This window comes from Argiope bruennichi, chromosome 6 (assembly GCF_947563725.1).
Source record: "Argiope bruennichi chromosome 6, qqArgBrue1.1, whole genome shotgun sequence".
NCBI classification, from domain to species: domain Eukaryota; kingdom Metazoa; phylum Arthropoda; class Arachnida; order Araneae; family Araneidae; genus Argiope; species Argiope bruennichi.
In genome coordinates this window covers 43,022,246-43,148,302 of record NC_079156.1, presented here as the reverse complement: position 1 = coordinate 43,148,302, position 126,057 = coordinate 43,022,246, and the positions used below count along the sequence as shown (strand labels likewise).

At 27.6% G+C, this 126,057-nt stretch overlaps 5 protein-coding genes across 7 annotated transcripts; 1 reads left to right on the top strand and 4 right to left on the bottom strand.

Annotated features, from left to right (window-relative positions):
- Positions 1–1,252: 1,252 nt before the first annotated feature.
- On the bottom strand, positions 1,253–3,134 carry LOC129972921 (uncharacterized). The gene is made up of 2 exons (XM_056087240.1): positions 2,981–3,134; positions 1,253–1,625 (listed from the first exon to the last, which is right to left on the bottom strand). Exons 1-2 carry the CDS (start codon positions 2,990–2,992, stop codon positions 1,335–1,337), a joined length of 303 nt encoding a protein of 100 aa, XP_055943215.1. The 5' UTR covers positions 2,993–3,134; the 3' UTR covers positions 1,253–1,334.
- Positions 3,135–10,502: 7,368 nt separating this feature from the next.
- On the bottom strand, positions 10,503–12,092 carry LOC129971727 (F-box only protein 39-like). The gene has a single exon (XM_056085704.1). The coding sequence runs from the start codon at positions 12,090–12,092 to the stop codon at positions 10,503–10,505; it is 1,590 nt and encodes a 529-aa protein (XP_055941679.1).
- Positions 12,093–24,305: 12,213 nt separating this feature from the next.
- Positions 24,306–55,511, bottom strand: LOC129971619 (cholinephosphotransferase 1-like). 2 transcript variants are annotated; one of them, XM_056085562.1, is made up of 9 exons: positions 55,007–55,511; positions 47,062–47,209; positions 45,025–45,166; positions 43,765–43,849; positions 41,403–41,534; positions 38,660–38,818; positions 34,594–34,719; positions 33,472–33,640; positions 24,306–27,328 (listed from the first exon to the last, which is right to left on the bottom strand). In XM_056085562.1, the coding sequence occupies exons 1-9, from the start codon at positions 55,238–55,240 to the stop codon at positions 27,210–27,212; spliced, it is 1,314 nt and encodes a 437-aa protein (XP_055941537.1). In that variant the 5' UTR covers positions 55,241–55,511; the 3' UTR covers positions 24,306–27,209. The 2 variants fall into 2 exon arrangements, with proteins under 2 accessions (XP_055941537.1, XP_055941538.1); XM_056085563.1 differs by lacking the exon at positions 41,403–41,534 and adding an exon at positions 40,620–40,751.
- Positions 55,512–56,112: 601 nt separating this feature from the next.
- On the top strand, positions 56,113–94,308 carry LOC129971490 (receptor-type tyrosine-protein phosphatase R-like). 2 transcript variants are annotated; one of them, XM_056085310.1, is made up of 15 exons: positions 56,113–56,388; positions 65,543–65,847; positions 67,486–67,599; positions 67,717–67,887; positions 72,712–72,849; positions 74,887–75,110; positions 76,242–76,322; positions 79,874–79,973; positions 80,967–81,045; positions 81,191–81,267; positions 82,544–82,681; positions 82,757–82,870; positions 85,567–85,730; positions 87,397–87,510; positions 87,983–94,308. In XM_056085310.1, the coding sequence occupies exons 1-15, from the start codon at positions 56,331–56,333 to the stop codon at positions 88,074–88,076; spliced, it is 1,971 nt and encodes a 656-aa protein (XP_055941285.1). In that variant the 5' UTR covers positions 56,113–56,330; the 3' UTR covers positions 88,077–94,308. The 2 variants fall into 2 exon arrangements, with proteins under 2 accessions (XP_055941285.1, XP_055941284.1); XM_056085309.1 differs by having other exon boundaries at positions 74,884–75,110.
- A 7,534-nt stretch (positions 94,309–101,842) lies between these two features.
- On the bottom strand, positions 101,843–112,415 carry LOC129971552 (lysoplasmalogenase-like protein TMEM86A). The gene is made up of 3 exons (XM_056085427.1): positions 112,138–112,415; positions 110,601–110,988; positions 101,843–108,811 (listed from the first exon to the last, which is right to left on the bottom strand). Exons 1-3 carry the CDS (start codon positions 112,192–112,194, stop codon positions 108,390–108,392), a joined length of 867 nt encoding a protein of 288 aa, XP_055941402.1. The 5' UTR covers positions 112,195–112,415; the 3' UTR covers positions 101,843–108,389.
- Positions 112,416–126,057: the final 13,642 nt, after the last annotated feature.

Below are 126,057 nucleotides of genomic sequence, written 5' to 3'. Positions count from 1 at the left end.
GATGAAGCTAATATGCATATTCTAGAAAAATCTCTATTCTATAATCTCTATCTCTATAAATCTCTAGAATTATGATTCTCACTGCGGTATATTTTTATTTACAAATGGAAATACGTGAAGCATGTAAACAACATTGGACTGCTTTGATGGTGAAGTTCAACGAATTTGATGATTCTCTGGTATGTTTCGGGTATTTTATTGATTCTATATGTCTCTTTTAACCCTGTAACCTCTGCAAATGAAAAGAGTGAAAGTAAAAAAGTACACTTCGTTTCTAACCTTTTGTGTCTGTTTTATCTCATTTGAGGACTCTAAATAAATGATGGATAATTAAGTATATAATTCAAAGTCTTCTGGAAAATATTAGTAATTAAATTCTCAATTTTATGATCTTCAGCTTCAAATGCTTCAAATTAAACTATGTCAAAAGAAATCGCTAATTACATTGATTACTTTATTCTAATGAAAAAAAAACTGACTTTTTTAAGTATATTCTTCATATAAGTACAAATTAGTAATAAATCATGATAAAATGTAACAATAAAGATTAGATTGTAGTATAAAATGGTGATTATATAGCAAAAATCGGTATTTTACGCATATATTTGTACAGTCAATATTTTCGAAAATCCATTATTACATTATATTTTCATTTTAATAAAAACTTTAATTTTTCAATAAACTTTGCATAATTAAATAATATAAATTTTATAAAAATATATTGTTGTTGTTGCTGTTTTAAATTTATCATATGTTGGAAATTGGGAGTAAACTAAGCAGAACTGATTTTTTTTTTAAATTAAAAGTATAAACGTCAGGTTATATTAAAAGTAAAAATTATTATTATAAATGTTATGATTTTTATTATATTGCCCTTATTGTAAAAAGAAATATCCAAAATTATTGCAGCAATTCTATTTCTAAAATAATTTGAATTTAGCAGGAAGTTTACAGAAACCATTAAAAAAAATTGAATTTAAAAAAATAATAATTTTTTCCCATTATAGTCCATATCAGCGCTTCCCCCTCTCTCTCTCTCTCTCTCTCTCTCTCTCTCTCTCTCTCTCTCTCTCTCTCTCTCTCTCTCTCTCTCTCTCTCTCTCTCTCTCTCTCTCTCTCTCTCTCTCTCTTTTCAGGAAAGAAGATTTAAATAAACCTCACGTTATTTTTAAGAGTTATAATTCTTCTTATCAAGATATGTATAGCAGAATTACTCTGGTGACTAAAATATATTAATTAATTCCAATACTGCTTACTCGCCAAAATAACTTTATTTCCAAAATATACAAGCATGATTCTTTACATCTTTGATTTAGTCACTGTTACTCCACAGTTTATTTCCTTCCATAACCACCATAACCGTTGCCTCCGCCACCAGCACCAGCTCCAGCTCCAGCATTCGCTCCAAATCCAAATCCTAATCCAGCTCCTGCTCCTGCTTGACCCCCGGCTCCTCCGCCAGCACCACCTTCACCACCACCTCCTGCTCCTGCTCCGCCTCCCAATCCCGCTCCCATATTCGCTCCGAATCCAAATCCTGCGCCTGCTTGCCCACCAGCACCTGCACCTCCGCCCTGAGGAGCACCCTCAGCCACTACGAAGACAGCAACACTCAAAAGGATGACCTGCAATGAAAAGTAAATATTAAGTCATTACATACACTAAAGTAAACAAATTATTTTTACGCAATTTTATTCAATTTGATGCTAATGTTTATAAAGAAATAATTTTCTAGTGAATTTTTCATTCAATTTCTGATTTATTAGAACCCTTAAATTCCTAACAGATCTATTTTCTCTATTACAGTATAATATTTAATACTAACAGAATTTTAAACTAATTAATCAATTTTAATTAAATTTTGATTTTATGTCAGTGGTGCCATCTGGTGATGAATTAGAAAAGAAATAGGGAAATGACTCATTGTAGTGAGTTATGAAAAAAGATTAAACATAAAAAATGCAAAAATAATAAAAATATAACGTTTTTGAAAACGTAATTTTAATAACGCACTGAAAAGTAGAATTTTTTTCTTTTATTTAAAGTATAGCGATCAAAAAAAATCTTTAAAATATGAATAGCCGAAAGATGCACTTAAAGTAAATTATAACCTCTTGTGCTGTAATTTAAGGCCTTAATCTTATAAACAATTTTATTTTATTAGACGTTATTTATAATAAAAAAACCATAAAATATTTGCAAGATAGTCATGATTGATATAGAATTAAAGAAAATAACAAACTAGGATGATTTTATATTTTAATATTTACAAGTTTGGAAATTAATCTACTAAATAAAATAAATAATTAAATAAAATTCAAGAATATAATCACATATTTTAACTAACTCCAATTATTGGTAACATTTTGGTAGCAATATTGAAGTTTAAATAAATCATTGGCTATAAAGCTATATTAGTAGTTGAATTTTGAAACCATAATAAGCACAATATTATCCATACAATAAAATGTCATATTTTCTCTGTTAAGTATGAAATCAATTGTAAATTAATATTTTTTTTATCTTTCTCTTCACATAAATGCGCATGTGCGGCACCTTTTCCCAAGCAAAAAATCAATAGGCCAATGAGTAAAGAAGTTAATACAAGTTATCGGAGTCAAACGAAATCATTGCTTACTTTAAACAATTGGCATTTTTATGTAAGGTTTTCCAAAGAAAATGTCTAATACAACACCAATAATTTTATCATAAATATTTTTAGCAATGCCAAATTTTTAACCACGGTTTTTACAAGAAATATTACAGGTAAAAAGCACAAAATTTCTTCCATTGGAAGTATCATTATGTGAAAGTATTTGGTGATATAACATAGAGGTACGAGCATAAGGTACGAATAAACAAAAATTCATTTTTATATATTAGATTTATAAAAAATTTAATTTACTCTCCTTTCTGAGAAAATACATATTATATAATTGTTGTTCAAATATCAGGGGGAAAAAATCACAAATTAACTTACCGTGAACCTCATCCCTTAGTTAATATAGATAAGCAATTCTTGATATCTAAATAAACCAAACTTCTTAATATTGCAAAGCAAGGCATCGTACTTTTATAGTATAGCCTTTCGTGAGCCATGAACAATACTTTTTTGTTCAATGACTGTTCGTGCTATTTTTCCAGCGATGAGTTATGACCTTCAATACTGAATGATTTTGATCTCAACAAATCTTGCAAATGATTGAGTCTTCACAAGGTTATAATTTCCTATATTTTTGTTATTATATAACAAAACAAATTGAAGCCAAAGTGCGTTTTTTGAAAATTTAGCACGAAAGTTAAAAGTTCAATTGTTCTGCCTTAATCCTTCTTTTACAGAATATTATAGACCATATTTACATAATTATACGCATAACATTTGTTTTGGTCTTTATTTCACGATTCTTTAATTAAATATTACTTTTGGCCCTTTAATCGTAACTTTAATCGCGATACGTAATAATATAGTCATCAATTTGCAATATTCGTATTAAAAAACAAGAATTACTTTTTATTAATCTTATCGTAACGTGATAATATTTTTGACTTAATTCAAATATCTATTTTCATCTGACTTAATTGCATCAGTCATTGTATTCTATAATATATAACTATTTTTACGTCCCGCAATTTACAGAAAAAATATTAGCCTAAACATATTATGGTGATAAAAAAAAGCAAAAATTCTACTTTAAAGTTTAATTCCAAAGTTCAAATATTCGCTTTAATCATCCTCCACTTACTGCTACAAAAAATATTAAATTGAACAGAGACGAATTAGTACAAATTATTGAAAGGAATCTTTACAAAGTTTTCCGAGACTCTGAAGCCCGAAAAATGCTCTGAGGCTATCGCAATAAAGTTATGGTATATTTTATGTTAATAGAAAATGCGCAATACTTATAAACAATGTTTAATCCGAAAATGCATATTTGTAAATAATACGTATCTGTAAATAAATACCTTGACACCATCATTTTTAAGAATGAATTAAAAACAATCGAGTATTTGCAAAAGTAATGGCAACAGTTTGAATCCTAACAAAACAATGAAAATTATATATTGTTTGAGAATTCGATTTAAAAATTTCTTTAGATGTTAATAAGAAAATTCTCAACAGCTTAATATATATTTTTGCATTGTAAATAATGTTTTATCAGAGATATGAATCCTGCTGTGATTAATCTCTCTTAATCTACAGTAACCTGCAAAGTCACTAAATTCAGGGCTTAAAAGAATAGTCAGCAATCTGAAATAACCCCAGGTGATCACTGACCGTGTCCGATGATACAGGACTACGGTGATCAAATAAAAGAGGTCTTTAACGCAGTGTATTTGGTGAATACTGTTTTCTATGTAAGTAGAGAATCTGTAAATAATATTTCATCTTTAGATATTGTACCACAGAATAATTTTGACCTAAATTTATCTACTTAAAGTTAAATATCGTTCATATGATATGAATATCATTCACTGATATTCATATCAGATATTCATACTGATATGAATATCTGATGATATGAATTCACTGATATGAATATCTGATGATATGAATTCACTGATATGAATATCTGATGATATGAATTCACTGATATGAATATCTGATGATATGAATTCACTGATATGAATATCTTTTATAACTTTATGCGGAATAATTCCAATTATAAACAGATCTGGAGGCAGAGTTTTAAGATTACTCAACTTCATTTTAACATTTAAAGTTGCTAAAAAGGTTTTTGCTTATTAATAATAAAAATAATTTTTATCGGTTTTTTTTTTTTTTTTTTTTTTTTTTGCTTTAAAAAGGAGTCGATATGCTTTTGAAATTACGGCGGACGTTTCAAAATGTATCTCTTTTATTTAGACTGTTTTGAAATCCAGCATTGTAAAGTTCATTATGTTAACATTTGTTGTTGTTGTTAAGAAACTTTAAATAATAATATAATAATAAAAAAATATTATAATACCGTACAATAAATTAATTCATGAAAAATTATCAATTTGTATTCTTTTCAAATCGCATTAATTTTTATATTAATCCCTATTTATATCATTATTTGATTGTGTATATCAGCAGAATAATAATAATATTATTATTATTTCATTATGTACAACACCTGAATTATTATTATCATTATTATTATTTATTTTTCGTCTATTCATTCAGCAGATATACACAATTAAATAATAATATAAACTGGACTAATAAAAAAAATTATGAAATTCAAGATGAATATAATACAGATTGATAATTTTTTCGTGAATTAATTTCTTGTTCGGTATATTTCTAAAATTTATATCGTCATTTAATGAAGTGCAGCATTTTTGATACACGTAAAATGTAAGATAATCATTAAAAAAAATTCCCTTGTTTGGAGGAAAAAAATTTACTTGGCTTGTAGCTAAAACTAATGAAATTGAAACAAATTATACACAAAAAGGAAAGACATGGAATCTGAACTCCTTTTGGAACAAAAACACTGAAATCAACAATTACAATTAACGCTTAATCCATTTTCCGTATTACGCAAAAATTCATTCATGTTCGAGTGATAAAGAATGTACTTAATGTACAACATAATGCACGAAATTCACAAAAAAAAATTGATTTTTCATATTTACGGCCCGACTTTTATGGTAGTCGATTATTAGATTATGCCAAAAACAAATAATGGATTTATTCCATCATATATAAGATGTCAAGATTTCACCAAAATGGTTGTATTTGTAATTTTCAGATCATACGCCAAGATAATAAGTTTACTTGGCGATTACGTTGAGTTCCCCAATTTTCCTGATACATAAAATACCAAGATCTCACCAAGGTCCCGGGTTTATTTAGCGGTTTTCAGATTACGCCAATATTACTGATGCCAAATCTAGTTGGCAATGATTTATATTTTTTAACCATTTACCACGAGAACTGTAAAAAAAAATATTTCTTTTATTAACACAAGAACTACTGGAACACTTAAAACGGAAGTCGACCTCTAGTAAAATCTATGTCTATATCGATATCTGGTAGTTTTAGTATTTATCAACGATAGATTACTTTGGTAATATGCTGATCTTGCCTTTGTATATAAGATATAGCACTGGCAAAGTTCTTTTTATTTTTAAGAGGATGGGGTAGAGGATTTATCTCCTCATATCGTCTACAATCGGCAAATGAAATTTCTTTTCGTTCTTTCATTAATTTTGATTTCAGATGCTTCTAAACGGTAAAAGTTATCTTATGCTCCTCCCTCCTGTAATAATTGATTTCAGATAGAATCTTCATAAGAAAACTATTTCGAAAAGACATTTGCACAACTTTTTTTCTTATGGTCCAAGAACCCAAACCATCCGGTCTTTAAAAGTTGTATCCGCTTTACTCATGTTGTGAATACGATAGCTAAAGTGATATGATTAAATTTGCACCGGCTAGGAACATATTCGAAAAAAGCCAAAATATCAGCCAAATTCGTAAATAAATCATTTCAGTTTTTAAAAAAAGGATGGGAATGTTAGAAGGAGAAATTTCTATGATTCCACAATTCTCTTATCGAAACTAGGAAAATAATTCAAATTAGTCACATTATTACCTCCGAAAAACATGGCATAAGCTCTTGATTGGCGAGTTGGCGATTTTTGAAAAGTGTGCCAAGCAGAGGGTTAAACTACGATCGCGCCAAAGTTTTTCGAAGTTGTGAGATGAAAAGTGACTTCCATCCCCGAATTTAAACTAATTTTACACTTAAATTTTCAACACTTTGCTGGAAGGTTCTATTCAATTTCATATTTTTCCATCATCATATCTCCATCTTTAGTAAAACTAGAGAAGAAAATTTCCATCATTCCGACATTTCGGAAATGGGGACATTTTTACCCCTACATCGGTTCTTTGGGAAGGGAAGGAGGAGAAATCTTTTGAGTCATTGAGTTCTTCTTTTGAACAGGCCTTAGCACTGGTGCTGCAGTCATACTGTCCATAATATGGTGCTGATTCATATCTTCTATGGTGGTGGTAGGTATGGTCATAGGCTGACGATGGCTATTTTGAAATTAAAGAGTAGTACTCAGTTCGCGGTTACCAGTCATTCAATGTACCAGAAGGTCCAGAAATGAATCGGGTTGATTTTTAATTAATTTGGTGATTAGGAGTGATCGGGGTGATTTTGAATTAATTTCTTTCTAACTTAGCACAAAAGGAAATTACCCTTGCATTCCTCTTTGCAAATTGGAATATTTCGTTTAATTTGTTACATTACTCTTTAAGTATTACTTAATATCTTGCATTTTTTAGGATTTAATGGCATTGTACACCTGCTTTGTCAAGTATGATGAGTATGCAATGTAATCCCCTAAGATTTTTCAGCCAATAGTTTCCTGAATATTTATTCTATTGTTATAAAAAAGTTAATTTGACAAAGTAATAATTATTATACTTGTCTTTCTACTCTTTTCTTTGTTCATGTGTATGTGTATACAAATAGCCTTTCGCTATCAGCTGTTTCGAAGGGAAGATTGATTACATTTAATCTATAGTTAAATCATTTAGATGTAACTCAGTATAGCTCCTTGTCAAAAATTCCGTCAATAGACTTTATCATCATCAGGGAAAACATTCTTGTTTTAAACCTTAACTGGGGACGTGCGGTCTGTAAGACCGCTAGCGATGGATTTTCTGTCACCCCTATTCTATTTTCAGCTTAATTGAATGGATTGACCCTGTAGCTTCCTGTTTTGTGACCTTCAATACACGTGCACTTTTTCAACCGATTTCAGCAGATGCTTTTTAAAATAATTCAGTTATCTCTTCGAGCGCGGTCTCTAAGACCGCATCTCCCTGTTAGTGTGCCAGTGATAAACAAGGCTTAGCAGATAGCGCTAAAACTTGGGCCCCGAAATATCATCCAGTTTACTGATCCTATTATGAAGCAGTGCTCCAGACACTTTTAAATGAAGTAAGTAGATGAAGAAGCAGAAAGTAATTTTAGTGATAAGGATAACTGTACAGAAGAGTTTTTAGGTGAAAGTTCGCATTCAACTCATTCTTATATGCATATTCAAACATAATTCATTTTTCTAGTGATAATGTATTTTGAAAAATTTATAAAATATATTAATGTACCAAGAGATATATATACAGAATTTATAGGTTGATTTCTTTTCTTTAAAATGTTTCTTTAAAATGCCGTAGAAAACCGTGATATGATAGTCACACAAGGCGATAAAAAAAGGGCCAATTTTACACATTGCCATTTTTTTTTCCATATAGTTGTTGAGTTTTACATTATATTGTCTTCTATATACCTTCATATAATGTAAAAATAATTATGATTTAAAAAGTAAAAAGTAATATGCTTTTTCAAGAATATTATTTATTGTAACATGTAATTTGAGATGAAAATGCATGTTCCAACGCATTTACTTTTTTCAATGATAATATATTTTGAAAAATTTCTAAAACATATCTATATATCAAGAAAAATATCTGCAAAATACATTGGCAGTTTTTCATGCTAATGCATTCATTAGAAAATTTAATGTGAGTGTAAATGAAATGCGGTCTCGTAGAACGCACCTCCCCAGTTAAGTCCTAAAATTTCACCTCCCCAGTTAAGGGTTAATTGTTTCACTTAACTTTTATGTATTCTGTACACGAATTCTTGTAATGGTATCCAATCTCATGACGTTATAGCACTGTTAAAAATACGAAAAAGTGTGGAATCCATTTATTAAATTTTGTAGCAATTTAATAGATTTCACTTTTTTAGTTATCTTGGAAAAAACTACGCAGATATAGATATTAAATATAATTCTTTTCCTTTCGCTTTAAACAGAGGAAAAAAATCATGCAATTGCATATTTTATGAACCAAAGGAAACGGTTTGAATTTTAGAGTAATTAATAGTATAATATATTGGTGGAAATTAGGCAAAAAATATTATTTAAAAATTTCCAAAATTGGGGTAAATTTTACATGGCTAATGAGTTGCTATCATTAAAAAGACAATTTTTGAAATTTTGGAACAATGTAAAATTTGTTTTCATATCGTAATATTTAAGGAATCATTCGAAGGAAAACGCCAAATTTGGCTTAATTTTTAAGTAAATAAAATTCTAATTTAAATTTCTAAAAGAATTGTACATTTCCACATTGTATGTACATTCCTTTCACATTATATACAATTGCACATTTCCACCCTCAAAAGTATATATGTGCCAAATTTTGTAACTGCAAGTGGAACAGTTTAATCTGTAGAGCGACAACACAAACATGTATTTTTATTAGAAGTAGATATGAAGATGTCTTCATTTGTTCGCAATTAGTTAATGTTTTTCAGAAGTTCAGCCAAATTTATCATAAAGGCTTTTTGTACAAATTCAAACTTTCTGAGCGTCCCTTATGCATCAGTTGTAAAGTAGTCAATAACATTTTGCACATCCTGTTAAAATATATGAAATATTCAGTTTGAAGAACCATATCTAAAAAAAAAAACGTAAAATCGTTCAATTTAATTTCTTGTTTTTCTTTCTTTAATCTCAAACTCTTGCAAATAAAATCGTCTAATAATCTTCATTTCAACTTGTTTAACCATTAATTGTCGAAAACAATCAAGGAATAACAGCCTTTGTTGCTATATATCCCATGATTTTTACATTAAAGTCAAGTCAATGGCAATATTTTAACTTCAACAGCCTTTTTATTTTCCTGTCATCTGTTGGTGATGAGGTGATTTGATATGTCTGCAGAATTTTAGGCAGATTCCTTTGCATTTCAGCCAGTTCTGATATCACTTTTTTTTGATAAAATTGTAATAAGTTGTTAGTAATAAAAAATTTGATGCATAAGTAAAATATAAGATAATAATTTCCCACCAGTATCATCCAAATTTAGCCAAACTTTAATAACTTTCCAAAATTTTACAGCTACAAAAAAGCATTTATCGTATTAATGGCTGATTCCTGAGCCTGGCGAATTATCGTCAAAAAAAATTTGGTATTTTTCCGTTAGCCGGGCGCAAGCGAAAAATCGCCAAATAATGTAGAATTCCACCAAATTTCTACCACCAAATTCGCGTTTGGTTCACAATTGGCAACATTTGCGCCCGGCTAACGGAAAAGTACCAAAAATTCTTTTGGTTAGTTTTATATAAAATGAGATCCATATTATATAACTTCAAAATAATATAAAACGTTTCTGGAGGAAATTGAGGTTGAAATCTACTTTAATGTACTCCTTGTCGCCAATATGCTCACCCAAACAAGCAAACGAAACAAGCAACAAATATTTCTGCCCTGTTGAATTGTATACCTTTTACTTTGTCTATTTAGCATTGTTGGTACCCACACGATGTGAAGGAGCACATTAAAATGGATTTTAATTAATACATTAAAAAGATATAAAAGAACAATAGTAAAATAATGTCTGATTTATTGTACAGTTTAATCAATAAAATTATGAATGTATCGATCGCTATTTGCTTAGTTTAACAATGACAAAATCTGATCGGGATTTAAAGAACTGTTACACTTGGTCTTCGTCTTCGCAGACTTCGACTTGGATCTATAACCAAAAAACACTTTATGTCTTGCGCGTTAAACAGCGGATAATATTTTTCGGATAATGCTTTCAAATTCTCTTCATTCTCATTTTCTTGAAGATAATTAAACCATAATGTAATTGATTTCAATGACGTAGGAGGATTTTCTAAAATTGCCAAGAGAATATTTTCAATTCCCCTTGGCGTACTTTTGGCATGAAGGTGGAAATTCTGTAATTTTTCACAGGATTGGATAAATGGGATAACAGACCCACCAAAATCAGCAATAGAAGGCATCCAAAAAATACTCAGCGTTTCCAAATGGTCCTGATACTTGCACATCTGAAGATATGTGAACAATACGCTTATATCGGTTCTTGAAGAAGACGATAATTTTTCAAATCGAAACTCCAGTGTCTGTAATGGCATTTCTCTCACTAATAGCTTCTCCATTTCATTGTTCAGATGACTGTGTATTGTGACGTCCATTTTAACTTTCATATCTGGAAATACATTTGCCAAATATCTCCATGTTCCAGGTAGAATCCCTCTAAACCCTAATTGCCTTTTACCTTCGCAGTAAATATTAAGAGTCGATATCCCTGTTTTATTTTTATCAAGGTGGTAATCACCGGAAGAGAGCTTTTGGTATAGGCAGTTTATGACATCTTCAAATATTTGTGTGTAATCTACTTCAAGTGATTGTACGGCTGCAATTCTACAGCACACATTTGACAAATTCGTCAAATAGTGTTGGCTCAATATTGTGAATGGAGCTTCGTTTACATAGCCTCTAAGTGTGAGGTTTCTTATAGTATGACTATCAGAATGGAATATTGCTTTCAGGAGTTCCATTCCCTTTTCTTTACTGAAACGACTTTCTTGAAAAACTACTGTTTTGAGATTCTCTTGTGAATAAAACAAACGAATAAAATAAACGAACAAGCATTCATATTCGACATCTTCCAAACGACGAAAATAGTTTCCCATGTTGATTAATTTGATTGAAATAAGATGAGACGAGAACTCCATGGCTTGCAGAAACAACTTGAGCTGATTTGATATATCCTCAATAAGATGGTTCTTGACTCTTTTACAAATAATTTCAACATGCCGAATCATGGAAGCATATTTTCGAGCGAATCTTACTTCTGGGTATATATCTGAAGAGTAGTTATGTTCAGGTAAATAGAATCTAAATGTCTTCCATAAGCAGGGTGAGTTGAAATGCTTTGACCATCGAGAACAGACTAAGGACATGCGGCTTTGATCAGTTCTACTGAGGAAAGTATAAATGTTTTCTATCGCCGGAGATGGTAATTCCATCCAGTTTCTTCCATTCTCTGAAATTTGTTCATCGTTATCATCTGAATCAGTTATAATCTCTGATCTGAAACTTCCAATTTGAGATGTATGGAAACTGATTCCGATGCTATCCCCTGATGAATATAAGCTATCAGAGCTATTATAAGAATTGCTGTCACTGTTTTCAATTATAACGTTTCCATTTTCATTTTCGAAATCAGTGAGATTATATTCTTCAGGAGAACTCATAACTGCCATCGAATAATCGTGATTAACAAAACATAACTTATTTTATGATTAACGATTTATTTTTGATTTCTTATCGACATTTATTACATAAATTATTTGATTTATTGTAACATTGCTCTTGAATAATGTTATTAGGTAATCAGAAATATTTAGATTAATTTAATACTGCCAAATTTGAAACTGTTTTATAAAATTTTTGAGTGAAAATAAGATATATTATATATCTCGTGTACTGTTGCTATGCATTGGAATAAAGACAATAAATGCACCACAGGAAGTTTTGTGTCGTTACGGCCTTTGCCAGAAAAGAATTATATAATATGAGCTTCTTATATCTTTTCTTTTCTAAAAAACATAATACTTATTACATTATTGCATAATGTAATAAAGTCAATTTCATAGGACAAAAATAAATGAATTTATTATCTACCCGCGCATAATCTGGCCTATTCATTAACGCATAATCCGCATAATGAATTAAATATTACACGATATTAAATTCAGTTTTTTATTTACAATACGAAATATGCTTGTTTGTGTGCACGTTAACAATGTTATAAGTAGAATTAAAAAATATATATTTAAAAAATTGAAATCTGCTATATCAAATTTCAAGCTATCAGGAGAGAAAATTATTTTTTTTTAAGTCTCAAGTTCATGTCATAACATAATGTTCTCAAATGATTCATATTTCGCAACCACCAATATTTCAAAGAACGATTGTTTTTGACCATCTCAATATCAATCGATTTCTAAAATTTTTTTCTCAAAGCCAGATTTTTTTTTTGTTTGTTTGTTTGTTTATTTGTGACAAAACAATTTAAACCGGTTTTAAATGATCACGTGACTATCAGATTACGCATGCGTCGATTATTTAGAAAATGATGTTTTTTCCCCCATCTCAAAATCTTCCGAGCTTCAAAACTCTTTTTTTTTTTTTTTTTTTTTTTTCTTTTTGTTGTTGTTGGCTAGAAAAATTAAAAATGAAATTTAAAGAAAATTATATTATTATCTTTATAACATATCGATATATATATATATTGGTGCTGTTTTCTTCTTTGTGCTTTTTCGAACGATTACTTCTTACGATCCTGCCCTTTATTGGCCATACAGGAGAATCAGGTACTTGGCGGACATTCGCGTCGAGTTATGTTGGTAATAAGTTGCCAAATGTGACAACCTCCATTATCATTCTCCAATTACCCTAAAAGTGAAAAATTAAAGCCTCAAAAGCGTTGAATCGCCAATCTTTTTCCCGTGCATTTTGTGGCTTTCAAAACCCTTAACAACATCATGTTCTCACGTGATAAAAAAATTCATTAAAAAAGATATATAATAAGCCAACAGATGGCATTAAAAATGTAAAAGTATAAAAATATGAGCCAAAATTAAGATAAACAATAAAAGATATTACAGCAATTTTAAAAGAAGTACATAAAATTAAATTATTGCTCTCGCAAAGTAAAACATGCTTATATTATGAAAAAAAAAGTATAAATAAAAATATCTGAAGGATCAATTTAATTTTAACATTGGTAGGAGTAATAGATATGATTAAATAATAAAATAACTTTAATATTTCAACTATAAAGCAATTGTCACAAATTGCATTCAAGTTAATTTCCAAAAATGGATTAAAATTAAAGAAAATGTTGTGTATGAATAAAACTGTTGCAATTCGAAAGCTATTTTTTTTTTAATTTTAAGATGATACAAAAATAATTTTTGTACGGTGATATGTTTCGAGGTTATGGCAGGAGGCCTAAACTTTTTTTACCTTCGTTTCACCTTATATAAGGAAAGAGTAACAATTTTTTAATAGCATAGTTAATTATCTTTGGTAATACAGAGCATATGTTCTAAATTCTATATATATTTAGATAATTCAGATATTTAGATAATTTCCAAAGTGCACCGAGGCTACCTGTTTTGGAAACACTGCTTTATATAACATAAACCTCCAGTAACATAGTCGGGATTAATGGTTACTAAAAATTTCAATTCAATAGCTTTTGCAACTTGACCTCAATGGTTTCGGCAGCAAAAATTAATAGCATTAAATTTTGATAGATGCACAACTCATATTATTTCAAAAGCCTTCCGCCATATTCTTTATTATACTAAGGATTTCTGTAATTTTTCTTCTATATTTTTATACATCAACAGCAAACAGAATCAGTGTTGAAAAATAAGTACATTTTAAAAATTTGCAGCAATCCGTTAAAACGATGTTAAATTTTAATGGTAAGTAAATTTTTTATTAAAAAATGTTTTATTAAAAATGTGCCTTGTGTAGAAATGTATCAACAATAGAACAATGAAAAAAAGTCTGCGATGAAATATTAATACTAAAAATGAAAACGATTAGAATTTTACTTCAACAAGACAATGTACCGTTGAAAAATTTTTTTTATTTAAAAATAATTAAAATTTTAATTTGTGAAATTATTAAATCGATATAATTAAAGTGATATTTTTTTTTAATTTTAAGATAGGATAAAAGTGCTGCAACATTTTCGAAGTTACTGCAGAAATGCTATTAATTTTCAATTTATTAAAATTCTTATTAAAGTTTCCAAAAATTCGATAAGAGGTGCACGATTCCACATCTACAGTTTTGAAAGCTTCAGGTCCAATATTGTTACTTGTTGAAATCAACACACATACATTCATCTATATTATAATAGAGATGAATAAAAAGTTTGCATATATTCTTGGAATAATATACATCATAGATGTATATTAATCCAAGAATATATGCAAAAATATATGAATTTTTTTAAAATCAAAGATTTTAAAAAAATCAAAAGATTTGAAATTTGTATTTTTAAAGTTTCAAGATACGATTTCGAGATGTAAATGACTACTACTTTAGTTGTTGGTCCCGCATGCATGAATTTCAGTTGCACGTGCTTTGAACAGGTGAAATCATCCGTGCGTATCATTTATTATGTCGCAGCACAATCATAACTGTTGACTTCACTTATGCATGCTTTGTTGATTCGTTTTTATGAGAAGAGAATCCTTTCGGAAGATAAGGTGAAACTTTACATTCGTTTTTCATATTCGTTGGAGGCACACGATCTTAATTTATCACGTTTTTTTTTTTTTTCTCAAGTAAATTCAACAAACTAAATTCAGATATATCGTTATTGATTATTAAGAAAATAATAAAATGTGATGATCATAATGGGTGTACCTGGTTACAACAACGGGCATAGTCTCCACAAAATTTTCTCGCATACTCTGTAATAAAAGTGTTATCCCAGAGAATGCCTTGCATGCCATTGGCGTACAATAGTTAGGAAATATTAGCCTATGGCGTGAATGCGGCATTTTTACTGGATCTATAGCGTGATACTTGGCGACATTCTTATTTGGTATGCGGTTAATAGTATCCAAAAACCGAATTTGTATTTTAAACACGTTTTTCCCAACTTATTGAATCAAAAATTTGACACGGAGTTACACATGTAGGCACAAAATCATACGCCAAATTTGATATATCCAAGTCACTGCGTCTTTGAATTATCATGTTTACATGTTTCTGACCGACAGACAGACAATCCCTTTTTTGTATTTGACTCAAAATGTGTGAGATATTTACACTATAAATGTTATTTTTGAGTCAAATTTTATCTATCTGAAATTCTATTGACTGTTGTATTGTATTTGTATTTGACTCAAAATCTGACTCTCTTCGTTTTGTAGTTATCGTGTTAAATTGTATTCGAACAACCGGGCAGACAGACGGACTTTGCTCAAAATTACATAGTAATCTATAAATTTGATATAAAGATCGTATACCGAATTTCATCTGTCTAGTTTAAAGCGTTTTTGAGTTATCTTTGTCAAAAATGAACAGACAGGCGGACATTTTCCACAAATGTGTTTTTCGAACTCAGGTTGGTCTAAAAAGATGAGATGTCTCAAAATCTTGAGTTCGAATTTTTTGACAATTACTATACTTTCTCTATACTACGTTGAGTATATATAAGAAAGTGAAAAATTATTACAGAAGAACCATTTAATATAATACTGCAACCTTTTACTATGTTATAATCATGTTTTTATTATTATTATAATTATTATTATTGCGCAACTAATGAAGAAATTGTGACTTTTTTACATTCGATTGCTATCAAAATAGCGTCAAAAAAGAAATAAAAAAAAATTTCCATGAATTCAAATCTTTCATTATTTTTCCATGTCAATTTCGGGGCTACACAAAAGGCAAAGTGTTAACAACGCCATCTGAAGATACTGACTTCACTACTACTATCAACAAAGCTCTAATTTTTACCATAAGCATGGCGCAGTATGGCCAAGAATGGTCCTTGTGCCAAAAAACCCAAACTAACCAACCAACCAACTGAAGATACTGAAGCATTCAAAGTTAGGATCGCCGGCGTCCTGGCCTAAGAATAGCGCGTTTTCCCCGTGATCTGGGCTTCTCGAATTCGAGTCCTGGTTCGGGCATAGTTGTTCTTTAACCTATGTTCTATCTCTGAGATTTATGAAATAGCCCCCGTGTAAAAAAGGGTTGTGCAAGCGATTGTGTGAGTGTCATCTTCATATGAGCTAGAAGTCAGACTTCTACCCTCGGATGCTCAGGGACCTTTACTCTCAGAAGCTACTACACAAACTCGGCTTAAATTGTCGATTTCGACAGCGGGCTTGTCTATGAAAAGTGTCATAAGTAACAACAAAGGAGCAGAGATGTTTTGTCTAGTGTGATAACCGCATTGTTGGACAATACGTGAAGAAGATTAGAATGCCGCTTTGACATTTTTCTGTCTACTGAAAGTCTCGCTTTGAACCTTTTTGATGTAAGTGGTTTTATTAATAATTTTATCTATGTAGAAACAACCATATGTTCTTTTTGGAATAATTTTTGTGTAAGAAAAGGTTTTGTGACCACATTGTACATTGAATTAAATGTATGTATAAATTGTACATAAGGCTAACTCATTTAGATTCTGAAATTATTTTACTTACATTCATTTTAGCATTCTGAAGAGTAACTTCAAGAATAAAAAATTAAAGAGATATTAAGAAATCGGGCATTTTTTTTTTCAACAAGAATTTTTATAGGATATATTTTATTTGTTCTCCTTACTTAGAGTATTGCTTATAGAAGACACAAAATTTCATTTTTTGATATCTTGTGAATGATTCAAACTAAGAACAAACCAAAGACATATAAAACAAACTAAAGCAAAACTGTATTTACAACTTGCTTAGCTTCGTAACATAGTAATGGATTTAAAGTAGGAGTTTGTGAAAACTGAATCTTCCACCCCACTGAATTGGCGATTAATATGAAGCATCACGCCAAATGTATGGGTATTCATATCAAATTTCAGCCAATCTCGCTAACTATTTTCAGAGACTTACAATAAATAATGTTGCAGATATCAAGTGTTAGAAAGATCTAGAAATTTAAAAAAGAATCTAATAGGGAAAAAAACATAATTTATATGCCCAATTTGCATGTATTTGCATTCTTTTATTTAGTCATGTGCAACCTATAAAAAAGCACATAATTTTCCTTATATATTTGGCTAAAGGTAAAAAACAACATTCATCTAATGTTGATTCTATGCAGGTAATATTTTATTTCCTTATCAGTTCACCATCGGTTGAATCGGTAGATTCTTTGTTCTGTTATCTTCCTATTACGTCAGAAAATTCGAAATATGTTTTGTAGTTAAACAAGTTGATGCTTCTTCTCACATAATGGGTTTCAAAATAATACTTCCAAAAAAATGAAGCAGCTTTCACAATGAAAAATTGATTACTAATTTTAACAGCCTTGTTCTTATATATATGTGTGTGTGTGTGTGTAATGCTATTTTAACTCTAATTTCAATTTAATTAATTTTCAAGAATTTACCTTTAGTCCATAGTAACTTCATTCTAAAATATTCTCTTATTTCGTGATCCAATTCCACTGTCACTACTTAATTAATTCAAGAGAAGCTTTGTTAAATTGTTGAATCAGCTAAAATCTAACTTTCCCACACTGCGCGTGAAGAGATAAAATACCGATGATCAGGCAAATTCTCTTTTAAAATCTCCCTGTTTCCCCTGCCTTTTCAACGCGTGTAACGAAAATCCCTTTTAAAATCTCATAATACATTAGCACTGTAAAGAAATATTTTCCCTATCAAAATCATAGGTTATATAAGACCAGGGATAAAATGTCCAAGAGCTTTTTCCTCATTCCTTTTCTGTGTCATTCTGTGTTCTCATCGCTTGTACATATGCCTGCTTCTTCAAAATGAAATAAAACGACGTCACGAAATTAAAAGTATCTCCACTGTCTTCAAACTGCATTCTGCTTCACATAAAATAATGTTACATATATATATATACTTTTTTATATATGTAGTATAAAGAAAGTATAGTAATCGTAAAAAATTTCGAACACGAGAATTTGGCGAAATTCGAGTTCGAGAAGCCAATTTTTTGGAAAATGTCTGTCTATCTTCCTGTGACAAAGATAGTTCAAAACTGCTTTGAGCAAGACGTTTCAAACTTGGTATAAGATCTTTACACCGAATTTCCAGATTTCTATAAAATTTTGAGTAAACTCTGTTCAAAGGAAAGGAAGTCCGGCTGTTCGAATATAAGTTAACACAATAAGTAAAAAACGAAAAGAGCTAGATTGATAACATTAGGAACACAGATTTAACATCTATAGTGTAGAAATCTATAAAATTTCCAGGCAAATCAAATTACAGGTTGACTGTCTTCAGAAACATGTACACATGTACACGCGGTAACTCAAAAATGCAATGACTCAAATATGCCAAATGTGATATGGGATTTTGCGACAGCAATTGCAGTCACGTGTCTCATTTTTGTTTCATTTGATTGAAAAAAAACGTTTCTATGACACATCTATAGCCAAAGATGGCACGATAGATTCAGTAAAAATACTAAATTCACGTCAAAAGGTAATATTTCATAATTATTGTACGCTACTGTCATAGAAGGCATTCTATGGCATATCAAATACATTAGAGAGTACGCTAGAAAGTTTCGTTGAAACCACTCCAGCTGGTTTTCATTTTTTTTTTATTTTACAGATATAAAATTCTAATAAGGCAATATATGTCATACCTGAAACTAATCAATTTTAAACATAATTGGTGAACTCAATGTAGGAAATAAAAACATTCACTGCACACATTAACCCTTTAAAGGGCTATTTTTTCTAGTCATATTATGTTAAAATATTTTTAGGCTTGAAATTAGAATAAGAAAAGGGATTCATTTAGCTTTTTAGATAAATTTAATTTGATTCATTAATTAATTTGGTTAATTAATAATTAAGTGACAAACCAAGACACATAATTTTGGGTGAGATAAAGAACTGAAGCATCTAAGTGTCTGTCTTTCTAAAAAAATTTGTCAGAACTACTTATGCCAACCTACATAATTTCATACAAAGATTGATAAACTTGGTGGGAAGCATACTTCCCACGGCCTTAGAAAGGGTTAAATCATTAAACTGTGTCATTCCACATTGAATACCCAACGTTTATTATGTTGCAATTAAAGAAACATCGAATAACATTAACAATGCGTCATAAGTGGTGGAGGAGCTAGATTACAAGAATAAAAAACGAAGAAAAGGATCAGAAAGAAGAGCGGGGTATTAATTGTACCTGTATCTGCAATTTAAACATGTATCTGAAATTTATATACACTTCCGACTGCTATTTAATGTCGGGAGCGTTCAAGGATGCAGATGCTAAAATTGTGTATCAAGTTTTATGTATCTAACTTTTTTACATTTTGCTATCGTGTTCGATTGCCATCAGAGAAGTGGAAGACAAATTTCTTCTGAATAGGTTTCATTCAAAATTTGACAAAAATCTAAAATTTAGTATATAGTCAGCCCACAGACCATGTCTCTCTCAAACCGTTTTGAGTTATCATATTCAAACACAGACAGAAAAACATAATCCAAAAGTGAGTCTTTCAGAATTTTCGAATTTTTTTTACGAATACTGTGCTGTTGTCTCTATATTTCATACGAGAAAGTTTTAAATATATATATATATACACGCGGATTTTGGATAGAAGCAAATCTTGGACCAAGGATCTTGTGATTTCGAGACAAGGATTTTACCAACAGGTTCACGGCAGCTTCATATGAGGTCTGCAATATATCTGACAAAAATCGATTTTATAGGGAAGTAGTCAGCTTTAAATGTAGAAGACCAGAAATAATGGTAATTGCTAAAAATTTCAACTAAATATTTGTGTATTTCTTAATGACTTCCTTGGCAAAATATGTTTATACTTCAAATTTTGACTGTCACATATCTCATATTTTAGAAGCCTCACACCGTTTTGTTCGCTGTGCTATGTATTTCTCTTATTTTCTTATATCTTTGCCTATTTCCGAAAGCAGTCTAAAAAGTATCCAACCTTGGAATTTTCCTGCATACGGTAATGATGCTAGAGCAGCACCACTGTATATATTGGAAGAAGACAACTTAATGCATATGTTTGAATATTTTTTCCATGTTCGAGCGTGTCAGTCGCTCCCTGCTGGCCACTGAGTAAGGTGTTGTTATATGTTTTCGTTGGATTTTTGATTTCTCTCAAGATGACTGAACGAGTTGAGCAAATAAAAGCATCAAATTTTGTCAAAAATTTGGAATTATCAAACAAATAGTGACAAAAGAGTACTATCAACAAATTCTACGCTAACTCAGACATGCAGCTCGATTCAAAAGACTAGACATCGGGAGGACGAAAAACTGGTAATTGCATCCTGACAATGCCCCGGCTGATTCGTCTCACCTGATCCAGATTTCCATGGCGATACATGGAATTTCAGTTATCTCCCAACTCTCCAGATATGGCTCCTTGCGATTCCTTCTTGTTTGCGAAATTGAAGATGCCATTGAAAAATTCCCGTTTTGAGAGTAGAGAAGAGTTAATGCAGAAAGAGACTGTTGCTATTGGCGATAGGCGAGGATCGAACTCGCAACCTTATGGTTCGTAGCCGCGTAACATGACCACAAGACAAAAGTAATTACTCATGTCTCGTTGCTGTTATCTGGCTTATAACGCGTCACCACAAGACCATGGAGATGAACGCTGTTCCAAAAGAAGCCTTATAGGTGCGTTTTCGGCAGCGGACAGATTGGTGAGCTAAGTGTGCGAAGGCGCAAGTTGCCTACTTTAAAGAGGATTAAGGTCCCGATTTTGCCACGTAAGTAATATATTTTCCCTGACCAAAGGTCGGATACTTTTTAGACAGCTCTCGTAATTACATTATAAGAAAAGGCACCAATATTTAATAATGGATCCACTTTTTAAAAAAATTTTCACCATTGCTTGATTCAAAAATTAAATCTTAATTGTAAGGACAACAAAATTTCGAAAAGTTTGTTGAAAGCATGCCTTATACTGAAACCTACGCAACATGGAAAAATAATACGAACCTTCTTATCTTGGTTATTATCAACAAAAAAAAAAAAAAAGCCAGAATAAAAAAAATGAGTTTCATTCCATCGATAAAATATATTATAGTAAAATAAGTTTAAAATATTTTTTTTATTGTTTTAAAATAGAAAAAAATATGCAGCAAAAAATATATATATATCATTAAAAAGATAACTTTTTTAAATTTTTAATGATGCAAAATTTTGAATTTAAGATGATACGAACACTTTCAGAAGATATAGCATTTTTTCCACACCTCTTTCTACTATTCGTTACAAAGTGGTTAAAAAGCAAACATATGACCACCAGCGAAATGCTCGAACGTTCACGTTTGCTGAGCACTTCTTCCAGCAGATGTTTATACGCTTGAAGTTATGTCATCATTCTGATGACATAACACATTTTTGACAAACACCAATCTGCAATCGTGTCATGGCGCATAAGATGACAAAAATAACAAATTAAAATGTCAAAGTAAGACGGCGAATGTCATTAGTAAAACAATGGGAATCTAGTTGCATACATGTGAGTTCATCTTTAACACGGTACTCATGCAGACAATTTGATCTAAAAAAAATGCCATAAAATGAAAGAAATTGAAAAGGGGGTTGGATTTATAATATTCTAGAATGTTCCCTATTGTACTCCGAAATCTTTTATTTAATAATGCTTAGCTTTGTTAACAACCATAAAAAAATTCACAACAGCCACGTTTTATTTTTTGTATCACATCAAATTCTTCACAAACAAGAATTTGCGTGCCGTGTGTGTGCGTGCGTGCGTCTTGATGATTACAAATCCCTCAACAAAATATTTTAGATGACATCTGTAAGAGAAATAATATCTGTGTTCGTTCTCTTAAATTAAAATTATTAAAATAACGCAGATTTTAATAGTTATGTTTATGAAACTTTCCAAAAATGTATTATTATGAAAAGTGATTTCATTTACGTTTTAATAAACTATACAAATTACGATATCATTTTCCAATAAACAATTAAAATCCAATAAATTTTACGATCCATGCAAAAGTTGTTAGGCGCAAAATTTTGGATTTCAAACAAGTCAAACACGATGTTATCGCTTCGTATTTAACGAGAACAGTGTTCATTTCTATTTTTTAAAAAAATATATTTTGTTCCATTTTTCTTTTGCAAAGAAGGGTGGGGGAGAGATACTAAAAAAACATACGACTGCATGCATTTAAAAAGTACTAAAAATATATCTTTTTAATGAAGAATAATAAAACACAAGAAATAATAATAAAAAAAAACGATAGTACCCGCTTGTTTTGTACAGGAAATCTGTACAAAACCAGCGAACGTGGTCTCCCAGAAACTTTATCGCATATTCTCTAATAGAACGCCTTGAATGGAATTGGCGTATGGTAATTACGAAATATTAAAATTAGGTGTGAATTTAGCATTTTTAACCAATTTTCGTGACAACATTATTTGGCGATTACTCCTCGGCATGCATTTCATAGTATCCTAGGAATCGAATTTGCGTTTTGGATGCGTTTATCCCATCCGATTGAAACAAAAATTTGGCACAAAGCTACAGTTGCAGTTACAAAATAACATAACAAATTTGATATATTTAAGTCATTGCGTTTTTGTATTATCGCGCTTACATGTTTCTGAAAGTACAAACCGACAGATGGTGAACCTTTAATTGGATTTGGCTTAAACTTTTATAGATAGTTACACTATAGATTCTGTGAGCCGAATAATATCCATCTAGCTCTCATCGTTTTGTATTTATCAAGTTAACCCATATTTGAACAATCAGACAGACAGACTTCCTCTGAACGTATTTTGCTCAAAATTTGATAGAAATCTACAGATTTGTTATAAAGATCATATACATTTCTTATGTCTAGCTCAAAGCGTTTTTGTGTTATATTTGTCAAAAACAGACGGACGAACATTTCCCAAAAATTTGTTTTTCGGACGCGGGGAGTTCTAAAAGATTTCTGGAGAATTCTAAAAATCTCTAGTTAGAATTTTTTGACGATTACTATACTTATTCTACACTACATATACGAGAAAGTAGAAAAAAAAAGTACAAAAACAGACTTTACAGGCAAAGGAATTTCATTTAGTTAAATTAACGTCCGATTTTTAAAGAAGAGCTACTTTATAACACATCTTGTGTTTTTGGTTTGTTTTGATTTAGTTTAGTTTAGTTATATTAATGTCCCATTTTAAGGAAACACTAGGGCTATTTTGGGATGGACCTCGTAATTTTGAACTGCAGTCATCTGACAATCGCTTGTTTTTGAACCATTATGAAGACGATGACATTAGAACCAGGACCCCTTCTATAGATTCTCACACCACAGATCCATAATCTTCTGCTCCAAATACAAAAATAAAACCACTATTCTTTAAGGCCTAATAGCATTTAATGTATTTAACAATTTTTTTATTTTTATTTTAATGTATTTAACAAATTTATATAAAAATATGCGATGGCATATTTTTTAAACTAGAAACATGAAGCAAAATAGGAATTATATTATATATATAGGAATTAAATATAGGAAGAAAGTATGCATCTCCTCTATGATATAGAGGAGGAAGAAAATTAATCAGATAAAAATTTACAAGTACGAACTAACTAGAGAATAACAAAAATAAAGTAACATTTCGCAAAATAATTTATTAAAAGTATCATTTTGTTTTATTTTAAACTCCAATAAAAAAGAAAAAGGATTGTAAAAAATAAAAGTAATTAATAAATTTAGGTATAAATTTTTATTTTCAAGAACAAATATAAATAAAATTAACAGAACTATTACATATTTTTTTAAAAAAAAGCATAAATAAATGTACATAAGGTATAAAAAAAAAGCACAAAAAATGAGATGCTACTTCTTTCACTATTAACACGAATATACTTTTTCAAGTATCTGCAAAACACAGTCCAGTCATATTCATCAAATATCTAGCTATCAAACACTAAGCAAAAAAGGAATACAATCACTTAAGCACAATCACATGAAGAGAACTAAATTTCAGAAAATTACTATCACTATGTTGCATAATTTTTATCTCACCACTCCTACGTTTAAAATAATTTACTTACCACATTTTTATTTGTATTATATATATAAATATTTGTTTACAAATTTTTAATTTCCAAACAATATTTTATGATTTAATGAACTTGCACTCATGTTCATCTACAACTCAATTTCAAAATAATTTGAGAAAAATTAAAAATATAAATATCAACAGCAGAAGAAAGCTTATATACATTTCTATAGTTCATTTAAATTAGCAAGTTCATAATTTTTAGTTCAAACACACAACAATAGTATATTCAACAAACTATTAAGCTACAGGTAAAAGAAATACAGACTGAAAAGTTTAACACTTTCAATGAATAAAACTTAAAATCTTAGAAGATAAAGAAATGCATACATTATTAATTCTTCATCGAGCAAAAATTTAAATATACTAAATGTATGTTATAATGTTAAGTAGTTATTAATTTCTTAGAAACATTACATCAAAATTTTAATATTAAAAAAATCTTAAATATTGAATTTGAAATTATATAAAAAAAAAATCACATTAATACCATAAAAACTAGCATTAGAATTCAAAATAAAAATCATGCAGTTTTAAGTAAAAATAAATGCCAAATAAATGATTAAAAATATACACTAATTCAAGATTACTTTCCACTGTGAAATGACTTGATCTAAAACACTGTAAAACTAAAGAATAATCTCTGAGCAATTTTAAAACATTTTTTTCCATGCAAAGTTATTGATTTTCTAAATATTTTATTTTATTTTTGGTTAGAAAACAAAATTTGTTTCCCTTATTCTTTTATTTTCAGAAGAAAAAAGTTTTTAAAACAAAATATAACAGAAATAAACTAACTTTTTACCAAACAAAAAAAAAAATTCAAAAAAGTTGTTATTAAAGCAATAAAATAACATAGTAAGATAATAAATTATTCCCTTAGTTAAGTTCACCTGATAAAAGAATGTTTTAAAAAATCATAATACATTTAAGTTAAATTGAATCAATCAATAAATAATTTAGGAGAGTTGCTTAAATAAGCAACCTTGAACTAAAATGCATCTAAATATCATATACAACATTATTAATAATTATAAACAGGTAATAACTAGCATTAACAATGATTAATACAAAAAAAATTAAGACAAAAATTGTGACCAAACAGCACAACCTAAAAGCTCTACAGAAAGTTTTAATATAAAAATGTGATAATTTGAAATATATTTTTATTCAAATTATCACGATAATTTAATTTGATTTTTTAATAAATTGTAATATATACTACAAATGATTTTAAGAAATGGAAATTTACAAAATGATAGCACATTCAATCCTTTATATCAAGCATAACTGTAGATTGCTCAGGTTTCATATAGCAAACGTTGGCACACTAAAAGATTGATTTAACTGATGAAGCACTTTTCATTTGACTTTGAATAAATTAGTTTGAACTAAAGAAACTAAGTTCAAAATCTATAATAATGTTATTTTTCAATTTATTTTGCACAAACCATTTAATGAAATCATATCATTTTAATCACCAAATAATTCAGTAAATACATTAAGAAAATGGTTCAAAATCGGTAAAAGATTCCTAAAATTGTGTTGATAAAACCAAACAAAAAAAAATTAATGAACTATTTTAAACAATTACACATATAAAAAACAACAAGGAAAAGAAAAAAGCATTAAGTAATATTTAGACATACAATAAGTAAGTAATTAACAGAACATAAAAAAAAAATTCCTTTTCGATGTAAAAATGATAAAACAAAGGGGATCTTTCTTTCAGAGAAACCATAATATTGTGACCAATTATTGGCTAAAAAAATATTCACATCATTTATTTAAAAGTCATAATATTCATTTAAAGAAAATAGCTCTCGCCAAAGAAAAAATAATCCATGAAATAATTTGAAGGACATTAGTTATCACTGATATTTAACCTATAAGAATTAATTTTAATAAATACTTTAATGTAATGAAATGATTCTTTATTTGTAAAAGAATGATTAAGACTAAATACCATTTTTTTAAGAATCACCGAGCTAAAATAAAGAACAGAATGACAGAAAAACTACAATAATGAAACTTTTTCTTATTCCATAGAGTAAAATTATAAAAACTAAAATCCATTTTCTATAAAAATGTTAACAAAATGCATTTCTTGATGGAAAAAAAATTCATTGATTCATAGAAATCTTTTAAATATGAGATTCAGATATCAAATGTAGTTACAAAAATAATACTTTTGAAATATTTACATAGTTTAAAAAACTGTAAAACAATATATTAAAGATTTTGTTTTCTGGAAATGAAATTATTGAAATGTTCTAGAAACAAAACTAGATATACCTAGTGGATATTTTTCCCGCTAAAAATAAAATGTCTTTAATATTAAATTATAAAAGTGTATTGTTTTAACCACTATGGACAATGTAGGTGTCACCATGGCAATGGTAGAAGGCCAGCCTTCTATCACAGCTCCATGAAACATTAAAAACAATTTAACTAGATGCTATGCAGCTAATGGACAGAGCAACTACAAGTGGACGATTAACATGTGAAAACATTCTTTTTCTCTTTCTCCGCCTCTCTCTCTGTCTTTCTCTCTCTTTTAAGGTATTTCATCATCCAGATTTTCTTCATTGACAGAAATTACTTCCTCCAGGAATGAATGCTGATAGGATGGAGACTGGGCATTTGAAATTAGGTCTGAAGTTTCAGATGAGGCATCTAAAACCAGAAAAATATATATATAAAATAACTTAATATATCCTATCAACATTCATTCACTGATATATTTTAAAGATTAGTTCATACATACATAACAAACAAGAGAATTTTAAAATATAATTTCTTTACTTGGGTATAATTGGATATCAATAGAAATGAATTTCAATTCATATTAAACTTTAAAAGCTAAGACTAAAATGTAATACAAAAAAAATGGTCCTTCCTTTTTTTAAATACCAAAAACATAATTGTTTACACAGATCAACAAATAAAAAAAAAACACAACTCAGAAAAATTAAAACACCATAAATAGAGGCTCAGAATATTTTATTATCACAGAAATTATATTATTCATCAAGTACAACAAAAGTACATTTCTTAAACATTACAAAATATTCACACAATTACAAACAATTTCATACAATCTGTAATGAGTTTTCCTATTCAATGAAAGAGTCAATGAAGCATCTTTGAAAAATTAATAAAGGGGGGAAAAGTCAGAGAAAAACTAATGCAATTTTTTCAAATACATTGCTGATGGATTTTTTTTTTTTTAAGGAAATTTTTAATTTAAACTCGCAAGGTGATAATAAGAATGGAGAAAACAATTGTTTCTTTATAAATATTCAATTCCTAGAAATTTAATTCAGTTCAAATTAGGTAACAAATTTTTTAAATATTTAAATTTAGATTTTGTTTAAAAACACACAAAAAAAACAGAAAAAAATTAAAAACAAATATATGCATAAAAATCTGCATCAAATTAAAAATTAAGCAAATGGGATAAAAAAAAATTTAATCAAAAATCTGTTTTTTCTAACATTTATTTTCAAAGCTTCATTTCTTTCTCAAAAATTGTTTGAAATCTGATAAAGATTTCAAACAATTTTTTTAAATAAATTTTTGAAATAAAATTGTACAAATAATTAACTGAAAAAAAAAGTAAAGAAAAAAAATGAGAAATAAACAGTTATTTATATATTATATTAATGTTAGAAAGTAATTTTATAAGCAAAATTAATTAGCAATTTACCATGAATTGCAATAAAGAAACCAATTCTTATGTCGCACACATTGTAATTTGAATCTTTTTCTCTCAAATAAAGCTGTGCAACAAAAGATACCAGATTTTAAAAATAAAAATTACATATATTAATAATGGTGTTCAATTATGCCTCTTAGTTTGATAAGAATTAGCATAGAAATACAATTAAATTATATGAATAACTTAAATCATAAATACCAACAAGAAAGAATAAAATAAAATCATTTAAATAAAAATAAAAAGTCAACACTAAATACACATATTGAAAACATATCAAAAATAAGTTCAATGAAAATCCCAGCCCAGAAGCTTAATGAAAGCTTAGAAAAATAAATACTTTATTAGAATTAAAACAAAAACAAATCTATCTTTTTGTCACACCAGGGTCACTCAGGAATTCAGAAAATTTATATTTCAAAATTTTATCAAAATATCATGATATTAATAAAACATTTTGAATGTATTAGATAAATACAAATCAAAATAAGAGTGCATCCATTTGGGGGAATGGAAAATCCAATTACAATTTATTGTATATTCTTTTAAATAACCAAATCAAAGAATTCTAAAAATTAGGTTAACAGATAAATATACAGTAAAGTGTCATTATTTGACATTCTGTTTTCATCCAGTTTTGTATTAATTTAAAAAAATCAGAAGTCAAAAATATGCATTTAAGTTTTTATACAATTACATCTGTAAGTATGTATCATTATTTGTAAGATGCCGAGGTAAGGCATCTGATGCATTATACTGGTGCATGAGTATATACTCATGCACCAGTATAATTAAGTATATGGCAGCTTAAGTAAGTATAATTGAAGACTTGCTAATTTTCATGCATTTTTTTCTGTCTGTGTATGCTCTAATTAGTCATTTTCATTTGTTGCTATATGACTATTTTATTAGGAGGGTTAAAATAGTTATTTCTTCAATAAAGGGCAAATTGAAAGCAATCAAATTATTAGAAAAATGTAAAATTTAACAGATAGTTAGACATTTATGAGCCCCTCATGCAACTTCTGGTAATTAGAAAAAGAATTAGGGGAAATTAAAAACAATTTGACCATGAATGAATCTAAGCTGGATTACATGTTGTTATAGAAACTTTGAAAGAAAGATTGATCAGGAAGATGGAACCTATAGTATGGATATGATATTTAATGAATTGCATTACAGGACAATTAGAAAGCATCAATCTTCAGGAAGCAGCTTATAATTTTATAACATTTTACCTCTTAATTAAGATTACTAGATAATATGTTATGCAATTTCAGTTTAATAGGATTGTACCATAAAAATTTAATGCAAAGCATAGGTCATTTATGCCTCTTTTTTTTTTTTTTTTTTTTTTTTTTTTACCCTTCTTCTCCTTTAATCCAACATCGGTAATCTCAATTTAGGTATGTTAACTAAGAATCAATGGCATATTATTCCAAAAAATTATGATTTGTCTAGTTGATTATTAACATTTTCAAATAATGAATAAAATGGAAGTTTGGTTAAACTACAATTATCATTAAGATTATAACATAAATAATATTTTATATATATAGTAGCAAAGTTAAAAACTTATCAACAAAACTTGAAAATTCCAAAACATTATGTGCATTTTTAATACAAAATGATAATCAGGTGTTCTTGTGCTAAAGTATGTTAATTTTTAAAAAACTGTTATTGCTTAGGAAGAACCAAGAGACAATTAAGTATTATAAATAAAATTGATGTACACTGATTGTGCTTGTACATGTGCATATGATTAAAGAATAATACTGTGCATATTGGTATAAACTAAAAATGTTATAAAAATGGAAACATTAATAACAACAGTCAATAAATTTATCATTACCTTTCTTAGATTTTATAAAAACTCGTTGTGGAAACTTTTATAAAATGTTATAAATTGAAAATTAAAACAGAATAAATAAAAGATTTTTTATTTCAATAAAGGATTAAAAAAGACTATATTAATTAAAAGTAAGCTAATATATGAAATTGGCACTTTGTAAATAAGTAATAAAAATATGCTAAATAGTTATAAAGTGTTATTCTATAAGAATTCCAGAACAACAGTGATCAAAATTTAGAGAGAACATTTATAGAAATTTCTGTCAAAACTTCAAATGTAAGTTACAGCTTATTTAAAAATATTCAAGCCAAAAAGCACTATTTAAAAGACACTAGACATATGGAAGACTTTATATTCTAAAAAATTTCACAAATAAACAATTTTTAATCCATATTCTTAAAAATTCCATGCACAGGGATGAGTGAATAAAGCACTCAAACACTCAATTTCCTCTAATACTATAAGCTATCACAATTAACTATATCAACAAAAGGATACCCAAAAATATCACAACTCATAAAATATACTTAATAGCAATCGTCAATAAATTAACAAAATTCTCTATTTACAGTGACTTGTAACAATAACTAGTGCACATAATTCCAAAATATACTGTTCAAAACTATGTTAACAATTTACAACAGAGCCCCATTTGCAATTTACATTAAACCTATAGCCTGTCAAGATATTTAAAAAATTGATTCATTCAAGTTATCCAAAAAGCAATTCTAAAAATGCTCTTTAGAAATGTGTTGAAAATCTAGCCAGGATTTATAATTATATAAAATAAAGAAAAGGGCAATTGCTCAGTCAGCAGTCAGTGATGACCTATCAACTCAAAAATTAGCAAAGCTACAAAATATAACTATTGAGAAATTCCAATTTAAAAAAAAAAATTCAAAGCCATATAAAAAAATTTGTTGCATTTCAAAAATATTAAATGAGGAATACATGATATAATTCCTTGTAATTTTATAAAACAAAAACATGAGAATGGTTAAGAGATGAATATGTAGATAAAGAAATCACAATGCTTCCAAACATAAATTTCTATCTTCACCCATATCACTTGATAATACTGGTTTAAAAATGAATTTTAAATAAGAAGTTCAACAAATGATCTATAACAACCCTCAATTTTTACTTATTATTAATAATAATCAATGGATCTTTATACAAATGTTCATCTGAATAATATTTAAAAAGTTATCTGCACAATTTTTTTCAAACAAAATAAAAAATAACTATTAATCAACCAAATGTGCTTTTGCCCAGGCAACAAGAATGAAAACTAAAATTCATAAGTGACCAACTAGAATTTAAAAGAGAGATTTTGAATGGAAACTATGGATGCAGAGGGAAAAAAAAGGAATTAGTTTGCTGGACTTAAAGTCAGGGTTGGTCTGACTGAAACTAGAATGTTTCTGATTTGAAAACAGCTCAGAAATTGAAACAATTCAATCTAAATTTCTCTAAAATGTTGATTTATTTCAGACCTTGCTTTCATGCTTTTATTTATTTATTTTCCTTTCGTTTTTCATTAATTATTGCTCTTTCAGAGTGAGAAAGGAAACAAAAAGTATAAATTCTCCGAATGAAAAAGCAAGTAAATTCGAACAAAAACACAATTTTAAAATATAATTTCAGGGAGTGGCTCAGCCCTGCAGTCCTGACAGAACAAACCACCACTGACAGCAATTAATTTCTTATTCCAACCCCTTGAAAACAAAAGAAACTTTGTGCAATTTCAAAAGCAAAAGCTGAAAATACAAAAAGTTTTTAAAAATCCTTAGTTTAAAAATTATAACCTCATGACTACAAAAAAATTGCATCAAAATACAATTTTATTAATTGTAGTATAAAAAATCACCAATAGAAAAGTCAAATTAAAAATTGAGATTCGACAGAAAAAATTATTGGCTTTTTTTTTAACTAAAAAAAGTTGCACACATTAATTCAGACAAATATGAAGAAATAAAATTATATGCACAAATATTCAAATGAATATTACAAACTTTTTGGACATTTCTTTAAAATGTGACCCATAAAGCTTTAAAAAAAAAAAAAAAAAAACCCTGATAGAACACAGGAAGAAATGTGTTCCAACATTCCATTTACATTTACATATACAAAAAAATCTTTAAATATTATTCTTTAAAAGTAAAACACATACACCTCATAAAAATAAAGATAATACATCCATAAATATTAATCACTTATAAACAGATAAATAATAAGCATTTTAATACATATTTTTTAATAAATTAAAATACATTCATATATTGAAAGCTCTATTGAAAAATAATACAGCAGACAAATATTTCAGGATAAAAACTAAGTATATCAGATTTTTTTTATATTAAGTACTTTTTATTTTTTTACTATTCTTTACTAACAAGAAAAAATTAAAAATATCATATAAAACCACTAAAATTTCAAGTAGAAACTCGAAATTTTGTTTTCGACAAGTCACAAGAAAATCCTTGAGAAACAATTTTATTTAATCTCACTTCAAACAGTATCAGTATGGACATGTGTTTCTGGCTTGTTTATATATAATTACTGGATTCATAAAACACTCATTATAGAAATTAAGCAATTTCTATATTCATTTTATCATCATTATCAGTGCCAAATTTGAATTCTAACTCTTGTAAAAAAAATGTCTTTTTCATCATAAATTATTTTTCTTTGTTAGTGTCTCTAAGAAATTCTTTTTATAAACAATGGCAGATGATTTGAATTCAAAATGCAGAAAAATGTAATCAATAGTTTTATGCTTAGATTAATAAAGCAATTATAAAAGCATTTAAAAAAAGTAAATAATTTTTATTAAATATATAATTTAGTAAAAATTTTATATCATAATATTTTTTTTTGGGGGGGGGGGGGAGATGGTTTGGTAGTTTTAAAATATTGTTATGCAATATCAAAGGAAAAACAAACGAACTGTAAGTACTTATTAATGTGTTGAAAAAGGGAGCTGTAAATATGAAAATCTTTGTTGGCAAAATATTACACTACAGCTAATGTTCAATTGTGTTTTTGTTTTTTTTCCCCTCAAATAAAACCGAAATCATTTTTAAAAAATATCCTTTAAACAGAATCAGCCTCCTCCCCCCCCCTTTCATAGTAAAAGCAAATTCCATGACAATTTTTATTTGGCACCAATTTTTTTCTCTTTCTTCTACAAGAATCCTAACTTATTTTATACTCGTTTATAAAAAGCAGAATTAAGCAATTGTTTACCATTTGAAACACTCTGAAGTAGAGGAGCTGACAATGAATGATTACCACTGTAGTTTTCATCCATTGGAGAAGTTTGAGGAGTTATCACAAATAAGTTAATATGCAAATAAGCACATATCTGTAAGCACACTATTGTGCAGTAATGAAGAAGATTAGCAGTAGAATATATCTATAAAAAAAATATTTTAATCCATAAAAAAAATTTATAAAACAGCTTCTACAATATCAAATACATTATTCATTAAAACTATAGATGCTTTCTTCAAAAGGTTAAGGCAATCTTTTTAAATCTGCATTTTCCATTTATAATAAGAAAATTTATATTTCTTAAAATCAATGAATGTAATTTTAAGTATTAATTTCTGAAATATGTGCCATATTTTGTATGTTAACAACTATTTTATTCTATTTTATTTATAAGAAATGCTCTGAACATGGGTTTGTTTAAATCATTAAAGCTCTTAAGATATTTATGACATTCTTTAGTAATAATTTTACATGATGATAAAGAATATTGAAATAATTATTCGAGACCACTGAACAATAAAGAAATTAAGTTTTCTATCAGCACATATTTTCCCCATATATCCCACATTTCCCATTTACCGAAATTTCATTCAAGAATGTTTCAAACATTACATAAAAATATTAACATATTTCATTTTTTTAAACATTTTTTATGTTCCATAACAGAGTCCAAAATACATTTAACTTAAATGGAACAATTTAGAATTCACTTAATTATAATTATATCAAATGCTATTAAAAATGTCTGGGTAGTGTTATTAATATTTTTTAATTATTTATTTTAAATATTAGTTTGGGGGGAGAAATAAATTATTGATTAAAATAAAACTGAATTTATAGAATTATGAATAATTTTTTTAAATCAATTATAATACAGACACTAACAGATGATATATTTATAAAAGAGAAACAGCAGCATATAATTATTTGACTAAATTACACAATTATTAGTTAGAACAAGTCAATTTTTTTTTCCATCTAATAATATATTGTTAAATTGTATAAATAAAATATTGCCACAGTTTAAAGTTCCTATAATAACAATTTTAAAAAAAGAAAACATCAATCACTAAAGACATTCAAAAATAAACTTACCAAGCACAACCAAAGCACTATATATTCATTGAAAAATGTATTGAAGTACTGATTAAGAAAAAGCATTCCTGGACCAACAAATATTGAATCTAAATATTCAACCTCACTTTTTGTCATATGTGCAACCTATGAATATCAAATAATTATTTTAAAACTTTTAAATATGAAAAACACACAAAAATATTTTTTAAAAAAATCAAAAAGCATTCTTTTAATTAAAAATAATAAAAATATTTAAATTCAATAAATACAACTTCATAATAAAACGGAATGAGAATTTCGAGAAACAGTGTTTAAGATACAAACAATAAAAGCTGATATTTTTAGTTTGAGGGTCAATGCTTTCTTTAAAAGCTTATTACTTTTATTCATTCTACCTAAACAAAATTAAAATCCTAAAAAACTATGCAGAGAGTAAAAATACAAAACATCTCAAAAAATAATACTCCTAAAAAATATAGCTAAATAACACAACAATTATTGAACATAAAGTTCTGAATTCTTGTATGACAATATATAATTTAATAAGTCAAGCCTTTCCAAAAGAAGATACCTTAAAAAAGAACTTACGAAATGAAGTTTATGAATTTGATGCATTCAACATACAAAGTAAATCCAACAGTACATCAGTCAAGGCACAATTTTTTAAATGAAAAGTCCATGTTGAAAAATATTATTTTCATGATATTTATATTACCGAAAAATTTTACTCTAAAAATAAAATTTAGTAGGAACGTAATTTTAATCCCAACTATACCTTTCAAATTAGATTTACAATCACAAGTTTGAACAAAAGTATTATTAAAGAGAGAAGAAATGAAGAAATAACTAAAATTTTAAAAAAATAATAAGTAAATTATTTCTAAAAGAAATCATTCCATAATTTTAAGGTCTGAGACATATTTTAAAAGAATTAACAAATAAAATCTGATTATATACATTTATAAAAACAAAGAACAGTAATTTTCCACATTAGCAATCCTATAAAAATATATAGTTGGAATGAGGCTACTTAAAAATTTTTATTTCATAAAAAAAGATTTTTAAAAAAACATGACTCATTTTGATATTAATTCATAGTAACACTCGCCAAACCCTCTCCTACATTAAAATAAATTTTATTCATACATTTAAAAATATTTTTGCAGAAAATACACATATTTGTATAATATATTTATTAATAGAACAGAATTACAAGAGAATATTTTCAATAATACCATCACTTTTTGAAATAGCTAAAAAATTAAAAATTTGAGAATACGAGGATGATTGATAAAGTTGGGGCATTCTTTCAGTTCTATGAAAGTGCTATGATTCTCAACTTGTAGGAATAATTGATAATTATTTCTTTAAACAATGAAAAGTTTATTTTTATTAGGAGGCATTCATATTCACTTATCAATCAAAAGTTACTGCAGGGAATTGCCATTATAGTCTAAATATTACTACAATAGTGCATAAGTGAATGTGTAAAATTATTGCTTCTAAATTATCTTTTTTCTACCTTACAGCAAATTTCAGTTTTACACTTGAAGGTAAATCTCTTTCAAATCTGTTGATATCTGATGAAAATTTGTAGATCTAAATGCATTATTATGAGATTACATACAAAAAAAAATCGAATCAAACCCCACAAGAAAGTTTCATAAAATATTTCATAATTTTGCTTGCCTTATAAAACTTATTCAGGCCTGATGATGACGTAGATATATTGCCATAACTTTTAGAATTAGTCTCAGTTATAAAAACATGTAAAAAGATTTATTCAGCTTGATGATAATGTAGACATATTGCCATAAGTTTTGGAATTAATGTCAATTGTAAAAAAATGTTAAACATGATCCCAGAAAATTAATATTTTGGCTACTGGCAGGTAAGATAAAAAAAAATATATTTATTTCACTTTTTATGTATTTAATTCCATGTGATAAATCTTATCTTCTAGAATTATTTGTAATACATAATTATTTCACCAATTATTTGCAATTATTTTCTTTGTAAAATCTAAATCAACTGGACTGTTGACTTAAGCAAATATCTAGTCAACTGACTAAGTTTTAGATTTAGAAAACAAACTAAACATGAAATATTTTCAATAACATTTCAATAATCTATCCAACTTTCAAATCGTTTGTTTTAAGTATCATTGATTAAAGTTGCTACGTTAAAATATTTAATCATGACATTCCTACTACTGGAATGTTTAATCCAAAATTGTTACATTAAATATATTTTAACAAATGATTCAGTTATCTATTTGATTATCAGTTAATATAAAATACAGTAGACTCCCGATTATCCGTGCCTGCCGCACAAAGTTTTTTTTTTTTTTTTTTTTTTTTTGCTTTCAAGCAAACAGAAAATGCTTCCAAAGCAAGAAGCAAACACAAATGACTGATTTCTTCAAAAAGGTGTAGTTTTACAGTTATGCTTTTGAAATTACATAATACATTACAGTATTAAAACAGTACATACGTATTAATTTTTCTGTGTATCCTTTAGGCATCTCGTAAGTACAAAGCACTTTTCTGTTTTCATTAACAAAATGCATTTTAGGTTAGTTTTGAGTGATATACTAAAATATTAAGCGTTAGTTAAACATTTCCTGCTGTTTAATTAACGTTTTATTGTACATAAAACGATTTTTCAAAGTTGGAATGACTGTTTTCTGTTTTGCTATACCCGTTTTTAGCTTTTTTCGGATTATACACGATTTTCGTTATTCGCAGCGGCCGGGCCACCCAATTCCGCGGATAATCGGGAGTGTACTGTAATATCAATTTTGCATCAAGACTCAATTTCATCCAATTATCATAAGATGAAACTAAGCCTTATATTATACTAATAAGTAAAATATATAATATTTTACTCATTAGCTATTACTACGTAAAAATAAATACAGAATATAGTTTTAACTAGACTTTCACTTTAAATTAATAAAATCGATCAAACAAAAGTGATTACAATGAAATTAATTCAGTCTTTGCATTAATCATCATCAATAATAAAATAAAGTAATTGCAATTATGTATTACTGCCTACTATTTTCTACAATAAATAGCAAATTATTGTGACATAAAAGATTTATTCACGAATATGGTTATTAGAAACACTATAAACTAAGATTATAAATATTGATTATTATACCTTTGGTATAAAATTTAAGGATGCATTTATTCTTAATTGAAAAAAAAAATGCTATTATGATTGCAAATATTTTTAATTCTTATTTAAGTGGCATAAAACTTTAGAAAAGAAATATGAACACCGGCTGTAAAGCATCTTGTGCTAACAAGAAATTCCTTCATCTTTGAGGAAAGAATCATTTAACATGATTATATGCAACTGTACAAATGCTACTAAAAGCTGAACATTAAAATAAAAAAAAAACTTTCATAATGTTTGAAGAGAGAATAATCATTCTTTAATTTACTGATTCATAATTCAGAGGAATTGCAATCACAAGTATATAATGGAATTAAATCCTCAAACACCAAAGTGCTTTTATATCACAATCAAAGAATGCTACTGCAAATTCTCATTTCCAGAATTAAATATTCATGTTGAACATTGCAATATTTACTAAGAAAACTCAAATTAATAGCTAAATTATATGGAGGAAAAAAAAACAGTACATGCATTTAAAGATTCACACACACACAAACAAAAAAAAAAAACTGTTTAAAATACTTTGACATGTGAATTATTTTCTTAATATTAGCTTATAAACTTTCTTAAATTCATAACTGTTTGATGTTAAACACTTTTCTATTAACTGCACATTATTACAACATTTCATTTATATAATATGAAGCATTTTAAAATTGGTGTATCTAAGAAAGCTTTCGACTACTTCCCCCCCCCCCTTTTTTTACCAAGTTTTATAAAATATATGAATTTTATACTCCACCATACATATACCATGATATATATACATATCAATACACAAAACTGAGAGTACCTACTACCTTTCAAAGAATTGAAATGAAAGGGAAGACATGAAATAAATGAAATTAACACCAACATCTAATCTACATGCACTAACAGAATTTCACGTAAAACTTACCACTAATTTATTGGTTATTTTTGAACATACTACTCCAAAAGCTAAAATATACAGACATGGATGATGTTCATAGATGTTTGTTGTAGATTTCTGGTAGATAATAAAAGCTGGCACAACAACCAGGGCCAATGGAATAAATGGCGATAGAATACTAGTGCCCTAAAAATTACAAATATGAAAATGTGACAGAAAAACTTCAATACCATTATAAAATAAACTGCATTTGAATAATTTAAAAACATACGGTTTTATGTATTTAATATTTCTTTAAGAACTTAAAATGTTTATAGAAGCATTATCCAATCTATGATAAAAACATCATGAAGGAAAGAATTTAATTAACTTAAGCTAATAAAACCAATTTAATCGATAATTTAAATTCAGTTTATTTTAAAAGAAATACGATAATAATAAATAAATAAACTGAATTTAATTTAACTATATTTTTACTGTGTTTATTTCTATCAAACTATTAGAAAAATGAGCAAAAAATCGTAACTGAATAGAAAATTATAAAAATTTATGCTTTAGTGTTGCATGCTTGAAATAAAAAATTCTTCATTAAATGAACATTCATTTCACAAACTTTGCTGCAGAACTTTTATTTCAATTATTTACTTGCCATTTTATTGAAAATAATTTCTACATAAGCAATTTTTTTTTAACTTTTTGTTAATTTTTTTGCAATTTTGTATTAGTCAAAATACCAAAAGAAATCAACTGCTTGAGAAATGGCAATGTCTAAAAAAGCATGGAACCTTTTGAAGAAAATAGGAACTATCTAATTTCCTCTATACTGGTGGATATATTGCGATTTCAAGTATTCCATTTGGCATAGTAATATTTAAAAGTGTTATTGGATAGTAGTAAGCAGCCATGATAATAACAATGAAAAGGTTATTAAAATACTTCCACATAAAGATAATGTTAATAGCATTTTATACAATATGAAATTGCAGTTTCAAGAAAATGCTACAGTATGTAATGTAATAACAATATAACTTAACAAAAGTGTGAAATTTTTTATGAAAAATGTGTTTTTTATCTTAAACATATTTTTATGAATAAAAATGTGCTTGTACAAAGCAGGATAGCATACTTTTCCACAATTTAAGATGCTATTTAAGGTCAATAAAGTGGATAGGTATGTTTTACTCTTTACTTTTACTCAATTTTATAACTTAATTTGCAAATTTCTATTTAACAAATTTTCTTTATAACAAAGTTTTTAAACGGAATGAAGAGATTTACTATCCAAGACTTTTACAAAAGTTTTCTGTATACCAAAAATATAAAAACTAAAGAAAAGAAACAACAAAATTTCGAATCTCTACTAAAATCAATTTTTTATTATTAAATTATAAACTAAAGAAATTCTTTCAATCATACGAATATTTGTTTTAAATAAAGTTATGAATAAAAATATGCAAAATCTTTAGTATGTGCTTAAAATTTTAACTAGTCTTTTTCCAAGCTATAGAGTAATGCAAAACATTTTAAATTTAAATATATATTACAAGAGAAAAAAAAATGAAACTTTTAGTTATAAGGTAAAAACTGAACATAAAATATTCTAACATTACTTCATCAAATGTATAGGAAATTTTTTACATAAAATAACTCTTCAAATATTATTATGAACATAAGTAATTTAAATAATAATAAAAAGATAATTTTAAAATAGATAACATCCAGATATAAATTTATATATATCAGATTCATAATAATTTATAAATCCAAAGTTAAATATTCTTTTATAAAAATTAAAAGAATAAAATTTAAATCATTTAATATATATAGTCTGCTTTCTAAGCTTTCACTGATGGAAAATGTTAAACATTTTAGATCAAACCAACAACTTTCATATCAAAACAATAGAATGATGTTCAACAGAAACTATAAATAGCATTTCAAAAGAAAATAGAAGAAGTTTAAAAACAGAGTGCATTAGAAAACTTACAGCTACTGAAGAACCATTTTTCCCAGCTCCTCCAGACAAAATAGTAATGGTATAGCCATAGCATAACACCAAGCTAACTAAAAATGCTATTATTATAGGGATAAGCCTCAGTTCCATATGCAAACCAGGGATCTTTTATGAGACAGGTTAGAAAAGAAGAAATAGGGTAAAGTAATAAGGAACTAGAATAACCCATTGCAATATCACTAAGAAATTTATCAAATAGAAAATTGATCCAAGTAAACATCACAATAGTTTTATAATTCTAAAATAGGAAATGCAAAACAGAAAGCAAAAGTATGCTTACTTTGTTTTAAAAGCAAGTGATAAAAGAATATACGAAAGATCATTATTAAGTCGTAAAAGTTAGTGAGGAAGTAGCTATTTTATATTTTGGAATTTCAAACTGAATAAAATTTTCTTGACAAGGGAATCATTTAAAAATAAATAATCAATCTAAATATATAATCTTAATTTTATTTTTTTTTAATTCAAGAAAAATTTAATTTACTCTCTTGGATAGTACAATGATTCCATACTGTTATTTTACTAATCATATAAACCTTATTGGAAAACCAAAAATTATTAAATCAATTAAATCAAATAAAAAACTGTAAATTAATGATTAAATTTAGAAAAAATTTTTATTAGAATTTTTTCCCCCCTTTTATGGAGAAAGTATTATTCAGTTGGAAATCCTAATATTATGTTATAAAGATTCTCAACCGCACACTAAAAATAAAATAGGGCATCAGAACTTCTTAATAGGTAGTTTTAACTTACTGCAACTGTTGAGCCATTTTTACCAGCTCCTCCAGTAAATATCACGGTGAAATTAGAATAAAAAGCAAACGATGCAGCTATTATTCCCATGAAAAGTGGAATAAACTTTATCTCTATATATAGTGAAGGAATCTGAAGACAAAATAATGAAACAAAGAAAAATCATTCAAACAGCTCATGCAAATAAAAAACAAAGAAAGAAAATTAAATAATAAATATTCTGGCAATAAAAATCAACAAATAAAATAAATTTTCAGCAACTGATTAAGATAATTTACTTTAGAGAAACAATAATAAAGTAATTAAAAATAATAAATCAAACTCCGAACTAATAAAAATGGATTAGGAACATTTCATGTGTTACTTATTTCACTTAATTCATCCTTTGCAAATTAAATTTTGAAAATAATCCAATGCATTTTACCATTCAGCAACCAAGGAAGGTGATTTAAATTGTCAAAAATAAAACTGATTGATGTTTTATATGAAAAATATATTAAATCAAATTCTATTAATTCATTAAATAAAAATCAATTTTAATTTAACTTTCTCCAACACTTCCATTTTTTTAAGTAAGAACAATTTCTGTTTTCAGCAGTTTCACTGAAAAAATAAACAAAAATAGTTCATTCAAAATGGATAAAATAAAGGAAAACAAGAATTAATTAGTTACTCAATACTATTATCTAAATACATTAAATAAATTACAATTGTAAACTGCACACAGATAACAAGCCAAAAAAATCATAAACAAATCATCACAAACAAAAACAGCATTAGCAAGGAAGAAAATTTTGACTCGCAGTTTCACTAGATGTTTATAGAAAAAAATTTGTTTTTATATCATTTCCAAACTAGAATATAAAAGCAGAAAAAGAAATTTAAGAACTATAATTAAAATACCCTCCATAGTCATATATAAAAATTTATTATCATATGGAATTGAATATAAGGACATCTTTATATTATCAGTTAGTTATTTCTTCCATTAACAGATTATGCTCCGTACAATAGCCCTAAACATTATGTATGAATAACAATATCAAGGTTATTATATTTAATTAAACTAATTAATCAGTAAACTTCAGAATCTTGTTGAATCTAAGCATATCTCCATTACAAAATTTATCAACCCTTTTTTGCATGATGATGAAAATTTCCATCATAACATTTAGTGAACAAAAAATTGTACTCAAAACGGGTAAATTGATTATTGCTAGCAATTTTTCTCACGACTATTGCGTAATAAAGAACGTAGCTGTCAAAAAAAAATTAAATATCACAATCATTATAGTGGATATGAACTTGTCATTCCACTGTTTGTTGCGATTGGAAGAAACGTGCAATTTCTTGAATACTTTTTATAACTAATCTGTGATTTTTTTGCTAATAAAAGCAAAAATGAGTGAAGAAATTTAGAAGAGATGAACACTGAAGATTTTGTACTGAGGTTAACATGTAAATTTGTATGATGAATATTTCCATCATACTGGTTTTTTTTTAATTATTTTATATTACATATTTACACCTGAACTTTTTAAAATATTTTTCCTTTAATCTTGAGCATGAATTATATCACCCTAATTTATTTCACTAAGAAAGTAAAAATCATGTACAGAAGGGTTAATATTAATGTGTATAATAGTAGATTATTCTTAACAGGTTCAAATCTTATAATTTAATTTTGATGACATTCTTTAAAGAAGAAAGAGATCAAATAAACACAGACATAAAAAAAATGAAAAACCAAAAAACTTAATATTTATGTTGGGGATAATTACAGGTCACAATAAAATCGGACATCAAATTGTTGTTTCAATTATTTAAATAAACAAGTTTTTAAATGCAATATGAATAAAAGTAAAGTAAAGTGCTAAGCATACAAATATATATATATATATATATATATATATATATATATATTTTAAATCCTAAGGTTATGGTAATAGAACAAATGTATTATACCATAAGAAAAACTGGAAACCTACTGTAGTAACTTATTGCAGTTTTGTCACTTATGCCATAAAATATGGTAATTATATTTAAATAAAAAATAAAAATATTATACTTGCTTCTTAAATGATCTAACACATTTGAATTTTTATAAATAGTCAATCAATTATATACACTGAAATTATTTATTTTACACTTTTTTTTTTTCCTTTTAATTCTATTATCTGTAGCAGTTTTATTACAAATTAATTTATTTTTTCAGCCTAACTATCTTCCATGCATGAGGGGGGGGGAACAATTTTTAAAAAAAAACTGAATTCTTGATATTAAAAAGAGAAAAATAAAAACTGGAACATATCTGATCAACACCAAACATCTTTTAAAAAGAAAATATTTTCAAGACATTAACCTGCATTGACCATATAGTAGGACCAAATACAGCCGATATCAAATGTATGATCATAACTGTATACTGAGCCTCTGTCACGTCAAATCTAGAAAGAAAGAAAAAAATTTATAACTATAAGTTTTTATCATTAGAAGCACAGATCTCGCAAAATGAATAATAATTCCTATCAGATTTCACAATAATCAGCTTCTTCAATTTATAAATAGAGATAGAGAAGCAAATATAAAGAATGATATTATTTGAATTTATTTTAAAGAATTTGAAAAAAAAAGAAGAAATAGCATCTTTATCTTAACTACTTCAAAAGAAAAGAAAAGAATTTAAGAAGAAAATACAAGAGAAATAAAAGCCTCAGTAAAAGAACAATAATTTTAAACTTAGAAAATAAATTTTTGAGAATTAAGAGGTAAAGTCGGTGACAAGAATGACATAACAGATTGTTCTTACTATAATTACAGTTACTAAAATCGTTTATTTCATATAAACTTAAATGCTGTTTTAGCCAATTACATGCAATATAGTAAATATACCCTTGACTGTGACATATATTTAACAATAACATTTGTTTGTTATATCATAATTTCAATTAGCGAAAGAAAAATAATTTTTAAAGAGATATTTTAACAGTGACAAAATTTCAATCAAATCAAACAGAAAAATCTCTTAAATGACCATTCCATTACTTTGCTTATTCCAGTCCTTCAGGATTGGAGTAAATCTTTTGACATTTCATAATTTTGTTTGTATTAGCAAACTATTGATTAATTAAAATAAATATAAAAGAGAATCCTGACATGTAAAGTTATATTTAAAAATAAAATGTTCAGTAAACAGAAAAAAAAACTGATATAAAAAAAGAGATTATAATTAATTGTCTCAAAAGAATAAAGAAACTTTCAATAATACAAAGATTGATTCAACCATCAAGCAAAAGCATCTAATATACTTAAATATGTTTAAATATGCCGCTTAAAATTTTTGAAAACTGGGATCACTGCATATCCATAAAAAGTTATATATCCTAATCTGTCATAACAATGGGGGATGAATTGCATGCATGATACATATCAGCATAAAAAGCAAAACCATCAATACACAGTAATTATACATTAATACATTTCTACATACATACTAACATTTAACTGCAAATTAAAAAAGGAAAACATTAATCAAATACATTTATGGTTGGTTTAAGTACTAAATAATTTTAATCATATTTTATATATGATAATAAAAGATAATAATTTCAAAACATCTTACCTTCCAAAACGAAGAGTACCGGATACATATGTCTGCCAATGAGCAGAATAAAATAATGTCATAGCAATAAAACACTGGACAAACATCCATGAAGGAAACATGCCTAACTGTACAGCAATGCACACTCCAAGTGAGACAAAGACTAAAAATATATAAGAAGCAAGTTTGTATAAAAATAACAAATTCATTCTAATTATAAAATTAAATAATAACATGCTAGTAATGCCTTATTTTAAACAAACTTTTCAAAAAAGCATATCAAAATAGAAAACTGACAATCCAAAATGAAGAAAATCTAATTTTTAAAAACAGGATTAGAAAATTAAGACTCAGTTGCAGTTTTTTTAATTGTTACATTTAATGTCAAAATTTCCAAATCAAATGAATCCTAAAATCAAGATTAACGCTTTCTAGTGCACATAATTAAAATGTTTGAAATATAATGAAAAAACACAATCAATGTGATTAATAAGTTGTATACATATGGATTTTACAGTAAAAAAAATTTGTTAACTTGCTTCCTTTCATAGATGGTAGTGTCCTCATACCTGTCTAGAGTAATCTCTGTGTACTAAAATCTTCCGAAATAAGTGTGTAAATTCTTATGACAGCAGCAGTAATTATGAATATTTTAGGTTTACATAAACTTTTGTTCATGTTCTAGATCATTTGAAATGTTTAAAATGTAAAACATACAAAATATAATATATTTATTATAAAAATTCTAAACTTAATTTTATAAATATAAATAATTAAAAATAACTATTACAATTTAATATGTTATAATTTAATTCAACTAAAAATAAAAATTATCTAATTAAAATGCTAAAATAAATATTTACTATTAAATTTTATTAATTGCTAATATTTCTACTTAATAAAATAAAAAATATCAAATTAAAAACAAAATGAAAAATAACTTATTATCTGCATGAAATTTCTCAAAGAATGTGCGAGTATCTTTTCATCAAATATATACTAGGAAATCATTTCGCATATTATTCATATTTTGTGCACATTTTTTTTATAGTGCACAGCGAATATTTTTGAGGGGGATATTTGTTGATCATATGTTGAACATTTTTTTTAATCTTTTGTTGTACAATTTTTATATGCTGAATGCAAATAATAATTATGAAAAAAAAGTTTAAATTAAAAAAAAAATATGGCTATATAAAATTAAATATTTACAGAAAAAGACAACAAAAAATAAAGCATAAAGTTGAAACATAAGTAACAGACTAGAATAAAAAGGCAAATCATAAGTGTGAAATTTTTTTTTGGCTTCAAACATAAGTTTCTTTTTCCAAGATCTGAAAATAAATAAGCAAAATCAACCTCCCCCCCCCCCCCCGAACACAGAATCTACATCACATCCTTCTCTGCAAAACATCACATTACACCTCTCGCACAAAGAAAGGCAGCAGCACAGAAGAGAGGCGACCAAACAAGGGCACCTTTGAATCAGCCAGTTAAGTTCAATCCTCAATTAATTTGAAGATTACACAAAATTATGATTTAAAATTTCATGGATATTGTAGGAAAAAGGATGATTGATTTTGATAAAATTTCATTTCTTAAAAGGTTAAAAAAAATTCAAAATTTGAAGAAGAAAATCAGGCATTTTTAACATAAAAGCCAAAAAGAAATGAAAATTACTCATACTGCCATCTATTTTTCTAAAAGGAGACTAAATGCTAGTTTTCCAACAGTTTTTGGGATTTTAAAGCCAATAGTTTTTCTTTTTCTTTCTTTCTTTTTTTTTTTTTTTTTTTTGTAGAAAATTATAAAATTTATGCCCTTTTTTGTGACCACCATCCCAGAAAAGGTTATAATCTCATATAATAACAAAATAAGATTTGAAATTTTAAAAATACATAAAAATCATTAGGTACATCTCAGAAATTAACTTACATTAATTTTACCATTACCATTGCTTTTTGGAAATTTAAATTTTCTACAATCTTATTGTAAAAGAATTTTTCATTTTAGAAGAAATGTGATTCAACGTTTAAACTGAGATGATATTCAGATTACCTGTTGAAAGGGAATCACAACCATGATCAAATAATTCCCCTAGAGGAGAACTAGTTCCTGTTCTTCGAGCTTGTTTTCCATCACAGGCATCCAATGTCTGATAAATAAAAAGGCCTACAGCACAAAATATAAATGCCCATCGAGGAGCCTAAAAGAAGGAAAAAAAGCTTTAACACATGAAAAAAGAATAAAAACTACTTCAATTCATTTATACTTGTAATCCACATAAACAGAACATGTTAATGAAAATATTAGCCTCATAATGGATGCTAACATATTATATATATTAGCATCTTTTGACATCCTAAAATAAAAATTGGCATATCCTTAAATGATTTCTTTCTACCAGTTTGATAGTAACTAAAATGATAGCCAAGTACAGCAACTTTCTGCACTGAAGGTGCAGAAAAATTAGACTTAATGACATAAGGTTGCTGAACTTGTACATCTTTAGGCAGCAGCTAACAAATAAATATTAGTTATAAAGACTACTTTTTTTTTAAGTTTGACAGCAAGATTAATAAAAAAAAAATCTTTATATAAAATACCAAACAAGTAAAAAATACTAAATAATTTTATATGAAATACTATTCTTCTGAAATATTTAAGATACTCTTTTGAATCACCATCAAAAATTATGAAATCTTAAACACATTCAAAAAATTTTTTTTAGAATATCTACTAATGCCGTAGTAAATTAAAGCATCATATGGCAGAAATATATTATAAACAGAAGACAGTTGCAACTTCTATTTTTAAGATGTGCTCTTATCTATCAAAATTCAAACAATGATTTGTTAGTGCAATTTAGAAATGATTTGTTCAGTGTGTTTAGATTGACTATTGGAAGTTTTCCAAGTTTTTTTCTCAAAGCAAAATACAAGTATGAACAGTTTTCCCTGAAAATTTTCTTGTCATATTGGAACTAAAAAAAAAAAAAAAAAAAAATTCTACCATGATTGATATTAAAGTTACTTTCATCGAAAGAAGCTATAACTTTTTTTTTTTCTTCTTTATCATGAACTCTTGAATTGTGACCTCAGATAATTATGGTAAACTAAGTAGGATAAGATAAATAATAATTTATAGAGTAAAAATAAAATAACTCAAGACAGATCAATAGCTCTTGATTAAAGAATCAATAAATATATTTTTAAATTCAGTTTTAGATATTGGAATACCTTAACTCTGGATTAAGATATCCAGATACTGGGATACCTAATCTAATAAATTGAGATTTCAACAGCAATGATTAAGTATTATTATAAATAATATATGGATAATATATTATAAATAATATAATGGATATAAAGTCCCCTTGAAAACAAAATCATCATTTTCCTTGTCAGAGAGTAGCTATCAATTTAAAAAAAGATACTACTGATTGCACACCTAAAAAGACGCATCATCATGAAAAAAATTCTCAGATATTAAAACATAGGATTTCTAGAAACTTAATAGAAAGTAATGAGTTATTTACAGACTGGTACGATATTCAATATAAAAAAAAAAAAAATTGTATTTCACACCAAGTCTTAAGGGGGGGAGGGGGTTACCAAGCAACCACATTATTGGATTGTTCTGCAAAATCAGACATCAGAAAACACCATAATCATGTATTCAAGTCAAATATAGTGAATTTCGTAACTTTTTATAGTTATTTTCTTTTTACAAAATAAATCTAAATCTCCATGACAAAGTGGTAAATTAAATGAAAATTTTACAGATTTATGTTATTTTAAAAATAAACTCAATCAGTATATTAAAATAATTTTCCCATATCAGAAAATTGAATCCCTACAGAAAAAATAAAGGATATGAATATCATATATGAATGTGAAAGAAAGGAAATAAAATAGTGCACGAGCCAGAAATAGATGAAATTAAACCTTGTGACAAATAATTTGTGCTATTTAAGATTATCTTTGCTTAAAATTCTGTACTATTTATGTTCTGTCTAAAGAATAATTATTTAACAGCAAAGAAAAGAAGTAATCTATGATTTTATATAAAATATTCACTATCAGCTCATTAATGGAAATTTTAATTTTCAAATAGAATATGTTAGCTATTATAAAATTATATAAGTCAGCATTTGTTATGAAAATTATTTTTCTAGCAATAAAGAGCAAAAAAGATTAAATAATTAGAACAATACTTTTTTCAATAACCAACAAAAATTTCAGCTTCTTATAAATTCATATAAAATGCTTATAAGAAATTATATAATACTAATTTATATCATATATATATATACACTCAGATTGTCGATTATAATGCTTCTCATAATAAAGAAAGTTGCTTCATTTTTCATTGTAAAACTTGTAAATAATACACATAAACTATGACATTCAATTTATTCCTTCATTTGATTTAAATAGACAATATGATTTAATTAAAAACAGTTTTTTGTTTTTTTTGTATTAAAATTTTATTTTTTTAAAAAAATAGCAGTGTGTCTTTTATCGCTTTTTTTCCCTAAGAGATTTTCTTTTCAGTTTTATACTGAATTATTATCTTCAAACATCTCTTGGAAAGCTAATCTCGAAATGCTACATTGTATTGCTTTGAAACAAAATTCATTACAATTAATAACGATCAATTTTTTAAACTATATTATATATATACATGTTGTCCTAATAAGATTGAAACACAGTTTAAGAATTATTTAAGAAGTTTTCATATTAGAGAAAAGTGGGCAATGAAAATTACAAATTAGTTAAAAAATAAGATACGAAATAAGACAATTTTTTTTTAAAAATCATATCTTTTAAATTTTTAGGCAACCCCTCTTAACAAATGTATTCAATAAGAAACCTTTGATTTTTTATGCAACAACATCATTACAAAACTACATTCTCATGTCTTTAAAACTGAGTGAATAATACGTAATTGAAAATTGAACGCATGACATAGGGACCATGTACCGAAATAGAAATAAAATTTGTAACATATCATAAAAAGATAAAATATAAGATAATATTTACATTAAAACCCTTTTTGCCTGTTTAGAGCAGATTTGCAACTCTGTCAAATACTGTTAAGGAGATTTTTTAATATTTGGGTCATTTTCAAAATTCGGTGCCATTTGTTGTCCATGTGAAACACATTTTTTTTACAAGATGTTATAAAGTTTAAATGATTTTTCTTTGTACCATGCTTTTTAGCAGGCAATTTCCAGTGGAGAAACAATAAAATTAAAATAATTTATCTGATTTTTTATTTTTTTTTCTAATAAAGAAGTTGAGAGGAAACAAAAATTCAGCTGTCCAAATCATAAAACTCAAAATGTTTTTTGCTGCATTACTTTCCAAAAATTAAAATTTTTATTCTGACATATTTTTTTATTGTAAAATATACTTTTAATTATGTTATAAAGAAGGTTTTAATAACCTTTTAAGAAGAATAGATGATTTTTACCAATTAAATACAGCTGTCCAGACATTAAGTCATGTCTGTTACCATACAATATTTTCAACATTTTAAGCAACAAGATTGAAATTTTGAAATGACAACACTTGTATACCAGTGAAACATGTTCTAATAAAGAAATGCAAGCAGCCATCTTGAATGTTTGATGTTTGATTGAAGAAACTGAAGCCTTTTTGTGTTAAGTATTTTTATTGCATGTCATGTCTGTTACCTTAATATTTTGTATAAAATATATTTATTTATTAATTTATTCAACTGATTAATTTAGATTTTTAGGTTTTTAATTTTAATTAAAATTTATTTTCATGTTTTTATGGAATTATTTAGTTTCCTTAATTTTTGTACTTTGAAATGTCATGTCTGTTACTGGTCATGTCTGTTACTCTATATAGTAACAGACATGACAATCTTGGTAACAGACTTGACATGTTTCAAGATTTGAAATATGGTTCAATTTTTGGGTTTGTTTTGTTTAAATTTTAGTTGATATTTTAGAAAGAATTTTTTAAGGGTGGGGGGGGAGGGAATAAATTTAAGTTCTTACTTTTTAAAAGCGCATGTTTGTTTTTCATTTTTTCTCTTATCTTCTTTGTTTTTTTATTATCACATTGTATTTACTGAATTGATTAATGTTTGCAATGTTATCAAATCATTTGCTTTATTAAACTTTATTTCTGAAAATTACGTGTGCAAACATGCTACAGAAGTGCAGGCATTTCATTTCGGAGGATCGAGAAAGCAGGCAACTCTGCATACTGGTGTTTTATATCTAAGAAACCAGCATGAACCAATTTCGTTCTGCACAATTTCCGAATGTTACGACTATGGTCCTGCAGCAATTTGGGCTCACCTTCAGCCAATATTCAACGAACTTAAGAGAATTTCCCCCGAAGTTGTAATTATCCACTTTTTTTCTGATGGCCCTACCACGCAATATCGGCAGAAGAAAAATTTCTTCCTTTTGAATGAGCATATAGCAAATAATGGTTATAAGTATGGATCATGGTCTTTTTTTGAGGCTGGTCACGGCAAGGGTGCTGCTGATGGAATAGGGGTAGCCATTAAGAGAGATGCTGACAAAATAGTTGCACAGGGGACAGATATACCCGATGCAAAAACTCTGTTTAATGTTTTAATAAATAAAACAAACATTCAGCTTCATTGTATCTGTGAAACAGATGTAGAAAGGTTTAAAAAAATAATTCCATCTGATATTCCGGTTTTAAAAGGAACGATGAGCGTACATCAAATTTTTTCTTTTGGGAATGACTCAATGTTTTTTAGGGATTTAAGCTGTTTCTGCAGACAGAAAAATGTCTGACTGTTTTACAGTTAATGTATTTGCATTAAAAGAAAATGAACAAGAAAGCACAGCCATGACAATAAATAACGCAGAAAATAATTGTAAATCTTTTTCTTCTCCTTTATCCAACAATTTTCAGCAAGATATTCAAGAAGGAAGCTTCGTACTTGTAAAATTGGAGGGTAAATGATCGATAAAATATTTCGTTTCAGAAATAATCGACATCCAGGACAACAATTTTACAGTTAAGTATTTAAAAAAAGTCAGGAATCATGCAAAGTTCTTTTGAGAGGATGATAAAGAATATAATATTGAAGCAGAGGATATTGTAATGAAACTTCCAAATCCAAATCTAACTGGATGCTCTTTTCGCCAATTATAATATTTGATGTGGATCTCGCCAAATATGATGTTGAATAAATAGCATTGTAACTCAAGAAAATACTAAAAAATAAAATGTGTACACGTGTTCCAATTCTGTATCTGTGAATTTTCAAATAATATATACATATTTTATTTATTTTTTTATTTTATAGTAAAAAGTTATGTACTAAAACAGAAACACATTTTAGCTTAATTCTATCTTTCAAGCTTTACATCAAAATTTGGCTCCTGAATTTATGTCATGTCTGTTACTCAGTGTCACGTCTGTTACTCTGTGTCATGTCTGTTACCATTTCAAAATTTTCCTTAAAAAGTTTAAATTGACATAATATTGCTACAATTAGAGTTACATATTAATTGACTCTGCCTAGTATATATAAGAATGACAGACATTTTGCATTAATTGTTTTTTATAGTATTTTATATTAAAAAAATCCTTGTAAGAATTCTATATTAGTAACAGACATGACAAACGAAAGTATAAAAATACCATAAGAAATATTTTTTTATTCGAAAGTCTTTATTATATGGGTAAAATGACTCTATACTTATATTAAATATAGCTTTACATTATTGTACACTGAACTTAAATACTAAAATTACAAGAAAAATGTCCGGTAACAGACATGACAATTTTCATCATATATGACCAAAAAAACATCAATTAAAAATATATAAAAGAAAAAAATGTATCAAAAATATTCAAGTAATATACAGAAATAATGTCTGTTTAATAATATTTAAAAAAATTTACTAATTAAAATTTTTTTATTTTTGTCTTTTCAATTTCCAAATGGCACCGAATTTTGAAAATGACCCATTTACTATCTTTAACTGCAAAAATTAAAATACAAAATAAATATATACAAGTAATTAATTGTTGAGTTTATCATAATTTTTCACAACAAAATTCTAAAAAAATTAACTTGGGCAATTTATTTTCTCACATTTAACTGTAATTTAGCCAATTCAAATATTTGTTAAAACATTTTTTTTAACTACATAGTAAAGTACAGCCAATTTCTTTTTCAATTTGCTTATTTATTTTCAGATTTATTACTTTTCAGTACAACTTAACCAAAATAGTCCAGTACATATCAAAATAAAGATTAGAAATCATTCAGCAAGTTTTAGTTTTATATTATTGAATTAAGAACACAGCAAATCTGGTTGTGCATTACTGTATTTTTCACAAATAAAGAACTATTCAACCAGCAATGATTTATTTATGTGCAATAAAATAATGCTGAAACTTCCAAGAAATATGGATGACGATATCCGAATTTCCCTGAAATTTCACTCACATTTTTATCAGGTGTTGAGACAAAGAATTAAGAACTAAGAATGAGATTAAGAACTATTGATTCATTTTATTTGAGACCTGAACCTGGAAGAAATCAATTGCATACTAAAGGCAAAGAGATGCCATTATTGCATATTTTTCTACTCAACCCTAGGATTAACATTCAAAAAGCAAGTGAAATAAAATAAGTTAAAGCTTTATTTAAAGGCATTGGGGGGTGACACAATTGCTTTATTTTTTTAACCTAAAAATTCCCATTATCAATTTGTATATGACCTCCATTTTCACTAGAGAAACAGCATTTTAAATACATGAAAAAAAAAAGTATCAGTGAATTTGTTTTCTGTGTTATAATTCATTTGATTTTAACGATGCAGTTATATGGGTTTTCCTAATGATTTTGTTGGATACAAAAGAAAAACTTCCTAATAAGCAGAAAACGTCTAGAAGGGTTGATTGAAAATTAAAATGAGTAACTTTTTAAAAGTTAAAGGAAGAATTTTTTTTAAGTAATATAGTCTTATTTTGAATCATTCTGCAATTTATATTGAACACTTACCTCTAATAGGTAAAGAATTAAACTATGTTTCCCTGTTTTTGAGACACCCAAAATACATATTCACCCTATATACATATATAAGTTCAATTTGTTTACACTTTAAAAGTACATTTACTTTAAACTGTTTAATTTGTAAAATTAAAATCCACTTCCACGTCAATTAACGAGTTTAAATTTATAAGTTGCATAATTGTTTCATTTTCTGACACATTTCAAAATCTAATGACTAATTTTCACTGTCTGTTTATAAAATCGCCGACTCTGTACAGTTGATACAATATAGTTGATAAAACAATCCTCAATAGAGTTGATTAAACAGGGATTATCATTTTTTAAATGATCATGCAAAAATGGTTCCAGCTTACAAATATGAATCTAAATTACCTATTTCATTTATGTAAATACTGGCCATGTTAAGCTTCTTTTAAATTTATCTTTTTATTCACAGGAGAATTAAATATATGTTAAATAACATCAAACAATGATAAATCAAAATGTAATATATATGTCATCAAAAAAATTTAAAACTACCAAAATAAAATAAGAGCTTTAGCCAGAAAAAAAGCAAATAGCTTGACAGTCAATGATTCTGCAAAATCTAATATTTGATAGCTGAAATAGAAAAAAGAAGAGTGAGAAAGAGAGACAAAAAACCATTATTTGGAACATTATAACTTACTGACAAATATTACTGAATTAATTAGTATTCTTTATATAATAAATAATGCATTTTTTCAATTTTTAACTTCATTATGTTTCCCATTGACTAATATACTTTTTTTCTGTAAATGGAAACCCTTAATAAAACAATTTAAATACTAATACTATACAATACAATGCGTTACAATATATAATGATGTTTCCTAAGAGTATTCTCAAACCACATGAGTTTAAATGAGCAATATTTTACAGAAAATAAAATTTAAGAAAGCACAGATTAAAATATGTAACTAATAATTCTTACCTCTTGTGTTCCATCAGGGCTATAACATATTAATATTAAAGATGTTAATATATTTATCATAAGACCACTGATGGTCATAAGATTTGGAGAAAGCCATAGAGGGAGTTTTAAAACAAGCCAATTCCAAAACGGTTGAACGATAGGATCCAGTAATGTTCGGCCTGACGAACTGTATCGATGGTCGCTCAAGCGTTTAAGTTGAACAGGTGACAAAATATCCTTTGTTAAAAACATTCTTAAAACCAATCTGTCAAGTTAATCAACGTATGCGATGAAATTTTAAGTAAAAATATTTAAATGCATACTTTCGTACTTTGCGGTAGTTTAAGCTCATTTACCACATACTTACGAGTGTGTGTGCATAATTTAGCAATAATGCTAATACTGATATTATCAAGGAAATCTTTCTAAAAAAAATTTTCCTATATTACTGTATCTAACATCTACTTTTAACCTGCTTCTTTCCTAAATTTACGCACACACGACAAGAAAATTATGATTATAAACAAACTATATTGCCAAAAATGATACTGAAACTTTAAGCTATATATATATATATAGATTAAGCTCTTTTTAATTTAGGCTTCGTTGGAGGTATGTAATTCATTACTCATAATGATTTGAGATTAATTTCAAAATAAAGGTCGTAAGATAGGTAATTATGCTCTACATCTATGTAAATTATTAATGAATTCACCTAAAAGAAACTACGTTTCAATGGCATATTATTAACCATTATGCGTCAGTGTCGACATTGTCATTAATTTAATATCTTTGTGACATGAAATTTTAAATATGAAACCATCATTATTTTTATTAGCAGCTTCAACAATCTCCTATGTCAATGTTCTATTTCTATCTATTTAAGAATAGAGGATTAACAGAAATTCAAAGTAATAGTTGTTAACTATAAGTGGTTAATAAATATTTATAATTCATTTCTTTAAAAAAAATGTTGAATTACAAATTCCTGGAAATAAGTATGTAACTAAAGAATGAAAATTCTGAGTTCAATTTTTTTAATTTCATATATCGATAATTGAAGAATAAGTATTTGTATCGCAGCAATATTTTTTTATCTCTTGGTTTTTCTTTTCCGATTTCGCTTGTATGCCTTTTGTTCCTTCCGCTGTTACAAGCGAGGAACCGGAATGTGAAGAATAATTTAACATTTATGGCGTTAGACGAAATATGTTATTTAAAGATTTTCAAATGATATATCTCATTTTGCTTGTATTTCGTTTATCTCATTAACTTAAGAGTCTGGATGGCGAATTTGTTGCTTAAAAATAGTGTTCTTATGGGGATCAAGTAAGGATTTGAAATGGCTGTGATTCATCTAAATATTGTGGCTTTGTTGATCTTCGCATTTACTGGTGCAGGTAAGAATATTTAGTACATTTTCTTTAAAAAACAAACAAACAGATTAGAACATTTATTTGTAATCATCTTGTTATTCTTTGAATTTATAGCGTGGGTGTTGGATATGAAGAACGTAAACAAACCATTGTAGGTCCTTTCCCCTTCCTCCCGCCTTCCTGATATCGCAGATCGGACATGTTACCGTTGAATCATTTTTTCCCTTTAAATCCTATAATTTTGAATTGATAGAATTTTTTATTTCAAAACTTTTTCTTCTACTTTTGCCATAAGCAGATATTCTCGAATTTAATTATTTCCTTTAGTCTGTTTATTTAGAATTCTTTTATGCATTTAGATTTTGGCTGTATTTTTTTTTATTTTATTTTTTTAAGAATTGGTGGGAGAAAATGAGTATTGCCCATTAGTTCGGGGGGGGGGGGAGTCTTGAAATATATATTTGAAAGCAATTTTTCTGAAAAACCAATAAATTTTTTATACATTTCTATATTTAAAATGGAATTTTAATAATTTTTATGAAGTTCAAAAAAGTTTCATTTACTTGTTATTTGGATATGGTTCACAGTTTTGATTTAACAAATAAGATCTTTTGATATTTCTTATTATTTTTATATTGATTGCTAGTAATATCTTATATCATATTAAATATGCTACACATTATTTAAAAAATCTTTTTTTTTGTAGTGCTTCTTACTTAAATTTAGTCTTTGTAAATCAGTCTTGCAGTTTAATTTAGTTAAAGAGAAATGCTTATCTAAAAAATGATTGATATCTTCTTATGTTGAAAAATGAGTAAAACAGGTGAGTCAAGTACCAAGTTTCTAGCTAAACTAATTAGTATGAAAAGAATTTTAAAGAAAAAGATAAACAAATTTGACAATTTAGCATCAAGATTAAGAAGAAATTATATAAGATTGTAAATTCTGTAACTATGATATAAAAATATTTTATTTTGTGTAAATGCTTTGTATATTTTATGTTTGTGCCTTTTTTTTTTTTTTTTTTTAATTTCAATGCTTGTAATTACATAATATTCTATTTGGGGTCAACATTATTTTACTCATGAGTTTTATAGTATTTTTCAAAACGATTGTAAAAATAACTCCTGTTTTACCATTTTGTTTTAATTGAAATTATATACAGTGCATCAAACAATTGAGAGTACACCTTGCTTTCACTTGATAAATCCGACTTTCAATGTAAATAACACATTACTGGGAAGTGCAAACATGTTTTTATTTTTACACATAACAAATGGTTTAATTTAGAGTAAAAATAAAGATTAAGAAAAATCAATGAAATTCTTCTAAATTGAGAATACACCAATGAAATTCTTGCAGTATCTCGCATAAGAAGAACGTGTCACTATTGCATGTCTTTTGGTTTTTTAATGGCCTCTAAACGTCGTGGTATTGATTCGACCAATTTTTGGTGGTATCCGAAGATATTTTACCCATTCTTTTTGCACCACTTGTTTTAAATGGGTTTTGTTTCTAATTTTGTGTTTTTGGATGACTGCTTCGAGTGTGGCCCACAGATATTCAATGGTATTGTTGTTGGGGTACTGTGGTGGTGTGTGTAACTGCTGTTTACAATGAAAAAGACACCATATTTTGATGTTACGTGCATTCTGTTTGGAGTCATTGCCCTACTGGAAAATGAAATTTCCATCTAAACCCAAATTTTTAGTACTTTTCTTACTTGCTGCGAAGTATATCCAAGTAAACCATATCGTTTATAATGCCATCTATAAAAATTAAATATCCTACCGTGGATGAAGCCATGTAACCTCAAATCATGACGGAGTCACCATCATGTTTAACTGTAGGGCGCAATTTTTTTGGATCCGAAGCAGTATTAGGCTTTCTCCAATCAGTGCAATGGCTGTCACTGCCAAAAATGTTGAGTTTTCTTCCATTACTAAATATAGATTTCTTCCAAAGGTTATTGGTCTTCAATTGAGGAGTTTTTGCCTTCAAATGCTTTTTCAGAATTTGCAAGCTGATGAATGGTTTCTCTCTAACAATGCAACCTTTATATCCAGCTTGTCTAATGGCATTTCGCACAATTTCAGCACATATACTTCTGTCTATGATTTGAAAAGTTTCTGCAACAAGTTGGATGAACACTTTTTTGCAGCAATCTAAAGGAAAGTGTTAAAAGTTCGGATTTAGATGGAAATTCTATTTTCCAGCAGGAAAACAACCCCAAACAAAATGCACGTAATGTCAAAATATGGTGTCTTTTTCATTGTAAACAACAGTTACACACCACATAGTACCCCAACATCAATGCCATTGAATATTCGCAGGCCATACTCGAAAAAGTGGTTCAAAAACACAAAATTAGTAACAAAGCCCATTTAAAACAAGTGTTTCAAGAAGAATGGGGTAAAATATCTTCAGATACCAGCAACAATTGGTCGAATAGGTACCATGACGTTTAGAGGCCATTATAAGAGCCAAAAGACATGCAACATAATAGTGACACTTTGTTTCTATGCGTGATATTGCAAAAATTTCATTGGTGTATTCTCAATTTTTTGAGGCAAAATTCTGCATATGTTTATTTAAAATGCTTCTGAAACTTTTCAATTTATAAGAATTTTGTTGATTTTTCTTTATTTTTACACTAAATTAAACATTTGTTACGTGTAAAAATAAAAACATGTTTGCACTTCCCGGAAATATGTTATTTACGTTGAAAGTCGGATTTATCAAGTAAAAGTAAGGTGTACTCTCAATTTTTTCAGCCACTGTATATGTAAACATCTTTTAGCATTTGTGTGGCAAAAAAAAAGAGAATTTTTAACTTCGATTTATTTTATCTGTGAGGCATATTATGAGCAAGAAGCAATGATGAAGCTGATGTCTTTTTACATTGGGATACAAATACAAAAGAGAAAAAGGTGGAATTTTTCTTGCAGTTATTTTATTATGAGATTTTCTTTTGTATTTCTTTGGTACGTGTAGTCTTGAATATTTGGAGCATTAGAAAATGCTAAAGTGAACAGTTTCATAGAGTGCATGTTGAATTCTATAAAAAAGTTGCAATTGTGTCAGGAAATATGCAAACATTTTAGAATGAAGTTAATGTAGGCTAAATTAAGATAAAAATTGGGAAATTACTTAAGATTCAAATTAATTTAGAGTTAGCGTTACATATATATTCCATAAGCTCATATGAAACCTGAAATGTTAAAATTACATTAAATCGCATCAAGCATAAACTGTATTTTATTATATACTAGCCGCCATTGGCGACCAGCCGGTTCGCCAATCTCAATGCTCGTTAAAATTTTAATAATTAAATATTTTATGTAATTCCTACTTTAATAGCTTATTCATTAAAATATTTTAAAACTTCAAATTTCAATTCACTTATAATATTATAAAGGTCTTCAGCCATAATGTAATCTGTACCTCTCTAATTTTCTGTTAGCTCCCGTAGAATTTATGATTTAATTTAAAGTGGAAATGATTAATCTGCAATTAATCTAATAATATTTTTTACTGAAACAATTTTTTTTTTTTTTTTTTTTTTTTTTTGTAATATGATTACTGAAAACAGAGTCACTGAGCATTTAAACCTTATGGCCACTAAAGAATATCTTTCTTAATTTATGTAATCTCTCAAGAATTTGTCAACAAAATTTTTTCAGATTCATCATAAGCAGGTCTATTAATTAACAATGTTTAATTTTAAATGCATCAAACACTAAGAAAATAAACAGAATCGTTTAAAATAATCGGTCGCAAACAGGTAAAAAAAATTACTTAAAAAATGATGAATTTAAACTAACATAAATATAATTTAATTACAAAAGCATGCAACTAACCTAAAAATAATTTAAATCAAGTCCGCAATCAGTCACAACAATTGGAACACAATGCACATGCATGAATTTTCAATGCCAGTTACGGTAACGCTATGCAGATTTGTCATTTTTAATTTCCTTTATTCTGTGTTATTTTAATTCAAAAGTACTTCAAAATGAATCTGAAAGATCGATTAATTAACAATGTTTAATTTTAAATGCATAAAACATTAAGAAAATAAACAGAATCTTTTGAAATAAACGGCCGAAAAATGTTTACCCTAGCCTCATTACCGTTGGGGGGGGGAACTGAAGCCTTACTCATTTGGCGGTGGGGAAAATGGAAGATTTTTTGGCTTAAAAGTTACTTTTTAATTAATAATTAAAATTCTAATTAAAAATTCAAAAAAAGGGACCCCAGGTGCACATTCCTGATCTCTAAGGTTTACATGTACCAAATTTGGTAGCTGTAGGTCAAATGGCCTGGCCTGTAGAGCGCCAACATACACACACACACACACATTGAGCTTTATATAAGTATAGATTATTACTCACTATTTATTGAAATATTTATATTATAATGTAAAAGCTTTTTTTTATTAATATAGATGAATAATATAAACCTGAAATTTTTATTTAGTTGTTATAAATACTCCATTTAGAATATATTTATTTTACACTAGCCAACTTTGACGACCAGCCAGTTCACGAGTATAACTCCTCGCTAAAATTTTCAGTTAAATATTTTATTTAACTTGATCTCATAAAAGCTTCTTCAGACAATATTTCAAACTTCAAATTTTGATAGTCATATAATTCACTCATACTATTATGGATGCCTTAAGATGTTCTGCGTATCTCTCTTTAATTTTCTGTCAGCACCCATAAAATTTCTACTTTAAATTAAGGTGAAATATGATTAAATTGCAATTAATATAAAAGCATTTTTTCTAAAACCAAGCATGTTCTTTTTTTCTTTTTTTTTTTTCTTTTTTTTTTTATTATAAAAATTGGAAGCAGAGTCCTTCTGTATTGAAGTTTCATGTGCATTACAGAATAATTTCATTTATGGAGTATTTCAAATAATTATTGAAAAATAATTTCTCTGACTTATCATAAAATTTGGTTTTTAGTTTTACTTTCAAAAAGATTTAAATGACGTCAATAATGTATTATTTTGATCTGATCAATAAATATACTTTTAAAAAATTATGGTTTAAATTTTAGACAGTCCTTAGGCCGAAATATTCTTAATACTCCAGCTTTTAAATAAATGTTTCTATTTTTTTAGATCATATCTGACAAATTTAAGGCCTAGTAGATTATTGGCATATGTTCTTTGAGGCGCTCAATGGTCGAATGTTTAAAATTGCGTTTAAAAGTTTGAGAACTCTTCCGCTTCACATGTTGACTGTAAATTAACTTTTTGGTATAGAACAATGAATACACTTTATTTGTAAACAAAACAGGGAGCATTTTTAAATTAATATTTTAAATAGACATGTAATTAATATTTACCCTGTTTTAAGAAATTGAAATTTTTCTCTATATTGTATATTGGATTTAAACATTGCAAGCAAGTATAAAATAATAAAATACTGAGAAAAATAATCAAGCAAATCTATTAACAAATTTTTCTGCATTTTAGATTTACTTTCTATCACAATGATAAAAAATGATATTTAAATAGTTATGTCCTATTTTCTTCTTAAGTCTTGCACAGCATGGCTAAACATGGCTCTTATACCAGTAAAACCTAATCAACCAACCATTCTATTTTCTAAAATTAGCACTTTGCTTTGGATGGCATGTGGGATTTCATTTTTTGATCTTATCCATTGGTTTCAGGATTTGGTACAAAAATTGGACCAAATATATTTAATGTGTATGTCATGTTTACAATTAATGCGTAAACTACCTTTTTTCTCTTAATTGATTTGTTTATAATATGTTTGATTGCTAGTATTGTGCATGCAGTATTTTTTAGAAAACTAATTTATCTGAAATTAATGTACTAAAATAATATGTTAATTTTAAATAAATTAACTTTCTGCGGTTAATATGTATTTTAAAAATTGATTATCTTTGTCTATAAGTCAAGTTACGTTGGTTATTTTATTATTTGTATGTGTTTTACATTTTTGTGCTAAAAAATTCAAAATCATTGTATGTTTAAAAATACTGTTTCTTACTAGTTATATTAATATATTTTGCTCTGAAATTGTCTGGTTGTGTTATTATTAGAAGAAATTAATTAATGTTTCCTTTTTATTATATGTCTTATTTTTAAAAAATTTGTCCCTTGTTTCTTAAAATTAGCCGTTTTTCTTTTTTATTTAAAAAAAAAAAGTGTTTGCGAATGATATTTTTTGCTACTTTAGGTACTTAGTATTTAGTAACAAGGCTCCCCATATAGAATCATTCCGGGTACGTAGTGTTACAAAAAGTGCTTAAATATGGGGGAGGGGGAGGAAATGTCCTTAAGAAATGCTTTATTTTCTCAAGAATAGCAAAAGAAGCTTTTTTTGTTTGTTTGTTTCCCCACACTTTGAATAGTATAATCGAAAGCATCATTGTAAAAACTTATTTACAAAATGTATCAAGAAAGGAAACGTCCAAAAAGTAAGAATTTGCTGAAGAAATCCAGAGTAAAATAGATGCATTCCCTGCTTTCTTTCTTCAACACTGAGCTTTGCAGTTTATTGAAATACTGGAATAGTATTCAATAGTACTTTTTGCAACTCAAAGGATGTTTGCACTTCATTTTTTAATGTTTTAGATGTTGAAGAGTTTATTTAAAGGATTCTTTGTAATTGTAAGAAGAATGCACATATTGGTCCAATCAACAGAAAATAAGAATACATCAGATGAATTTGGTGAGCCAAAGAGATATATTGGACATGGAAAAAGCTGCTCTAAAAACTCTTTAACAGTCAAGCTTCTTTAATATAGTACACAAAGGATTGTCATTCTCATTAATATGTTATTGTGGAGTAATTCTTAGAAGACCTATTCTAGGGTTACTGAATTATAATTAATTGTAGCATGTTATCTTAGTCAATCGTGTAAAATCTAGTACGAGATTTTAACTTGGAACCATAAGTGTTTAATAATCGTAATTTCTTTTACTTTTTTTTTAATGTTTACATCTATTTAAAATTATTATATAGTGGATTAATTTTATCAGATTTTAGTTTTTGCTAATTAAAAGAAAATTTGGAATTCAGTATTTAAAAAATTTTTAAGGGGGAAAAAAAAAAGATTTCCAATTCTATTACTCTTTAAAGTTAAGTCAAAGTTAAGATAAAGTTAAGTCAATTTATAACAATTTTTTCTTTATAATTTTCACCATTTTGTATTTCTTAGAGGTTTTTTGTTGTTGTTATTAGTGAAATCTCTTTCTGTATAAAAGTTTGTCCTGATTAACAAAGCAACGTTATACATAAACCATTGAAGTTAGGATTCTAAAATTTGGGAAGTTACTTCTTGGGTGTTAGAGACCTACCATGAATAATTTTTTCAAAATTTTAATTAAAGTTCAATTTTAATAATAAAAACATAATTTTACATGTTTTCACCATAACATCAAAGCATAGGTATTATTGCAAAAAAAAAAAAAAAAAAAAATGTACACCATTTTAAAGGTTGAAAAAATAGATTTTAAGTTATACCAACTTTGTTTGAATGAATGCATTTTTTACTTTAGTTTGAGTAAGTTTGAAAAATTAGTTTTTGATGCAATTTGTTACAAAAAATTTTATTATAATGAAATTCAAAACAATTTCATTGTGTCTTCAGATCATTGAACCGTATCATTTTTCTGCTGTTAACATCATGATAAAAAAAAAATACTTTCTTTGCTTTAATTTAAACTTATTAAAATTTTTAAGCAGTTTGGTGAATAAAGTTCTTTATTTGATGAGTTTTGTTAAATTTTGAAGCAGTTTAGTATATTGTCTTGCGTTGGCTTAAAAAAATACTTTAAAAAATTCCTCAACTAGCATTTTTTTATTATTATTTTACCTCTAACTACTCAGCTGGTTTTCCAGGTTGGAGGGTTGTCATGGGACAGACCATATACTTATTGAAGCATTTTCATTAATTCCTAAAATGTATAATAATGTTTATTGTAATTTTTTAAGTTAAAGTTTTTATGGATTAGAAAGCAGATTTCCAGTAAATTTTTGGAATGGTACATATTCAGTAAAGGCATTTACTAAACTTCAGGGGGAAAAAAAGAGAAGACTTTTTTTTTGTGGGGGGGGGCATTTCTGAATACTTTTATTCTTTTCTATTAAAAATAATGATCTAAATTCATTTGGAACATGGCTTTGTACTGTCATCAGTTTATGGCTGTTTTGCCAGTCTTATGGTGGTAGTCATTCCAGAATGCTTTATTTTTTAGCTTTATAAGATTAAAAATAAAAAAATTTTAAGTTAGTGCATGAAGAAATTTATACTTTCTATCCTAACCATGTCAAATCTTATTTGTTGATGCATATCTAAAAATCAAATACAAAAGTTTTGGTCATGCTATTCTTCTACATCACTATCAACATTTTCAGAAAAGGTGTATCCACCTGAATGAACTGGTAAATTGTTAATTTTAAGAAATTTTGAAAAGATTCCAGATTTTTCAATCAATTTTTATAATATTAACTATCAGGGTTTTTCCCCCCATTTTTTTATAATAATTTTTATTTAAAACCAAAAAAGGTATAATTTATTTTACAATAGAAATTTTTACAAAGACATTGTGCAAATACTGAAATAAATATTAAAATTTAAAGAATGCACATTTAAAATTTTTCAATAAAAATTATGCATAAATTATTATTTATTATAAAACATAAAATATCCTATGCTTAGAAGACATGCAGGTTTATGTATTCATACATGTTCAAATGTGTGTGTGTGTGTGTGTGTTTTTTTTTTTTTTGTTGTTGTTGTTGTTGTTTTTTCTAAAATGCTTAATATTTGCAACAATTTCTCATTATGCATCCTTCTTATCAAAGAGTCTAAATGTAAATACTTAATACTCTTTCATATTGAAAAGTTTAAAAAATTCCTATAATTTATGTGTTCTTGAAATCATTGGTTTTCTAAAATGTTTTGAAATACTTAAAAAAAATCATGTGGTAAAAGTTATTGATAAAGAAAATATGTGTATCTTAAAGGGTTTAAAAATTGAATATAAATTGTTTTTCTCAAAATTTTGTGTAAATGAATGTACAAAGGTATTGAATATTATTCCTTACAATGCATAAAGTTCTATAATTTTTCATTCTTGAAGTTGATTGCAAATGAGTGATTAATTTATAATGTGTTTTTGTTCCTAGATTCATCTCCAAAAACATTCGCTGATGAAACCAGTAATAAAATTGTTAAAACTGGTAATTCCATTGTTGAAACTGGCAGTAATATTGTTGAAAAGAGTAACACCATTATTAAAGATGGTAATACCATTGTTGAAGATCCAAATGAAGAAAAAACAAGACCTAATAAAGATGTTAGAGTCCTTCAGTTTGCAGGCAATTTCCCACCTGAAATAATAAAATCTGTACAAGAAAGTTTGAATAAACAAAAATCTCCATCTTCTCTGCTCATTGATAGACTTGTTCCAGAAAGGAACAAAATTATTTTTGTAAGTACTTAACTGTTCATAAATTATGAGTAAAATCTGGTGCATTTTAAACTTTATATTTTTAATTTACTTAAAATCTATTTAAAACTGCAAATTGTTTAAGCGTGCCTTAGATGACTGCTTGATTTTACTATCACTTTCCAGCAGAACATCAGTTTATTGAAGAAAATCTTTTTTTTTTTTTTTTTTTTTTTAAAGAAAATAATATTAATGCTCTATTTATCTAATATAGTACACTCCTGAGTATCTGGCCAAATAACAAAAAAGCTAGATAGGCTGAAGTTCTATGAATTAATTTCTTTGCCCAACAATACCAGAACGAAAGTTTTTACACTAAAACTCACTGTTGTAATACATATTTACTCCGTTCTTATTGAGTATTAAACCCTCTATTTATCTCAGCTGTGGAGAATCTGAATGCATCCCAGTGAATCATAGAAGCAATTGCCAGTTTTTGCTGTTATACCAGAGTCTAGTCGCTGTAAGTCTCCTCCATAATCACTACAACTTTCACTCATTTTGAAGTCTTCACTGTGATACACTTAAAAAAGACATTAAACATACCCCAGGAATAATTTACGAATACTGTACGTATGTATATAATCAGAAACAGAGCAACAATTGATATATGCTACATGCTGATAAAACAATGAATGAGCAGAAGGCTGCTCTTTTCTTGTCACGATTTGTATTTTGCACGCAACACGTAGAAGGATTGTAGCAGATGCCCGTTTCCAATGTCTTGGAAGTGTTGCTAATGCAATGTCTGCCTTCTTCATTTAATTGCAACAAAAGTAAGGTAGGCCAGATAGTATGGAAGTCGGATAATCGCGAATTTGATACTTGGAAGTGCACTTTATATCTCTTCTTCTAATATAAATACTTGGAAAAATGAAGTATTTGTATATATGTAAAGCTTGTATATATATCTTTTTTAAATAGTATTTGCTAATCTTATTGTATTATTGCATTTAAAAAATGAAAGAAATTAGTTTGTTGTATTTTAAATAAAACATAATTCAGTAGGATTTCAATTTCTTGAAAGCTTTTTTTTTTTTTTTTTTTTGAGAGTGTGAGAAAGAGAGAATGGATGTAGGATTTTTAATCTTATTGTTACAAATGGGGTGGGGATCACCAGGATTTTCAACTTGCCTGTGTGATAGAAACATTTGCATTATGATGCAGAATTATCATTTCTGTCATTTAATATAATCGCAGAATCGAGTATTAATGCTAATATTGTTAATTTCTTCACAAATATGACTATGGGCTTTAAACCCAATTTCTTTTTAGCATAACAGGACATGTGTGTCAAAGTTGGTTATCTTAAAAGGTACTAAAAGTAAATTGTTGTTTATTCTTGTTAAGAAAAAAATTCTTGTAGTCTTTTAATTGATATCTAAAAGTAAATTCTCCAAGCGTGCACTGTTCTTAAAGGAGATTCTCATTCTTTTGGCTAAATAGTATTATTTTTTATTTTTATTACATTGCTAACACTATGGTTTAAAAGTTTAAAATCTCCTGACCCTAATTTTAAAAATATAAAATAAGCTGTATTTTATAAATGAATGTATTCTTAGTTTTTAGAATGTGTTTGTGTCAAATGTATGCAATATATTTGCATTATTTTTCCCTTAGACAATTCAGGTACAGAAACCAATGACAGGATTAGAAGTCATTGAACAGTTGAGCATGGCTGTAGCAAAACATACAAGTTTAGAACTTAACACCATAAAAGTGACTAAGTATGAGGTATGAAATATTTCTGTCACATGAATGTATACAATTTTTTTATAAGTGTATTTATAAGTTTTGACATTATTTTGTGCATTCTTTCATTTCCCCCTCCCTCCTTTCTTTTTTCTCTAGCCCTCTTCTGGGACTGTGAAAATGTTTTTTGTCTACTCTGCAAGAAGGGAAAATAATACTGAAATATTGAGACTAAGACCAGCAAATGACATAGTTGATAGGTGGACGATTAAGAAGAGATTAGAAAATGCTGGGGGTGCCATAAAAGTGATAGATATTCAATATGGTGATGTAAGCTCTTTGTCTTTTTACTACAATATTTCATAACTATGCTTTTAAATGATTTTATTTAATTTAAATCTTATTCTTTTGCATTCATGGGGAAAAGATTAATCTAGTTGTAACTATCTATATAGAGTTCTGTTTTATTTATTTTTTTAGGAATTATATTTACAATGAAACCTCTTTGAATGGCCATCCCTCTTAACTGCCAATTGTCCATGGCAAGGATTTTTTGGTCCATAGACATTATGTTAAAATAACCTTTAGCAATGGCCTCTTCGTTGGTTTGTCCATCTCATTTTTGAGGAAAGTTATCACTTCCGATTTCTGACGATGAGCCTAAAGTTTCAAGGTCAGATTTAGAAAGGCTGCTTGTACTTCTTCCTTCCCATTGGTTTTTAGGGGATTCTGATAATTTTGGAACAAAATTGCCATTCATATTTCTTTTCATTAGTTGATCATTGATATGAGTTGCAGCAATGTCAAATCATGTTTTTCTAAATCTCAAGCAATGCATTCAAATCCTGTATCAGTATGAGAACAGAAAATTGAAGTGAACATTAGATGAATTATTTAACTGTGGAGGAGCACAGATCAACATCATCCTTAAAGAAAGATATTAGATTTTGAAAGAATACAGGAATTTCAAATTTCGTGATATCAAATGGATGAGATGCGAATAATGTATCAACATAAATAAGGTTATTTTAGAATGGTATAAATCTATTTGTATGAAGAAAATTCCTGTTAATGAACCTATGATTCAACATAAAGCAAAAAAACTTGCAGATACTCTAGGAATTGAAAATTTCTCTGCCAGCAACGTGTGGCTGGAGAGATTTCATACTCTGAATAATATCACTTTTCAATCACTCTGTGGCAAAGTGGCTGATGTCTACCTCAGTTCATGTAAAGATTGACAGGAGCATCTTCCATTGATTTTGGCTGAATATGATAAAGACATATTCAACATGAACAAAACAGTTTTCTTTTCTTTTCTTTTTTTTTTTTTTTTTTGCACCTTGCTTGATGAAAGTATGATTCAAAAATCTGAAGAAACTAAAAGTTGAAAATTCCAAAGGAGTTTCTCACCTTTAGTTTTTGTGTGAGTGCAACTGAAGAGGAAAAAGTCTCCTTGTCATTTGGAGATGTCAAAGATCCAGGTGTTGCAGAGGAAAAAATTTAAACCGTCTTGGTGTATTATGAAGCACAAACAAAAAAACCTGGATGGCATCCATTTTTAAAGAATGGCTGGTAAACTTAAATAAATAAAAAAGAGGAATCAAGCCAGGAAAGATCTTGAGTTGGACAATGCAGCATGTCATGCACACAGAGCTCAGCTCACTATTGCTAAAATTATTTCCACTGCCAAATACAACATCAGCCATTAGATCATGGTGTTATAAAATGTTTCGAAATGGTATATAGATGATGCACTCTGCATCATGTCATTGCATATATGGATGGATGTGAAAATACTAGTGAAATTTCAAAAAAAATTTCTGTTGGAGATGCTCTTGAGTGGATTAAAACTTCTAGGAAAAAATAAGTCAAAAAGTGATCACTAAATGTTTTATGGTATCAATAGCGCAGAAATAGAGAGACAGTTAGATTTATTCGACAAATCGACTACTGCAAATCAATTAGCAGGTCTCTTGAAACTTGCTGAAATGGAGTGCGATCTCGAATCCTTGCAGTACGAAGCAGCAGTGAATTGCTTTGATGCAAGTTCCATTTGAAGGAATGACTTTTAGTTGATGAGTCTATCAAAGATAAGCGTTTTTTACATACCTTTAATCAAATCTAAAATTAAAGTTGATTTAAGTTAACTAAACAGTATGCTGTGTGTTTAAACTTTTCCACGAATCAATTTATTGTGTCTTTCAGGCACTGATTCTGTCTTTGGCAAGGAATTTTCCGATACAGTTGTTAATCATAATCTAGCAAAGCTTTCAGTTCAAGCAACTTTGAGGAAAATAGATGAAATTCCGATTCAATGACAAATGAATCTGTTAGAGATTTACTTTTTGAATTGAAAGACAAATTTGAAAAAACTTCACAAACTTGTGATTGTTTTTGAGAAGTGCAAAAATTTAAAGCAAAGTCAAATTGTATCAGAGGGGGGGGGGGATCCCTTCTTTTTTCAATAAAATGTTTTTTAAAAAAACATGAAATAAGGTACTATTTTCACTTTGGATATGTCACAAATTTTATTTTAAATATACTATGTATTATATAAATTATCTTGCATTTTAAAGAAAACTCTTCAAAGCAGCCATCCCCTCTGAGCAGCTAAATTTTCTCAAAAAGAAGCAATGGCCACTCAGAGAGGTTTCACTGTATATATATGTAATGATATTTTTAAATCTGCATTAAACCCTAATTAATTTCATAGTTTTTAGCTTAAATTAGCCCATGTTCATTAGTTAGAAAAAATTTCATTCTAAAATATTTTCTTATTATCTGATCAAATCAGCTTTTAAAACATGCTTAACAAAATTGTTGCTTCCATCATTCCCACGCAAAGAAAGAAGGGATAAAATTCCTTAATGTGTGCACATCTTTTTAAAAAGATATCTAAGATTCTATTTCTTAAGTTTACATGTGTTAAAAAAAAAAAAAAAAAAAATCCCTACAAAACCTCACAATGAAAACCATTCAAGGGGAAATTTTCTAGCACTTCGTTCTTATATCAGACTGTGAACAGATGTCATTTTTATCATCGCCTCTCTCCTGTACATAATCAGGGTTGCCTTGCTACTGGGAGAAGAGGGAAACACAAGGAATTTAAGTCATTTTAAAAACCAGGAAATTGTAGGAAAATTTGAAAATTTTCTTAAATGCGGTAATTGTAAGTACCTTGGCTATTTTATTTATTTATTTTTCATCTAAAAAATGCTGGTCTTTAAAGATTGCAAGAATAAAAGATATCCTACATTGCTTCTAAAAGTAATATATAAGGCAAAAACTACATATAAGGCAGAAACTACCCCTTGTTTTCTTTTTTTTTTCTGTATTGATCAACCCAGTTTCAATTTCTTAGACAGTTCTTTTTCCATGAGATTCCTGAATTGCAACTAATGAACATGCATAAAACTTCTGTAACTGTGTGAAAAACTAAAATACATTTCCCTGGCGGAATTAGCGATATTCAGTTTTCGCAAGCTGTATGGGGGTGTTTAGTTTATTGAATGGTTTATTTATTATTTGAGAAATTGTGAAGTTAATCAAAGTTGATTAGAGAATTTTTTTTAAACAATGAACTGCTCAAAATATGTATTTAATACGAATTGGACAGATAAAAAAAAAAATCCAATTTTGCTAAATAAGTTAGAAAAGTTCAACAAAATCCTTTATTGTGTGCTGCTTGCTTTGTAAGATGATAATAAACCTAAATAATATGGGAAAACGAACACTTACTAGTCATGCCAAAAGAGGAATACGTACAAGACTGTGTGCCAGTTCAAAATCATTATTCATGTTAGACTTACAAGGGGAGGGCACAAGGTTGAAAGTTGAGTTCTGAATGAGACTTAGTATAATAGTAGTATACTATAATATTAGGTTGACATAATTTTTTTAACGTCATTATTTTCAGACCTAATATTTCTTTTTATTCAACTGTCTTATTTAAACTTTCTAAAAGTATGTGACTTTAATTTTATTTAATATCCTCCTGAAATGTGGTTTTTATCTAATATTTTATAGAAGGGTTTTTTTTTTTTCTTTACATAATAAAATTTTATGATTCATTTTTAATATGTAAGATATTATTTATAAATATATTGCATTTTTAATTTAGATATTTACTTGTTTGCAGTTTAATATTAATTGTTGGTTACCTGTATTGAAGAATCTATAATTTCATCAATTATTGATAAGTTTCATTTTCTAGAATAGGTCTGCTTTTTGATAAAGTTTATAACATAAAACTTATTAATCAAAAGCATCCTCTTTTAAAGATTTTTATCTCTGGTTCCAGAATTAAATTTCGATTCTATTTTAAGTAATGCATCTGATTTTGAATTAATTATTGTTCACAGATAAGAGTAGAAAATCAGCTACTAATTCTAATATTTTTCGTTATTAGTTGTTGTAGGTTTATTTCTTTATAGTTGTAGATTATATGCAAAATATCAGTAGATCAAGATAGAGTTGAAATATTAAAGTTTTCATGTTTTGAAATTTAATAATTTAATGTGTATCATTGTGCTTTTTTTTTTTTTTTACATAAATATAATGCAAATATGATTTTTAGATATGCCACTTATCTCCCAGCATCACACAAATAATGGATTTCAATTTCAACATGTCTTGCTATACATAAATTTTCTGAATACAGACATAAGCATAATGTTTTAATATATTTTATGCATTAAAATTTGCTGTTAGTTATTTTATATAATTTATGAGTTGTTCCTATTATTAGTGATAATTTCAATTTCATGATTACTTATGATTTATTTAGTTCAAACTTAGAAATCATGATGAACTTGCACTTACCTCCTGCTGACAATAAAATTATTATGCATCTGACAATAAGCATGGTATCCTTATGATTATTATTTAACTATTCAATATCATTGATTGAATTAATGAACTTGATAAGCATGAGTTTGATAAACTTGTTGCTACAATGAGTTAAATTGATAAAATTCCTGAGTTTTCCTGAATCTCCCCTCCCTCGAAATGATATTTCTGTAAAAGAAATGCTTTAGAACTTTTTTAAAACTTTCTAAATTTGAATTTTGTTAAATAGTTATCTTTAAAAATTTGAAAATAATGAATGTCTTGCTTTTTTATTTATCTTTTTTTTTTTTTTTTTTTTTGCAGGAATTTTCTTTTCTCTATCCAAATGGAAGGAAAGTCAATGTTAAGAGTCTATTTGGTGGCAAAGATTGGGAAGCATGGCAGTTAGCTACTTTGATATCAGCCAGCTTGTTTGCTATGTTTTTTATCTTTTTTTTGATTGTAAGAATTTTTTCTTGAGTCATTGTCATTATAGTGCAATAGGGACTATTCACTGTTTAATATTTTTTAGACCATGTTGAATACTTTATTATGATATTCTAAATACCTCTAATACTAAATTCTAATTACTTGTAATTTTTGTTTCGCGAGTCCTGTTATTCAATCTCTTTCTATAAATTTCTCAAAAACATTACAAACTTTTCCATTTGATAATTAAATTAGTTTATTCTAAAATTTAATGTAATTTCTATCCTAAAATGTGGTGAAAAATTAAAAAAAAAAAAAAAAAAAGTTTCAATGTGTTAAAAATCAGCTATATTATTAAATAGAATGGAACATCTGTAATAATTTTATTTATCTTTAAAAAGTTATGTAATTTTTAATAGAACATTGTGATGGATTTAAAACTTTTCTAGTGCTTTGATATATATCAAACTTTAGTTTTAAATTTGGTATATTTTTAAATAATGCTCTTGTATGCTTACTGAAACATTTCAGGTTTTGGAAACTGTAAATTAGAGATTTTTTGTTTCTATGAGTGGAATTAATATGATAAAACTCTGAAAAGAAATACGATTCAATGTTGAGTGATTTTAAATATAAAGGAAAGGAAATAGAATTCTACTAATTAAATCTAATTATCTTGTATCTGTGGTGAATAGCATATAAGCCATTAGCAGCGCTTCTACCCGAACAGCTGTTTTGGCAAAATCGGTTAGTTACTGGACTGCTAACCACAAGGTCCCAGGTTCTATCTTAGCGCGTCCCTTACCTCTTCATTGGTGACCCGGACGTGATTTGAACACGCAACCATGAATTGCATATAAGCCAGTAACAGCGCTTCTACCCGAACAGCTGTTTTGGCAAAATCGGTTAGTTACTGGACTGCTAACTACAAGGTCCCAGGTTCTATCCTAGCGCGTCCCTTACCTCTTCATATCTAATAATAAAATGGTGTTTGTATGAAATATTGTAACTTTTTACAATTTACAGATTTTTCTATTAATATATACTTTAAATAAATAGCTTTCCTTCTTATTTTATTTCTTCATATGACAGAATAATAGCATTATAAACTGAGTTGATAGAGTTTTTGTTATTTCACTTAACCATAGCTTTGGAAAGTAAAATTTACCAAATGCATAAATTTAAAAATTAATGAATTTGCATAAAGTCATAATATTTAAAAAATGATTTTGAATTATTATTACTATTTTTGAAATGTATTTTTCATCGTATATTTTTAGTTATCTAATATCTTGTAAAGAAATAATATTGTTACCTTTTCCATAAATTATACTTAGTGATTTTATGTTTTTATAATATTAGACTAGTTTTAGTCACAAGCAACATAATATGAAATAGATAATATAGTAATAATGAATTATCTTCAGTGAACTGGTAGCTACATTAACGGGGGAGGGTGGTTGTTTGGTAAAGTTGACAATGTTTTCCAAACTAACAAAAAGGTATAGTAACTGAATTACAGTGCATTTCATTGATGAGAATACCTACAAAATGTACAAACATTCAGTAAACTTATTTATTTTGTCTTTTTTATAAAATGGATATAATAATTTTTGATGATAGTAGATAAATGTTTGATAGATTATATTACAAAAGGAAAAAAAAAATAAACATGTAATAAATTCATCCAAAAAAATTATTTTTGTGCAAATATTACATAATAATATAAGATACAAAGCAATACAACTGAGGCTATTAATTAAAATTGCAGAGATCACTTAAACAACTATTTGCTTATTACAAAAAGAAAACTACCTAATTGATTAGTATAATGAAAGAAAATGCTTAACTTAATTATTAGTATAATGAAAGCAAATGCTTAATATAATGACTTAGACTTCTGTTTAACTCACTATAGGTAAATTATTCAACCCAATTTTCTATATAAATTGCAATGCTATTAATCAGTTTATATGTATAATTCTTTAAGATTGGTTTGAAACACTTATACATACAATATTATAAAACTTGTAAATGCTATTTTAATATCAAATAATATTCCATTAGCAGATGTTTATTGGAGGTACTCACATAATAAAGAATAAAGTCAGGCCTGTAGAGGAACCTCGGCATGTAGTTGTGCAGCCAGTTCTAAGACCTATTGTTGCTGGTGTAGGGGTTATTCAACCTTTGCCTGAAAATAGAGATCACGTTGTTACAGTTGACACTGATTCTGAGCATGCACCAAGCCCATCAAGAAGTCCAATGAGAAGAGGTAGAGGTTTGTTAGAGAGGTAGGCAATTAATTTTTCAATCATTTTGCAATATAAGTGCACTAGTCAGCTTTTATTTCACTTGTTTCTTATTTGCAAAGTTGGGATTTAGTAATCATTTGCTTTGTAATATTATAATAGCCTGAAAGTTTATTCATCACTTGTTCAAGATGACAGTGCACTATTACAATAATTGTAAACTAAATCATCAATTAATTTTTAATCCTATCATAGTCTCATTTAATAGAGATTTGAAAAATGAAGGGTCTCTAAATTTAAAAAAAGAATATAAAGTAATTAAAATTACACACTTCTATATATCTATACCAATAGTAAAGATGAATGTGTGCGTGTATGTTATGTGTAGATTTTCTGCAGGCAAGAGTTTCCAAACATGGCACAAATAAATTTTTGAGTGTGGAAATGTGCACGTTGCAGGGGGTGGGAAGGTAAAATTTTAATTAATTAAAAGTTAAAATTTTGACATTTTTTAATGATAACTTCCAAAAATATTGCTGTATGATTTTTGCACCATTTAAAAAAATTATCTTTCTAATGATGTCAGTTTAATATACCTTCGAATTTTTGCTGAATTTTGCCTCTTTTTAAAAAACAATTTTTTGAATCTTTTAAGGTGTTGTGATTATTATTTTTGTGCTATAATATTTTCGGATGTTACAGCGATTAAATGTAAAAATTTTAATTAATTAAAATTCTAATTAAATGTTTTAAAAATCATCTGAAGGTGCATATCCCCAATATATACGTGCCAGCACATGTAAGTTAAGCAGAAACCTATTCAGTGCCAACACACACACATATTCATCTTTAATATTGTTAGAGATAATTTTGGATGATATTATAATATTTGAGTATCAGTATTGAATGTTAAATGACAATTGGATACAGTTTTCTTAATGGCTATTTTATATTTAACTATTTTTATGAAAAACTGCAAAATATACTATGCATTTTCCCAAAATTATATGTTATGAATATGGAGAAGGAAGAAGATTTGTACATTTTAAAGATTTAGTATGTAATATCTGACCAGTTCATTCCTAATTGCATAACTGCTCTCATTTATTTTATTTTTAACTTCTGTAAATTTACTGATAAGATATGATAATTTAGTATTTTTATCTTCTTAAGGCGTGGATCAAATGCTTCGTTGACTTTGGATTTGAATCGTTCTCAAGAAAATATTCATTGTGGAACACCTCCTAAAGAATGGTATGTTATTTTAGAATACTTTTCCATCATTTTATTATTATATGTCAAATATTATAAAAAATATCAAATATGTTTAGATGTGTGCAAAAGTTCTATTTATTTTGTAGGCTTGTATGAATTGTAGGGGATTAAAATCTTTTGCATTTTAAATGGTAAGCTGTAAAATCTGTAAAGTGCACTTGTATAAATTTATTCATATTTTTTAATAGAAAACTGCAGGCAGTAAAGATTATTTTTAAAGATTACTTGTAACTTCTGCTTTTGGTTACCAAGATTCTTGGAACAAAATAACTTTTATGGATAAGCCATGTTTTGAATTCATCTTTTGTATTTTCTGAAGAGGGTTTTGAAAATGCATTGTGTAATTATTCTTCATATGTTCGTCAAAGAATTTGCAAGTTTACTACATTTGAATTTTTGTCAAGCTTTTTACACAGCAAAAGAAAATAGTTGGGAAAAAAAAAACAAATAAAATATTGTAACTTAGGACTAAAAATATAAATAACTAAAAATCACCCTTAATGTCAAAAAATGAAGTATCACTTTCTCTACTAACTTTTAAAGAGGAGAATTCTGAAAGAGAAACATTCTGAAAGATTTTGTATGGGATAATACAGAAACATAACATTCTTTTAATATATTATTCACTAATTTTATTATATCTGTTCGCTTTTTATCTAATCTGGCAAACTTAGATGAGGCAGAAGATTTTCCTTTACAGAAACATCAATTATAAAGGCATGTTCTTTTGTAAAAATATTGGATTTCATTTTACTTTAACTACATAAGAAAAACATGATTATGTGCAGATTGAAAATTGTAGTTGACCTTTGCATGAATCGCTGATTATGTCAAATTTTCAGTCTTTAAAAGGAATTGATTTTATTTTTAGGAAATTCATCCTTTTTAATAAAAATGCTTTGTTTGTTTTTAAGTAAAGAGCACTTTTTTTTAATGCATCTAATATGTCTGCTACAAATTTCTTTGAATGAGTAAATTCCAGACTTGACACATCTCCACAAAAATTGACATTTTAGTGTTTACAGGATCAAATTTTATCATTCTTGGGATCAGTTGAAATCGGCATTGAAATTTTTTTTAATGTATTTTTAGAGAAAGAAGTGTGCATGCAAAAGGCACAAGTAAAACCTAAACCAAAATTGTGCTTTGTTTGCAGATTTTACTTATGACTCTAAGGCACCAATTTCATATTACATAATTATGCTGAAAGACTTTCAAAGCTCAAGTGTTACATAGGGAAAAGATTGAGACTTGGATACATTCGAATTTAAAAGTTCAACATCTGAAAGTTGTATGCTTCTCTCTTTCTTCTTTCATTTCACCCAATCTGAAAATAAGTGAATCAAGTTCTTGCAATTTTGAACATAGGAAGAAAATATCATTAGTTTTCCATAAAGGAAATCTTTTTATTCTTGTAATATTTTTAGTATTCTTTTCTTCGTCATTATTTTAGTTTTTGTTTCCTTATAACTGCCTGTCATCGGCCATTGTGTCTGGGAGTTAAAACTTTGAATTCTTTGATAAAAATGATGGGGGGGGGGATTCTAGTGTGGTTGCTTAGAAAAAAAAATTTCTTAAAACTTAGTGAAAGAAAACTGGTGTATCTACTGGAGAAAGTATACAAAAAAGGGTTGATGTCTGTGAGAAAGAGGTTTAACAGGTATTCTAATAGCCTTGCTTATTATGGTAAAAAAGGATTTGGTACTATAGTTAACCATTTAAAAACCAAGAAGTTGTTTACAAAAAAATGCAAACTATTCTCCAAGCATTTTTTCTAAATCTATTGTCATCTTCAGCAGCAGAACAACAAATCTTACTCCTGTACCAATTAATGTCCTTCTTTGTGACAGAATTTCAAATGCGGAATTCCAGATTTTGGGTATTATTGCAAAATTTAATTTTCCATTTTCACGAAAGATCTCTTTCTGGCAAATGTTTGCAAAGTATTAACTGGACATTTAAAAAAAAAAAAACCTTCAAGTCACTGATCATTAAGTAGGGATTGTGCATTCTAAAAAATGAAATATAAAGTAAAATTTTCATTGAATTCAGATGAAGCTGCAAACAATAATAATATGAATGTTTTCATTATTGGCAAGTTATTTTCGTACTTCTGTTAATGGAGTTACAATGCGTCTATTTTCTTTATTTTTATTTATTTATTTAATACAACAGAAAACAGAATAGAGAATTCAGAAAACATTAATAGAGAAATTTAAAAAATCTTACTTATATTTTAATGGAGTCTTGCAGAATTATGAAAACAAAATTTGACATTGAAATAAAAGTTATAAATGGAAAGGTATCTTCATTTGTTGGATATTGATGATGATTCATATCATCTTATTCATAATACCATCAAAACAAAGAAGACTGTTGGCTTGGGAATTAAATGAGTTATATATTTAATGATACAAAATGGTCAGTTGAGATAACAAAATTGCTTATTGAAATATGTTTCATATTAAATCTGAGTATATTTCTTCAGTAAATTTCATTCCTCATCATTGACTGTCATCTTATAATGCTCAATGAGGGAGGTTCTTACTCTTTTGTATTATGCATTTCTCACTAACAGTAAAAAAAATTATATTTTTATATAGTTCAAAAATGCTGGTCAAATAAAGAATATAATGAAATTGTCATCAACAAATGATGACTAAGGGTGAAAAGAGAAGAGATAAAATCATCCAGAAGCTGTTTTGCTGTGGATGATAAATTCACATGAATTTCCTTTTACTTTTTTAAAAGAAATATATATGCATGTTTCAATCTAAATAGGCATTTGACTAATAATTAATAATTATTTGTTGATATTTTAAGCATTGATGTGAATCATATATGTTTGAGTAAAATGTTTATTGGTACTATAGCTCAGTCTATCATATTGAATAGTTTTAATGCCTATATGAAATACAAATTTCTTTATAAAATTTTTTTAAAAAAAAGTCTTTACAAGTTGTACTGATTATTTACAAAAGAAATTACCCATGGCAAGTTTTTTATAGGGATGTAACTTCTGCTATTTTTTATAATAAATATCTTGACAAGCACTAAATTAAATAGGCTTTTATCTTGAAAATTCACCAGTAACAAGTTCCTTTTAAACTAACATTTCCTGTTGAGGATTCATATAAACTTATTCCCATAGAAAATAATAATGTAGGGCAGTAAATAAAGAAACCCACAAGAAAAAAAAGCATAAAAAAGTTTTTATGGAAGAAAATAGTTTATTGAAGTATAAAAGAAGGTACAAATTGTTAAATGTAAAAATAAATAGTTTCTGCATGACCATAGTAAGATGCAAATTTTAAAAAAAATTTGTGTCATTTTTTACCATAATTTTTAATTTAATTAAACTTTCTACAGTAATATATCAAATTTCTTGTTACTTATATATGGCTCAGTTTGTTATATATAAAGTTCTTTTTTCTAAACTTATGTCATGTCTGAAAATTCTCTTTTGTCTTAATAATACTTCCTCGCATTTTCTGTAATATTATTTTTATTCAAAGTGGTATTTTTTACAGCTCTGCTGAAGAATTTCTTCAGTCGGCTTCAAAGAGATTGACTCGTCGTCAACTCCGATCAGCTCTGAAAGATGTCAAAGCTTTACATACTGAATTTTGGGTGAGTAGTACATATTTGGAAACATTTTGAAAGCTGTACTTTTTAAGTTATTCATTTTTAGTATTAAAAAAATGCTCATGTTTCGGTCAGTTTTCTTATTTATTTATTGCACAATTCTTTGGATGTATTTATAATGTTTATTCTTAAAAAAGATTTTAGTTGTCCCTATATTTAGTTTTCATATTCATTTAACAAAAATTATATTTAAGTATTTATGTTTGTTGCAGTGAAAAAAAAATTGAATACAATTAAAATGTACTGATTAATGAAATGTTTATTCATATAATACATATTTTAAACTTTTTATAATTAAAGTTTATTTCAAATTTGAATTATGTTTTTCCAGCCCATACAAACTGTGGAATTCTTTTTCATTCCTATTACAACCTGAATACTTGTTTGTATTCTTTAATCTTAGTAATATTATTTCTATTTTCCATGCATTTGCACAAAAAATAGGATACTTGTTGATATTTAGAGCCACCGCAAGAAATTGCCTAGAAATTAAAAATATCACTTACCATAAATCTTCAACAAATAAAACCATAATGGAACCAACCTGACATAATCTCAAAATTGCCAAGTAAACCGGAAAGGCCTTAAGTATCAATGGTACAGAAAATTTTAATGAAATTACTTATATCAATAAAGGCAGACAAGTGTTCAATTTGTAATTGGGATGGAAATGAATATTATTTCATTATTGTGTTTACTGATTAATTTGAATCATTCAATATTTTTTTATGTGTGTATTCATCTGCATTCACTATTTGTAGCATAATTTAAAAGAAATTTATTTGCTTATTTTATTTATATCAAAAACTAGTCTAACTTTGTTAATATGAAGCTGTGCATAATGTTATAATAATATTATTTTACCTTTAAATTTGATTATAACATTAGCATGCTTCACAGGCTTTCTTTCTTTAATTTATAAATTTGTATTGTGAAGTTTTAAATATTTATGATTATATTATGTCTTCTTTTCCTCAGGAAATTCCTATGAATCATCCAGAGAAAGTAGAAATTGCAGGATCAGGAACAAAGAATAGATACAAAACCATATTGCCAAGTAATTTTTTTTTTTTTTTTGAAAATAACCTGCTAATTATTATTAATTAGACTGACAAATTAGGATTTTTAAAAATTGCAATATTGAGTTTTGTACGAAATAAAAATAGAACTTGCATTTAACGAAATATATTTTCTTGAAATAGATGAAGGTACTCGTGTACATCTCTTTGAAAAAAATGATGATCCTCTTTCTTCATACATTAATGCCAACTATGTTCGAGTGAGTACAAATTTTTTATTTGATCAGTCTCTAAGTGGCCAAACCAGCTTTTCCCATGTTCAGTTCAAGAACAGATTATTTCTTTTTGTTTGCACTTTTTCTTAAGATTTGACTTGTAAAACATTCTTGAGTCTTCGAAATTCAAATTGCATATTAAAAAGTAAATTTTATGTGCATTTAAAACTTGTTTTTGAGAGCTTAGTTTTTTGGTTTAGATAAAAGACTGGTAAGCATTATGTCCCCCCTCCCTCTTTTCTGATGGGAAGGGGGTCTTTTTCCTGAAATAATTCACTAGTTTCAAAAATTCTCTTGTTTCTTCCTCTATTTTATATAATAATTTTTACCACATTTTAATATTCTTACAGCTTTGTTGTGGATTTTGTATGTGGTTCTAATAATATATCTACAAAGGATTTCTTTGTAATTAACATAATTAAGGTATTCTCCATCTTTTTTTTTTTTTTTTTTTTTTTTTTCAGTTTCATATAATAATTTTTAAAAGGCTCATCTCAAAATTATAATTATATTCAGTTTTTCTGGATTCTTTTTTTTTTTTCTCCCTCCCAAAATACAAATATAAACATACATATTTCCATAAGTTTATTCTATTTATAAAATCTGTATATAAACTGATATTGAAATTGCTGATATGCTAGCTTAAGGAAGATTAAATATTACATTCAAACAATCATATTTCTAAATAATAAAAGATGTCTGACTGAATTTTTCTGAAATAATAAATCAAATTTTCAAAATAACTATTATTACATAAAATTTGCATCATTCATTATTTGTCTATAATGTATATTTCAAATAGAACTTCTTTAAAATAAAGCTTAATGCCGAATTTTTTTTTTTTTTTTGTCTTGATAATAATTAAAAAAACATTGGCCTTCTTATTTAGACACATTTTAATATTATTTTGTCATTACTTCTACTTTAAAATCTTTTTTTTTTTTTTTTTTTTCATTCAATAGCTTAAAATTACGTATAACCACATTATTTAATATTAATCGTTTCTACGTGTTATCCGTCTTTCTTGTAGGAAATAATTTATATATACATCCTACAAACTAGTGCTTTTATTATGACATATGGCATCTCATTAAATCATGAATTAAATTCATGAAATATAGATTAATCTCAAGTGCATCAAATAATCTTTATCTTCAAACTGTTATTCCATATTAAAAAGATTAATTCACAGAACATATACAGAGATATTTACGTCGTTCTTTCAATACTTTAAATTAATACTAAATTTTTATTTTGAAAGGGATATAGAGAGGAAGAAAAAGCATACATTGCAACACAAGGACCCTTGCCACATACAGTCAATGACTTCTGGCAGATGGTTTGGAAGGAAAAAAGTCCTTTAATCGTTATGATCACTAAATTGAAGGAGAAGATGAAGGTACGTATAGATTTAGTTTTGCCATAACAGAATCGGGTAATTTAATCAAGATTATTAATTATAATATTTTCTCAGGTGAAATGTGAACCCTACATACCAGATTATCAAGACTGTTATGAGGATATTGAAGTTACCGTCATAAGTGTTATTCCTCGTGAAGGTTACACTGTTAGGGAACTTCTGTTGAGAGTAAGTTAAGAGCTTGTAAATTTAATTTAAATTGTATTTTTCCTTTTTTTATAAAGAATATCCACTCATAATTGTAGTTCAATGTCTAATTTCTAAAGCATTAGAAATAGGCTTATATTTCTTGTATAAAAGATGCTTTTAATCGTGTAAAGAAATTGTATTTGAGTCCATAAATTTACTGATAAAAAAATTACACAATCTAATTTTTTTTTTTTTTTTTTTTTTTTTTTTACAGTCTCTCAGTTTTATTATCCATATTTAGTAAAAAATTCTTAATATACTTACGTTTTTAAAAAAAGTTTCATCTAAAATTTGCTAAGTTAGAGAACTTTAAATATCTTTACTATAGATTAATTGTTTAAATTGATAAAAAAATTTAACGAACTACAATAGATTAGTTTAAATGATTAATCTGGAGTAGAATTATCCTCAAAAAAGATCAACTAGTCATATGTAGTTGCTTAAAGTCATTATTAATTAGCTTAAAACTATAAAATTTAAACGTTTACAATTCATTATTTTTAACCGCAAAAAAATAGAACTTATGCTGTCTAAAATGTTAGTGTGTCTAGAATATTTTACTGGTGATGAGTAATAGGACTGGAAATCTAAATTTTCTATGCATTCCTTTGGAGGACTATATAACAAATTCAGAAATCGGGCTTAATTAGAATATATTGAGGAAAAATTAAATGCTTAAAGAAATAAAGAAACATTAATCTTTATTTCTTGCAATAATGTTTTTCTTTTTTTTAATTCCTAAAAAAAGAAAAAAAAAACGTCATACACTTTTCATGAAAGAATAGTATGAACAGTGAATGCATCTATTATGAACAGTACAATTTTGATGGAAACATGAATAATATTCATTTTATTTAAACATTCAGATTCAATTAATTTTTGAAATGACAAATTGTATATTTTTCTTTAATGTTTAATTTTTGTTTTATTTAATTTTTTTATTATGATTATTATTTTTTAATTTATTATTGACGCAAAATATTATTGTAATGGTAATGAAAATTTCATATACAACTATTTTTGTAACAGATTTGTTTTGTTAATACACTGGTGTAAGAAATTAAGAGAATTTACATATTTTATCGAATTGCATAAAAAGAAATGAACTGAATGAAAAACCACTGCTTCTAGATAAAAATGCAAATGTTGTACGGCTAATACGTAAGCGTAGACGTGAGTGTAGGTGGAGCCAGCATAAAAACTGGCTTTTTAAGCGCATGGAGAGTAAGACGAATTTCGTTCGCTAGCACACACCAGTGAATTTCTTAATGTTGTCTTGCAGCAATCGGTGAAATTCACATCGGAACCGTAAAAATGAGTAACCACCAACATTTAGATGATGGAATGACGTGGCGAAATGTGGGCAGGTTAGAGGCAGGCCAATCGCAAGTCCAGATATGCAGAGTTTCATTTAATGCCCAGCATCGTGTGTAACCTTTGGAAACAGTTCCAGGATACTGTATCCATCGAGAGACAGCCTGGGCCAGGTCGTCAAAGAGCCACGACGACCAGAGAAGATCGCCATTTGTCCATTTTAGCAAGGTGTAACAGACAGGCTACAGCTTCTCAGCTCTCTCGGGACCTGTATGCAGCCACAGGAACCTGTGTATCAAGGGTGGCTTGTTCCAAGAGACTGAATGAGAGAGGACTGTTTGCCAGAAGATCGGTTGTTTGCGTCCCGCTCACGTCTACAAACAGGAGAGTCTGATTAGCATGGTGCAGGCAACATAGTGATTGGAATATGGAGCAATGGGCAACCGTTCTATTCACCGACGAGTCCTGTTTTCACCTAAACATTGATTCTCGCCATACTTTCATATGGAGAGAGTCAGGGACCTGCTACCTACCTTCCAATGTCCACGAAATCAACAGTTGTGGCGGTATAATGGTCTGGGCAGGAACCATGTTAGATGGCAGCACACCTCTCCACATCTTTGACAGAGGCTCTGGCTGGTGTGAAATATAGAGATAAGGTCTTGGAGCCCTATGTTCGCCTTTTCCGGGGTGCAGTGGGCCCCGAGTTCATCTTAATGGACGATAACATGAGGCTACATAGAGCTCTTCTGGTCGACGAATTTCTCGAGAGTGAGGATATTCACCGGATGGATTTGCCAGCCAGGTCTCCAGACCTCAACCCTATAGAGCATGTCTGGGACGCTCTGGGGAGGGCAATTGCAACTCGCAATGCACTGATAAACTGCCTTATTTCCATTATGACATCACATTGCAAAGCGTGTATAGCTGTAAGAGGGGGCCATACCCTCTATTAGCCCATTTCTTTTGTGTATTCTGCAACCGCTGTTGCAGACCTTCAGACTTCCATGAGTGTTACGCACAAACAAGTGTGTCTATTATAACTGTTGAATGTTTATTTTGTTTGCATTATATCAACCTATGTTCACACCAAATTTTATTAAAATGTATTCAGTAGTTCTAGAGATCGTAGATCAAATATGAAAATTCTCTTAATTTCTTACACCAGTGTAGTTCATCAAATCGTTATATTCTAAATTGCTTTAAAAGTATTAAATGAAGCCTAGAAAATCCTTATGCAGGCTACAAATTTTTATGTAAAAAAAGAATAGGAACCCTGTAAAATTATATGAAGTGCCATATAAAGTTTTCCTAAGCATTATTTTAATTTTTAAAAAATTATTTTAAATAATTCTTTTTAGCGAGGGAATGAAACACATACTGTGCATCACTTTTGGTATACAACTTGGCCTGATCATAAGACTCCAGCAACTGCAAAGCAACTTCTGAGCATGGCTCTTGAAGCAGAAAGTATGAGATTGGAAGCGAGCACTGAGGTCAAAAGACCAATGATCGTGCATTGCAGGTATTTCTATAAATTTTAACTTTAAAGTTTTTAATATTAATTGTATAATGATAAAGAAAAACTTATACTTATTTAATTAAGGATGTCTTGCAAAATGTTATTCCCACTGCATGCTATTATACCGTAGGATACTATTGTAGTATCTTGATCCAGAACGATCAAATAAGAGAGTACCGTATCATATCAAACAATTCTTTTATTTACAGCCTATCAATCTTTAAACATCATTAAAGCTTACAATCTTTAAAAACAACTTGTTCTCGTCTAGGTTAATATTATTTACAAAAATCACATAACAGTTGAAAGTTTAATCATAAAATAGTTTTTTGGTCAAAGCAGAGAATAAATTGGCAAAAGAAACACTAACAGGATTGTTAGCTCTCAATGGCTACTCCAGGGACCGCTCCAGAAATCCATGGATCTTCATCGGGTGGATATCCTAACGCAAATCTGAATCGCATGGAGCTTCTAAAAAAAATCAGGAACAACTTCTTCAGACACCGACATCTCTCCGAATTCCGATTTGACACCTCTCACTGCTCTCCTGTCTGTCGTCTCTAAACAAGCCAAAATACTGCATTTTATTTCCGTCAGATCTTCACCTTCGATTTTCTCATTGGTGCACTTGAGTTCTCTATCACTCAATAGCTGCTCAGCATTGCTTTCTCAGTGGTCTCCAGTTGGTCGTGGGAATGTCTGATAAGGATCCATCTTTGTAGTTGACCCTTCCTGAACACATGTTAATTATAGTCGGTTCACAGCTAACACTAGCTAAAGTCCACCTGAGTTCGACACTTAATGACAATGGTTGCTGATGATTGATCATTTCTTGAAGATTTAGGAGTCTCTTCATAAGGGAAAAAAAGTTTTAACATCTGGATGTTTTGACATTCTTCTCCAGTGTAGACATGATAGATCTATTCGAAACAACGAGACACACATCTGTGTCCTTTCATCTGGATACAACAAATAACCAGATACAATGACTCTATTAGTGAAAAGGATCCACATCTGGCGGTCCATATGTACTTAGCTGAATGTGGGGAAAACAGATGATGCCACAGCTGGTCAAAATGCCATTTACCTTGTGAGGAAAAAGGAGAAATGTTACTCTGATTTCTTTTAGGCTTTACTTTACAGTTAAGATGAACTGAATTTCTCTTCAATAATATGCCTGGATTTACTCGGCAGTCAGATTCATAGCTGGTATAAAATGCATGTATAATCAAGAACATTTAATTTAAATTTAAAAATATAGCTCTATTTTGATCAATTTTAAATTGGTCAATGTTATAAATTTTAATACTCAATTATTTAAAATTAATAAAATAATACTTAATATATTTCCCCTTCAATGTTGACAATAATATTTTATATATATATATATATATATATATATATATATATATATATATATATATATATATATATATATATATATATATATATATTGTCTAAAAAATAATTTCATGTCAAGCATTGTCAAATATATTTGTATATTCTGTTTGAGAAAGTAATTAAGTCTTATCAAGAATATTTAGATATAAATACTATAATAAAACAAACTTTCTCAAGATTTTTAATTTTCTATTTATAAAAAATGTCTATAATATCGATATTTATCTACTTTTATTAAATTAAAGTGTTTTTCAAATTTTTTTTATAGTGCTGGCATTGGAAGGACAGGTTGCTTCATTGCTGTAAGCATTGGCATGCAGCAACTCATTGAAGAAAATTGCGTGGATATTTTGGGAACCGTTTCCTCCTTAAGATTGGATAGGTATGTTTCATAATTGTTAATATAGATTTAGTTATTGATTTTTGTCCCTCATATTGGAATAATTTTGTGTTTTAATGACATTATTCATTTTGTATGATATAGAAATTTGGCTAATTCAGACATTTATTTTTTAATTATTTTATTTAATTATTTCTCATAGACATAATGTTAAATTATAATCAATTTTAGTAAATTTTTAATCAAAATTAAAGCTATTGTAGGTTGTATTACTCAAAGTGTTTGATACTGTTTATTAGCATTGCTTACATATTTGTTGTAACCGTTATTATTTTTTAAATGTTACAATACTTTAATTTTTATTATTTTTTAATTTATTAAAGCTGATTATTCTTTATGTAGTATTTATTAAAATTTTACCTACACAAAATAAATCTTGGTAGTTTTGTTTGTTTGTTTTTTAAACTCTTTTCTTTATCTGTTGATTTAAATATTATAATCTTCTGTTATTCAGAGGTGGAATGGTTCAAACAGCTGAGCAATATGAATTTGTTCATCAGGCTTTAAGTATATTTGAGTTGTCCTTGCCTGCATCAAATGGTGACTGAAGAATCAATGGATCTGAAATTTGGTCTATGTCTAAGTATTAAAAGTTGTGATTGATGTATTGTTTCAGTAAATGTGCTGATTGTTACACTTTTTGTGGTGTTGGTGGTTTTCAATGTGCTGTTGGTGTCATTTAGTTCTGAAGCTTTCAATGAAGCATGTTTCAGGCTATTCTAACGCACATAGTGCATATGTTAATGGAGGTTGTTATATGTGCCACTTTATAAGAGTTGAATATTATTGTATATGTCTTATATGTAAAAGTATTTATAAAATTATGTGTTTTATTTTAAGTCTATGTATTGAAAGTTGCCTCTCCAGCCTTTATTTAAACTTGGATTTTTTTTATGTACTTATCATTGGTTAGTTATTACAGTTATGAACTTGTAGCTGGATAAATGTATATTTATAATTGCAATTGCCATTCATAAAATTTTTTATTTAATGTTGCATACATTATTTGTGTTCTTGAATTTTAAGAAAATATCATCTCAGTATTATATCATAGTTTTTCTGTTTGCATTGTTATTGCTCTATATTTGTGGTTGTTAAAATTATTTGTTTAGAATTGATATCATGCTGTTTTTTTCCCCCCATAATTATGTAGAAATGAATGTAAAAAATATGTATAAACTATTTTAAAATGTGTGAAAGCAAGCTCACATTTATATTTTAACATATTTATATTTTATCATTATTCACTATATAATTCTTAATAAAAGCTTTTGTCAATGACTTTGCACAATTGTAAATGAGGTATGCAAATATTTTTCAAGGCATTATGGAAAGTAAACTTATTAAATCTCCATAAGCTATGACACCTTGAAAAATGAATATCTTTTAACTGTTTCTTTTTATAAAATTATCTAAAAGTTTAATTTCTAAATAAATACTGAATGTTACATGTCGTTAAAATGTGGATATTATTAAAGAAAGTATTAAATATTGTTAAAATGATTCCAAAAGTTTATCTTGACTGAAATCGTATTTGAGGCCCCACAAAAATATTTTCATCATGTTTGATTATTTTCCAGGAAACTAGGATTGATGGCAACAAATCAATCTATATATAAAATGCCTTTTCATCTATCTAATAAGTCATATCAAAACTTTTGTTTACCAAGATTTATTTAAATGGATAAAATTGAAATTATGTAAACTTAAATTAGCATCTTATTGAATCAAGCTTATTGGGACCAAAATCTATTTGTATTAACTTTTTTTTTTTTTTTTTTTTTTTTTTGTAAATTGCTATGTATTTCAGTGCAAGCAGAAATGTGCATCGGTTATTAATGTTGAACATTTGCTAAGTCAGTTAGCAAGTGCTTTGATGATTCTACAATTTGGTGCAATATTGCATTTCCCACCAACTTTCGTCACTTTACCTAAAAAGAAAGCCATAATTTGATGAAAGTAATGTGAAGCATTTTAATATTTTTGCATTGTCATGTAGATCATGAATTAGATACTTATATATCAAATAATTATTTCTTTGTGAAATGCATTTAATCTTCTTTTTTCCCCATAGTGTTTTAAATTCTTATATAAATTATTCAGTTCTCAGATTTATAGCAATATAGTGTAAAATTTTTATTTTTATTAGATCCTATTCTGGCCCCATTGTTACAATCAATAACAATAAACAACCGCTTACTAACATATTTTGATGAAATATCTAAAAATATCAGTATTTTTTGTTATTTCATAGCTTATTTAATTATACTATCTTATATAGTAGACATTTTGCTTGCAAATTTTTCAGTTCATTTATATTTTATTTTAAAATCTGATTTTTTATTATTATTATTTCATTTGGGTTATAGTAAGTAAACTAGCTTTTTAACTTGCTGAATGAGGTTAATAAATTATATTTTCATTTTAACTCTTTATATATTAAAAAATAATAATGGTGAAATCTCTTGAAAGCTTAATATTGCATTTAATATTCAATTTTCTCTTCCAATGCTTTTTCCTACATTTTTGTAATTTGAAAAAAAAATGTCATGTTTTGTAGATGTCTTTGATTTGTTTTATCCTCTGAAACATATCACATAAGTCAATGTTTTTAGTACAAAAAAAATTAATAATTTTATCAGATTTTTGTCCTGATTTTAATGAGACAACTAATGTTGATTTAGAACTTTTTCTGTATTGTCGTGTACAATTAATTTTTAATAAAATCATTAACATTTTTATACCATACAAAACGTTGATACCATTGTAAAAATATTATCTTTTAGTTTTCTAGAAATTATACAGTAAATGCCACTAATTTGGATCACATTAGATTTCACTGTTAGATGGAATCTAAAAATAATTTGAATACTAAATGGAGTGTCTTTTGCCCTGTGCAATATACACAGTTCATCTCAAAATTAATTTGGTGTGGGCACGAATGATTGGTACTGTGTAAATATGGTTCGATTCCAATAAAATATTTTTATATTATTTGCAGCGGTGTTTGTGCTCCGGGGAAACCCCGGAATTCCAGGGATTTTGAACTTCGACACCCGGAAATTCCGGGGATCGTCGTTCAAAAGGAAGTAGGAATAATAATGAATTATTTATTTTGATCTGGGTAATTTTGTTTGCTTTGAAAGCAGAAAACGCAAGGTCAGTGTGTGTGGTGAAAACTTTTCCTTTCTTTCTCCAAAGGCAGTGATAATGCGTGAAAAGGGGGAAAAAACTTCTTTTTTGTTCTTTCCTTATTGCGAGTTATGACTCATTCCCCCGGTTCTCGGACATTCTCTTCTGGATTCTTTTCGGCAAGTAGGCGCGGTAGAAAAAAAAGAGAGAGACTTCGTTCGACCAGATGTGCGATCACGTGACCTGGGTTCAAAGGTCTTAATTTTGCAAAATTAATGGTTATTAATTTTGCAAAAAAAGTAATTAATTGTACTTTTATAATTAGGTCATTCAATACTTCATAAGAGTAATTTTTCATTTCTTCCCCCCCCCCCTCTCGAAACTCCAAAATGTCGGTAGTAAGTCCGTAAAAGTTTCAGGGGATTTTTTGGGGTCCCACAAACACCCCTGTATTTGGGAAGCAAAAACTATTATAATCCTTCTTTTTTTTTAATTGTCACTTAATTGCAATTTATGACAGTTATATTTTTAATGTGCATATCAAAGAACAGTTTTAAGATTTTTATTTTCACTAACGCACGGGAAATTTCTTCCATAATTTTTCTTCATTCATACACCGTATTTGATTGGTATTGCTTTCCATGAAGACAGAAACGAGGTGTGTGTGTCTTTAATTTTTATTGTTATTATGCATCTGCTTTGTCTTGCTAATAGTTTGATAAATTTCTATTACCAAGAATATCTCAATTGTTGCCAGAAATTTGTGATTCATTTTTATTTAATTGCTTTTTCCCCTTCTCATGCAAATTTTTGTTTTTATCATAATACCTAATCATGTCTTTTTATTGAAAGACATCCAAACTTTATAATTCTTTTCATTCTCAGTAATTTTTTGAATCTTTATAGAATCATTTTATTAATGCTTTTTAATTAATACAGTTTTGAAATTGATACTGAAAGATTTAATCATAAAATTTCTGCTGTTTATTGTTTTAATTTGTGTGACAGTCCTATTACTCTCTCAAGGTTTTTCTCCCGTATGCATGTCATCATTAATAAATCAAAATTATTTTTATTTTTTATTTTACAAACTTTGAATGATTCAACATAGCTATTTTGTCATATTGTTAATAGTCCTTTCCCTTAAAACAGAAATGCTTGTAGTGCCTTCAAAGATTTCATGAGAAATGTTTATTTTAAAGGTATTTGGTAATTCAGTGCTACTTGGCTTGCATGTTTTTTTTTTTGGGGGGGGGGGGGTTAAATGGAAGTAATATAGTAGAATTTCAACACAGAAAAGTTATTTATTACCTTGGCTCAATGGATTTCTTTTATCACTTATATTTTACAAGTTTTATTCAGTGTTTACAATGCCTGTAAACACTAAATATGGGAAGCAATATGGTTTATTTTATATTTAATGCTGAAGATAGGATTCATTATTTTTATAATATATTACGACTGACAATAAATGCAACTGTGATTAAATTAAGTGGCATCTACTGTATTATTATATTTTGGTTTCAGTGTAGCTTTTCAAATTCATTTCATATATATTTTTTCTTATAAAGTAGTCTGATTATGTGATTGTATCAAATTTTCTATTATTTTTTATTTATTAATATCACAAAATATTTATTTAAAGTATATTTTAAAAATGCCATATTCAGATAGAAAACAATGGCTTATAGTATTTTTTATTATTATTATTTTTTGTAATGATAAAACAACATGATTTCATATTTGTGAACAAAATTTCACCAGTATTTAGTACAATTTTGAATACTTAAGAAATACATGGTTGCAATTTAGAAGTATCAATTGTTATTGTTTTAGTATTAATTCATCTCTCTTTTATTCAACATTAAAATTTTTAAATTTATATATCTATATGTTCCTTTTTTTTTTTTCATAATTTTTGTGCCATATATTTATTAATATAATCATGCAAGTTTTAAAAATAAAATCATTATATTCCCTTTTGTATCAGTGAAAAGTTTTAGCTTCTTCAGAAGCTAATTCTGAGCATACATATATACTTTGATTGTAAAATTTCATGATTCATTAATTATTTACTTTAAATATTTAAACTTGTATGATATAAATCCATAAGTTATTTTCTGTGATATCATGCCACATATTTTATTCATGACATTTATATATTGTTTTCACCAAATGTCATATTTTGTTTCCAATCTCATTGTACTAAAATATATAATTCTAGTGCCATTAAAATATTTCCAAATCTTCGCACAATTTTTTATTCCTCAGTAACTGAGATAAATGTAATTGTATTGTGCAAACGTATCCCAGTAACACTTTTATCTCACTGAAAATAGTGAAGCAGGGCTTCTTAAACAGTGAGCCCTTGATCTTAAAAAGAACTGCTTACACCTATTGTCATTCTGATTATATTTCAAGTTATTCAGTTGAATACATTCTAAAAGGCATGGCTTATAATCATCATAAATTTTCAGCCAATTTATTTCCTTGTGTAGAAGTAAATAAATATGCTAAGGAAATTGTATTTAATTCGGTTTCTTTAGTTTGGCCTTAAAATTAAATTTATCTATTAATATTATGTTGTACTCAAGGATTAGTTCAAAATATTAGTTTTAATCTGTACAAATGTATATAGAGAATATGTTTGTTTTTGTTTTTATTTCAACAAAGTATTAAACTTACAAATAAAATATTTTAAAAATAATTTTTGTCTATTAAAATTAAAGCTTATTAAGCTAAGATGAATCATAATTCGTATAAGTCAATGTTAACTATTTCTTATTCCTGCATCTATGGAAAGATCATTATGTATCAGAAATAATATTTTTAGTGAAATTTGTTAAAGTATTTTTGTTATTAATGGTTACAAGTTTAAGATGCCCTGCACTAAATCATGAACAGAAAGCACTCTTAGAAGAGCTATAAAGGCTCCTTGCATTTATTAACTTTCCATGTGTTTGCTATTGGGGTCAAAACATAGGAAGGATAGGTGTTTCAATGTGTTGTGAAAAATATGCATATATTTGCTCTGCTGCTTTGCTTAATGCAGGAATTTCTGTGATTCCTTGTTCATGTTTTGCTGTTCTAAAGTGTTTCATTTATGGCAGTTGTGGAGTCTATATTATATCAAAATAATACATTTCTGCTCAAAATGTTGACACTTGTCTGTTTCTGTGCATAAACTTATCAGCTGTTTCTTAAGTGTGCAAAAAATATATGAGGCACTATAAATCTGTTAGTACAGATTCTTTGCTGTGAATTCTAAGTTCTATAAATATATATATATATTGAATGTTATTATCTGTTTTCTGGTAATTGTTGCTCTTATGTTGTATAATGTTTGTCAATGTTGAATATATGTTATGTGTAAAAGAAGATAAAGCATTTATTAATATAAAGTACCCTGAAAAATATGCAAATTTATGTGTTCTCTTGATATATATTGACCTATATATATATGTGTGTGGAAATTTATGGAAAAATCCAACTGAAATGGTTGTGTGATTTACATCAGTATATGTACATATCTCATATTCTGCATTTGGTCCAGTTTTTAATGTTTGAATTGTAAATTATATGTATACATATAAATATATAATATACCCCTGAGGTATTGTAGTGAACCTTATAGTTGTGAAAATAAAACTGCACCTTTAAAATTGAAAATTTGATTCAAGCTTTTCTTTCAAAATATGAAATGCTACTATTTTATTATGATTAGATACTTCTTTGATGCCCCCCCCCCCTTTACAAAGAGTTCGTTAAGTTATTTAAGCTGAAGTAGATTTTCTATCTTCTTTACACAATTAAATTGGAACAGAGTTTTTGTATGCAGTTTACTTTTTCCTTATATGAAATACAACATTGGCATTATTATATGAATAAGCTATTAAGATTTCGCTGTCCCTGCAGCAGTAATATGTTGTCTCTAATTATTCTAAAGGCAGTAATGGCCTAATTAATCTTGGCTTCAAAATCAGGGCATTTATAAAGATTTACTTCCAGCAAATATTTATTATTATATCTATATGATTCATGTTAAATATGTTGTCATCATTTGCTTCACATTCTATGACATGAATATTTGGAAAGGGAGTATCATCTATTGTTTGCCAATGGATTTTAAAACTCTCCATGTTTTTCTGCATGCATTAGGATGGATTTAATTCATCAAAATAGGGGTGAGAGGAGAGATGAAAGGACTATTTATAGAAATGTTTATTGAACATTTGAAAAGGCTGAAAGGAAATGTTTACATTTAGCAATAAAGTAAACTTGGATTACTCGCGGATTTATGAGGCGTAAATACTTCAAATAACCCGAATACTGTTAAGAAAAAATACTAATTCACAATAAAATATTTAGGAGCTTTTTTATTTACGGCAAGGGGCATAAACATTAAATTGCGATATATAAATTGAAGCTTTCTGTTCTTAAAATTTGGTAATTCACTTTTTTTTATAAAAATAATGATGATTTTTTTATGTTAAAGTCATTATTTTTTATATATTATAGAATCTTTTGACATTAACAATGGTGAATAAGTGAGAGTTTATTCTATTCAGATATTTTATTTTCAGTAAGGAATTGCTGTAAATATGGAACATGTTAAAAATATTATATTAAATATATGATTTAATATATTTTTAAATTATCATTGTTGGTAATTTTTTTACTTAAAAATATATATTTTTTCCACTTAAATTAACTGTATAAGCTATCAATAAAACAATTTTGAATTTAAATAAAATTATATGATCAGAAACGACGTGCACTCACATTCACGTGAGAAAAAAAAATGTGAACGAAAAAGCCTCTAATACAGGGTGTTCATTAATTATTGTTGGGGTTCTCATAACTTTCGAATAAAAAATATTACGCAAAACCCGATTACGTATTCGTAAATTACCACTCAAAGAATTTTATTAATGATATTAAAGTGTAAAGCTTGCACAATTTGCACTTTCTAGGCATTCAGCTGAAACCGATTATGTATTTGTAAATTACAACTCAAAGAATTTTATTAATAATATTAAAAAGATTAATGAATTTGCACATGGCTGCCTTTCGTGGCTCGTATCACATCGAGACGATATTCGATTTCCTTCCAAGTGTTCTCCAGCATTTGTGGGGTAACATTTTGGATCTCGGTAACAATTCTGCGCTTCAGTTCACCAAGGTAGGGCACAGGGGTCTTGTACACAATGTTCTTGACAAACCCCCATAGAAAAAAGACCAGCGGTATTATATCTGGTGATCTCGGAGGCCATGGGATTGGTCCACCTCTTCCACACCATCTGTCGGGAAAGTTCTCGTCTAAAAAGTCACGTACAATCATGCCCCAATGTGGGGGTGCATCATCCTGTTGAAATATCACATCTGGTTGATGTTGCTGCATCGGAGGAACCTCATACATCTCCAGTATGTCACGGAGTTTATTGTTGTTTCAGCAAAGAAGAAAGGTCCAATAACTTCAGTATGTGATAAAGCACACCAAACATTCACTTTTGGGCTATCTCTCTCCAATTCTCAATAATCTTGCGGTTACTTTAATATCATTAATAAAATTCTTTGAGTTGTAATTTACGAATACGTAATCGGTTTTTGCGTAATATTTTTTATTCGAAAGTTATGAGGTACGGAAACCCCGACAATAATTAATGAACACCCTGTAGAACGGAAAACAAAGTAAAAAAATACGAAGAATTCCAGAAATGTGCTCATTATTCTGCATCTCACCCTTTAACGAGATAGAATCATTGAAAAGTGGTAATCTCAGGATACAGAAATGAACATTGACTGCACTATAAATTGGCAAACTATATTTCTTCAAAAAGAGAACATTAATTTAATTAACAGTTATCGCTCTGTATATAATGGTGGCATTCCCATTTTAAATAAAAATTATATTATGGTATACATGCTGGATGTTGATAAAACTGCAGTTATTTTCTTCTATTGACTTGAAAAAATTGTAGCACTTTTTTTATTATTTGTTTCTTCTTTAAATTCCAGAACGGCGGTGGCCTGGTGGTAAAGTCTCGGCTCGTGAGCCTTAGGGTTTCAGGTTCGAGACCCGATTCCACCGAAAAACCGTCGTCTGCTACGCGTTAAATCCGTCAGGGCCAAACGTCCTCCCGCTGGAGAGGGGGATGTCAGCTCAGGTGTCGTCCTCGTCATCTGACCTTCCCAAAATAGCCCTAGTGTTGCTTTACAGTGGGATGTTAATAACTAAACAAAACTGAAATTCCTTTTCAAAAAATCAAAGTTTTGTTTTACCATTATCTGAAAGAAAGCTTATACTTATTTTTTAGTCTTTGCTCGAAAATTATGTTACCTACATATATACAGAGTGTCTCAAAAAGATTGAAATGTGGCTTAATTCTATATTAATTAGAGATACATGGACGATGTAAATTGCAAAATTGTTCAAAATAAGGTACAGAATAAGACCACGTTAAAAAAATAATTTATGCTACCTCTCTAGACGAATTTGGTCAAATAGAAAGTTTTACTTTTCCATCCAAGAAAACCATTAGAAAAAAACCGCATTTATGTATATTTAAATGAAGAATGAAATATCTTTAAAAGCAAATGAATTACAATACAGAAAAAAAGAATTAACTTATGCCATTTTTCACATCATTTAAAACTTTTGTTTCTTTGGTAAAAATAGGGACCATATATAAATTGATGGTTGGAATTTTTAGATCAAAAATGCGATACCTTCTGTCTAAAAGAAATTCCAAATGTCCTTTAAAAAAGTTTAATAGACAGAAACAAACAGTGGTCTGCCTATGCGAGCCGAGGGACATTCATTCAATTTCTTTTTAAGCGGTCTAACTAGTTGGCTCATATAATAAAGAAAAATCATGAATACAAATTGATAGACATTTTATAAAATGTATTTTTTTAAAATCTTGTGATAAAAGAAAATCGTCTGCATTTTACTATGAAATTAAAAAAAGGGTCCATTTAATAATACAAATATATGTCAAGCTTTAGTACATTTTCTCGACTTTAGATTTACTTCATCTTGTGAAATAATTATTGTAAAAAAAAATATTACATATGTAAGCTTAAAGTGTAAATACTTATTTTTTCAGACTTTTGATTAAATATTATAAGATGCATCGTTTAATTTTCAAAGATTCTTAAATTGTCATTGTTGGTGTAAAGTCACGTGATTTTACTAAATCCTTTTCACCTTTGGCAATTAGTTGGTTTGCCAGAAATATTGGTTATATTTCATTTTTAATCGTATAGTCATAACTTTGTGATTCCAGTAAATTCTCAAACATTAAAACCTTATTATTTTGTCTTACATATGCTCCGTTCACTATACATATGAACCTTTCTAAAGGAGACTCATCTCATGTCATCGCAGAACTATGACATCACATCAGATCACAGTCCTGTTAATCTATCTTTTGAATTTCACGATAATAAATGAAGGTATTGTACCTTCAATTATTTTATCCATCTCGTAAGCTACCCAGATATTCAACAAAATCCTTCTTCTTTAGCTTTCAACAATTTCAGAAAATCATGCGATCAGATAATTGATAACAATGAAAACTGTTTGAATTTTAGAACAACAATGTTTAACTTTACAAAATTTAGAAGGAAGAAAAATCACCTGAATTCTTAAAAGAAATATAGTTTCCTTTCTTCTTCAAAATTAAGTTCAGTATAATAAAAAATATTCGCTATTGGATATTGATATTTAATTTCTGCAATTCGTTTAGGTATAACTTCAAATCCAGAATTCTCTCAAACTGTCAGATATTAAAGTGGTATTATTCTAATCGTCCTACATGTAGAGATGCATAATCCACGATTTTTTGAATAACAAATAATTTTGCTATTGTTATTTTTAAATATTTGTTCCAAATATCTGTTATTTCAATCATATTATTAATTAAAAATTATTACTTAATATTAAATATAAAATTTATTCATTGTAATTAATACTTAATTTACTAATTTAAGTAACGTGTGATGGAATTCATTTATCTATTTCAGTTTACTTCTTATTATAAACTATTTATTTAATTTCTTTATTGGAGTAAACCATTTTCTGAAAAATTTGAATTAAATATATATGTCATTTCTTTAAATTGTTTACTTTAGTTCTATATTCTACCAATAGATGACGCCAGCAGTAAATGGAATATCTAGTCACAAGCAATGAAAAAGGATTTGTATGGAATAGTGCATCATCAAATGCGAATATCGGAAAGTCAAGGTTACTCTCATGAAGTGGAGCGGTGACTTCACACTACTACTTCACACTTTCCAGTAACGTCACCGCTCCGATAAATTTCAGTGATATGCAAATCAATGATACGATAATTCCAAGAATAACCGGTCCGTTCACTTTTCAATCCATTCACAGATTTCTCCTTTTCTGTTTTGTTCGAGAGCTTCCATTGGACAGATCGTATCGATTGTTACTTTCCAGTAAAGTCACTGCTCCGGTAAATTTCAGTGATATCGTATCGATTGTTACTTTCTATCGTGATCCAAAACCTGTAATCGAAATATCACCAGTAAGATCGTATCAAGGATTTGAATCACACCCCTCTTTGAAAAGTATTGACCATTTGTATTTGTGACTTTTTGATATTGGCTACGTAATAACCGCTCTTAAAATATTCGTCATCCCTACTCCTTAAAAATTCCGTCTTCATCGTTATTCATTAAATAAATTTTACAGTACCTAAAATTCATTTTTTTTAATTCCTTTTCTAAACTAACCAAATATGAAACAAAATCCTTCTGCCCTACTTTTCAATAATGGAAAGAAGGATCGCTTAAATATTCGATGAAACAGTTAGAGCTTCAGGACAGCAATGTATGCATTGTTGGAAATAAGGATACATATGTATGTAATGATATCTCTAAATCTAAATTGAATCCTATTTAATCTCCTTACTTCCCATATTTCCATTCTAAAATGTTCTCTTTTTTCCTGATCCAATTCCACCTTTTTTTATTTAATTAATGTAAGTTTATTTAATAATGTGAAGGTATAAAAATCTGTCAATCTAAACACATCCTTTTAAAAGATCCTTATAATCCGCTTACCTAAATCCACACATGAAAAGAAATTCCTATCAGAATCTCATAGTGCATAATCATGGGGATAAATATTTCGTTGGCTCTTTTCTCTCTTGTGTCGTTCTGTGAAGTGATGTACTTCGTCGCAACTTGGTTGTACATAGATTATGCCTCCCGGGAGGGAACAAAGCGAAGTTTTAAAATTACAAAAGTGTCTACTCTCTTCGGCTACGACTCTGCTGAAAAAAGATGTGTTTTAATTAATTTCTTAATTTTAATTAATTTTCCTAATTTTCTCCATATTAACTTCTTTCCTATTTAATTAATTTTGCACGCGCTCTGTAAAACTGCTGAATTCAGCAGGCTCTCTCGCTCTGAGCGAAGGTTGTAAAATTCCTTAATGCTTGCAATATTCTTTTAAAGATACCCAAGATTCCCTTGCCTAGATCGACAAGTATCAAAGAAATCTCTAAAAAAAATCTCATAGTGAAACCACTGAAGGGGAAAATTTTGATCTCTTCTGCTCTTGCTTCGCGATGTTGAATGTCGTATCTCTTACCGTTTTTCATCTGTATAAATTACGTCACCGAAGTGAAATAGATCGAAGTTAAAATTTCAAGTTTTTTCAATTCAGCCACGCAAATGTTAATGTTATATTATATATATATATATATATATATTTTCCTATATATATATATATATATATAGGAAAATTTACGGAAGAAATTCTCAAAATTATTAAATTAGTTTCATTAAAAAAAGAACTTTTTTCTTTTTTTAAATGGTGTAAAATTAGTTTTTGTGCAATATTATTTTCAAAAGTTTTTGGGAAAAACACCAACATTCAGCTTAATTATTAACTAATAAAAATTTCAGCAACTTTACTCTGAGGTGTACATTTTTAGAATTCAATGTAAAATTTGGTAATTATAGATTAAACAGTCTGACTAATAGAGCACCAAGACATACACATATTCTTCTTTATTATTAGTAGAGATTTTGGGCACATGCTGAAATACGATCCTCTCTTTGTAATTTCTTGCCAAAAGATTTTTGCTTCAGTCTAAGTCTGAGTAATAAAGATTCTATGAAAGAATTCCAGCCAAATGAAATATTTCTCCCCTAATATTATAATAGCTTCAACATTTCTAGTTAATCTATTGCGTCACCAGAAAATGCAATTATACTTTGGCTCAAAAACGTTTTAATGTTCAGCAATTAAACAAGTAATACTCATCTGGGCTAATAATGTAACAAACTGCTGCTCAAGTTTCAAAGTTTTCTTCATTTTTCCCATTATTTATTCGGGTGTCCATATTGTAGCTGCAATTCAAAATGTGCTTTTTAGTTGAAACAGAATTCTTCCAAGATTGCTATATGTATAATTAAAAAAATAATTTTAGGTATTTTAATAGCCATTAAACCACTTTTTGCAGATTTTAATTCTTCCAAAATTTTGTTTAAATATAGGAATTTTCACTTCGTGACATTAAAAGAAATGTCATTGATTGGATATTAGTCGCTATATTTTCTATTGAACTTTGATATTCATCGCATAAAACTATTATTTAACCCTTTTCCCGATGGTACTTTAAAATATCGTTTAATTCTAGCTGATGTACTCACAATATGACTATTTTTTCTAACAGTATTTGAAAGAACACGAAGAACATATTTCCAAAAGAAAGAAATAGATATCAACCATAAATAATTTTTGTTATGAATTTAATTAATTAAAAAAGTTTTTTTCCCTTCTTCCTGGGTTTATTCTGTACCAAAATTTAACTAATGATTCAAAAATAAATTTGAAAAATTGATGGTAAAATAATTCGGTTAATACTATCTAATTATATCACAGATTTTTGCAGCAATATTATTTTTTCATTGACTTCATCACAGATTTTTGCAGCAATATTATTTTTTCATTGACTTTTTTTAAAAACAATTACTTGAATAGATAATGAAGCTTATTATCAAATATGCATAACTTTGGGTTTCATTTAATTAAGCTAAACTCACATGTTAATTGTTGTTATTATTATTATTATTGTTATTATTATTAAAATGTACTTTTTTAATTACTAGTTCAGTTACTAAAAGAAATTCAATGATAAACTCAACATTCCAACGAAATTTTAATCTACAAGTATATGTCCAGTGTATATGTACCAACAAAGACTAGAATACATCGAAATACACAAAAACGTAGAACAACAAAATAATGCTTTACCACATCCATATATATATATACATACATATGTAATTTGTACAATCATTTTAATAGTTTCTAATACATAATATTTTCCAATGAGTACATATCAACACATAGAAATGTAAATGTGAAATAGAAATTACAAAAGACACAAGAGATAATTTCATACAATAGATGATAAGATTAAAAATTTCACTATTAAAAAACTAGTGAGTCTCAAATATTTTTAACATTAAAGTAAGAAATTTTTCAAAATCACAAAATTAATTTAAAATAAAAATTAATGTAAATATGTAAATTAATGTAATTTACTCGACTGAGTAATATGTTGCTTATATTTATATCTCAATTTTGTTTATAATTTTAAATAAATTACTATACAATAAGATATGACAATAGGTTCTTTACATAAATCAAGATAAATATTTTTATTCTGAATTCAAATAATTGGCAAATAATCTATTGAAATAATATGATAAAATTATTCAGCTTCCTTCTTGCCAAACTGGTATGTTATTTTTAATAAATTGTTTAGCAAAATATCAGTTAAATAATAAATTTAATTTAACTTATGCAATAATTAATAATAAAATTATGTATAGAACATACTGTAATAAAGTATTTATTAAAATATGCATCCCTAATTTTAGGATTGCATATATGGAACAAATTTATGAAGTTATGACAAGTTAGATTAAAACTTATAGAAATGTAAATTCTGATTTCTGTTGCATTATCTCTGATTATGTGAAATATAAACAAAAAAAATTATGAAAGATGTATTTTTTTCTATCATTCTTCCTACCCAAATAACCCAATATTAAACTGTTCATAGTAACTTTTTTTTTTTTTTTTGACACATGCTTTGGAATACAGCTCTTCATTTCATTTTTTTAACAGTTCTTATCAAAAATAGTTATTTACCAAAAGCTCTACTTTTTGTTCATTTGAAGAAGAAAATTTCTCCAGAGGATAAAAACGCCGATGTTAATTATTTCACTAAAAGTTTAGAAGTTGAACTGTAGCAAAATGCATTAGCCTCAGCCATACTGTCTGTAGCAATATGCATTAAAAATATTTACTGTTAAAAATATCTATTATAATGATACACATTTATCCTTAAAAATTTGCATCGGCTGTACTTAGAACTAAAAACATCATTATTCTTGTGAAAATGATCCCAGATAATTTTGATTAAAATTTAATTGCATTATTTATCAAGTGTTTCTAATTAATAAATTGCATTCTTCTGAACAGCAATCTTTCAAAAATAAAATAAGAAATACATTCCTTAGATAGATATGTTGAATATTTTTTACTTTGCTAAAATTTTTGCTACATATTAAGATCAGTCAAAATCTACAATTATAAAAGAATTAGTGGAAAAAAACTAGAAATTTAAAATATTAAACATATTAGATAATTAATAAAATATCTTCTACTATTATTTTTTTAAACATTTCAAACTGGTATTGAGCATTAACAAACTATCTTTATCTCTCAGTTTATCAGTTGAAAACTTTTTAATGCTATGATAATGAAGAAAAATAATAATTTTATTGATTACCAGAAATTAATTGTTATCTTTCTTACTTTAAAGCTAACTAGTTTTTCTAATTATCCATAAATTGTTAGACGATTTAAAATCTAACTATAGTTGACATTTATATTTGCTATCTAAATTACTGCTTTTAGAAAGGATTAAAAAATCTTCTAATTAATATATTTAAATAAAAAATTTGTAAAAAAAATTTCCTACACTACTCCAAGATGATTTTCTAAATATGTTTTCTTTCAGATTCTGTGAAAGACTTCTTTATGCTTTAAGTGAACAGAAGACCTGGTAAACTTACTTCAAAATTTTATACATCTATAACTTGCTTTCATAAGCAGAATTAAATATCATTAAACATTAAAATTGCCAAAATTCAATAAAATATTTTAAATGTCTAATAAATTATTTCAGACAGCATTTAAACAAATTGATATGTAAACATATAATTACTTAGAAGGTTTATATCATGATATAGATATCAGATACATTTAATAATATCAACAATAAATAAAATTTAGGCAAAAAATATAACAAAATATGCAAATGCTTGTTTTTGTATCGTTCATATTAGTTTATTTCATAGATTAGATAATGAAACATCATCTATTAAAGAAATTAACATTTTAACAATATTAAATTTCAATTTGAAGAATCAATGATTCAAGGAAGCAATTTTGTAGAGTTGAAATACTTTTTAAAATAACATATGCAGATTTTGTCCTTTTCTTTACTTTTTAACTAATCAATAAAAAAATTAATATAAAAACTGCTTTTCGCACAATAATAATACCTAATGATTTTATATATATATATTCAGATAACAGATACATTCCAAATTTTTGATGCAGATTTTTAACAGCAAGTGAAAATTAAATAACAGCCATTAAATCGTTTTTGTTTTTAAAAAATACCTATTTTTCATAACAAAGCTACTGGCAAGCATATATATTTTTTAGAAAAATCATCTTCAATTTCCAAATCAGAAAATTTAAAATTTAGAGTAAAAAATGAAAAAGAAATAACTGTAAAGCAAGGATATTGATCAAAATATATGCATAAGTAAATCAAATCCTTAAATGACAATGTAATAAAAGAATAATAAATAAAAAAATACCACCATTTTATTTTCAAAAACCTTCTTCATCAACAATAATTAATAAGACTTCCTTTCATCACATTTAATCTTCATTAATAAACACTCCATTGATAAGAAAGTCTATTTACCTTATCCCTCAAAATAAATACAGAAAAAGAATTATTAAATATATTATTCATTTATACAAGAAAATAACAAAAATTTATGTCCACTAATAGCATCACCTTACCCATTTGCATCATTTTTAAAACAGTTTATAAAATTAACTAAATGAGACACAATACTACAAAATCCAAACATGAATAAATAACACAAATGACTAAATAAATATTCATAAAAATAAATCTCACCGGTTACAAATATAATAAAAAAAAATCAGTAAACTAAATGATAAAAATAGGTGTGACCTAAATGTAAAAACACAAAAGTAACTTATTTAAAAATAAACATACAAAACACTTAAAATCCCAAGAACTCGCTACTTCACATCAAATACTCTCTATGTTTAAAATATTTTGCTCTCAGAAAAACATTCCCAAGTTTTAGCAAATGTAACAATTTTCAATAAAATAATAATTAGTTATTCAATCATGTATAAAAAAATTGAATTTTTTTTCAATATTCAGTGAAATTAAATCATTATTCATATTTAATATCAACCTTTAATCTCCTATCATAAAGCTGTTTTAGATAATTGAATGCATCTGTAAAAATCCAAATATTTTAAATGAGAAGTTTTTTTTTATCTATCTTTTTAAAACTATTTCAAAAATATTATTTAAAATATTTTGAACCTAACACTATTTAGACATCTAAGAGAATTAAAAAAAAAAAATGATGCTTGATTCCTCGGATTTTATACAAAAGATTTCCTTTATATCTTCAAATATTCTACATGAAATTTAATGAGTAAATATTTTCTAATCATACACATTTTTAACACCTAATATTAATCATTACTTGTACAACATATTGTCAAAAATTAATGAGAATTTATCAATAAAATTAATTATTGTTCTTTTTGAACAAAGATATTATTCAAATATATATGCTTCTTCTGAATGAGTAGGTTCTTTTCTCTCAGTTTTTCAACAATAGTAAAACAAATATGATATAATTTGTTTTTATCACAGAGATTTTTTAAAAAGTTTTCTTTTCCTTCATTTTAGAAAGAAAAAAAAATCCCTAACTAACTGTATTAAATCAATCTCTAGGATGATTATTGCTATAAAACAAGGACAAGACTTCTATCACAGATCATTCTAGAAAAAAGGAAATTTTAGTTCACAAGACTAATTCACATTCATAAAAGTTGTTAACATCAAGAGACTTCAAAAACTAAATGTAAAGATGATTGACAAAATTTGGTTTCCCATTAAAAAAATTATTTGAATTTAATGTAATTTAAATTAAATTCATGATAAAATTATATTTTCATCTTTTATATAATACTTTATGAAAAAAAAAATATTTGAATAACAGCAAAGCCCCTAAAACCTAACAACCACCAGTTTAAATACTTTATTAAACTTGTCATTAAAAATATATTTAAACTATGATTTCTTGATTTCACACTGATTTAATTAGATGACTATAGAATCTCCTATTCTTAGAATTGTGCCTAGTGCCAGAAGTAAGATAAATATTTTTTTATAACAATGACGATAATAAATGAATTATATGATGATGATGAAAATATTCATTTGGCTGGTGGCAATGAAGAAATAATTAGACTTACTAAAAGTGTGGAAGAAAATTACACAAAATTATTTTAACCTTTTGACTATACTACATATTCACAAATGCATAGCTATTTTATAACTTAAATTTTTGTATTGAAAGAGTATGCTTTTGGGTTTAAATTTATAATAGTTATATTTGGATCAACTGATAAGAAAACTGACACAGGAACATTGAAAATGCTTTCAAAATGTTATTTTTTTTTTATTTCAATTTCTGAATAAAAAATGTGAAAGTGGAGATTAATTCTTTTTCTCTGTTGAAGAGCTTCTTCATATCAATATAATCAGATCTTATTATTTGAAAAATTATGAATATCTTTTATCATTTGGTGCACAATTTTTTTGGAACCTTAAACTCGATTTATAATTAAAAAGCAATAAATGAATTCAAATTAAAACACCTGTGCATTCTGTGTATAATTAAGTTTGTACAATAGCTATGATGCAATTTCAGTATTTGTACTATTAAAACTGAAATAGAGAAAATATTGTAATTGCATATGTTGCATTAATGCATCTTATATATTAGTGAATAATAGAAATATGTGTATTTTGTAAATAGTAAGGTCTATGACAAAATATACAAATATATCTTTAGCATTCAAAAGATTAAAAAAAAACTTTAATATTTCATTTCTAAGGTGTAAATCACATTTTTCTTTAATTCAAATAAAGAAGTAATCTGAGAAAGATTTTAATGATAAGTATTTTTTCCCTAAGGTTAGTTAACTTCATTTTATCATATAATTCTGTTTTGTGCTTTTCCTGTGCAGAGCAGTTTTCATAAAATTATAGATATTTCCTTTTTGTTTTAACATACTAAGAAGATAAATTTGTGAGAAATATATAAATAAAAATTATGCTTAATCAGTATCAGATTGAGTAATTAAAAAAAAATCCCACTCATTCAATTCATTTGAAGCTGAGTTTGAGAGTTTTATTTCATGAAAACTGCATCTTTCAAATTGTTCATTCATTTGCTTTATTGAAATGAAAGACTAGATTATTTTTCAAATTGAACATTTTCATTTTCAGAATATGAAAAAAGAACTCAGAAATATATATTCAGCTAGGAATATAAATCTAACATTTGTTTCAGTTATCAGTATTTTCATAATTTATTACAAAATTTTCATAAAATGAAAACTGATTGAGTTTTAAAAATTAATATTTATCAAATTTGCAAATGCATTATAAGAGACTTCACAAATACAACTTATACAACCAGAAAGCTTAGGTATTTTTAAAGGCCTGCCTTTTATTTTGGTACAAAAATAATACTTAAATATATGATAATCATTCAAATGCCATAATGGCATTTATCAAAGATTTAAATGCTGATTTAAAACACTGAATATGTACAGAGCATGAAATAAAAGAAATTTGATTTACAGTTTATCAAATTTCAATTTTCGAACAGAACTTTTTGATATGTTTATATACACAATTTAAAATAATTATGAAAGACAAGATGAACTACTTACATCTATGAATAGAGTCAAAATTCAAACACTAACAGATTCTACAATAACTAACGAAAATCTTTTACAAAATTATGACTGCAACAACTATCTTATGAGTGAACTTGCCATTAACTAGTTCATTTAAGTCAAAAAGATTTTAATAAACACACATTCATATTCTATGTTCTTTTTAGGACATACAATATTCTGAAGTATTAAATCAAGTTTCATAAATTAACAGTTTCAAAATCAATACAGTGCATTTTAACAAAGTGATTATTGGAAGAAGATAACCATAGAAAGGTCCAAGAGAGATATAAAATCATTCTCCACTGAAACTAGACAATATAACATGCATGCACAACTAATACAGTTAACATTATTTAAAAAAAGCCTTCACTCATTCTTAAAGGAATCCAAATCTTTGTTCAAAACTCATTGCATTATATAAAATGCAGTAACTTAAAATCATGTCTGATCTATTCAATAATGTTAATAAATAAAATTAACTTCAATACATAACTTTCACCATAGAACTCAAGATCATACCAATATACAAAAACAAACAGAAATCATCTTATAGGTAGCAACAATCTTAGTCAAAATTTTTCACTCTCTTGTGAGATGGACGCAAGTTCAAGTGTTCATTTTTGGGTTTGGGAGCAACATTCTTTTTCTCGGGAGATGAGTTGCTTAGATGTTGGCAGCAGTGGTTGTTATCGGTGCTGTGAGCAGCACTGATAATGGCTATAGATGTACTGTCAACGACAGACAGTGCAATACCTAATTGCGCAGCATAATAAGTAACCATAACAAGCATTTGAGAATATGGCACTGGTGCACGAAACATATTCAGACCTAAAATAAAATCAGAAATAGCAAAGAGGATACCACCGCCACAAGAACACAGTTTAGTCCAAGTCCATAGATCTTCAAAAAGTTGTACACGTGCAACAGCTCGCCAAACCATAAACATCAGCAAAAATATGTATATGGGAATCAAAACAATATAGGGTCCTATGGAAAAATTTAAAAAAAGCACAAAATATTCAAACCATATTTTTTCATTAAAAATTACAGTGCAAAAGAAATGAACAATAATTGAATAGCAGTCTTTAAATTAACAATTCAAAAGATAGATAATTTTTCTAGAATATGATAGAATTAGATAACTTTTAAACCCTTTAATTATTTGAAACAATGCAAACAGTGCTAACAATTTAGTACAGTTTAAAAATTCTTATAAAATAATTTAAATACCACTTAATATTTAATTTGCAAATGGATTTAATTTTATATAATATGATTCACAAAATTTATTCAAAAGTATTTAGTAAATTTACATTCAAAAATTCTTTATTTAAAAATAACATCAAATGTTAAATATAAATTTAAAAACAATGTTGATAATTTTTTTGAATATTAATAAGCTTTTTAAAAATAATCTGTTTGGTTATTTTACTTTAAGATATCTTCAGTAATAACTCTAAACTGTAAAGAGGGGGGGGGGACTCTATGAGAGATTTTGGATAAAGTTAGATATTGAGTAGACTGTATATGAATTTTATAACTAATATTTCATAATATATAAGTTCTTACAATGAAGTCAAATACAAAAATTTCTCACAAATGAAAAAAACTGTTAATCCATAATATTCTTTGTATTAATAATTAACAATATGCTATAGTTAATTATGCAATCTGGTTTGTTTAATTTAAATTCATCACAAAAAAGTGAAAAACTTTACATTAAATTAAAATAGAATTTTTAAAGCAAAAAAATTTTTTTTGATACATTTTATAAACTTTACTTTACATAGCAAATTTTCATAAGAAAAAAAAATGCAAGAAAAATTGTGGTCCAAATATTTTTCCATTATTTAACTTGTTACTGACAAATAATTTTAAAATTTTGGTGCTTTTAATATGGCTTAAAATTCCAATAAATTTTAAACTATATTTAAAACTCTAATACTAGGTTATGAATAAAATAAAATAAAATTTTTAAAAATCAGATTTTTTTTTATACTAAGAAAAATTACTGAAAAATTTAATAAATTTTTGTTTGTTTTATGGATATACTAATAGTTTTTGGAAATATAATAAAATAATGAAGAAAAGCTTACTTTTAACTTCCTTTCATTATCCCACAAACAATTTTTTTAAGTAAAAATTTAAAATGACACTACTTTGACTTCAAATCTATTTAATATGTTGTTTATTCCAACTGAGATCTCTTAGGAGTCGAGAAATGTATATTGAACTTTTAAACAAAAGCAGAGGGGGGGGGACAATGAAATGCAATCTGTTAGCCATGGAAATGGAAACATAATCATCTTAAATGAAGCTGCTGGGTGCTAATGAATTGAGAAGAAAATGTTTCGAATTTTAAAAAGAAAGCAAGATCTTCAAATAAATTAAAATTCATATTTTGATGAAAAATTTACATTGTCACACTTATATTAATTATTGTCATGTTTAGACTTCAAATGAACATTTAATGAAACATGTGCTTCTTTTCTTACCTCTCTTTTATTCCTTATTTTATTTATTTATTTTGCTAAATGAAAATAATTTTAATATCAGAATTAAAACTTCTGAAAAAATTGTAGTTTTTATGAAAGTATCATTCCTTATCAATAAAATTCAATTATTCTTTAAAGGAAACTGGGATTGAAATATGAGTTAATGAATAGAATTTGAATTTTTTAAAGTTATTTTTTTTAGATAATTATTTCTAATTAATTCAAAATAGTCATTTTTGTATTAATTTGTCATTAAAATTTTCAATAAATCTATTACTTACCTTCACATCCTCCAAGTAAAACAAGATAGCCCAATGCACCTGCCACAGCACACACCATTCCTGCAATAGGGTTCAATGGTTTCATACCAAAAGCTGATATATACAATAAATGAGCAATCCCAAAGGATAACATTCCCCACATAAAGCAACAAGGCCAAATGAGTAAGATATCTCCAATGCAAGAGAACAGCAATCCAAGCAGAATTCTTCGAGCATAAGCATGTTTCTCACCAAGACTCATGCCATGATACAAGACAAATCCACACAAACATAGTACTGGCAGTGATTTGATGAGGCAGGCAAACCAACATGGAGATGGTGTGGCCAGGACAAAGAAAATTGCAACAGTTTTGAAAAATGGCACAAGTTTTGGACCAACACATTTGAGCTGCAAAAAATAATAAAAATTCAGATTTAAAAATCTGTTGAATTCTATACAGTTGATACATTAAAATAAAATTTTTATCAGAATTTCATCAACATTCAGATATTGCTGTATATTAATAATATATTGGAGCTTTAAAAAATAATACCAATAAATGAATTGTTAAATTATTCAAATTTATATCCAATTATGATTTTAAAACTTGGTTTTCCAAAGAAAAAAAATCTGGACTAAAAAAACAAATTTTTGGATTAAAAAAAAAAAAGAACAATTTGAAATTTCTAAAAAAGCAAAAATATTGGCATTAAAAACAACAAAGAAAAATATAATTACAAGTAGCATTTGTTAAATAGTACCAACAAATTACAGTAAGTAGATGCAAATATAAAAAATAAAATTGAAATAACATCCTTTTTTTACATTTAACAAAAAAATTCTATGCATTACAAATTTTTAAAAAATAAATATTTTTATAAAAGAATCATATTATTTAATTTTTATTTTTTGCTACCACTGAGGCAAAATTTAATAAGTAATTTGCTTTCAGTTGGGAAAATAATTAACGTTTTTTTATTAAATTATTAATTAATTCATAATTATCTTCTACATAAATAATATTCTTTTTTAATATGATCTCTTCAATTTTTCAAAAAAAATTTTAGTAGAAATTTTAATAAAAAATAATCCTTCAATGATAAAACCCCAAATTAAAATTTGCTAGTATGAGATTAATACTTCATATAGTTCACATTATTTTCCACAATAAATATTTTTGTACAACTTTTTAATCAGCTGTGATTAAAGCCATTAACTGAATATTTTCATTTTGCAGAATGAAAGCAAAACAAAAACATATTTTAAAAAAATTTGCATCAACATAGAAAAAAAAACTATATTATATATATATATATATAAAGAAAACACACAATGATGAAAAAAGCATTATAAAAATTTTAATCAAAAGAATTTTCTAATTTCCAATAAAAAGAAAGAATACAGAAAAAAAATTATTAAATATTTATTTAAATCTTTCTTTTTTTTTTCAATTGATTTTCACCTCAGTTCTAGTCGAAATCACTAGAATTATTTAAAAAAGATGACTTTTTACGAAAAAGTCTATTATTTATGAGATATATTTTTTATAATACGAACCACAACTTTGGGACTAGTCCAATAAGCAGAGAATTCTTCCATATTGTCAGTCAACATTGTCCACTTCACAAACAACGAAACTAACACAAAATTAAAACGACGCTTTCATATTAAATATAAAATTTCGAGTTTTGACTAGAAAAATTATTCAGACAACAGACACATATGATCACTGTAAACCTTAGATAGCTACTCTTCTGCGTCAAATGGTTTTGAACTCTGTTTAACAGTCAAGCATTTGTTTACATCTGAGACTTCTGCTAGAGAAGAAAGGAACAAAATACGTTTCGGTGCAAAAAACAAAACGTCAAAACAAAACAAAGCTGTTTAAGCAAATGCCTCGGTTACAGTTAAGATGAGTGCACAAATAGAATTTTTTGAATAATATTGCAATTGTAAAGGATCAGATTATTATTTTATTCTTTTAAGAGCAAATTTAAATTTTTCATACAAATTACCGATATGTGTGGTATAATGTTCTATTCCTTCTGAAAATATAGATCAAAAGACAAGTCTGTAGTTGTAGTGCGACAACTCTTCTTCAGCTTGAGCTGGAAAGGATTTCTTAATAGTTAATTCAGTTACTCAAAGAAAAATTTATTATGATGCAGCATAACATTTAATTTTATGATGTTTCTATAGAATACATCAACTCTGACATTCTAAGAATTCAGTCGTTCTAAGAATAATTCCTAAGAAAATGCCTGATCGTGAAGTTTTATACATTATTGGAAGCATTATAATTAAGCATTCGACTGTGAAATAAGATAGTGTGGAATCGCTTAATAACAAAATTTCAGAATTTGAGAATTGCGGGTTCAAAGCCGTTCTCTTTGATGTGATCATTAAATAAAAAAGAAATAAATTAGAGGCTTGTCAACCTCTTGGATACAATTATAATATTATAAATTGCTGTAGATGTTATAAATTTATAAAGAAGAATGAAAAGAATAAACTTTATTCTTTTGAAGGGGATTTACGTTCATTTTGGCCATTTTCGAATTAACTATAGAAGTCATTCATTCGCTCTGCAGTTGCTACCCACCCAACAGAGTTGATATGCCAATCTGGAGTTAATGATATGAAAACACAAAAATATTCCGAAAAATAATTACTTACTTATTTATAAATCAATGTGAAGACATCAAAAAATTCCTAAAAATGATGTTTTGAAATTTAAAAATAATATTTGAAAATAATTTCAATTTGTTCGTGTGCACAAACTGAAAACAGACTTTCCAGACCAAGATAGCGGAATGAAGCAAAATTTTTTGAATAAAAAAAAGAACTATGCTTAGGATTCGTAACTCAATGAAAAAATGTTTAGGGCAGTATACGGTAAAGATTTTAATGCGCCGATGCAACTTACGTTGACACGAAAAAATTTGCCACATTTAGATTCAATGCATTAATTAAAAGTAATTCCGAAAATCATTTCGCTAAAATCAACAATCTTTTGACTTAAATTCGATTTCTGTTCCATATAATTAATAAATACATTCATCATCTGCCATTTTTCCTTAGTTAGATGCAATTTCTTATTTCCTTGATTAGATACAAAAAAAAAAAAATGATATGACCAAAATGCTTTTTTCCGAACGAAAAATTTCTAAAATGTCTCTTGCAGATAATTAATAGAAAAGTCAGCAACAAACACTCTATATTAGGCAAAAGTAATGACTTAATTTTGCAAGAGATACCCCATTTGGTACCGATAGCCCATTTGGCACCAGTTTTTAAGTAGCTTTGGAAATAAAATATTATTTTATGTTTCTAAAAATATCAAATATAGTAATGGACTGAAATATAATATTTTGCCCTGGGCTTCATTTTCGCTTGCTATATCATCATTCATAGTTTAAATACATGATTTAGTTTTGATTTCATTGATATCATAATTTTACACATAATATTTAAAAAACAATACTATTAAAAATGAATATTATTAAAAAATAAATGTGAGATAACATAAAAATTGCTAAAGGCAAACTTTTCAGCAAAAATCTCCCCCTTTTTTTTTTTTTTAAAGTTAGCCTTAAAATTAATAATATGAGAACTTTGATAGAAACAAATTCCTTCCAAATGCAATAGTTTTTATTAATGAGATTTTTCCATAAATTTTCTGAATGCAAAAGATTTGATATTTTTTTAAAACTGTTGTCATTAGGAAAGAACTGAATGTAAATATAAACATGGTCAGCTGTTTTTGCTAACATGCTAACCTTTTTAAAAAACTAGTACCTTAGTTGGTCTACATTATATAGTATACAACTGCTATTTGAGGGTTAGAGGGGTCGCTTTTGAAAACTGTTCCCATATGTGAATGATTTATTGTCATGCGTAGATTTAAATACTGAACCTTTTACAATCTGTAACACAACAAATAAGCTATAATTCAGAATTAATTTTAAAAAAGTATACCATTAGAAATTTTTCTTTAATGTTTTACGTGTGACGGTTCGTTATAACCTACTGAGTCCACTTATTTAAAAAAAAAATTTCAAGCCAAATCTAACTTGAGGGCATTAAAATCGTGTCCAAATTTAATCATGGGGTATTATGCACAATTTTATGAAATAAGAAATTTCAAAATTTCTGTTGAGATAATTTTTAGCAGTTTTTATAAGTATAATTTTTCACATAGTTCAAAAAATTTTTAAACAGTATTGCACATTAAGTCCACACAAGAAGAATAAATAAATATTTTTAGCTGTTTTAATTTAAATTCCTTTGTGACAGACCTGCTATCCAACATCCGACTTTTTTTCTTGCTCAAATGTTTACTAATTTCTTCGAACTTCTAATTACATGATGCACTCTGCATTAAGCATTCATTTTTATTTTTTTTATTTTCTCGTATGCAAAGCATAAAAAAAGTACTGTAATCATGAAAGGGAAAAAAAAAAAAAAAAAAAAAAAAAAGAAGGGAAAAAAAAAAAAAAAAAACCGAACTCGAGATTTTGACGAATTCCCACGTTTCAAACTTCTCCGAGTTTGGCTAACATATTTTTGAATTATATATGGCCGTCCATCTGTGAATAAAATAACTCTTTGAACTAGATGGATAAAATCTGGTATATGCATATTTAGTCTTTACACCAAATGTGTACATCTCTATCAAATTTTGAACGAAATCTATCTAGAGGAAATATGTCTGTCCGACCGTCCGAATATAAGTTAACACAATAACTACAAAACAAAGGGAGCTATGTGAATAAAATTTGGTACACAAATTTAACATCTAAGAGTAGATATCCATCAGATTTAGAATCAAATCCGTCAAGATATTGATCGTTTATCGGTCTGTACTTTCACAAGCACATAAATGCGATAACTCAAACATACATTGACTGAAATATATGAAGTTTTGAATGTGATTGTCTAACTAAAATTATAATTCTGTATCAAATTTTGATTTAAATCGACCGGAATAAACGTGTGTAAAATAAATTTGATTTTCAGTCAATACTATTAATCAAATGCCAAGAATTACTCCCCCACCCACCCCCAGGAAAAACGAAAAACTCCAAGGATTATCCGACAGATTCAGTAAAAATGCAAGCCAAAGATCAATATCTGATAAACATTGTTCGCCAATATCATGCAAGGCATTAATGGCTTTCCCAAGGTCCACAATTTTATTTGTGTAGAAGACCATAATACCTTTATTAGGCAGTATGTGAGAAAGATTTGAGAGGACTTCTCTGGATGGTTTGTTTTGTATAAGAACCTATAAAACCTTTGAGATGCACTTTAAATTTAATGAATTTTTTGTTTTCTGAGTTATTGGTCGATAAAGACGGCCTTTATATTTTCAAAATCAGTAAAATTATATACTGCATTATAATTTAAAAAGTCTGACTAAGTAATGCAAGCGAAAAATCAATAAAAGAGCGAAACTTAATAAGCAAAGTCAGCTAAGCATTAAGTCAGCTAAGCGTTTAATACATTTAAATAAGAATAATTCGTTTAGAATAATTCAAACATGGCAACCCAAGTTTATTGATTCAGTAATTATTGAGCAATTTTTATGAGGGAAATTTTTCAATGCTGTTATAATTGAAATAACATCATTTATAAGTGATAAAAATAAGATCAAAACTAATTTAGATACTTTCTTACTTTCTTATTTATAACTTTGTTTTTTCCGTTGTTTAAGGAACCGGAAGTTTTGAATTTATTTATCGCATTAATTCTGGAATGGACGATAAATATCTCGTGATCGATTTATTAATAGTTATTTTTAATGAACTAGGAATAGAATCTCGTTTGTTTATTCCAATTCAAAATAAATTTATTAGATTAAAATTCTGGAACTGAAGAAAGACAAATTCCACTTAATAATGATTAAATAAAAAAAAAATATTTCACTCTCCTGGTTTTCATGCCCCTCAAATATATGCGAAGACATTTGGTTCGCAGGCAATAGCAGATTTTTTCTTTATCATGAACCGTCATTTTCTAGGGGAATTTTGTCATACATGATTTTCCTACATCAGAACCAAAAGTAATTATCTTTTGTTGAGAAGTTTATAATACAAGTTGCAATAAATTTTACAGATTGTTTATTAATTGTTTGATTAGACATCAAACAATTAATGTTGTTGTTGTTGCTAATCTCCATGGTCTGACTTAGTCAGACCAAATCCAAAAATACGTTGACAAGAAGAAAGTCAAAAACGAGAAAGGGAGAAGAATAAATTTCTAATTTAAACAATTAATAATTAATTTTATTAATAGCTGAATATCGGCCTACGTTATTAGTGATTTTAAAATGAAATTAATAAGAAAAATTTCAAAATATATGCATTAAATCAATTTATAAACTAATAAAAATGAGTTAATTTTTAATTATAAACTTTTACACATGAACTATGGTTTTTAAATTTTAATCAAAAATAATTTTATTTTTATAGATGATTGAAAAGAACACTCATATGTATACTGTAAATATTCATGACAGATCTATTTTTTAATTATTTTATTTCATGTCATCTAATCGTTATTGCAGACGATTTTTAAAGAATATTTAAATTAATATCTAAGTAATACCAAACGATTTACAAGCTCATTTGTTTTATGTAAATTCTTAAGTCAAGAACGGCTTACTGGAATTTTAGGAGTTGCTTTGCATTATTGTTGAACGTTATTTGTATGTCGAGCAAGAAAATGAAATATGAATTTTATTTATTAGTCGCATAACATAAAAATTAAAGAAGTTAAACTATTTTGCATTGCTTTTCTTTTGGAATCCTGAGAAAGGAAAGAACAGACAAAATGGAAAAATGCAAGAGTAATCAAGGAAATGCTTAACCATCGGCCTGTTGACCATTAAGAAATATTAGAATATGAATTTGGAATATTCAATTCACAGAATACAGCAGTGAATTAATGATTTTTAGAATCATTTTGCATGAAAGTAAGTACGATTATTTTTTAAAACTCAAAAATAGGCCACAAAGTTGTTTTTAACCATTAAGTATTTATTTGGTACCTAGATTAGAGTACTGTAAAAACATTTATTATGCAAATATTTACTATTTAATAATAAGCGGCAGAATTATTTTAGACCGGTTACTTTAATTTTTAATTAATTTTTTATGACCCACCCCTTAATGAAATATATTTGTGTGGGAAAAGGCAACGACCAGCATTAATATTTGAAATATATTTATTAAGATTAAAGTACAAAGGACAAAACATTACTACATAGAACATAAAAGATACATGAGCAGGAGCTGCACGTCTTGCAATCTCACTGCCCAACTCTCGTCTGCCAATAATGGCGGGAAAGCATCACGTGATTAATGACGTGACGCAACATGGCCAGCATGGCGCCATACAGGATACGGGATCTGTCAGCGCTTCCCACATCGGCCATCATGACAGGATAGGCGACCTCGCCTTATTGTATACAGTACAATGAAGTAAATATATAAAACAAACAGCAAATACAGGAAAATAATTTGTAAAATTGAAATATTCACAAGATAAAACAAATAAAATAGTCATACCATCCGTGACAGCATAAGTATATAGCAATACAATAGCGTGCACTGGAAATATCGAATAACTAACTAAAAATAAAAATAATATTAGTGTTGAACATATAAAAATATAAAAACACAAAATAAACAGAGAAAAAAAATCAAAGTCTATATCGTCCAAATATACACACACAAAAAGAAGGAAAATAGTTCTCTTTCTCTTTAAGTAGTGTTCAGTGTTTTCTTTTGAAACACAATTCAAGTGATATGTTCTATATTGCTGGACCATGGTTTCATATATTCTGCACAAGTGGAAGTTTTTGATGGTCCATCGAAGAAATCATACTTTTCAACATCGTATGTATGTGTCGTTTGCTTTAATTTTGATCACTTTATATGGTCCGAGAAATTTTTGTTTCAATTTCAGACTAGGGCCAAATTGAGTGCGCTTGATTGCGACGAGATCATTCAATTGAAATTTTTGAGTATGTTTCCTACGCAGATTGTAGGTACGGCGATTTTCTTCTTGGATTTTGAGGATTTGTTGTTTTGCATCTTTACGGAGCTCATCACGCTGTTGGAGAAATGCAGACTGGATCTCTTCGTTGACGATTTCGAGGATTTTTATATCATGCTCAGATTTCATTTTAGTTCCAAACAGAATTTCGAATGGAGTAGAATTGATACTTCGTTGAAATGTAGAATTAATAATTTGCTGAACGGAAGCAACATGGCTATACCATTTCTCAGGGTTTTCTATGGATAGCTTGGAGAGTACAGATATGATAGTAGAATTAAGTCTTTCTACCTGACCGTTTGATCTAGGAAGTCCAGCTGTAATAGCAATGTGGGTGATATGCTGATGTTCACAATATTCTTTGAATGACGTAGATGTGAAAGCGGTACCTCTGTCCGTAATAATCCTTGAAGGATTACCGAAAACTGATCTTTGGCATTCGAGCTTATTGAGAACTTCAGCGGTGTCGGTGGACTTGGTCGGGTAAAGCCACACAAACTTCGTAAAGGAATCGATGATCGCCAGAATATGCTTATATTTCTTAGAAGTGCTGGGAAGAGGACCCAAATGATCAATATGATATGTATGAAAGGGAGTATCGTCTTTGTCAAGTGGATGCAAAGTGCCATCTAATTTGCCACGTTTTCTGTTATTTAGAATGCATGTTACACAGTTGCGTATGCATCGTTCAATTTTCTCTTTCAAGTTCGGAATAAAGAATTCTTTGTTTAACATTTCCTGCGTGCGTTTTACTGCAAAATGGCCTCGTTCATGACAGGATTTAATAATGTTGGCCTGCATATCATCAGGTACGACAAATAAATCGATTCCGTCTAAGTTCTTATATAAAATGTTGTTTTTGACTATGTAGTTCTCGTAAGGTGCATTTTGAAGTAATGCTTTTATAGCTGTAATATGCTCATCTGTCTGTTGAGCTTTGAAAATTTGAAGATTGACACAGTCTTGAATGATCATGCAGCATGGGCTTCGGCTAAGAGCGTCGACATGAGTCATCTTTGAACCGGTTCGATGTTTTATTTCGTAGTCAAAATCCTGAAGGTATAATGCCCATCGCGAAATGCGGGAATTCATTTCTTTTTTATTTAACGTTTTGACGAATGCATTACAGTCAGTGATAATTTTAAAGTGTGATCCGAGGATGTAAATTCGGAATTTTTTAAGAGCTTCTACAATGGCGAGTACCTCCAGTTCATAGCTGGTGTATTTTCTTTCGCTGTCAGACGTTTTCTTGGACATATAATACACTGGATGGAATTTGTTATCATCTTTGGATTTTTGTAGTAGGACTGCCCCCAAGCCATCAATTGACGCGTCTGTATGAATTTCAATGGGACTGCCTTGATTAAAAATAGTTAAAACGGGTTTATCAGAAAGTAACTGTTTTAAGCGTAAAAACGCAGTTTTTTGCTGAGCTTGAAATAGAAAGGGGCTGTCCTTACGAAGAAGATCACTAAGTGGTTTTGCTATAGTAGAGTATGAGGGAATAAATTTTCTAAAGTATCCCGTAAGACCTAGAAAACGTTGTACGTCTTTTGCATTTTTTAACTCAGGATAATTAAGAACGGCTTTAGTTTTGGAGGGTGAAGGGAGCAATTTGCCGTGTTCTACTACGTGACCCAAAAATTCAATCTGACTATGCAAAAATTGACATTTTTTAAAGTTTATATCTAGTCCATAATCGCGAGCTACTTTTAGAACAGTGTTAAGGCGTTCGAGAGCCTCAGATTCATTATTTGCTGGAATGACGATGTCATCCATATACGGGAGGACAATGCCTTTTGCAATAAGATCACGAAAAACGGCATTTATGTATCGCATAAAGACAGGAGGACATGAACTTAAACCGAATGGCATATAACGGAATTGAAATTGACCTGTATTTGTGACGAAACTGGTGTAACAACGACTTTTTTCTTTTACCGGCACATGAAAAAATCCGTTACGCAAATCGAGAGTACTGAAAATTTTAGCATTTTGAAGACGATCTAAAATGTCATCAATTAATGGTATAATGGTCTTTAACTAATTTACGATTTAATTTTCTATAATCTATACAGACTCTATGTTTTCTATCTTTCTTACGAACTACGACAACTTGACTAGCATAGGGTGAAGAACATGGTTCTATAATTCCATTTTTTAACCACTCGTCTATCTGCGCATTTACTATATCACGCTCGGCAAAGGGTAAACGTCGAGGAGAGTGGAAAATTGGCTCATCGTCAGTAAGCGTTATATCAAGTGCGATGTTCGTGGTTTTAGTTTTGTTAGGTTTATAGGCTAACAAAATCTGTTCAACCTCATTGCGAGTTTGTTTAGAAATATTCGGACCTATATCAAACGTGGGAGTTTCGGCAGAAATAGCCATTATAAAACTGTCAGTTTCAACAGGATCATCAGATTTAGAAATTTTGGAAAATACAACACCGTCAGGTTTAATTGTCAAATTTGCCTGATTTATTACGTCGCAACCTATTATTAGGTCATAAGTAGTACAATTATTAGGTACCACAGAAATAAAAACAGGAAAACTTTGTTTGTCAATAATAATTTCAGATTCAAAGGAACCTATTATTTTAGTTTGGGAAAAACCGAATCCAGTTAGTGTCATCTTGTTATTCGTCAACGGCGGCGATCCTAGTTTAATCCATGCAGAATGTTTGAGAAGTGTCGAAAAACTACCAGTATCGACTAATCCGGAAAGTGTATTATTAAGAATAACAACCTCTTTATGCATATTCGACGGAGAATGCAATAAATGTAAAGTGTTGACATTATCCCGTGGGGTAGAACTGTCATTCCGAGTAGTACTATGACAATCGGAAGATTGATGTCCGAAAAAATTACAAGAAAGACATTTAGGACCACGATTACGATTAGGGCAAGACTTTGCGATATGTCCAAAATCGTTACAGTTAAAACAACGCGTCTTACTGTTAGTCGGATTACTAAGATTCAATTTTGATTCTCTTTGTTGGACAGGGATTTTATGTATTGTATCACGTCTTTGGCCGTCATTAGCATATCTAGAATACGACATCTTTGAATTATTTGCGTTCATTGCACTTACGATAGTTTCGAAAATTCGTAATTTTTCTTTAAACTCAGAATAACATTTTGCACCATAAAGAATAATTTTATCAGAAGGGGAACCCTGTATCCCATTTATTGTGTATTGAATAACAGAACATTCATCAATAAGGGTTTCAGACTGATTCGCAATTTCACGCATGGCAATAAAATATTGCATAAAAGTTTCATTCGAGCGCATTTTACGTCTTTCTAGTTGTTTATGTATTTCAATCGAAGTTACTTTATCGGAAAATTCATTAATGAATGCACTTTTAAAAGCATGATAGGAATTTAGATTTCTTTGAGAGAATAAAAAAGATTTAGCTGCGCCGGAAACTAATCTCTTTACAAAGATTAATTTTTGTTGTTCGCTTAAAGAAGGAAAAAGAGAAAAATTCTCTTCAACATCATAAAAAAAATTTTTAATCGAATAGGAATCATTTCCTGTGAAGTTTCTGCTACTACCACAGAGATCGCGTAATAAAAAACAAAACTGAAGGTTTATTTCATTCATCGTTTGTTTATTCGAGGGATCATTTTCGAGTGATTCCCTTTTGGCGCCAGTAATTAATGCCTGACTGTTATTTATTAATGTTTCGTCTGAAGTTACGGGGATGGGGAAGGAAGAATTATTACCCCCATTACCTGTTGAACTTTCGGTTTCAGAAATCTGTTGAGGAGATAAAGGTTTTTCTTCTGTTTCCGATAAAAAACTAATGTCTAGCGATTTCTGAAATTCATTTAAATTTGTTAGGGCTTTAAAAATATTTTCACACATAGAAGTAACTGAGACCGACAAAGATGCTAAGTGTAATAAATTAGAAACGGAGATAAAATCAGATAAAGAAAAAATCTTCAGCAATTCTTGTTTATGTTTTTCTACATCTAAATTTTCAAATCTTTCAAAATTTCTCATTCTTTTTCGAGAAGAATGGTCAAAATTACTGTAACCTAACACAGAGTTAAGCAATTTTACGGAATTAGTTTTTGCATATTTTAGGGAGTTAGCGATTAATTCAATATCGCCTAGTTTTAAAGACATTGTAATGAATTAAAACAGAACTAATGCACATTCACTCGGGATTAAAATTTAAAGGGAGAAAGGAATAAAGTAACGTACTATACTATAAATTACAAACTTGGGAAAAAATTGCGCCTACCTGGTTGGGAGCAGTCGAATTATTCCCTCTTAAAAGTTCCTTTTTTTTTAAAGCAGCCAGTATATGTCAGCACAGTTGCACAAGAACACGAAGTAATTGAACCTTTAACGTTTCCACTTGAATCATATCCATCCAAAACGTGCACTAACGTCCATTAAAATATCCACGGCAAAAATCCACTCTTATCAAAATTCTTAGCATCAATTTAACGTCTTAAATTGTACTAACGTCCACAGCTTTTTCAACTATTTGGCGGGATTTGCTAGGGGTATTCACGAGAAAGTCCGAGCCCCCAAAAATGTGGGAAAAGGCAACGACCAGCATTAATATTTGAAATATATTTATTAAGATTAAAGTACAAAGGACAAAACATTACTACATAGAACATAAAAGATACATGAGCAGGAGCTGCACGTCTTGCAATCTCACTGCCCAACTCTCGTCTGCCAATAATGGCGGGAAAGCATCACGTGATTAATGACGTGACGCAACATGGCCAGCATGGCGCCATACAGGATACGGGATCTGTCAGCGCTTCCCACATTTGTATTTTTGAGAAATATTCACTTGATGAGTATGATTTAAATTTTTAATGATCATGGAGAATTTTTAAATAGATCGATTTATTTTAATCTTGGAATTCAAATTCAATTAATGTTTTGAATAATTTTATGTCTGCCCTTACAATATGAGATGGAAATATATCTTAAATGTTGCCTTTTTTTAATTAATACTTTTTGTTCATAATAATTCTTAATTTATTAAAAATTATTATAATTTATTAATAATTCTTAATTATTATGAACAGGGTTATGTTAATTGGTTATAAACAAATATTAGTTATGTTAGTACCTCATTTTGAGGATATTTTGGGATGAGTCACTGTTGAGCTGGCATGTCTTTTTTTTTTTTTCTGTAAATATAACTTGAAATAGATCCAAGTACATGATGGACCTTTAGTGGAAATGAGATATGAAGTTTTCTGATCTCGAAAGAGAGGATAGGAACGGACGGAACATAGTAGTCTAATTGCATATACCAGTTAAATTAATACAAAAATTATTAATGAATATCGAGCTATTAAAAATTTTACAGTCAGTAATATTAAAATAATTTAATTCAATTCAGTTGCTCACGAATATTATCGACTTAAATTTAAAATATGGCATTGCTTGACGTAAAAAATTACTGTGTGATCAGTATTGAGTAATTATATTTTTATTCGATTTTCGTTCGTAAAAGAATATTAATTAAATTAAAAATAATAAAAAGGAAATTTAAAACTAACGGTTTTCATTATTTTTTGAGCAATAAAAAAAGTCGTTTATCAGTTTCTCATTTAGGCATCATTTACGTTTACCCGTTTTATCTTACTTTTGATTCATTCGTAACCATTGTAATAATGACTTACATTTTTTATATGAAGCAAAGTTTCTGTGGTGAGTTGTTTTTAGTGTTGAAATAAATTAGAAGACACTGAAACGAATCTTCTTATTATTTTTGAGCAATATATAGAGGATTAACGGTATCATAATTTCAGAATTATCCGCGATTGATAAATTAATAAATGAAAAATTATTAATTGAAGACATAACAAAAAAAATCAAGATGTTTTTCCACTTTCCTTGAAGATGCAATGAGCACCATAGGAATATTTATTTTATTATTTTAATTTTCAAAATACTAGTGAAAATGTAGAACTTAAATAGATTCATAAGTGTGAATTTAATACTTAAAAATAACAACACGCCAAATGACGATTAAAGTTATTTTTTTAAAAGTTTATCTCTTATTAGCATGCACATAAATAATGTCTTATAAAAAGTATAATTTGCCCTCAAAATATGCAATAAACATATTATTTTTTACATTTTTATGTTAAATGTTGAATTTTAAATGTTATAAACTATAAAGCCATTTTCAAATAAATTTCCATTAGTATATCAAATTTATAACCTAAGTTGCTTATTAACATTTTGATTATATTTTACATAGCATAAATGAAAAAAAATGTAAATGTATAAAAGTAAATTCTGTTTTAATAAAATGATAATATGTCTTTTTTTTTATTAACTCATATTAATTCGATAAACTAAATTTTATCAAAAGTATTATTCTCCTATCTTGTTTATGTCTACAAAAATCTGAATTTTTTTACAGCTATCTCTTTGTGACAAACATAAAATGTTTTGAAAGTGAAAGTTTTTGATAAAGGTAACAATATGGAAAAGCACATGCATTTGCGATTGCGATAAAAAAAACGTGATTAAGTTTCAACATAATTTGGTTTTGGAATAATTTCTCGAAGTATTTGATTGAAGTGTCTTTGTTTCAGCCTGTAGTATTTGCAATTTTTCTTTTTTGGCTGGCATACCTGAAATAATAAAATTCAAGTTTTCATTTGTCAGACAGAAGTATAAAAAATTCGTTTGGATTATGAAGCATTTTTATGCCTTTGAATATGCATGAATAAAAAAAAAATATCAGCCGTCTTAAAAATGAATGACTATTTTTTATAAATAATTTTCTCTGAAAATATTGGAAATCCGATTGCTAAATATTGGAAACTTTGCAAGAAAAGTAAAACTGAAAGAGTAAAAAAAATTAAAAAGCAGAATTCTGAAATATTTATTGAATATCAAGGGTTTTAAAAATAAATTTTCATATAATAAATTTAAGAATAAATTAAACATAGAATACATATTTTAAATATTTGAGATAACTGTGATTTTCACTTTTAACCGAACCAGAATCTATTTGGGATCACTGTTGGAATTCTTTTCTATTTATTTCAATAATATCTACTCGAAATTCTTCAATCCAGCTTTATATTATTACAATCTTCTTTACTTTTTAAATCATTTTTATTATTTTCCTAAATTTTTATGAAAAGAAATGTTCCTTCTTAGAAACAGCATTTCCTTAACCATGTTGTCTCAGAAATTCTTTTTGAATCCATACGTTTTTGGTGACATGTTTGTCTTAAATGAGTGGTATTTAACACTTGAAGAAATGTAAACTATTTTTCAAAATAAATTATTGATGAATTTACATTTATTAGTTATCTAAAATCCTTCAGTACTTTTTTTTCTCTCCTTTTCGATTTTGTGACTATTTTTGTCTATTAATATTGTATATTTATTTACCTTTTTGAAGTACAGGA

Coding starts and splice junctions, on each gene's coding strand:
- LOC129971490 (XM_056085309.1), top strand. CDS start 56,331: ATGGCTGTGATTCATCTAAATATTGTGGCTTTGTTGATCTTCGCATTT. Junction 56,389..65,542: donor CTTCGCATTTACTGGTGCAG/GTAAGAATATTT, acceptor TTTTGTTCCTAG/ATTCATCTCCAAAAACATTC. Junction 82,871..85,566: donor TTAGGGAACTTCTGTTGAGA/GTAAGTTAAGAG, acceptor AATTCTTTTTAG/CGAGGGAATGAAACACATAC.
- LOC129971727 (XM_056085704.1), bottom strand. CDS start 12,092: ATGGCAGTTATGAGTTCTCCTGAAGAATATAATCTCACTGATTTCGAA.
- LOC129971619 (XM_056085562.1), bottom strand. CDS start 55,240: ATGTTTTTAACAAAGGATATTTTGTCACCTGTTCAACTTAAACGCTTG. Junction 33,641..34,593: donor TAGTGCTTTGGTTGTGCTTG/GTAAGTTTATTT, acceptor TTTTTTTTATAG/ATATATTCTACTGCTAATCT. Junction 27,329..33,471: donor ACTTCAGAGTGTTTCAAATG/GTAAACAATTGC, acceptor TTCTGGTTTTAG/ATGCCTCATCTGAAACTTCA.
- LOC129971552 (XM_056085427.1), bottom strand. CDS start 112,194: ATGTTGACTGACAATATGGAAGAATTCTCTGCTTATTGGACTAGTCCC. Junction 110,989..112,137: donor GGACTAGTCCCAAAGTTGTG/GTTCGTATTATA, acceptor TATTTTTTGCAG/CTCAAATGTGTTGGTCCAAA. Junction 108,812..110,600: donor TTTACTTGGAGGATGTGAAG/GTAAGTAATAGA, acceptor ATTTTTCCATAG/GACCCTATATTGTTTTGATT.